At 44.0% G+C, this 121,569-nt stretch overlaps 2 protein-coding genes across 3 annotated transcripts; both read left to right on the plus strand.

Annotated features, from left to right (window-relative positions):
* Positions 1-9,131: 9,131 nt before the first annotated feature.
* On the plus strand, positions 9,132-55,919 carry msrab (methionine sulfoxide reductase Ab). Of its 2 annotated transcripts, none has more exons than XM_035752695.2 (6): positions 9,132-9,374; positions 18,215-18,283; positions 19,075-19,194; positions 27,830-27,934; positions 35,558-35,664; positions 55,656-55,919. In XM_035752695.2, the coding sequence occupies exons 1-6, from the start codon at positions 9,194-9,196 to the stop codon at positions 55,839-55,841; spliced, it is 768 nt and encodes a 255-aa protein (XP_035608588.1). In that variant the 5' UTR covers positions 9,132-9,193; the 3' UTR covers positions 55,842-55,919. The 2 variants fall into 2 exon arrangements, with proteins under 2 accessions (XP_035608588.1, XP_035608589.1); XM_035752696.2 differs by lacking the exon at positions 9,132-9,374 and adding an exon at positions 12,030-12,886.
* Positions 55,920-119,247: 63,328 nt separating this feature from the next.
* id3 (inhibitor of DNA binding 3) lies at positions 119,248-120,632 on the plus strand. The gene is made up of 3 exons (XM_035752697.2): positions 119,248-119,664; positions 120,008-120,088; positions 120,546-120,632. The coding sequence occupies exons 1-2, from the start codon at positions 119,362-119,364 to the stop codon at positions 120,059-120,061; spliced, it is 357 nt and encodes a 118-aa protein (XP_035608590.1). The 5' UTR covers positions 119,248-119,361; the 3' UTR covers positions 120,062-120,088; positions 120,546-120,632.
* Positions 120,633-121,569: the final 937 nt, after the last annotated feature.

Genomic DNA, 121,569 nt, shown 5'->3' on the forward strand with positions numbered 1-121,569 from the left:
GAGATGAATGAATGTCACAATGTCACAGAAACAAACAGTATCTACCAGTCTCATAGTGATGGTACACTTTCACCCTGCGATTGTGTATTTTGGCATCGTGCAATGAAGGGGATGTACTGTACAGTCATACGGTAGTAGGCCTGAAATCCCTGAATCCACTACTGGATATTGTGCAGAAGATGTGGTCATGTGAGCATGTACCATTACTATGTGTGTCATGCATGTGTGAATAATCACACACTGAGGGAATGAGGCGTATGCTGCAGTCTATAGCACAGTGCTGCATGTGTCTTTTACTGTTAGGGCGAGTGTTGTTTATTTTTCTGTCTGTCTGTCTGTCTGTCTGTCTGTCTGTCTGTCTGTCTGTCTGTCTGTCTGTCTGTCTGTCTGTCTGTCTGTCTATCTGTCTGTCTGTCTGTGTGTCTGTGTGTGTGTGTGTGTGTGTGTGTGTGTGTGTGTGTGTGTGTGTGTGTGTGTGTGTGTGTGTGTGTGTGTGTGTGATTGTACAGTGTGTGAGTTTGAGCACGTGTGTGTACGTTTGTACATGCTCGCGTGTGTGCATGTTTGTGTGTGAGCGAATGTGTGTGTGTGATAGATTGAGGCTCCTTCCACTATACAGTTTACCAGTCCTGAGGAGACGAGAAAAGCGGAGAGGAGAAAAGCAGAGAGAGAGAGGAGAAAAGAGGAGAGGGCACTGGGGACACGGTCGACCCTGATTGATTGGAATCAGACTCCACATGACGGCAAATCATTTTCATCCATTAACTATCTATCTCTCTCTGTCCATCCATACTCATCCCTCTCCTCCCACGTCCTATCGCTCGCTCTGCTTTTTCCTCAAAGTATTCCGTATGTTTGTAATTTCCTCCTTCGCAATAACGGTAGTTGCACAAACGATCTAGCTATACTGTATGAACCTCTGAGCTGGTGGATTTGGAATGTCTTTGGTGTCAACTGCATTTGATTGGTACTGTTTTGCTGCATTGGTATGATGAGCCCAATCCATTAGTATTTTATGATACACTTTCATCTCTCTGTAGGGATTCCACTACAGAGATTCCCTCATTTTTTACTATGAGTGTTCAAGCTCAAGGGTATTTCTTCTTCTGCCCCTAAAGAATTGAACACAAAAACACTGGCCTACATCCTCTCTCTCTCTCTCTCTTGCTTTCTCTCTCTCTCTTGCTTTCTCTCTCTCTCTCGCTTTCTCTTTCTCTCTGTTACTCTCTCGCTCTCTCTCTCTCACCCTGGCTTTCAACTCAATGCGGAGCTCTGCTTCAGGGTGAATTTGCAATTTATTTCCGAAGACAAAAATACCAAAAGGGACGATATAGTCTTTTGTAGCTCCCTCTCTCTCTTCTCCTCTTTTCTCCTCTCCACATCACTGTGCACTTCCTTCTTCTTACTCAGGCCTAGCAGGTTCCTCTGTCCCAGGGGTGATCGCACGGAGAGAGTATGGAAGGATGGATGGGTAATGGGCGCTGGGGGTTGGGCAGTTTGGGTGCAGGAGGAATTTCTAGACCATTGAAATTCCTTGGTATGTGTGGTCCATCGGAATTGTGTACACAAGTAGACATGCATGCACACGTATACACACACACACACACACTTGCTCATTCTGTGGTATTAAACCCACATGGTATTTAAGTTGGTACAACATTTTACCACACAATCATCATAGTTTGTGCACAAAATCCCAAGGTCTGTGTGTATTTCATACAGATAAGAAATCCATCTAGTATTTGTTTCATGTCCTGTATGATTTCTACTAGAGCGGGTCAGCTGGACAGTGATTGGCTTGGCCTGGGAGGAAAAGTTGACCCTAACAGCAGGCTCAGAGTCTGTGTGAGGAGAGGGGAGTGAGTCACTAAAAAGGATTTCACCCAAAGCCTCTTTCCAAAGAGGAGGGAGGGATGGGGTTGAGGAGGGAGGGATGGGATATTGGATGACACAAGGTCCAGATTAACCCTAATCCCAGTACTGGTGCTCCATGCAGGATTTAGGTGAGGGAACCAGCCTGTAGGTTAAAACCAGGGCGGGGTATCTGGGGAGGGAGTTGCTAGGGAAGAAAGAGACTGGGGGGGGGTCGGTGTGTGTGTATGGTGGGTGCGTGTGTGCTTTCATGTGTGTGTATATATGTGTGTGTCTATGTCCATGTATGTGTGTGTGTGTAGGCAGCAGGGTGAGGAGTGGTGACAGTGGCACATGCCTCTGGTGTCTGTGGGATTATGCACAGGGTTTAATCTGCCCTGTGTATGTAGGGCAAGAGTGGCTTAGCCGGGCCATTCTTAGCACGGGTCGATTGGGTTCGAGTTTGGGGAGGGCCAATGGGCTCTCCCCCTCTCTATAGATCCGGGCAGGCCCATAGTAACTTGCTATGCCCCATTGCCATTGTCCACAAGTGCAGAGTACTCTTGCATGCTTGCAATCCCTTACCATATACTCAGTTGATGTGAGCGGTTGGATAAACTTGCTGGATTGTAGGCTACTTGGTAGGGAATAGTGATCTTCCCTCCCTCCCTTTCCCTCTCTCTCTAACTATCTCTCTCTCTCTCTCTCTCTAGGTCAAATTCTCATGTGTCGTGGTAACTGATTATTTATTGATTGGCTCAACTTTGCGTATTTTGCCAATCCTGTCTATGTCACCACGGGCAGCACCTGGGAAACGCTCTATCAGAGAGTCACATGGCATTATTAAGCACAGACATAATCAGTCCTTTTGTTCGTTGGTGCCAACCGTGCCTCAGTCCCACCTGCCCAGGAAGAGGAGAGCCCTTTAGAAACAGCGAGCGAGGTGGGGTGATTGGCGAGTTATAATTTTAATGAAGGCCCTCAAGCAGTGTGAGACTAGCAAAAGCAACAATTACGCCAAAGTGCCAAACAGTCTGCTGCTTTTTTCAAATGCTAATTCAAATCAGTTGTGGAGTCAAGAGGCAGAAGATTGAAGCATGGCAGTAGTGGCCTATCTGTTTCTGACACACCTGGAGCCCATTCCCTATTCCCTTTATAGTGGCCAAAAAAAAATGGTGCACTATATAGGAAATAGGGTGTCACTTGGGATGCACTCCTAGACTGACACGGACTGTAGGTAGTCTCACTAATAATCAAATGGGGAAGCATGCTCACAAAGTATCTGACACCAAAACACACTAATTCACATGTCCCACACCATGCACCGGTGTACACACACACATAAACCCCAAACCTGGTTTTGACTCAATGAGACGCTAGGTTTTTTTTTTTGTTCTCACACAACTTATATAACCACCACTGCAGTCAAACAGAATGGATGAGCCATGGAGTTCAGTGGGTTTGTTTATTCCAGGTCATTTGGTAATCTCTTTGATTCTCCGCCCAGATCTGCATAACCACTTCTTCTGACTGACAACAGCTGGCGTGTTTTTTTTTCTTTCTTCTTTGCTCCCATGGGACCTCATTTATCAAAGGTGCATGAGCACAAAAAAAAAGAAGACTTTAAAACTTGCGTGCGCCAGTATTACCCCAAAGGTTGGTATTTATCGATGTTGATCTTGCAGAGGAAATGTGCGTGTGTCCACCCAAATCTCAGACCATGCGTGGTTGAATGTTGCAAGCAAATGTGGTTCTTTTGAGGGGAAATGGAAATGTTTGGTGCTCGAGGAATTATAATAATGGAAGGCTAATAAAACATTGAAAACATAGGCCTAGTGATAAAAACAGATGCATTTTCCATTGGTAAGGAGATCACATAGTAGCATGCGTTTCTTTGAGTTTTATGATATGGGCCTGAATCATAATCATATTTTCTGACATGACTGGTTATTGGTTAACTTATTCCTGTTACACAACACATATTAGGATACCACTTATCCATCACCCATTCAATAGTCACGCATGCTCAAAAGTAAATAGGCCAGTAGCCTAGACAGCATGGGTAGGCTCCAGTATTGCTGTGAGATAGGAGTGTGGCATCATAGCCTATTTCATCTACAGTAAGAGCCAAGACAGGAGATAGAAATATACAAACAGCTATTGACAAACAAAATATTGAACAACAATGATGACTTTGCATAGTGTGGGTTGTAAGCATTTACTTTTAAATGGTTTGAACAGACAGTCAATCATGCAGAATGTGCGGACGGTATTTGGCACTCGCTATAGGCGGCATGCGTTTCATTTTATTTTTATTTTTACGTCACTTAAAAAAGATTAAAACATTCTGCCCACACTTCTACAGAAATGTGATCAACTTTGATTATTTTAGAAACAGACATGGCCCAGTTCCAAAATGTCTAAATCATACAGCAAATTAAGGTGGTTTTGTTAGGTGAATGGAGGGCGTTTTCCAGGCAGGGGTTTAAATGCTCGTTTATGAGCACACACATATAATGTGGTTTGGATTTGCCGTGGCATTGTTGAATACTTGTTTCTGATTGGCTTGAAGGGCATTCTAGGGTGTGTATTATTTCCCTATAACGCGTGGTATATTTGCACGGTGGAATCGAATCTATAGTTCATTCTTACACGTTCTATGTTTGAGCTGCTTTTGAAAGCAAAAAAAAAAAAAAAACATTGTTGAATTAGATTTTCATAATGGCAAGCTAGGAATGACGGTTTGGTTAGCTAAACTAGCAAGTCTGTTTGTTTGGTTACCACGGTAACGACTCTAGTAAACTCGCTGGCTACTTCAGTGGATGTTGAACACATTTCTACCTGTAAAAAACGAACACATTTGTAGCGGCAAATGTGTTCAATTATAGCCATGGTATAAAAAGGCTAATCAACTTGGGGCTCTACTGTATGCGTTCTCTGGAAAATAATGTAACTCCGTGGAAGGTCAGTTCCACTCGTTGTCATTCATTATTTTCCATAGAATGCATAGCCCCTCGTTGATTATCCCGTACATGTCGCATACAACAGTTTGAGAAATCCTAATCATTTGTGGCACACACAAACCCTAGAATCTATACATACGCCAACATTTTGTATGAAATGCACGCACCGTTGATAAATGAGCGCCGGCGGACTCGAAAGGAAGTTACCGCTGACAAACACACACACACACACACACACACACACACACACACACACACACACACACACACACACACACACACACACACACACACACACACACACACACACACACACACACACACAGTTACCCATACTGCATCATTAAACAGATCAATAGTTTGCATCCACAGTAAACATCACCTTACTTTACTCTCCATCCCATGCAGATTTTGTGAGCATGATCAGATCAGGGGAACAATCAAATGTATTGCAAGCTAGCATTTCCTCTTGTGATTAGAATACAAACCACACATGGCCACATAGTCAACGGCTTTTATTCTCCATATACAGCCTATTACACTTGAACATGGCAACCATGACATACGTTAAGCTAATCACACAACGGCGACTAACCAAATCTCTCTGGAGTTAGGAAAAACATGGAACACATTCATCTTCTTTTTTTTGCAGAAGAAAAAGAGGGCACGCACAGACACATGAATGGGCTTAAAACACAAGGGCACAGCAGTCTTCTGTGAATCCCTTTCCTACACAACACCCCTCCATTTTTGCCCTTCATTCCGAGGGCTCCAATCAGTCAGCATCAACAGGCTTGTGAATCTTTCGCATCTCTCACAGTCGCTTTCCCTTCTTGCTCTATTTTAGCCTGGGCTGCCTTCCACTCGCTCTCCTGGCTTTTAGGTAATTACCTCACATTTACATCGCAAAGTCCCCGGAGCAGCCCTCGGATCCCCTCAGCTCCTCCGCAGGTGATTGAGCTTCAATATCTACCATCGCAGACAGAGAGAGAGAGAGTTATGGAGGCGGTGATGTGATGTTATTTGTGGATTACATAGCCTACCTATATGTTTCATATCCTCCTTGACAGGCAAAAAGAGAGAGGGGGGAGAGAGAGATTGAGGCAGTTTGATATATGTAAATCATATGTTATATGATTTGCTTACATATGTAGGCTACGTACGGTACCAGTCAAAAGTTTGGACACACCGACTCATTCAAAAGTTTGGACACGCCTACTCATTCAAAAGTTTGGACACACCTACTCATTCAAAAGTTTGGACACGCCTACTCATTCAAAAGTTTGGACACGCCCACTCATTCAAAAGTTTGGACATGCCTACTCATTCAAATGTTTGGACACGCCTACTCATTCAAAAGTTTGGACACGCCTACTCATTCAAAAGTTTGGACACGCCGACTCATTCAAAAGTTTGGACACGCCTACTCAAAAGTGTTAAAATAGTCACAATGTATTTTATATTTGAGATTCTTCAAAGTAGCCACCCTTTGCCTTGATGACAGCTTTACCACACGCTTGGCTTTCTCTCAACCAGCGTCATGAGGTAGTCACCTGGAATGCATTTCTTTTAACAGGTGTGCCTTGTTAAAAGTTCATTTGTGGAATTTCTTTCCGCCAATCAGTTGTGCTATGACAAGGTAGGGTTGGTATGCAGAAGATAGCCCTATTTGGTAAAAGACCAAGTCCATATTATGACAAGAACCGCTCAAATAAGCAAAGAGAAATGACAGTCCATCATTACTTCAAGACATGAAGGTCAGTCAATGTTGAAAATGTCAAGAACTTTGAAAGCTTCTTCAAGTGCAGTTGCAAAAACCATCAAGCACTATGATGAAACTGGTTGTTATGTCCTTGAGGCCAAATTTGAGATTTTTGGTTCCAACAGCTGTGTCTTTGTGAGACACAGAGTAGGTGAATGGATGATCTCCACATGTGTGGTTCCCACTGTGAAGCATGGAGGAGGAGCTGTGATGGTGTGGGGGTACTTTGCTGGTGACACTATCAGTGATTTATTTAGAATTCAAGGCACAGCATGGCTACCACAGCATTCTGCAGAGATACGGCATCCCATCTGGTTTTCACTTAGTGGGACTATCATTTATTTTTCAACAGGACAATGACCTAACACACCTCCAGACTGTGTAAGGGCTATTTGACCAAGGAGAGTGATGGAATGCTGCATCAGATGACCTGGCCTCCACAATCACCCGACCTCAACCCAATTGAGTTGGTTTGGGATGGACCCCAAAGTGAAGGAAACAAGTGCTCAGCATATGTGGGAACTCCTTCAACTCCTCCTTCAATGTTGGAAAATCATTCCGGGTGAAGCTGGTTGAGAGAATGCCAAGAGTGTGCAAAGATGTTAGTAAGGCGAAGGATGGCTACTTTGAAGAATCTAAAATCTAAAATCTATTTTGATTTGTTTTTGGTTACTACATGATTCCATATGTGTTATTTCATAGTTTTGATGTATTCACTATTATTCTACAATGTAGGAAATAGTAAAAATAAAGGAAAACCCTTGAATGAGTAGGTGTGTCCAAACTTTTGACTGGTAATGTATGTACACTGAGTGTACAAAACATTAGGAACACTGGCTTTTTCCATGGCATACAGACCAGGTGAATCCCGGTGAAAGCTATGATCCCTTATTGATGTCACATGTTAAATCCATTTCAATCAGTGTCGATGAAGGGGAGGAGACAGTTTAAAGTAGGATGTTTAAGCCTTGAGACAATTGAGACATTGATTGTATATGTGTGCCATTCAGAGGTTTAATGGGTAAGACAAACTATTTAAGTGCCTTTGGACAGGGTATGGTAGTAGGTGCCAGGGTCACCGGTTAAAGTGTGTCACGAACTGCAACACTGCTGGGTTTTTCACGCTCAACAGCTCCCCATGTGTATAGAGAATGGTCCACCACCCAAAGGACATCCAGATAACTTGACACAACTTTAGGAAGCATTGAAGTCAACATGGGCCTGTATCCCTGTGGAAGAGTCCATGCTCCAACGAATTGAGGCTGTTCTGAGGGCAAAAGGGAGTTATATATAACTCAATATTAGGAAGGTGTTCCTAATGTTTTGTACAATCAGGGTATATGCATATTAATACACTCTCAAAAGCATAGTGCCTAGTAAAGCTCTCTCACTGCCTGAGACAGGAATTATGAGTCGATGTACAGGTATGTTCTCTTGGTTTATGATTGTGAACAACAAGGTGAACAACTTAAATAAAGTCCCGTGATTGAAATATTTCATCTTCTACCTTGTATAATGGTAGTTTTAGTTTATATTCAGAGGCCACACATTATAATTCTAAGGTTATTCCAGCAAAATGTATGGCAAGCTTGTTATTGACAAAGTGTCCAATCTCAAAAAACATACTACAGTTTCTGAGCTCTTGGCTTCTTAACAAAAGAAGGGTGGCTAAGACTGCTTATACCACCATCAAAATGGGTCTGATGGTGGTCTTTTCAGCCTCCATTTTGGTCAGCAGGGATGGACCACACACCCTTCCCTTACCCATTATCCCCTTGATTTTGAGGGAAACGCCCTGGGCACAAACTTCAATTCAACTTCCGGTGCCTAGTAGAAACATCAAAGTGGCCATATCCTCATCCACAAAATGGAGACCATGTTATAACAAGTCTGTTACAAAGGGATTTATTTTTGACAGCGATCCAATTCACTTTACACTAAGCACAGGTACCAGCACTGGAGCAATAATAAACCTAAACTGTGACAGTGGAAGAAAATGCATGGTTATTATACTCAAAAATGGCAGATTATTTCACCAATCTCCAAAACAAAATGGCACAAACATTTCAGTGACGATTCTTCGGTAAATATAGGAGGATTCACAGACAAGTGAATGAAATATTTCAAACGAAATGAAAATGGTTGAGCAATTCAAATCTGGAAAATGTTGGGTCTGCGTATCAATAAGAGACCTAAACTTTATTTTCATTGAATTACCTTGCATTTTCTTCCACGTTTTCTACCACTGCTCAAAACACATGAATTACTTGATTGGAAATTACCAAAGGGAAAACAATATTAAAGTCTGTTTTTGCCCTCTGCTGCGTTTAAACAGATGCACCGCCCTGAACTAACCCCCAGAATGAGCGATGGCGGGTGGTGAAAAAAGCTCATTTGCATGCTGAACGGCGTTCTTAATGTGGATATTTATTTAAATTTAATTTATTTCACGCATACACTGCACTGTAGGCTTTTGTGCCAAAGTCATATTAACCCCTGCCTAGTTATTATTCAGTGCACGACGTCCCGCACGCACTTTGAATATTCATGTTGATGGACATTCGCTGTCGTTATACTCCTCCCATATCCCAACGCAACAGCGGCGCGACGCAGCGCCATGGAGACTGTCAAAGTACAGAAGGAACTATGTTTACTGTTATCCGCTAAAGCGCAACTGCTTCTCGCTTGGCGCCTTCTTTTGATTGTGTCACTCGCTGTCGCAGACATGGCAGACACAACAGCCATGCCCACCAAAGACCGCGCTCTGAAAGGAAGGGAGGAAAAAATGGTCGTGGCAGGTAAATGAAATCACGTCTCTCGTAAAACTACATCGTACCACAGAAGATGTTTGTTTACAAGTCCTCCGGGCACAGCAAAGTCAGATGACGATGCACACGTTTTTTTTTTGACAATTGTCATATGACGTTTCTATGTTAATATATGGTTATTCACCTCTGGTTCAACTATAGGCATATGGGTTTAACGACCAATGAGGGGTGGTCCTGAGCCTAGAGTGTTGTGACGTGATAGGCTACGCCTTATGGTCACAGTCATATTCAAAGTTATCCCAAACTATTTACCGTATCACTTTATCAGGCACATAGTTTGCCCTCAGATCATTGAAAGTGTTGTTTGACTTGGTCTCTGTGTCATAATGGGCTAAATATTTTTTGGGGGACAAAGTAGCCTTTGCAAACATTCCCCTCCACTGTGGTGTAATTCTTTAGGGGCTATTTATTTGAGATAATTTGAGTGAGTTTCATGCTTATGAGAGTATGTGCTTGGATGGTGTCTATAAATGTCTATGTAACTTGTTTTTGTAATAAGCATAATCACCAATTTCAAGATTCCAACCACATAAGTCTGCACACATGACATATCAGATTGTTGGCATTGATTATGCAATGCATCATCCATCCTGAGATTGCAAAGAGGATGATTTTGAGGTCCGGTCAACCCCCCTACGCCCCTCCCCCTGGCCATCTAGCTGCTTAGTGCATGGCCTTGAGCACCACACCCAAAGCATTTTGGGGAGCTCTGCAGCCCACTGCAGCGTCCAGGGGCCCATCTGTGCATTATGCGCATGAGAAGCTCCGCCCTGTCGTAAATTCCCGGGCCGTCTGTCGGAGCAGCTCGGAGACACCGCATGGCGGAAATCTGTCCTCCCCTATTCACCGTGGGGGGTTGGTTTGGGAGGGGGACTGAGAGAAGGACACCCTGTTCCTGGCCAACTTGGTCCTAAACGTTTCAGGGCCCGTTTTCACAAAGCATCTCAGATTAGGAACGCTGATCTATGATCAGGTCCCCATGTCCATGTAATCACATTCATTAGGATTTAAAAGGGGAAAATGATCCTAGATCAGCACTTCTACTCTGAGAACCTTTGTGAATATAAGCCCAGGCTTGTAGCTCAGCAGTAGAGCAGATGCTTCGCATGTACTGCACAAGACTTATCCATGGTTGATGGTTCAATCCTCAGCATATATCCTAATCATGGTCTTGTTGTCTGTAGGCACGAACCAGAAACACCTAGCTTTAGGATAGACGGATAAGGTGGCAATACTATCCTAAGTCAGACTTTAACCTCAGGCCTTCATGGAAGGAAGTGCACACGGGCTGTAGGGTGTGGATGTCTACACACTGTGCGTTGCCACAACTTTTTTATTTAACTAGGAAAGTCAGTTCAGAACAAATTCTTATTTACAATGACAGCCTACCCCAGGCCAAACCCTAACCCGGACGACACTGGGCCAATTGTGTGCCGCCCTTTGTGACTCCCACGGCCGGTTGTGATACAGCCTGGAATTGAACCAGAGTCTGTAGTGACACCTCTAGCACTGGGATGCAGTGCCTTAGACCCGCTGCGCCATTCGGGAGCCCACACTTACCTAACTGTTGTTCTCTGAAAGGAACTTGTAATGTCAATTCTCTGATGTGGGCTATCGACCAACATTTGTCCTGTCAATGCAGGTCATGTTTCCTACATGGTGTCAGTATCCCTGATATGACCCCGTCTCTTGTCAGTAGCCCAGATGGTCTCCCATCCAGGTTTTGACCAGGCCCAAGCCTGCTTAGCTTCAGATGACAGACAGCAGAGGGAATGACTGGTTGGCTTGTATTTGGTTTGATATGGCATCATAGTAGTAGCCGCTGACAGTCAGGATATTGCCTACTGTAGAGAAGGAGTCATAACTGATAAAGAATCTGCATGCTTTTGTTTTGGAATAGAGGCTATCTTAACACGGTTTGCTCTTTGGTTTTCCCTGTAGCCTAGTGTATTTTGCATTTTCTTCAGTATTCTGTTGCATGCTGCCGTCTTTCCCTGTACCTCCTGAAGTTATCAATTCCTCAGATTCCATACTGTAGCAGCTCCATCTTGCTGACTGTAGCAGTCAAGATCAATCGGGTGATGGGGCGGGAGTCCTCTCCATAGCAACCGGAAATGGTTGCTAGGATACACGTTATATGGGAAGCACAGGGGATGAATTTTCTGACGGTCTGTGGTCTCCCCTTCTCCCTCACTGTTTAAACGTTAGCACAAACTTGTCCACAACCCCAGTTTTCCCACTTAATGCTGTCTCGCTTTGGCTGAACTAGCGAAAGTCGTCGCTTTTAATGCTTCACTACTAGTGGCCCGTTGCAAATAGCTTTTTGGAACTTTTTAAAATATGCTGACCGGGTAGATATACCAATGACTATTTTTACTCACAGAAAAAGATAGTATAGTAAGTTTAGTTTTGAACTTTCAGCCACAACACTCCAAATGAAAAAACATTTTGTTTGTCATGTATTTTTTTCTCACTCAGAAGAGCTCAAGGCTCACTCACGTCCTCTTTCCAATATCTATACAACTACAGACCACCACCACCATATTGCTCCATCCCACCTACCTCTCCCCACAATGCCTCGCTTCGCCTCATCCCGACTTATCATCCCATGATGCTTTGCGGTGCAGCAGAGCGTAGTTGGCACCAGTAGAAAGCGCCAACCTTCGCCTCGTGCCGGACTGTCTGCCAGCCTGTGTGAGGGGACAGAGAGGGAGAGAGAGAGAGAGAGAGAGAGAGAGAGAGAGAGAGAGAGAGGGACAATGCCACTTGGGAGAAGTTAAAAGTCTGGAATGCAACCTCTACATCACAGCATTGGCATGGAATCCCCGATTCCCGGAAACCTGGATTCTCTCATATTTACGTGTGCGGCAGGAATCTGTTTCCGCGGACGAAAAACGCAGGAATGCTACAGTGGCACGAGAGGCTAACAAAGGAAAACTCCAGTTCGGTGACGGAACTGGACATATTATTTGGATTTGGTAGCAAAAGAGCAAAGTTAGCCCTACCATGACCGGTGGAGAGGCTGGCTAAAGCAAGTTTTGACCGAACGTGGTAGCCGATGGTTTGCGTTGTTGTTTTATTTCTACCGCCACAATTAAAAACCAAATAAGACAACAAAAGCTGTCTGATTACTGATTACTACTGCTTTACGGTTTGACTGTAGGCGCTTTTCAATTTCCTCCAAAAACAAAGGACAAAGGAAACGCCCATATTTCATCCAAGTCACACCAAAAGTATTTTTCACACATTGTATCCTTTTGTAAGCTCACCACCAACCTCCCTTATTCCCTTTCTCTCCCTCCTCTCCATTGCTGGCATATTCAACCAGTTATTTTGCCTCCTCGGTGCTATTTGTAAGGTGGGGTGTTGTTGGCAAAGGCGCCCGCTGGCAATGGCGGGGGGACTGGGCTCAGTGAAAAGAGTCATCCTGAAATCATCTGGACCTCTGCCAGGGCTCCATGGGAGAAATACCCACAGCAGAGGTTGGTGTGTGTGCTCCAAGGAGATGTGGCTTTCGTGTGTGTGTGTGTGTGTGTGTGTGTGTGTGTGTGTGTGTGTGTGTGTGTGTGTGTGTGTGTGTGTGTGTGTGTGTGTGTGTGTGTGTGTGTGTGTGTGTGTGTGTGTGTGTGTGTGCGTGTGTGCGTGCGTGCGTGCGTGCGTGTGTGTGTGTGCGTGCGTGCGTGCGTGCGTGCGTGTGTGTGTGTGTGTGTGTGTGTGCGTGCGTGCGTGCGTGCGTGCGTGCGTGTGTGTGTGTGTGTGTGTGTGTGTAAGGGAGAGAGAGGCTGATGATAGGAACATGGTGGGAGGAGAGGAGGGGTGTGAAGAGAGAGAAGGCAGGAGAATGGCAGGAACACAGAAAGAGAGGGAGTACGAGAGAATATAGAGAGAGAGCGATTTTGGCGCTGAGCGAGATTCTGTTGACGACCGCTACATATCAGCGTGTTCTTGGCCTTCTCTGGTTTTACATATTTGAAATTTTAAAAAATCCTTGTTTGTTTGTTTTTTCGACCCCCGTTCACTTTTTGGACCTGGCGCCCGTGCCATTGCGTTCATTTGCTGCCCAAAGGCATGGCGGTCTCGGAAGCCAAAATAATCTCGCCGTCCATCCCTCTGCCACGGTCATCTGTTGCTTCTCCCTGGCGATTTTCTCTTTTCTTTTTTTAGCATTTGGCATCCTACACTCCTCCTTCTTCTTCTCCTACTCCTCCCACTCTATTACTTTTCTGTCCTCTCTCCACTTATTTCTCCACTCATTGCCTTCTTGCGATACTGCGATACTGCCGTTTGTCTGATCCTGTCTTCTTGTGAGAGGGTGGTGGGTGGTAGGGGTATGAGTGTGCCCATGAATAGGAAGGCAAGGCCAGTCTACCTACTGGCTCAAGATGTAACCTGACACGGGGGAGCGCAGTAAGACGAGTGTCTGCTTGAAGCGATCTATCCCAACATTAGGATCAGGAGTTTTTCCTGATCAAGGTTGTTTTTCGTCAGAAGAAACTGTCTGCAGACGCATGATCTTAGAGACTTTCCACTGGCGCCCCGTCATTCAAGATGTCTGTTCAGGGGTGGGTAGAGTGAGGCTACTCTGGGGTTCAGGGCTACATTGATTTGTCGCAATGTTGGCTTTTCTATTTTCTAAAGAACTCCGTGTTGGCCAAGTTATCGTATTTATCTACTTTCTTCTCCACACAAGTCAATACATTTCATATTGTGGGTATTTACTGGATCTCAAGCTGAAATGCTATTTATAACATCTATTTGTATGGACCCTATTACACACAGTGCATTTGGAAAGTATTCACACCCCTTGGTTTTCCCCCACATTTTGTTACGTTACAGCCTTATTCTAAAATGTATTAAATAAAACATCATACTCGGCAATCTACACACAATACCCCATAATGAACAAGGGAAAAACAGTTTAAAAAATACATGTTTTCACATTTATAAAAAATGTAAAAGATAAATATTTAATTTACATAAGTATTCAGACCCTTTGCTATGAGACTGGAAATTGAGCTCAGGTGCATCCTGTTTCCATGATCATCCTCGAGATGTTTCTACAACTTGATTGGAGTCCACCTGTGGTAAATTCAATTGATTGGATATGATTTGGAAAGGAACACACCTGTCTATATAAGATCCCACAGTTGGCAGTTGCATGTCAGAGCAAAACCCAAGCCATGAGGCCCGAGACAGGATTGTGTCGAGGAACATATCTGGCGAAGGGTACCAAAAAATGCCTGCAGTTCTGAAGGTACTCAAGAACACAGTGGCCTCAATTCTTAAAAGGAAAACGTTTGGCGCCATCAAGACTCTTCCTAGAGCTGGCTGCCCGGCCTAACTGAGCAATCGGGGGAGAAGGGCCTTGGTCAGGGAGGTGACCAAGAACCCGATGGTCACTCTGGCAGAGCTCCAGTGTTCCTCTGTGGAGATGGGAAAACTTTCCAGAAGGACAACCATCTCAACAGCACTCCACCAATCATGGTAGAGTGGCCAGACAGAAGCCACTCCTCATTAAAATGCACATGACAGCCTGCTTGGAGTTTAACAAGAGGCACCTAAAGGACTCTCATACCATGAGAAACAAGATTCTCTGGTCTGATGAAACCAAGATTGAACTCTTTGGCCAGAATGCCAAGCGTCACATCTGGAGGAAACCTGGCACCATGCTGTGGGGATGTTTTTCAGCTGCAGGGTCTGGGAGACTAGTCAGGATCGAGGCAAAGATGAACAGAACAAAGTACAGAGAGATCCTTGATGAAAACCTGCTCCAGAGCGCTCAGGACCTCAGACTGGGGCAAAGTTTCACTTTCCAACAGGACAACAACCCTAAGCACACAGTCAAGACAACGCAGGAGTGGCTTCAGGACAAGCCTCTGAATGTCCTTGAGCGGCCCAGCCAGAGCCAGGACTTGAACCCGATCGAACATCTCTGGAGAGACCTGTTAATAGCTGTGTAGCGACGCTCCCCATCCAACCCGACAGAGCTTGAGAGGATCTGCTGAGAAGAATGGAAGAAACAGGTGTGCCAAGCTTGTAGCGTCATACCCAAGAAGACGTGATGCTGTAATCGCTGCCAAAAGTGCTTCAACAAAGTACTGAGTAAAGGGTCTGAATACTTATGTAAATGTGATCTTTAAAAAAATATATATTTTTATAAATTAGCAAAAAATTCTAAAGACCTGTTTTTGCTTTGTCATTATGGGGTATTGTGTGTAGCTTGATGAGGGAATAAGGCTGTAACTTAACAAAATGTCAGTGGGTCTGAATACTTTCCGAAGGCACTGTATGCCTTTAGGTCGCTAGTCATTTCATCACAAGTCTAAAATTACAACCCAAGCTATCCATTGTGTGTGGCTTTAGGATCACAATTATGTCCATCCTTTCTATTATATGATATTTCCCTAATTGACAGTGAAAGCAGTCCACTGTAGAGATAACATTGAGCATATTAAAACAACCACACACACACAACCGGGTGGCACCTGGCGATTGGAGATCTTCACTATTCAGGTTAATGTCAAACATGATCTGAAATTCACCCAGATATAACACTGACCAAAAGTAAATGCCCCTTTTACACTCTGGTGTGTGTGTGTGTGTGTGTGTGCGAGCGAGCATTTGTGCGCACACATTCACAGCCGTTTATCCACAAACTATAATGAGTCTGTGAAGCAGTGTAAACCAGCCTGGCTCGGTTAGAGATTTACAGACTAAGTCACCTCAGTTGTGTTAGCATTAATCTGTGTGCTGGTTAGTCTTTCAGTTTTATACTTTGCGCTTTATTTCCATTCCATTTATTCCATCCATATCGGCACAGTTGGCATCGATGCACCGCTCCCGCAACCACTTCGTATATGTAGCATATAATTTGTTTTTCAGGTTCTATTCAAAAACAAGGGGCACAGTTTGGCACGACAGCCATGCCACCAGGGTCATACAAAGCGAATGCATCTTTCCACGTTTTGACCCCTTGACAGAAATGGCTGCTGGTTGGTTTGAGGTAGGGGAGGGTGGGGTAGGGCTGGGCGATATGGACAAAACATTATCTCACGCTATTTAAAAAAAAAAAAAAAACAATTGACGTTATAATGGTATTTGATGTTTTTTTTTATTAATAATAGTTCTACATTTGTGTTATAAGTAGTGCGTGACCCTAAGGTGGCAACACATACATTCTAAGTGAATTCAATGGGTGTTTCTCCATTCTGATTGTTTTATACTGTTCAACTTCAAACCCCCAAAACGTCAGCATTTTCAATTGCTTTTTTGAGATCAACTCCACACTGCCACGTAAAGGCTGCATGATATTGGCACGTAATCTGGGCCTTATTTTTAACCAAATGTTGCAATTTCACTTGCGATTTAGAGCAAAACACTTGTGTTAATAACTGTTGGGTTCATGGGAATATAATGTATATTCTAATTATATAGTTAGAATATACCAGTAGGCACGTTTGACATGAAAGTAAATCATCTTTGGCTACATTGAATGTTTTCTCTTAGCTACTTCATGTAGCTAACATATTCATACTTTGCGTTTACCTCTTTAATTTAGAAGACACTGTTGCCCAAACAACATGCTGATTTAGGTCTACAACATCACTGGTATTATCAGGCTGTATAGCTAATTCCGCTTGCTCTTACTCCGTACATTTATTAGCCAGCTAGCGATTAGCATTAGCGTCCACCAAGATTTTGGAACAACTTGCTAAGAAAAGGAAAACTAGCTGTTTTTGCAGATGTAAGAAGCACAAGCTAATAGTGATATTATAGAATGCTGCTCGTAGATTTATATTAAGAAGCAAAGTGAAAACGGCGTCATTGTCGTCAACATTGTTGCATGTGCTGCATTGACCATGCAGACTGAACGCGTGGTTGAGGAATATCCAATGCGCTCCTTGAGTGACAGGAGGTGGGACGAGGTCTGTGTGGAAAGCGGCATGGGAGAGAGAGAGAGAGAGAGAGAGAGAGAGAGAGCGGAGAAGGAATGACTCAAGTAGCGGAGTAAACTATAAAAATGGACGTTACACACCGCGTATCACATTTAACAATCCAAACATTCAAATACCGTTATAGAAGGTAAAGTAAAAACCAAAACCGGTCCGTGCATCAATACCAGTATATCCCAAAAAACGGTATACCGCCCAGCCCTAGGGTGGGGTTAGAAATGGGGGTCAGAACCATTTAATCTTCTTAGTGTCTTCCAACTCTAGAGCCACCCGGCTCTGATCCCGCTTAGCAGGAACAGGCCAGCTTGCCAAAGCGGTCATTAATCCGACCCATGCAGCATGCCACCGTTTTAGTTTACCTGGGGAGAGGAGAGGAGAAGGGGAGGAGGATGAGGAGAGGGGAGGGAGGGGGAGATTTTACTGGGACATCGCCTGACGAGTGCCAATTTACCCTGCTCCTCTGTGGTGACCTTTGTCCTCCTGACCTCCATCCACTACTGTTAAGCAGCATGGCACAGATAGGACACATACATACTCTCACAATGGCATGTTGATGTCGCCACTCATTGGTCAGGGTTCTGATGCTGTGATGTTTATGGTCTCATATTAATCTGTCATCGTCGGTCGTCATCATCTTCATTTGAATTGCACAAAGCATTTTATACACAAAGATACTGACTGTCATTTCTCTCTCTCTCTCTCTCTCTCTCTCTCTCTCTCTCTCTCTCTCTCTCTCTCTCTCTCTCTCTCTCTCTCTCTCTCTCTCTCTCTCTTCTCTCCTCTCTCTCTCTCTCTCTCTCTCTCTCTCTCTCTCTCTCTCTCTCTCTCTCTCTCTCTCCCCCTCCCCTCCCCCCATAGAGAAGCATGCTGTCAATGGCAACCCCACAGTGGAGCCGTTTCCAGAGGGCATGGAGACCATCATGTTTGGTAAGCCTCAATCTCTTTCAAATGACCGCTACCACTGATGACCGCTTTCACTTTTCATTGGTTCTCGTTAGCTGTGGTCACATTGCAGTCTTATGAACAATAGTAGCAGTGTTATTAGTATACTATAGTGGTAGTGTTATATGGAGGAACACAGTAGTATGAATAGAGTATGTGTTTTTGGTCATCTAGGATCAGCTTACCCTCCCCAAATTCTAAACTTGACAAAATCAAATCAAATTATATTTGTCACATGCGCCGAATACAACGGGTGGAGTAGACCTGACAGTGACATGCTTACTTACAAGCCCTTAACCAACAATGCAGTTAAGGAAAATACCCCCAAAAATAAGAAATAAAAGTAACAAATAATTAAAGAGCAGCAGTAAAATATCAATAGCGTGGCTATATACAGGGGGTACCAGTAAAGAGTCAATGTGCGGGGGCACCGGTTAGTCGAGGTAATTGAGGTAATATGTACACGTAGGTAGAGTTATTAAAGTGACTATGCATAGATAATAACAGAGAGTAGCAGCGGCATAAAAGAGGGGCGGGGGGGACGGACGACAATGCAAGTAGTCTGGGTTGCCATTTGACTAGGTGTTCAGGAGTCTTATGGCTTGGGGGTAGAAGCTGTTTTAGAAGCCTCTTGGACCTCGACTTGGCGCTCCGGTACCGCTTGAGGTGCGGTAACGGAGAGAACAGTCTATGACTAGGGTGGCTGGAGTCTATGAGGTAAAACCATGTCAAACTGACCTTAGATCATGTCTTAAGTATGTCTCTCTCTGGGCCAGGTATGGGCTGTTTCTGGGGGCCTGAAAAGCGCTTCTGGCAGAAATCGGGGGTGTTCTCTACCCATGTGGGCTATTCAGGGGGACACACACCCAACCCCAACTACCAGGAAGTGTGCTCAGGTAACTACACACACACACACATACATACACAAACCCCACCCTCCTCACACAAAAACACATCTATGTACACTAGTGATGCACGAGTCAGCTTGTTTGTTCACCCGTCCGCAACCACCTGACTACAGGGGATAAAGTGAGAATCTGAGGCCCACACCCGACCCCCGAACCCACAAAATATAGAAAATGTGCTCCACAGTCAGAGATGCCGGAATGATTATTTGTTATTCAACTTGTCTATAATAATTAGATACATGCAGTTTCTCTTCTGTCATTACTTGGGACTCTATTCAATCAGATCCGCTTTAGACGACATCCGCATAGCGGCTGCTTTGGCGGTGATTGTAGGTGGAACTGCGTTAGAGCTGTCATGTCCACAAGCGGCTCCTGGCATTATACCTAAAGCGGAGTCGCATTACGAGAAATCGCGTGCAGCCTTGTTTACAAGTTCGAACACTGGAATGAGAGATGTAAACTACACCTGGGTTAGGCTGATAAAAAAAATCTCATTATTTTGTTGAATGATTTTCAAATTGAGCGTCATTATTTCAATACAGCTTACACTTTGTCGTTCTGAACTTCTAACGTGAGTAGGACGGGTCTGGCTTTGTGACAATGATCAAGAGCAGCTACTCACCGATTTGACAGCTCCAATGCAGTTACACCTCCTCGGTCCTATGTCATACATCGATAGAATGAACGCTTCATCTGAGGGGGTTTTCTCTTTCATCTCTGCTTCTCTCGTGCAGCGAAGACAAGGGACGGGGAGAAAATGCAATACAAAAATAGGAAAGATTTCAAATGACATCAGTTTGACCGGTTTTAAGGGAATTTGAAGATGTGATATCGACCCAACACATTTCTGAAACGATTTGAGTTTTGTCTTGGATGCATATTTCATGTGGTTGAAATACTGTCAGCTTTTGATGATGCTGATAAAGATAGCATCTTTATAGACGCTCCCTAACTGTCCATTCATTCTCTTCAATCCTGTTCCAGGGTGAAAATGTACATTTGTTGAATTATTTTACTGCAAGAAATGCTTCATTCTGCAGGAGTTAATATGAAGGCTGTGTGAGCGGTTATGGACCTATAGCCAGTGTCCAGATTTCAGTTACTATTTAACCCATCTGAGCAGTGCAGTTCCCTTGACGTTCCGTATTATTTTGTGACTGTTTCGAATTTGCATAGCGCCTCACAATCATCACGCACAGCATATTTCCCAAACATTAGGCCACTGTTCTGGCCCTCCCTTCTCTTTATTTTCAAATCTCCATTATGCAGCTTTTTCCTCTTGTTGAATTCAACAATATGATCCTTTTTGCCTGAGTGGATCAGCATGAACTTTTTCTGCCCGAGTTCGCAAAAGCATTTGGCAATTGGCATGTGTTTGGCGCGCGTACAGTTAAGCCTTAAAGCTTAGGCTTACGCACTAACGCGGAATAAAGTCAAACCTGCGCATCACTTATGCACGTCATGTCTCTGTTAGTGTGTATGCGTATATGTCTGCAGTGTTTGCTTATGTACGTACGTCTGTGCAACACCTGAGTATCTGGGCAGAACGTACACTGTATATACAATAGTATGTGTGGACAAAAGTGTGTCCACCTTCAAATTGGTGGATTCGGCTATTTCAGCACACCCGTTGCTGACAGGTGTATCAAATCGAGCACGCAGCCATGCAATCTCCATAGACAAACAATGACAGTAGAATTGCCTAACTTGAAGAGCTCAGTGACTTTCAATGTGGGACCGTTATAGGATGTCACCTTTCCAACGAGTCAGTTCGTCAAATTTCTGCCCTGCTAGAGCTGCTAGAGCTGCTAGAGCTGCTAGAGCTGCTAGAGCTGCTAGAGCTGCTAGAGCTGCTAGAGCTGCTAGAGCTGCCCGGGTCAACTGTAAGAGCAGCAACATGTCAGCCGTGAAGTGGTAGGACACACAAGCTCAAAGAATGGGGCCGCTGAAGCGCGTAGCGTGTAAAAAATGGTCTCACCTCGGTTGCAACATACGAGTTCCAAACTGCCTCTGGAAGCAACGTCAACACAACAACTGTTTGCCTGGAACTTCATGAAATGGGTTTCCATGGCCGAGCAGCCGCATACAAACCTAAGATTACCAAGCGTCAGCTGGAGTGGTGTAAAGCTTGCCAACATTGGACTCTGGAGCAGTGGAAATGCGTTCTCTAGAGTGATAAATTGCGCTTCACCATGAGGAGTCTGAAAGGACAAATCTGGGTTTTGGCGGATGCCAGGAGAACGCTACCTGCCCCAATGCATAGTGCCAACTGTAAAGTTTGGTGGAGGAGGAATAATGGTCTGGGGCTGTTTTGTCATGGTTCGTGCTAGGCCCCTTAGTTCCAGTGAAGAGAAATCTTAACGCTTTGGGATGAATTGGAACACCGACTGCGAGCCAGGTCTAATCGCCCAACATCAGTACCCGACCTCACTAATGCTCTTGTAGCTGAATGGAAGCAGGTCACCGCAGCAATGTTCCAACATCTAGTGGAATGCCTTCCCAGAAGAGTGGGGGCTGTTATAGCAGCAAAGGGAGGGGACCAACTCAATATTAATGCCCATGATTTTGGAATGAGATATTCGACGAACAGGTGTCCACATTTTGGTCATGAACACACACACACGCATTTCACAATTCTATGTTTTTCCCGTGGCTTGCATGGGCAATGACATGCCCAAAAATATACCTAAACCACTTTTTGTGGGCCATGCAGAGTGGCATGGCATCCCTTCCTTTGACAGTCCTCCGCCCTGATAATACCAGCGTTATCACCAATTTCAAGATAATGCCCGTCCAGTATCCCTGCATAGGATAGTTAGAGTGGGTCGTACCACCCTACTCCTCAGAAGGATCACTCCGAGTCAGAGAGAGGGAGATGGAGAGAGAGAGAGAGGGGACGAGAGATAGGCGTTCTACAGTAAAGCTCTCTGATCCTCCCTCTCTTTCGCTATGCTTCTCTTTCATCTCTGCTCCCCCCCCCACCCCCCTCCACTTGTGACCTACTTGGAGGGATTGGATTCTGTACTGCGGCGTTTTGCTTCACACTGGTTCCTGTGCCACCTTCGCCTCTGCTGCCATACACTGCTAATGCACTCCACCACTACTCCTCTCTCTACTCATACTGTAACTCAACCCTGCAGCTCAGCCCAAGGCAATTGCCCTCTTCCAGTACCAATCCTTCTACCCTTCATTGAAGACGTCCTTGATCTGATATAGCTGGATTGTTGAATGCTATGTGATGGATACGTTGCTTACACCTATACAAATGTGTTTAGGTCAGTGGTTAGTTCAAGGGTGGAAGGGTGGTTTTGAAGTATTTAGACAGGGGACAATGTTCACTCCTCAGTAGACAATCGGCGTTTTATTTGAGGGGATCGGTTTGAGCAAGGCGAGGCACAGAATCGCCGATCTCGATCACATAATGAGAAGTTGTTTGGGGATGCACAGTGATTTGTAGATCCAGGATTCCATGCAGTCCCACTCACACCCGTGTAGCTCAGTTGGTAGAGCATAGCGCTTGCAACACCTACGGTTGGGAGTGCGATTCCTGCGGGACACCAGTACGGGGAAAAAGTTGTGAAAAAGTACGCACTCAGTACTGTATGTTGCTCCGGATTAAGAGTGTCTGCTAAATTACTCAAATGTCAACCGGCAAAATGGGGGACAGGCAGACGTCTTAAACCTGCAATGGAAGAAAGAGAAGTAGGGTTGGGATGAAAAGCGTAACACAATGGATTTCTGACTCCGTCCTTGGGCTGCTTGGCACTGTGAAGGGACAGCCTCTGGGAAGATGAATTCATTCAAATAGATTCATCATTATTGATTGGTACTGATTCATATTTGGCCATGATAGCCATTGTGGCCATGTTCGAAAAGTCGCTCAAACTAAAAACCTTACATATGATACTGCATGACACCTTTTTAGGAGAGTACTTATTGTTTTGGTTAGCATAACACTTCGTAGAGCAGTTCATCGGTGCATTCGAAGATTCAATGTGAACGATACCAAAGGGCGCAATGTCCCTGTTTTATAAATGAAAGAGGTGAAACGATCCCAAACACAGTGAGAGTGTTTTCGACTGCGGAGCTTCCACAGTAACTTTGGGCGCCCCCCGCAGCTCAAGGCATTGGAATGCAAGCATGAGCACGGGTGAGCAGGGAGGCGAGCGGGCAGGGGGGTGAGCGGGCGGGCGGCGAGAGGGGCGCTTCTGGCTTGGCTGGCGGACCTTCTGAGTGGAATCCCTTTGGGGGGTGCGAGCTCCCTCTTGCTGGCAGCCCCGAAAAAAAGCTAGGGGGAAAAAAGGGAGAGAAAAAAGAGAGAGAGAGAGCGAGAGAGGAGAGTTGGGCACAGCGGAGGAGCGAGCATCGCTTCACTGGGTGTGACGGATCCAAACGCTGCTCTGGAGACAGAAATGAGGAGAGGAGCTGTCCACTGAGTCATGGGAGGGGGAAGAGAGACAGAGACAGGGGTCCAGTCCACTACAGTCCAGTGTGTGTGGGTGTGTTAGAATCAGGCCGTGTGAGTGTCTAAGAGGGAGGGAGAGAGGGGCTGACAGCTGGGACTGCTTGATTGATGTGTATGTCAGTTTTACCGGGTCCCTCCTGTGTGTGAGTCACACCTTTATCTCCTGTGTGTGTGTATGCATGCAGACGTGTGTGTGTGTGTGTGTCTGTGCATTCTTTCTGTTTTCCTTCTGCGCACTTGATTCAGTGTGTGTGTGTGTGTGTGTGTGTGTGTGTGTGTGTGTGTGTGTGTGTGTGTGTGTGTGTGTGTGTGTGTGTGTGTGTGTGTGTGTGTGTGTGTGTGTGTGTGTGTGTGTGTGTGTGTGTTAAAGTGTGTGTGATTCATAGACCATACCTGATTTATTTATTTATTTTCCATGTATATGACTAGGGTTGCACATTTTGGGGAATATTCAGAGGTGGAAATTTTCCGTGGGAATTAACGGAAATATATGCAAATTAATATTGATACCATTTAAATGTAGATTTTTTTTTGCATTGGATATATTTACCATATTATATGGAGACAGAAACCTTTTACCTTATCATAAGTAGACATCATTAAAATGATTAAATCCTTCCAATAGAAAAAAACAATTTAGTTACGAATTTAGCTTTAATTAAATGAGTTCACTCTTCACATGGGATGATTTCACTGAACAACAAAAGAAAGGGACTATTGAATGATCCCCAATGATCCATTGCATTTCCCAAAAACATTTTCAACATACATCTGTAAAATTCTAGTCTAGAAACCAAAGCTTTGATTGTCTTCCTCTCAGGCTTCCATATCTTCTCCCTGGACCTCCTCAATGTCCACCTCTTGAACATCAGACTCTGAGGCCTCATCTTCACGGTCACTTTCCAACCGTGTTGAGGATGGCTCGTTGTCACCAATTTTTCAACCCTTGTAATGGTCAGCCTATTGCGTGCTTTGGTGTGTGTGTTCCCAAACAAGGACCAATGAGGTGGCTGATGTTGGTGGGACTTGGAGGATGGTGGAGGCAACAAGGGAAAGAGCCTCAGATCCACAAAGTCCCTTCCACCAGGTGGCTGATGAGATATGTTGGCAATACTGCCATATTGCATCTCCATCCCAAAGCCCTTGTTTGGAAGTGTACTTCGCCAGACTGCCAAGAACCTTGCCCTCATCCCGGCCAAGGTGGCGAGACACGGTAGTGATGACACCATAGACCTTGTTGATCTCTGCACCAGACAGGATGCTCTTGTCAGCATACTTGGGGTCCAACATGTACGCTGTGGCGTGTATGGACTTCAGGCAGAAGTCTTCACGCTTTTTGATGTATTTATTTCAGAACTGCAGTTTCCTCTGCTTGGAGCAACAGTGATGTGGGCAGGGCAGTACGGATTCCTTCTCTTTCATCTGCAAGCAGAGTCTGAACATCAGACAGGACCGCATTGATCGTCTCCCTCAATCCGTGCAATGGCTACTGCTGTAGGTTTCAGGAGTTTCAGGCTGCTTACCACTCTCTCCCAAAATACATCATCCAGGAGGATCCTCTTTATGGGGTTGTCCATATCGGCAGACTGTGATATGGCCATTTCTTGGAGAGACTCCTTCCCCTCCAGGATCAAATCAAATGCAATTTTATTTGTCACATGCGCCAAATACAACAGTGAACTGCTTACTTTGAAGCCCTTAGCCAACAATGCAGTTTTAAGGAAATAAAAAATGAAGAACAAGGTCAAAGATAAGAAAAACAACTGATTAAAGAACAGCAGCGAATAGCAATAGCGGGGTCAGTGTTTCTGGGAAGCTTCAATGTGGTGCTCTGATTCTTCTCACTTTGCTTGGTGAGGTGGATTGTTGCTATAACTTGATGACCCTTCACATACCTAACCATTTCCTTGGCTCTCTTGTAGAGTGTATCCATTGTTTTCAGTGTCATGATGCCCCCGATGGAGCAGATTCAATGCATGAGCAGCACAGCCAATGGGTGTGATGTGAGGGTAGGACTCTTCCACTTGAGACCAAGCAGCCTTCATGTTCGCAGCATTGTCTGTCACCAGTACAAATACCTTCTGTGGTCCAAGGTCATTGATGATTGCAATACAGTCTGTTTGCTCTATGATTTGCTTGACCTTCACTTGAACTCTGTTGAACTCTGCATCCAGCAAATGAGTATATAACGCATGTCTGGTTGGAGGGGTGCATGCTGGGCGAAGAACATTCAGAAATCTCTCCCAATACACATTGCCTGTGAGCATCAGAGGTGAACCAGGTACATATGCAGCTCGAACAAGACATCCATCAGCATTTCTCTGACTACGTTCCTCCATTGAGTCAAAAAACATATGATTCCAGGAGGACTATGAGCTGTCGCCATCGATAAGGTGTCTGATTCATCATTTTCACCTTGAATAGAGAGTAGAGGGACTTTTGTCAGAGGTTGCTTGTTGTGAGCGCTGAGGGAACACTTTATGGACTTGGCCAGATGGTTCTGCATCTTTGTTGCATTCTTCACATATGATTTGGCACAATATTTGCAAATGTACACAGCTTTTCCTTCTACATTAGCTGCAGTGAAATGTCTCGACACATCAGATAGTGCCCGTGGCATTTTCCTTTAAAGAGTAGAAAAAAATGAGTAAAAAAACCCAAATACAATTCCGTGTACAGATAAATAGTTAAGCAGTTAGATTAAGCAACTCCTTTGTAAGATAAATATTTTTATGTATGTGTATGGAAACAGGTGAATTAAAACTCCTCAGTTAGCAGGCTCAAGCAAGCTAAAACCCACATGGTAGCAAAAACTAACTAGCAGAAATTGTTAACAAGTTAGAAATGATTTAAACACACTTTTCTGTAGGCTACTATTTACTAGTTAACAACAAATCATGTATGTCATATCAAATATACCACCCAGTATTGTAATCTTACCAGAAAGTATGTAGTCCTAGTCTCAGACAGTGTAGTAGTGTGGTAGTGCTCAATAGCATCTCATGTCCAAGATCTTGAGAATAAGCTGCATGTGATGAAAGAGTGCACTGTGCATGCAGAGGGTTGCAATTCCATTGGATTGGGGATAGTTTAACCAAAATAGACCTTGAATTCCCTTATGTGTATCCCACAAAAAAGGTTCACTGTTATAAGCTAACTTTAAAAAAAATGAATTTAAGCAAAATTCCCAAAATTCCAAGGCTTAAATTCCCATTAAAAAAATCTGGAAATTTACCGAAAAGTTTCCGACCCTTTGCAACCCTATATATGACCCTCAGCTTGCTTATTGCTTTGTGTCTGCATATGTGGATGTGAGTCTTACTGCACCAGCTGAGTGTGTGTGTGTATATATGTGTTTGTATATGTGCGTGTATGTGTGTAACAGCTAACCCTGAGCAGGACCCACTCTCCGGATGCCTCCAGGCGGCTTGTTGAAGCTTTGGGGTCCTGGCAGCTGCAGGCAGCCAGAGAGGTGCCCCCCACGGTGCCTGTGTGCTTTTGGCAACTTCCGACTCGAAACAGAAACAGTTGCTGTGCACCCACGCTGCCTCTAGCAATAACATGTATCTCAAGTGGATTCACGCGCGTGTGTGTGCATGTGACTGTGCGCCCCTCTTCACACAGAGGCTACATTCTAATCAGGCAACGTTAATGGGCAGGCTTCCAAACAACTAGTGGTGCTGAGCAAATTTAATATATTACATGTGATGCTGGGTGAATATTTTAAAGCGCACTCCGTAGGATTTCTACATTCAGCTAGACCATTATATCTATGTAATAGCTGTTTGTGTCAATAAATTGATTTCAAAGGAGAAAAGGAACACATTTTAGAAAATAATTGCTATAGTTTGGTGTAAGTGGGGCATGCAAAATACTTTACAAGATGACGATGATAATGATCAAAGAAATAAATGATCAATCAGACTTCTCACAGTAGGACAGATGAAAAGATGTGTTCACCGATAATATTCTATTCAATTGAATGGAAATGTCTATGGAATGGAGTTGCATGAGTCCATATGTGACTATGATGTGTTCGACACTGTTATGGCCTGGGTTGCATTCCTTTTGTCACACTGTAGAGAAACATTTTGCAAACGGGAAAATAAATTGCACCTTTCGTGCCTTAAAGAACACAACCATCTGGTTTGTCCCCAGGTTTGACAGGACACGCCGAGGTGGTGAGGGTGGTCTTCTCCCCTGAGGACATCAGTCTGGAGGAGCTACTCAAGGTGTTCTGGGAGAGCCACGACCCCACTCAAGGTAGCACCTTACACACACACACACACACACACGATGCACACATGCAAAAGAAAAGTTGCCCTCCTCAGACAGGACCCAATCCCGGGGGGGCCAGGGTGTATTAGAGCAGAAGGAAGCATGGGTGTGTGTGTGTGTGTGTGTGTGTTTCTGTGTGTGTGTGTTAGTGCTTGCGTGTGTGCGCGCACACGTGTGATGGCAGTGGGGGTTGGGTGGGTCTCAGGAGGGTAAGTCAACGACAGACTGTGTTAATGTGTCTGGGAGCCAATCATCCATGAGACTGACGGCAGGGGTAGTTTGTGTTTGTTCCTCAAACCTTCCATGACTAGGCTTCTGCCAAATAATATCATAATACAAAATATAGAATAATACAAATATAGAATAATATATATTTAGCATGTTTTGGAACATTCTGTACAGGCTTCCTTCTTTTCACTCTGTTAATTAGGTTAGTATTGTGGAGTAACTACAATGTTGTTGATCTTTCCTCAGTTTTCTCCTATCACAGCCATTGAACTCTGTAACTGTTTTGAAGTCACCATTGGCCTCATGGTGGAATCCCTGAGCAGTTTCCTTCCTCTCCATCAACTGAGTTAGGAAGGACGCCTGTATCTTTGTAGTGACTGGGTGTATTGATACACCATCCAAAGTGTAATGAATAACTTCACCATGCTCAAAGGGATATTCAATGTCGGCACTTATTTTTACCCAATAAGTGCCCTTCTTTGCGAGGCATTGGAAAACCTCCCTGGTCTTTGTGGTTGAATCTGTGTTTGAAATTCACTACTCAACTGAGAGACCTTACAGATAATTGTATGTGTGGGGTACAGAGATGAGGTAGTCATTCAATAATCATGTTAAACACTATTATTACACAAAGAGCAACTCATACTGTGAATTGTTAAGCACATTTTTTTTCTCCTGAACTTATTTAGGCATGCCATAACAAAGGGGTTGAATCGTTTTTGACTCAAGGCATTTCAGCATTTCATTTTTAATCATTCGTAAAAATGTAGAAAAATATTCCACTTTGACATTATGGGGTAGTGTTTGTAGGCCAGTGACAGAAATTCTCAATTTAATCCATTTTAAATTCAGGATGTAACACAACAAAATGTGGAAAAAGTCCAGGGGTGTGAATACTTTCTGAAGGCACTGTACGCGCGCGCACGCACGCACACACACGCACACACGCACACACACGCACACACACACACACACACACACACACACACACACACACACACACACACAGTTTTTCCCATTGTGTGTTTGTGAGTGTGCATGCGTGTGTGAGATCTCTGCCTTTTTGCCTTGCCTCAGTTCAGAAGGGCTTAGTCCCAACAATGCGATGTCGAACTGCATAGCCTCCACCAATCACGGCTAGGATAGCAACATTCCCAGCCAACCAGATACTCCCAGCAGCCTCCTCTTTGTGCCCTGTTTCCATATTCAGTAACACACTTAATCTGGTGAGTTCTCTTGGATGTTGCATAAAGACGTACGTGCATACCCTCAACACAAATTAGAAGTTTGTTCTTTCTGTCTCCTCACCAACACCCTCCATTTCTCTTTCTTTATTTCTTTCTCTCTCTCTCTCTCACACACACACACACACACTCTACTCTTATACACACACTGCTGTGTCGTAAAATGACCAAGCCCTGTATGTGACATCTGCATATGGAAATACTCAAATGTAACGTTTGTTCCTGTGTGGATTCGAAAACTACTGTACTCAGAGCTTTGTAGATTCTCTTGGGCGCATATACATCATCACACACATTACGTGTACGCACTCTCAAAACGCATTCACACACATACAGAGCACCCACCCACACACCTACACATACATGAAGAGACGCAGACAGACAGACAGACAGACAGACAGACAGACAGACAGACAGACAGACAGACAGACAGACACACACACACACACACACATAGAGCACACACACGCTTGGTTGCTTCAGCAGTTCGTTACTTCCTTGTTAAAAGAGGGACCCAACCCCCTGTTCTCTCAGCGGACCCCGGGGCTCTCAATCTGTCTGGAGGATAAGAGCATCTTATCTCCCCTTTCCTTACCCATTCACCCCTCGCCTCCTCCCATCCCTCCATCCCCCTCCCCCCCATCCCCAAACACCCCAGAGCTGATGCTTTCCTCTCCTCTCCTCTTCCCTCCTTTCCTCTCCTCTCATTTCCACTCCTTTTCTCTGCTCTCATTTCCTCTCCCCTTCTCTCCTCTCCTCCTCATTCCCCTCTCCTCTTGTCCCGTCAGCACATCCGCAGAGCAGAGCGGCGCTATGAGTCGACCGCTCCCCCCGAGGCCGTCCCGCTCATCTTCACGCTCCCCTTTTATGTCTTAGTCACTCTCTCCTCTCCTCATCCTCTCTCTCTTCTCCCATCATCAACCCCCACTCTTCATCTTACACCCCCCTTTGTCTCCTCTCGGCTGTTTTTTTTTACCTCCTTCCCCCTCTTTCTCGTTCTTTCGTACATTTTTTGAAGACATGCCCGCCATGTGTCTGGCTGCCAATGCTGCTGCGTCAGTGAGCAAGGCAACAAAATGGCCGACGCAACCGTTTTCTTCAGAGGACAGCGATGCGCTCGCTGTGTGACTGTTGAAGTGATAGACCTGGGCCACGTTCAGTAGGCTCCATGTGTCAATCGTTGCAGAATGAAATGGCACGAATAGAGCTGACCCGATTCCTTATTCTACATGTCAGAGAGGCATGTTTGTTCGACATAATGTATCAGAATGTGCCACACTGCTGTGTCCTGCTCAATTGCGGGCCTGTTTACGCTAGCACAGGACCACGGAACCTGTATTTGCATTTTCCATGTTTCTCTTCACTAGGTTCCATTATTTTTTCCCGTTCTGCGAGTTAGCTTATGCATGGACACACACAGAGGTAAGAGATACGTTTTGCAGTATATGGTACAGGGCATATAAGTACGTGAATATATAAGTACGTGAATACCTCCCTCTACCTCCCTCTACCTCCCACACACGTGCTGAAGACGGCAAACAACATCGCGGATGTGAATGTCGAGAGGATTCCACATAAATCAAGCCAAACGCATCAACGAACTGCGGGACCCTTTTTATTTGATTTCTTTCTACCTCCCCCTATAAGCCAGTGACGCCATCACACATTTGTCTGCTACCATCCATCCATCCCATCTTACCTCCCCTCCTCCCCAGCTGGAAAAGACACGCATCCCTAATGACACACATCTCCCCCCGCCATATTTTAGGGGAACCCCCTATCTAAAGCGGGACGCCCTCTTGGGGGGGTGACCTTAACCCCCTCCCGCACCCCTCCGTCATGCTGAAAGTGGCCCACTCCCCCTCTCATTACCACGTGTCACTTCATTACAGACGACGGGTGGGGTGACAGGTCGAATTTATGGAGATTGTCTGCGTTGTGTGTGTGTGGTAGTAGGTGAGGCATGGCGTTAATATCTCATTGAGGAGATGAATTAGCTTGTGATGAGCCACAACAAACAATCACCAGACATGTACCCGGTGAACCCCCCCCCCCCAAATACACCAATATGTGGTGATAGGAGGCAAGGTTTTTGTACACACACACAGACAGACAGACAGACAGACAGACACACACACACACACACACAGGGTCGTGTTACCATAGCGGGAAGACTTGGACGACACAGTGATGAAATCAAATCAAATTGTATTTGTCAGATGTGACGATTACAAAAGTGTAGACGTTACCGTGAAATGCTTGCTTACGCGCCCTTTCCCAACAACGCAGTTCAGAAGTTAGAACACGAACAAGTAGAGAAACAGAAAATAGTAGCACAATATAATAGCACAATGAAATAGCAATAACATGGCTATGTACAAGGAGTAGCAGCAGACAACCAGAGCGTCTTCCCCTGTCTCTCTCCATGATCCTCAGTGTATGTGCATCCGTGCGTCACACTCAGCCAACCCTCTGATGAGCAGCCCTGTTCTACTTTAGCAGGGTTAGCTGAAGGGCTAGCTGTGCCCTCTTCCTCAATGATCCCCTACACCTAACCCCTACCCTCTCACCCTGCCAGAGAGAGAGAGAGAGAGAGAGTGCAGTGGAGGGACGGGACGGGTGACTGTTTGTTTGTGTGACTGCCATCCTGCTCGTGCACATCTACACGCACGTTTCATTGCGTACGGGCCCTGAGGGGTCTTTCTTACGTTTCTCTCTCCTGCGCGTCAGCAACGGGTTACGTAAGACTGGGGCAAAAATAGCAGCAGTGAGTGGAGCGGTCGGTCTCTGGGTTGGCACGCACACAGCTCAAGCAGTCCCGCCGGGCCACAGCGCTACCTGGGTACTGGCTGTTGCTCCAACACTGGGGGCTTTAGTGGCACTGCGGCTCTCCTCTAGTACTGTTCTGTAGTACTATTGCCTTTCTTTAGAATAGAAGTTTAGAATAGAATACAATTTGAATACTAGCTGTGAACGAAGGAGTTTGGCTTGTGTTTAGTGCGTTTGTCTCTGAAAATAGAACAAGTGTTATTGTGTGTGTAGATACTACTGTGGGCTAAGTTAAGCTATTCTAATCACATCGAATAGCCTTACGCCTAATAGGCTTATTTTTTTATGCGAGTCGATTTGAATAAAATTGCCAGTGTTGTCTTGGTTCTGTTCTTTGGTGTGAATTATTGCGAGATGTGCAAGGTTATGGTGCAGGATTACATTGGCTTCCTTGCCAATCCACGCGCTCTGTTCTGCTCTGTCCTAGCTGCCGACTGTGACACTGAGTGACTCTGAGTTGTCCTCGTCTCTGCCGGGCACGGAGGCATGAGCGTGTGTGTGCGTATATTTGCGTGCAAAGGCGCGTGGCACTGCCGACAGCAGGGTGAAAAGGGAACTAAAAGAGAGGCCAGAGAGGAGGAGAGGAACGCGGCGAGAAGGAGCGGCTAATCGGAGCACTTTAAGTTGTTAACGGGATAAGGGAGGGGGGGGTGACACACACATTTACACCATAACACCGTCTCCATCAAACATAGTTTGTTATCTTTTGGCTTGAGTGTTTAAAACAAAGTGTTAAGCACTGAGGGGCTGAGATGGTGGTGGGGGTGTCTGCCATTTTGTTTTCTGAATTATGGTTCATCATCATTTCGAGTAGATCTTTCTCCCTCAGTTCTCTTCCCTCTTTCCACCCCTACTCCTCGTCCTCCTCCCTCCCGTTTGCCTTTTTTTTATAGCAGCCGGCGTGCCCCTTAATCTGATTAACTTCTTACCATTTCATCCACTTTTTTGCCTGCAACTGAAAAACACACAAATCTGTGCATAGTATAAGGCCTACACAAACGTGCACACACACACACACAATGCACAGACATGTTTCAAATACACACACACACACACACTCAGACCTATGCACACACATACCCACACACGTTTCACAGACACACACACACACACTCCTCATCCGGCCACGCGATTTCATCAGAGTGGCAGAGAGAGATGAAAGAAAGAGAGAGGGGCAGAGAGAGAAATACAGGAAAGAGACAGAAAGGAACGAAAGAAAGAAAGAGGCTTTTAGGATGTATCCACATCCAACAACTGCCAGAAGTAGGAAGCTAGCTGCAGGGACTGTAGTGTGTACGTATGTGCCGGAGTTCGTGCTGAAAGAGATTTTCTTTCTGGAGAATGGATAAGTAGGAAATCTCTTGAGGGTTTAAAGCACAACCAAGAGGGCTGTGTACCAAATGGCACCCGATTCCATCTACTTTGGGCCCGGGGCCCATAGGGCTGTGGTCAACGGTAGTGCACCACACAGGGAACAGGGTGCCATTTGGGACGCAGACGAGATGTGTTGTTGGGGAGAGTTGTCACGACTAACTAGTAATCTCCCTAGAACTCAGAAAACAAACTTTTTATCACCCAACTTTTGTTGCCACATTTTGAGATTTTTTTTGGGGGGAGGGTTCATTTTTTGGGAAGGGGATAAAAAATATTTTAAGAACACAATTTTAATTAGGGCTTGGTGGTGCGTAGGTTAGGTGGGTGACCTTTTGTGAAATGTGCGGAGGGTGGGGTAACCCCTAGCCCCCTCTACACCCCCCATTATCCCCTCTGTTTTCAGAAGCAAGGCACTCATGAATTATTCAAGAGGAGCAGGGAGGCTCTCATTAATAATTTCTGATGCTCTTTGATGGATGGTGGAGAAAAATAAGGGCCCTTAAAAATAAAGGAAGGGGAAGAGAAGGAAAGAGGGCAGAGATGGGGAGTTTTTAAGTATTCGATTATTTTTGGGGCTCTGAGGAGTTCTTAAAGGAAGAGTAAGAGGGATCAAATGTGACATGATTTACAATATTTAATCGTGATATAGGATGAAGTGTGATGATGCCGTGGATCATGTCATGGATTCCTTGGTTTCATCATTGTCTCCCTCTACTCCATCACAACCTCTGAAGTGAAAACTATAACATTTTATTTTATTATATTTGATTCCATTCTATTCTGTTCCATTATATTATATTATATTATATTAATTCCATTTAATTATATTCTATGTTATTCTATTCCATTCTATCTTTCTGCTCTCCTCCTACATTCATCTCTCCCCCTTCCCCCTTTAAAAAAAAAACCCTTCCCCCTTTTGCTTCCAAAATATTTGTTTTCAACTGTTTGTCATCCTACGTCATGGTGAAAACCATGTGGGGCATGAAGTGGCAACGGCGATGGTCACTGTGGCGGTGGCTGGTTAGGGACCCTAGGAGGTCACACGGGAACGTCACGCGGAACGGTCGGCGGCGCTGGGGCAGCCAATCAGGGAGCGTTGTTGTGCCCTTTGATGAAGGTGTTTTGGCGGCAGCCATAAGCCTTATCGCACTGACGGGAGCTGGGGGTAAAATGGCCTTCATCCCATCCAGCCCTGCCGAGAGAGAAGGAGAGGGACAGAGGGAGGGGGGGGGGGGGGGTGGAAATATGACGGAGGGATAGAAGGAGAAAGGGATCAGAAGCAGGACAGAGAGTGAAATTGAGAGGGAGGGAGGGATGTGAAGAAGGACCAGAGAGGGGAAGATGGTGAAAGAGGGAGAGAGAGCGAGAGAGAGAGGGAAAGAGAGCGATGAATAGAGGGACAGACGGCCTGAAAGAGACTCTGATGCCATTCGATGCCAAACGTCCCCCAGGATAGTGGCATTTCAAAAGTAGAAAATAGAAGCAAGCTTTTTGGCCACTTAGCAGTACATATACGGGAGCCAAGTCTTCTCCAACGCGTCTGATGTAAAGCTGATGAAAATATTGACAAGCTGCAGAGCACAGCTTGACAAGCCGCGCTAGCAGACTGAGAATGGGAAACAGATACACTGCCTGTCCTCCACTACTGTGTCGACAACACAAGAGAAAGAGCTGCACTTTTATAGAAATAGACGCACGGAGATGTTTAAATGGGTAACTCAATGACCAATGTAATTTCAATTCACTTACAATTTGAATAATTTTTTCATACAGTATGGAAATGTAGCTAGGCGATGTAGAAAATGTATGCTACAATCTTGACCAGTCAAGTCTGCTCCTTCATGGCAAAAATATGATGTGTATATCACAATGTTTGTTGGCACTTCTACTACAATTACCTGCGTTGTCTGTCTCGTCGGTGTGCTTTCAGGGATGAAGCAGCAGGCAGACTATGGAACCCAGTACCGTTCAGCCATTTACGCCTCCAGTCCCTCTCAACAGGAGCTGGCTCTCAACACCAGACAAGCCTACCAAGAGGTACTGAAAAACCTTCTAACCCTACGCTAACTACACGAACAAACACACACACACCCACACCCGTGTGCACTCACACACACATAGACGCACGCACGCGCACACACGCACCAGTGGCGGTCGGTGCCGTTTAAGATGAGGGAGGACAATTATTATTATTTATTTTTTTTATGAGCGTGGCCTTATTTCTATGACAGCATATTGGGATGACTGTCATTCATATTCAATTCACCCAGCTCAATGTGACCTCGATAGGTTTAGGCTACTACATGATACTCGAACGTTCCCTATACCCACCACGAGGTTGCTACAACCTAGCTTATGAATGAACGTTTCCAACGTAGGTGCACACAGGTCGAGATAATTGTTTTAGTTGACAGACTAACACATTTAATAGCGCCTTGCACACTCTTGCCTGCATCTAGCTGGTCTAGGGTGTGATCATTAGTCCAACAATTTACAAACGAGAGTTTCTATTGGACAAATGAAGGTATGTTTATCCCCGTTTCATTCCATTTTCTGGAGTTTAAGAAACATTTTTTCAACAGAATCAGTGGAATGGATACACCCTGATCACATGTAAACACAATTCACTTTCATAGCAGCCACGTTGTATTCCTTGGAGCGTCTAGGCGCTCCCCTTCTCTCACCTTTTCCCTTCGCTTGTGGACTTCAATGCATAACAGCTGTCTGTCACCAGGTGAAAGCCATATCATAAGCCCTGACCTCTACACACAGCCTACATGTTTGTCACCATATTAGCTAAAGTAACGTCATAGTCAGCATACCGTAGCTAATAGAACTAACGCATCAGTAAAGCCGCTACAATCATGCAGTACAGTCAGTAAGCAGTTTAGCAGTTACATCTACGAGCCCCGGTGGCAATAAAGGTGTAAAACCAAAATCTTATCTTGACTTGGAAGAGTTCCAGTATTGGATAGGCATAGCCAGCTGGCTAACATAGCATCCCTCTGTTTGATCCGGGTGTTTGAGTAGGCTAAACTAGCTAGTTGCATTTGCTAGCTAAGTAAGTGAAAGTGAAAAATAATGTCTCTCTCTCTCTCTCTCTTGCTTCTTCTTCATTTTTGAAGAAATCAGTTTGTTCAAAACTGTTCAACTACCGTCTTTCTCTCTCTTTGAGTCAGCTAGTCTCCTGGCACCTACTACCAAAACCCGTTCAAAGGCACTTACATCTTTTGTCTTGCCCATTCACCCTCTGAATGGCACACACACACACACACACACACACACACACACAATCCATGTATTAATGTCACAAGGCTTAAAAATCCTTCTTTAACCTGTCTCCTTCCCTTCATCTACACTGATTGGAGTGGATTTAACAGGTGGCATCAATAAGGGATCATAGCTTTCACCTGGTCAGTCTATGTCGTGGATAGAGTAGGTGTTCCTATTGTTTTGTCAGTGTACTCACATACACTATGATCTAACACTACACTTCTAACACGTTGCCTCTTACACTAGGATAACAGTTTTGTTTTTTGCCCTAGCACTACATAATAATAATAATAATAATAATGATGATGAACTCATCGTCAAGCTGCGATTATTTGAACCAGCTGTGTAGTGTTAGCGCAAAAACCAGGGTCTCCTGGTACGAGTTTGGGAAATACTGGTTTAAACAAACCTGAATCTCTGCTTTACATTGACATTACGTCATTATTAGGGAATTTTGATATCACAAGTGCCGCTGTGTAAAAACACGGACTAATTTTTGCTCCTCGGGTTCACTTGTCTCCAGCAAGTCATGATTCATTGCTAGCAAATGATAACCCTTCAATATCATAGAACCAGGTACTTACTGTAGCACCGTAGGAGGCCGTTCCTTCTCTTGCTAGAATAAAAGACGCCCCTGCTGTGTTCCGACCTGGTACCGACGAACCTGCAGTTTGCAGTTCGCAATGCTCGTCAGTGGTCGAGAACTTGACTTTGAGCCAATCAGAGAACACAAACCTCCACATGGGAAAGCCAACAAAAGTGACAAGAAAAAGGAAAAAAGAGGGCACTTTTCCCCGGTGTTGTCCAACCTCTATTTCACGAGAATTGTTTTAACTAAAAAAATAAAGCCTTATAATACATCTTTACATCTAGCTAAGGAATCTTGTGCTTGAAGGATTTTTTGTTTGTTAGGTTGAGTTTGATAATGTGCACCAGGCAGTCACACACACTTCATATGAAACAAATGGGGTGGTAAGCACAATGCACACAACACTAAATGTTTTACCAAGCTAGTGATATATCAAGATTTTGATGAAATAATTTAATTCACTCTCCATTCCATGGTTAGTGCATTCGGGATCCTTGGGACATCCCTACCCTGAACCCTAAACTGAAAAATAACCCTTACCTAACCTTAACCCTTACCTTAACCATTTTCATTTTCAAGGATCCTCACTTAGCATTATCCCTTCCTGCTTGCTAGCTAACATTAGCTAAATGGTTAGCATCACCATTTAGCACAATGTAGCTAGGTACTCCACGACTCTCTACAGTTAACAGGCAGCTTAATTCAAAAACAAATCCATTGTGATGTAATTATATCTAGTTGAGGCCATCTGGTTAGTATCAACAAGGGCTTACTACATATTCTAGCTAGCTAGCAACAATGTTAGAACATTAATTAGCTTAATAGCTACAGGCACAAGTCAACAAGCCACTGCCACCTTGTGGCCTGGAGTATTTAAACAAAGCAAATTGGAGGTAGAACTGTTCTATGTGAACAACAGAAAGTTAACTTCCATCACTCTAGGCAGAGGTGGTAAGTACCTATCGGCAGTCAGGTTTCTAAGTGTGTCTGACCCTTTAGTCTACAGAGGTGCCATTTTGGGCCTCTTCGCATCAGTTGCACCGAGGAGACAGTGAAATGCTTGACACAGCAGAGGCATCAGCGGGGTTTGTGACTGAGCGGGACTCTGTTGTCCCTCTTGTTTTCTGTTGAGTCAGATCACTGGGCTCTTGGCAGACACTGAGGTTACAGAGGTGGCAGGGCATGTCCTACTGTCCTTCTGTGACAGTCTGGACGGATAGACGGACCTAGCCCTTCACCCCTCTGGGGGGTTCATAATACAGTGCCTTGCGAAAGTATTCGGCCCCCTTGAACTTTGCGACCTTTTGCCACATTTCAGGCTTCAAACATAAAGATATAAAACTGTATTTTTTTGTGAAGAATCAACAACAAGTGGGACACAATCATGAAGTGGAAAGACATTTATTGGATATTTCAAACTTTTTTAACATTTCAAAAACTGAAGAATTGGGCGTGCAAAATTATTCAGCCCCCTTAAGTTAATACTTTGTAGCGCCACCTTTTGCTGCGATTACAGCTGTAAGTCGCTTGGGGTATGTCTCTATCAGTTTTGCACATCGAGAGACTGACATTTTTTCCCATTCCTCCTTGCAAAACAGCTCGAGCTCAGTGGGTTTGGATGGAGAGCATTTGAGAACAGTAATGTGTCTCATTACGATTTAGGAAAGGAAAGGGGATACCTAGTCAGTTGCACAACTGAATGCATTCAATTTGTCTTCCGCATTTAACCTGACCCCTCTGAATCAGTTTGTGTGTGTGTGTGGGGGGGCTCAGCGGCCTTTTGACAGCCTTTCAGTCTCGGCTCTGTGATCTGATTGCATCCCCTCCCTGTCCCCTTCCTAGCTCCCCTTGTCCCCTCTCTTTGGTCCCAGCTGCCACCCCTGCCTGACATTTGACCCCTGCCCAAGGCCAAGGCTAGGGAGGTGGGGGGGGGTCGCTGTCACAGCAGCCTGACAGCCCACCAGTCCATGACCGCTGACCCTGGGACCGATCAGTTACCATGGCGATCCCATTCCCCTCATTTCCTATGAATCCCATTTAGGACGGGATGGAGGAATGGATTAGGCAATACATGTGCGTCTCAGAGTCGGTTTGGATTAACCTGTTAGAACTCTAGGGGCAGTATTTCATTTTTGGATAAAAAGACGTGCCCGTTTTTAGCGCGATATTTTGTCACGAAAAGATGCTCGACTATGCTTGGAATTGATAGTTTTGGAAAGAAGACACTCTGACGTTTCCAGAACTGCAAAGATTTTCACTGTGAGTGCCATAGAACAATATCTACAGGCAAAACCAAGATGTTTGAGTCACCAGGAAATCAACAGGATTTCTGAAGGCACGTTTTCCAAGATCTCCTTATATGGCTGTGAATGGCACAGGAATCAACGGACACTTCCTATCGTTTCCCCCAGGTGTCTGCAGCATTGTGACGTATTTGTAGGCATATCATTGGAAGATTGGCCATAAGAGCCTACAATTACCATGTGTCCCGCATGGTGTCTGCGTGGAAGTTGGTGCGCAAAAGTCAGGTCCCAGTATTTTTCCATCCGAATCAGAGAAGAATGCACGCTTCTAGGACTGGCATTTCAATGAAGAGATATATGACAAAACACCTTGAGGATTGATTCAAACAACGTTTTCCATGTTTCAGTCGATATTATGGAGTTAATTCGGAAAAAGTTCGACGTTTAGGTGACTGAATTTTCGGTTAGTTTCGGTAGCCAAATGCATAGTAACAAAACGGAACGTTGTGTCCTACACAAGCATCTTTCAGGAAAAACTGGACATCTGCTATGTAACTGAGAGTCTCCTCATTGAAACATCTGAAGTTCTTCAAAGGTAAATTATTTTATTTGATCCCTTTGCTGGTTTTGTGAATGTTGCGTGCTAAATGCTAACGCTAAATGCTAAGCTAGCTATCACCACTCTTACACAAATTATTGATTTTCTCTGGTTCTAAAGCATATTTTGAAAATCTGAGACGACAGGATTGTTAAGAAAAGGATAAGCTTGAGGACAGGCATATTTATTTCATTTATTTTGCAATTTTCAGAAATCGCTAATGTTGCGTTATGGTAATGAGCTTGAGGCTGTAGTCACGATCCCGTATGCGGGATGGGGCGGCCTGAGAGAGAGAGAGAGAGAGGAGAGAGAGAGAGAGAGAGAGAGAGAGAGAGAGAGAGGAGAGAGAGAGAGAGAGAGAGAGAGAGAGAGAGAGAGAGAGAGAGAGAGAGAGAGAGAGAGAGAGAGAGAGAGAGAGAGAGAGAGAGAGAGAGAGAGAGAGAGAGAGAGAGAGAGAGAGAGAGAGAGAGAGAGAGAGAGAGAGAGAGAGAGGCACATTGTGTCAATCTAAGATGGGGTGAATAGGCGAGATGGCTTGTTTCACAAACTGGCCTCCAGTAGAAAAGATCAGGGCTTTAGAGGCTAACTGTTAACCCCAGTCATTGTCATTGAGAGGTTAACCACTAACCCCAGTCATTGCCATTGAGAGGCTAACTGCTAAGCCCAGTCATTGTCATTGAGAGGCTAACCGCTAACCCCATTCATTGGCTGTATGTGCAGATAGGGGGCCGTTCAAGATCACAACGGTCAAAGCAGTTGACAATAAACTGTTGAAACAAACGTTTGCTTCTCAGGGAGCTTGTGGCCTTGTTGGTTAGTTTTGAACAATTGCATATTGTAGAGAAAGATTTGTTTTGTAAGCCTGGGTCATGTTCATTAGGCACTGAAATGGACAAAAACGGAATAAAACAGAGAAGGACCACTTGTCCAATAAGAAACACTTATTTCCGATTTGTGCTGCAAAATGTTTTTCGTTGCATACCTTAATGAATTGAACCCTGCCATAGAAGGACTTCCGTCTCTCTGTGATAACTTAAATGGTTAGTCTTTTCTATATACCTCAAGTCCTCATTCGTACAGTGCCAAAGCACATCTGATGGATTTCAAAGAATCTGTCCGTTGCAAAATAGCTGATGTAATGTGAAATTACTATTGCTCTGCCGTCTCATTACGATTTGGTGGTGTGTGTGTGTGTGTGTGTGTGTGTGTGTGTGTGTGTGTGTGTGTGTGTGTGTGTGTGTGTGTGTGTGTGTGTGTGTGTGTGTGTACTGCACGCACGTCCACTGCAAGCATGACTGTGTGTGCTTATGTGTGTGCGTGCGTGTCTGTGTGTGTATGTACAGTGCCCGTATGTGTGTGTGCCCCCCTAAAAGCACATCCTCATCCTTGGAGAGATGTGGTTGGCTTGGCAATAGGTACTAGAGGCTGCCCAAGATTCTGCCACACACACAGACGCACGTACACACAGCCCAATGAATAATTAACCCTTACAAGGCTCCTTCCTTTTGCAGGGCTTTCAGTTTCTTAACTTCGGTACAGCGGCACAAAAAAAGATAGTGTGCGTATTTAAAGCAACAACAAAAAGAGAGAGGCAGAAAAGCTTGTTTAAGCGTGAGAAGAGGGGAGGGCATGGAGGAGAGGAGAGGGGGATGAGGAGAGGAGGAGGTGGAGAATTCGCTATAATGAAATTTGAAATGTGCGGAACATCAAAGACTTCTGGAGCAGCGCTGCTGTGCTAAGGAGCACCATAACGTCCCCCCCACACACACACACACTCTCTGTCTCTCTCTCCCCCCCCCTCTCTCTCTCTCTGTCTCCATATCTCTCTACCTCTCTCTCTCCTGTCTTTCCCTCTCCCTCAATCCCTCTACATTTCTCTCTCTTTCTCCATCTCTCTCTCCTCCCTCTACTTCTCTCTCCCTCTCCTCTCTCTCTCTTCCTTTTCATATGTTCTCCTTCTCTGTCTCTCTCCTGCAGTGTCTCTCCTGAGCTATGGGGAAGAAAGGAGGGATGGGAGGGTTTGATTAAGGGGAGAAGCGTGGCGGGGGGAATGGGGTGAGGTGGGCTAGGGGTTTGTAGGAAGTTGGGGGAGGGTGTGACCGCGTTCCGTTCTGTGTGTAGAACAATGGTTTTTAACAAGCCAGCCAGAGTGCATTGAGTGTGTGTGCGTGCCTGCGCCCGTGCGTGTGTGCACCTTTGTGTGTGTGCGTGTGCGTGCGTGCGTGCGTGCGCCTGCGTATGTGATCGGAGCCTTGGCGAAGCAAGTGTGCCCTCTGATAAGAGAGCCTGGCTTAAAGAGCTGTGTGTGTGAAAAAAAAAAGTCTAGAGGAGAAACCCAGGCGTTCTTCAATGGGGGCAGAACTGCTCTTTTCGGGGCTCTAAAGGGTGTAGAGTACCTGTGCTCTTTTACAGTCACTAAGGAATGCCTTATCCAATTCATCACCTTGGCTTGGTCCATGACACTCCTGTCCTTCCCTATGTGTGGTCTTTGACTGTGTGCCTGTCTGTGTGTGTCCATCTATGTGTCAACGTACAGTTGAAGTCGGGAGTTTTACATACACTTAGGTTGGAGTCATTAAATCTTGTTTTTCAACCACTCCACAAATTTCTTGTTAACAAACTATAGTTTTGGCAAATCGGTTAGGACATCTACTTTGTGCATGACACAAGTCATTTATTTTTTGATGTTTACAGACAGATTACTTCACTTATGACTAACTCACTGTATCACAATTCCAGTGGGTCAGAAGTTTACATACACTAAGTTGACTGTGCCTATAAACAGCTTGGAAAATGCCAGACAATTGTGTCATGGCTTTAGAAGCGTCTGATAGGGTAATTGACATCATTTGAGTCAATTGGAGGGGTCAATTGGAGGTATTTCAAGGCCTACCTTCAAACTCAGTGCCTCTTTGCTTGTCATCATGGGGAAATCAAAAGAAATCAGCCAAGACCTCCAGAAAAAAATTGTAGACCTCCACAAGTCTGGCTCATCCTTGGGAGCAATTTCCAAATGCCTGAAGGTACCACGTTCATATGTACAAACAATAGTACGCAAGTATAAACACCATGGGACCATGCAGTCGTCAAACCACTCAGGAAGGAGACTCTTTTTGCCTCCTAAAGATGAACGTACTTTGGTGCAACAAATGCAAATCATTCCCAGAACAACAGCAAAGGACCTTGTGAAGAAGCTGGAGGAAACAGGTACAAAAATATCTATTTCCACAGTACAACAAGTCCTATATCGACATAACCTGAAAGGCCGCTCAACAAGGAAGAAGCCACTGCTCCAAAACCGCCATTAAAAAGCCAGACTACGGTTTGCAACTGCACATGGGGACAAAGATCATACTTTTTTGAGAAATGTCCTCTGGTCTGATGAAACAAAAATAGAACTGTTTGGCCGTAATGACCATTGTTATGTTTGGAGGGAAAGGGGGATGTTTGCAAGCCGAAGAACACCATCCCAACCTTGAAGCACGGGGGTTGGCAGCATCATGTTGTGTGGGTGCTTTGCTGCAGGAGGGACTGGTGCACTCACAAAATAGATAGCGTCATGAGGAAGGAAAATGATGTGGATATATTGAAGCAACATCCCAAGACATCAGTCAGGAAGTTAAGGCTTGGTCGCAAATGGGTTTTCCAAATAGACAATGACCCCAAGCATACTTCCAAAGTTGTGGCAAAATTACTTAAGGACAACAAAGTCAAGGTATTGGAGTGGCCATCACAAAGCCCTGACCTCAATCCTATAGAAAATGTGTGGGCAGAACTGAAAAGGCGTGTGCGAGCAAGGAGGCCTACAAACCTGACTCAGTTACACCAGTTCTGTCAGGAGGAATGGGACAAAATTCACACAATTTGTTGTGGGAAGGTTGTGGAAGGCTACCCGAAACGTTTGACCCAAGTTAAACAATTTAAAGGCAATGCTACCAAATACTAATTGAGTGTATGTAAACTTCCGACCCACTGGGAATGTGATGAAAGAAATAAAAGCTGAAATAAATCCTTCTCTCTACTATTATTCTGACATTTCACATTCTTGAAATAAAGTGGTGATCCTAACTGACCTAAAACAGGGAATTTTTACCAGGATTAAATGTCAGGAATTGTGAAAAACTGAGTTTAAATGTATTTGGCTCAAGTGTATGTAATCTTCCGACTTCAACTGTATGTCCTTGCACCACGTTGTGTCTCAGCATACTCTTGAGTTGAACTATCAGTGATATATATCTCTATTATCCCCATAGTCTGTATTTTATCTCACACACACACACACACATGCACACAGACACACACGCACATACACGCACGCGCGCGCGCACACACACACAGACACACACACACACACACACAGACACACACACACACACATGCACACACACACGTGCACACACACACACACCCAGACACACACACCCAGACACACACACAGACACACACACACACAGACACACACACACACACACACACACGCACATGCCCCACACACGCGCACACACACACACACACAGACACACACACACACACACACACACACACACACACACACACACACACACACACACACACACACACACACACACACACACACACACACACACACACACACACACACACACACACACACACACACACACACACACACCCCTTAGTCCTACTTATCCACCCTTTAGTTTATAACCACCACATTGAAAAATGCTCTGAATGCTACTAAAATCCCCTACCGTTCAATATTGAACATGCAAAACCCATGCAGGTAACACATGCATATACTTGCGTGCATTCATATGTACATATACAGAATAAGTATTTTGAAAGTCATGGATAAGTCGCTATTAAAGGAGTGTTCATAGGTGATCTGTGTGATATCGCAGCGTGCAGCCGGAGTGCTGTGGCTGTGAAAAAGCACAGCCACGCTGGCTGGTGTCTCGCTGCCTCCCAAACAAAATGTAGGACCGCACTCTGGCTGCAGATTTGAGAAGCAACCTAAAATGGATGCCTGACCCGGTCTGTGAGTGGGATGAGCGGAGAAGCGCTCACACGCTCTTCATCCTACGTGCACAGATGCGCACTCACACATACTCACACACACAGAAATGAGCATGCACACTCACACTCTCACAGAGGATACACAGAACGTAGCACCCACTCACACGGCAAATGTACTTTACATATAGTACCAGTCAAAAGTTTAGACACACCTACTCATTTTTCTTTTTTTTGTACATTGTAGAATAATAGTGAAGAAATCAAAACTATGACATAACACATATGGAATCATGTAGTAACCACAAAAGTGTAAAAACCAATCAAAATATGTTTTACATTTGAGATTCTTCAAAGTAGCCACCCTTTGCCTTGATGACAGCTTGGCACACTCTTGGCATTCTCTCAACCGGCTTCATCGGGTAGTCACCTGGAATGCATTCCAATTAACAGGTGTGCCTCGTTAAAAGTTCATTTGTGTCATTTCTTTCCTTCTTAATGAGCCAATCAGTTGTGTTGTGACAAGGTAGGGGTGGTATACAGAAGATAGCCCTATTTGGTAAAAGACCAAGTCCATATTATGGCAAGAACAGCTCAAATAAGGAAAGAGAAATGACGGTCCATCATTACTTTAAGACATGGAGGTCAGTTCATCTGGAACATTTCAAGAACTTTGAAAGTTTCTTCAAGTGCAGTCGCAAAAACCATCAAGCTCTATGATGAAACTGGTTCTCATGAGGACCGCCACAAGAAAGGAAGACCCAGAGTTACCTCTGCTGAAGAGGATAAGTTCATTAGAGTTAACTGGGACTCACATTGCAGACCAAATAAATGCTTCACAGAGTTCAAGTAACAGACACGTCTCAACATCAACTGTTCAGAGGCGACTGTGTGAATTAGGCCTTCCTTCATTGTCAAATTTCTGCAAAGAAACCGCTATTAAAGGACACCAATAAGAAGTGACTTGCTTGGGACAAGAAACACAAGCAACGGACATTAGACTGGTGGAAATCTGTCCTTGGTCTGTTGATTCTAAATGTGAGATTTTTTGTGAGATGCAGAGTAGGTGAACGGATGATCTCCGCATGTGTAGTTCCCATCGTGAAGCATGGAGGAGGGGGTGTGATGGTGTGGGGGTGCTTTGCTGGTGACACTGTCTGTGATTTATTTAGAATTCATGGCACGCTTAACCAGCATGGCTGACACAGCATTCTGCAGCGATACGCCATCCCATCTTGTTTGCACTTAGTGGGACTATCATTTGTTTTTCAGCAGGACAATGACCCAACACACCTCCCGGAGGGCTGTGTAAGGTCTATTTAACCAAGAAGGAGAGTGATAGAGTGCTCCCTCCACAATCATCTGACCTCAACCCTATTGAGATGGTTTGGGATGAGTTGGACCGCAGAGTGAAGGCCAACAAGTGGTCAGCAACTCCTTCAAGACTGTTGGAAAAGCATTCCAGGTGAAGCTGGAGAGTGTGCAAAGCTGTGCAAAACAAGAGTGTGCAAAGCTGTCATCAAGTCAAAGGGTGCCTACTTTGAAGAATCTTTGTTTGCCACTTTTTGTTTACTACATGATTCCATATGTGTTATTTCATTGCGTTGATGTCTTCACTATTATTCTACAATGTAGAAAATAGTTCAAATAAAGAAAAACCCTTGAATGAGTAGGTGTGTCCAAACTTTTGACTGGTGCTGTATATGATGTGCGCTGTCAGTTCACTGTTCCCATAAAGAACAAAGGCCATAATTGGAGAGTAGGGATACACAAACACACACACACACACACACACTCAAAAAGTGTTTATGGCTCTGTCGCTGTCCCGAACCTGTCAGGAGAAGACATTAATAGTCAGGCCTCTAGTTTCTTCTCTACTCCGTTTCTCTGTCCTCACAGTATTCACACGCATAATAGAGAGAGATATGTGACCGTGAACAAATGCAAGCCATGTTTTAGTCAAAAGTTATGCAGTGCTTTCGGAAAGTATTCCGACCCCTTGACTTTTTCCACATTTTGTCATGTCATTTTTTTCAGCAATCTTCGCACAACACCCGATAATGACAATGCAAAAAAACTCTCTATAAGGTCCCACAGTTGACAGTGCATGTCAGAGCAAAAACCAAGCCATCAAATCAAATTTATTTATATAGCCCTTCGTACATCAGCTGATATCTCAAAGTGCTGTACAGAAACCCAGCCTAAAACCCCAAACAGCAAGCAATGCAGGTGTAGAAGCACGGTGGCTAGGAAAAACTCCCTCGAAAGGCCAAAACCTAGGAAGTAACCTAGAGAGGAACCAGGCTATGTGGGGTGGCCAGTCCTCTTCTGGCTGTGCCGGGTAGAGATTATAACAGAACATGGCCAAGATGTTCAAATGTTCATAAATGACCAGCATGGTCCAATAATAATAAGGCAGGACAGTTGAAACTGGAGCAGCAGCACGGTCAGGTGGACTGGGGACAGCAAGGAGTCATCATGTCAGGTAGTCCTGAGGCATGGTCCTAGGGCTCAGGTCCTCCGAGAGAGAGAAAGAAAGAGAGAAAGAGAGAATTAGAGAGAGCACACTTAAATTCACACAGGACACCGAATCGGACAGGAGAAGTACTCCAGATTTAACAAACTGACCCTAGCCCCCCGACGCATAAACTACTGCAGCATAAATACTGGAGGCTGAGACAGGAGGGGTCAGAAGACACTGTGGCCCCATCCGAGGACATCCCCGGACAGGACCTAACAGGAAGGATATAACCCCACCCACTTTGCCAAAGCACAGCCCCCACACCACTAGAGGGATATTTTCAACCACCAACTTACCATCCTGAGACAAGCCTGAGTATAGCTCACAAAGATCTCCGCCACGGCACAACCCAAGGGGGGGGCACCAACCCAGACAGGATGACCACATCAGTGACTCAACCCACTCAGGTGACGCACCCCTCCCAGGGACGGTATGAGAGAGCCCCAGTAAGCCAGTGACTCAGCCCCTGTAACAGGGTTAGAGGCAGAGAATCCCAGTGGAAAGAGGGGAACCGGCCAGGCAGAGACAGCAAGGGCGGTTCGTTGCTCCAGAGCCTTTCCGTTCACCTTCCCACTCCTGGGCCAGACTACACTCAATCATATGACCCACTGAAGAGATGAGTCTTCAGTAAAGACTTAAAGGTTGAGACCGAGTTTGCGTCTCTGACATGGGTAGGCAGACCGTTCCATAAAAATGGAGCACTATAGGAGTAAGCCCTGCCTCCAGCTGTTTGCTTAGAAATTCTAGGGACAATTACAACATCCGCAGAGTACGACCCTGCCTCACACAGGAAGCGGCGCAGGTCCTAATCCAGGCACTTGTCATCTCCCATCTTGATTACTGCAACTCGCTGTTGGCTGGGCTCCCTGCCTGTGCCATTAAACCCCTACAACTCATCCAGAACGCCGCAGCCCGTCTGGTGTTCAACCTTCCCAAGTTCTCTCACGTCACCCCGCTCCTCCGCTCTCTCCACTGGCTTCCAGTTGAAGCTCGCATCCGCTACAAGACCATGGTGCTTGCCTACGGAGCTGTGAGGGAACGGCACCTCAGTACCTCCAGGCTCTGATCAGGCCCTACACCCAAACAAGGGCACTGCGTTCATCCACCTCTGGCCTGCTCGCCTCCCTACCACTGAGGAAGTACAGTTCCCGCTCAGCCCAGTCAAAACTGTTCGCTGCTCTGGCCCCCAATGGTGGAACAAACTCCCTCACGACGCCAGGACAGCGGAGTCAATCACCACCTTCCGGAGACACCTGAAACCCCACCTCTTCAAGGAATACCTAGGATAGGGTAAGTAATCCTTCTCACCCCCCCCCCCCTAAAAAGATTTAGATGCACTATTGTAAAGTGGCTGTTCCACTGGATGTCATAAGGTGTATGCACCAATTTGTAAGTCGCTCTGGATAAGAGCGTCTGCTAAATGACTTAAATGTAATGTAAATGTAACTAGGAGGCCTGCATCTTGTGACCGTAGCGTACGTGTAGGTATGTACGGCAGGACCAAATCAGAGAGATAGGTAGGAGCAAGCCCATGTAATGCTTTGTAGGTTAGCAGTAAAACCTTGAAATCAGCCCTTGCTTTGACAGGAAGTCAGTGTAGGGAGGCTAGCACTGGAGTAATATGATCAATTTTTTTGGTTCTAGTCAGGATTCTAGCAGCCGTATTTAGTACTAACTGAAGTTTATTTAGTGCTTTATCCGGGTAGCCGGAAAGTAGAGCATTGCAGTAGTCCAACCGAGAAGTGACAAAAGCATGGATTAATTTTTCTGCATCATTTTTGGACAGAAAGTTTCTGATTTTTGCAATGTTACGTAGATGGAAAAAAGCTGTCCTTGAAATGGTCTTGATATGTTCTTCAAAAGAGAGATCAGGGTCCAGAGTAACGCCGAGGTCCTTCACAGTTTTATTTGAGACGACTCTACAACCATTAAGATTAATTGTCAGATTCAACAGAAGATCTCTTTGTTTCTTGGGACCTAGAACAAGCATCTCTGTTTTGTCCGAGTTTAAAAGTAAAACGTTTGCAGCCATCCACTTCCTTATGTCTGAAACACATGCTTCTAGCGAGGGCAATTTTGGGGCTTCGCCATGTTTCATTGAAATGTACAGCTGTGTGTCATCCGCATAGCAGTGAAAGTTAACATTATGTTTTCGAATGACATCCCCAAGAGGTAAAATATATAGTGAAAACAATAGTGGTCCTAAAACGGAACCTTGAGGAACACCGAAATTTACAGTGGATTTGTCAGAGGACAAACCATTCACAGAGACAAACTGATATCTTTCCGACAGATAAGATCTAAACCAGGCCAGAACTTGTCCGTGTAGACCAATTTGGGTTTTCAATCTCTCTGATGCCATTAATGCCATTAAAAGGTCATTTACCACCTTCACAAGTGCAGTCTCAGTGCCATGATGGGGTCTAAAACCAGACTGAAGCATTTTGTATACAGTGTTTGTCTTCAGGAAGGCAGTGAGTTGCTGCACAACAGCCTTTTCTAAAAAAATTGAGAGGAATGGAAGATTCGATATAGGCCGATAGTTTTTTAAATATTTTCAGGGTCAAGGTTTGGCTTTTTCAAGAGAGGCTTTATGACTGCCACTTTTAGTGAGTTTGGTACACATCATGTGGATAGAGAGCCGTGTATTATGTTCAACATAGGAGGGCCAAGCACAGAAAGCAGCTCTTTCAGTAGTTTAGTTGGAATAGGGTCCAGTATGCAGCTTGAAGGTTTAGAGGCCATTATTATATTCATCATTGTATCAAGAGATATAGTACTAAAACACTTGAGCGTCTCTCTTGATCCTAGGTCCTGGCAGAGTTGTGCAGACTCATGACAACTGAGCTTTGAAGGAATACGCAGATTTAAAGAGGAGTCCGTAATTTGCTTTCTAATAATCATGATATTTTCCTCAAAGAAGTTCATGAATTTATCACTGCTAAAGTGAAAGCCATCCTCTCTTGGGGAATGCTGCTTTTTTAGTTAGCTTTGCGACAGTATCAAAAAGGATTTTCGGATTGTTCTTATTTTCCTCATTTAAGTTAGAAAAATAGGATGATCGAGCAGCAGTAAGGGCTCTTCGGTACTGTCTTTCCAAGCTAGTCGGAAGACTTCCAGTTTGGTGTGGCGCCATTTCCGTTCCAATTTTCTGGAAGCTTGCTTCAGAGCTCGGGTATTTTCTGTGTACCAGGGAGCTAGTTTCTTATGAGAAATGTTTTTAGTTTTTAGGGGTGCAACTGCATCTAGGGTATTGCGCAAGGTTAAATTGAGCTCCTCAGTTAGGTGGTTAACTGATTTTTGACCTCTGGCGTCCATGGGTAGACAGAGGGAATCTGGAAGGACATCAAGGAATCTTTGTGTTGTCTGTGAATTTATAGCATGACTTTTGATGTTCCTTGGTTGGGGTCTGAGCAGATTATTTGTTGCAATTGCAAACGTAATAAAATGGCGGTCCGATAGTCCAGGATTATGAGGAAAAACATTAAGATCCACAACATTTATTCCATGGGACAAAACTAGGTCCAGAGTATGACTGTGACAGTGAGTGGGTCCAGAGACATGTTGGACAAAACCCACTGAGTCAATGATGGCTCCGAAAGCCTTTTGGAGTGGGTCTGTGGACTTTTCCGTGTGAATATTAAAGTCACCAAAGATTAGAATATTATCTGCTATGACTACAAGGTCTGATAGGAATTCAGGGAACTCAATGAGGAACGCTGTATATGGCCCAGGAGGCCTGTAAACAGTAGCTATAAAAAGTGATTGAGTAGGCTGCATAGATTTCATGACGAGAAGCTCAAAAGACAAAAACGTCTTTTTTTTTGTTGTAAATTGAAATTTGCTATCGTAAATGTTAGCAACACCTCCGCCTTTGCGGGATGCACAGGGGATATGGTCACTAGTGTAGCCAGGAGGTGAGGCCTCATTTAACACAGTAAATTCATCAGGCTTAAGCCATGTTTCAGTCAGGCCAATCACATCAAGATTATGATCAGTGATTAGTTCATTGACTATAATGGCCTTTGAAGTAAGGGATCTAACATTAAGTAGCCCTATCCGACTCGCTGCTTAATGGAGAAAACCGGTTGAAAGTTTCTGTCGGCTGAATGAGCGACACCGGTTGAGCATTCCTACAGCATTTTCTTCCAGAAACCGTGAGAAAGTTGTCCGGCTGCGGGGACTGTGTCAGGGGATTTATACTACTATCTGTACTTACTGGTGGCACAGACGCTGTTTCATCCTTTCCTACACTAAAACTACACTTGCCTAACGATTGCGTCTGAAGCTGGGCTTGTAGCACGGCTATCCTAGCCGTAAGGCGATCGTTCTCCTGTATATTATGAGTACAGCGACTGCAATTAGAAGGCATCATGTTAATGTTACTACTTAGCTTCGGCTGTTGGAGGTCCTGACGAACCATGTCCAGATAAAGCGTCCGGAGTGAAAAAGTTGAGGGAAAAATATATATATATATATATAAACGGTAATTAAAAAGTAAAACCCGTAAAGTTGTCAGGTAGCAAAGTAGGTTGGCAACAAAATGCACAGCAACACGTAAACAAGTCTGCAAGTTGTGACCGGAAATGACGTAGGTAGCCAATACAATGGCAAGGCAGGGACAGCCTTGCCATTGAAGGAATTCGAAGGAATTGCCCGTAGAGCTCCGAGACAGGAATGTGTTCAAGGCACAGATCTGGGGATTTTAGCATCATTGAAGGTCCAAAAGAACACAGTGGCCTCCATCATCCTTAAATGGAAAAGTTTGTAGCCACCAAGACTCTTCCTAGAGCTGGCCGCCCGTTCCAACTGATCAATCGTGGGAGAAGGGCCTTGGCGATGGTCACTCTGACAGAGCTCTAGAGTTCCTCTGTGGAGATGAGAGAACCTTGCAAAAAGATCTCTGCAGCACTCCACCAATCAGGCCTTTATCAGACGGAAGCCACTCCTCAGTAAAAAGCACATGACAGCCTGCTTGGAGTTTGCCAAAAAGCACCAAAACACTCTCAGACCATGAGAAACAAGATTCTCTGGTCTGATGAAACCAAGATTGAACTTGGGCAAAGTGTCTGAATAACTTATGTAATTCTGATATTTCAGTAGTTTTTATAAATGAGAAAAAATGTGTCACTATGGGGTATTGTGTGTAGATCTTTGTTTTTAGAATATGGCTGTAACGTAACAAAATGTGTAAAAAGTCAATGGGGTCTGAATACTTTCCGAAGGCACTATATCCTGTTTTGGGCTTTTTGCTGTCACTTTGCAGTCTACAAATGATGTTCCGACCCCCTGACCATCTGCGCCAGAAGAAATTGTCCTGCGGCTGAATGTAGATGATGATCCCTGACATAGGGCATCTCTAACATGTCAGGAGCATCATATTATATCACTATTAGGTATTGCTTTCCAAGACATTTAAACAAAAACTTTTTACAAGATATTGTAGAGTGCACTGTGTGAAGATGAGAATATACGTGTATTTTTTCGAGCAACCTTTCTTTGATTGAGTAACGTATTTGTATTGTAGTAACATTATTATGGGATGCTGTGTGCTCTGTTGAGATATTATGGTATGTCATTTATCTGTGAAGCATTACCCAGAAGAGGACTGGGGGGGGGGACAGTCCTTTAGCTTGCTTTTGACAGAACTGTCAACCATCTTTTTTTAAAGATTGCATAAATGACCATGTCCATGGTGAGGGCAAAACTCCTCTAATAATGTCCTACTGATGACTCAATGTGTTTGTGTGTGTCACTCTCTCTTTCTGTCTCTCTCTCTCTCTGTCTGTCTTTCTGTCGCTCTCTTGGTCTTTCTGTCTCTCGCTTTTCTGTCTCTCTCACTCTCTTTCTCTCTCTACAGCGTGGGCCTTCCGAAGTAGAAATAGAGAGAATACGGTAGATAAATAGAGAGTGAACCTTTCTTTTTCTTTACTCGGTGTGTCACATTTTATTTGTGTCGGGCGTCCGTCTCTCTCTCTCTAACGGTGGGTGGGGTGTCTCTTGCTTTCTCGCTTGACTGCAGCTACGGTGAAGCTCGCTCTCCACGGTCCTTCCGTCGTCACACGGGAGAGAGACGCGCTCGCTCGGCCGTAGTGCCTTTGACAGCCAAGCCTTTCCGACAGGCGTGAAGATGGGCTCGCAATGCAGGGCTCACTGGGGCTAGTGTAGCGCTAAGGTGCCCTGCACTCAAAGGCTATTCAGTCAGACCCATTGCTAACACTAGCGCTAGCCAATTCTCCAGCCGCAGTGAGCCTTGCGGATCCACTACGGCATTTTGACACGACGTGACTGCATGCATTCTGATTTATGGGCTCAAAATGGCTGCCGTATTGTGACTTGCATTAGAGTCAGGCTTGAGAGTGTAGCCTATTCCTTCTCTGTTATCAGGCCATTTCTTGGGCATTGTATTCCTCTCATATAAAAGCAAACCTCTAATGCATCTGATGCCCTGGGGCTTTCTGTCTATAATGAGTGGGTAGTGGGCCTATTTATAGTCCGGAAAAGCTGCCCTCCATTGTAAAATATGCAAAGGGTGGGCAATCCCTTTGCAGTTTTCATTGGGGAATGTGTATATTATAACAGTGCATTTGCCATAGGAATATCCTACATTTGATATAAGTGCAATGCTTTTTATCCCTCAACTTCTCCAAATGTGGCGTTTGATTTTGATGCAATGTCAGTCCGAAATATCTCATCACAAACCGATAAGAGCGTCTGCTAAATGACTTAAATGTAAATGTATTGGCCAGTGAGGACTGATGGTCATGAATCCTGATTTGAATGTGCTCGGGTTCTAAATGATCCTTTGGCTACAGATCTAGGATCAACTTACCTCCTCAAATACTAACCTTAACCACTCCATCAAAATTAGCCTGTTTTCTGGGGGCAGTCAGTGCTTTGATATAGAGAGAGAACCACCACCTCGGACATCACCTCCAGCACAATCCCACTCTAAATTCTTCACTGCTGCCTTGTGGCTGAAGGCTGGTACTGCATGTCGCGGCTTTATTCTTTCTCCCTGACAAATAAGGGACTAATACTGCTCTGTAGCAGCACAATGTCTCTCCGCGATTTTTGGCATCCTCTCTCCGCCTCTCGGTCCTTCCAATGTGTTTTGAGAACGAGGCCAAGACAACGAGGATGCAAAGAATCGAGGAAGGATGAAGGGATCCCCTTGTGGCGGTGAACAATCCAGCACACCTTAGAATGATTGTTTTTGTTGGGGTCTCCAGAGTGCTAGTCTTTAAATGTATTTTGCGGGTGGAAGGAAGCCGTGTGTTTCGCTGCAAAGGAGTACTCCCTCAGCAGGTAGAGTGTTTGAATCCTGCTCTCGAGGTGCTTACACCATGTTGCAACACTTATGGAGAGCTCAAAGCTACCAGGGACTCTTTCAAGCGTTGTCCCAGAGCGCGAGGAACAGAGCCAACACTATAGAGAAACAGAGTCTGTTTCATGTGTCAATCAATCAACCACGCTGCTTTCTAAGTCAGAGAGCAGATCCATTATCTTTGGAAAAAGTGCACCCGGTTCATGTTCTGGGCATATCGTAGCGAAACATTTCAAAATGTTGTGCAATGGATAACAAAAATGAGCAGTTTAGCACCATTTCCGGTTATTTTTCTTACATTTTCTGACTAGTGAACAAAACCTTGAAGTCAGTTTGTAGCTGTTGTTATGATTAGGGCATTTCCTGACCATGTAACCTGACTAATGCCTCAAAAACGGAATCTAGAAGTTTTCCTGGTCAGGAGGGAGATCTCCTGGTTCCGTTCATGATACCTTTCTTGTATTTTGACCTTGTGTCCATTTCAGGTGTTATCTGAGAAGGGCTATGGATCCATCACCACAGAGGTCCTAGAGGGCCAGGAGTTCTTCTACGCGGAAGACTACCACCAGCAGTACCTGAAGAAGGTCCCCAAGGGCTACTGCTGTCTGAAGGGGACCGGGGTGAACTGTCCCATCGGAGCTGAAGCAGACGATGACAAAGACGAGCTGTGAAAAGAGAGAGAGAGAAAGAGAGAGAAAGAGGGTAGAGAGAGAGAGAGAGGGTAGAGAGAGAGAGAAAGAAAAAGAGAGAGAGAGTAGGAGAGAGAGAGAGAGAGAGAGAGAGAGAGAGAGAGAGAGAGAGGGAAGAGAGAGAGAGAGAGGAGAGAGAGAGAGAGAGAGAGAGAGAGAGAGAGAGAGAGAGAGAGAGAGAGAGAGAGAGAGAGAGAGAGAGAGAGAGAGAGAGAGAGAGAGAGAGAGAGAGAGAGAGAGAGAGAGAGAGAGAGAGAGAGAGAGAGAGAGAGAGAGAGAGAGAGAGAGAGAGAGAGAGAGAGAGAGAGAGAGAGAGAGAGAGAGAGAGAGAGAGAGAGAGAGAGAGAGAGAGAGAGAGAGAGAGAGTGGATTGAATACAAGGTGGGTTTTTCGCAGATCTGAGTTTGTCGCTATCCAGGTGGAAATCATGCTTTTTAATTTTCCTGCTTCATATAATCTCTTTATGGCCAAGTTAGGAGAGTTGTTTGGACAATCTTGACTTTCTATAAACAATCAGCAGTAGGTTGAAAAATGTTTCCACTCCCTAAAGTGTTTCTGAACTCGCTTAGCATTGTGTTCATTTGACTAATTGGCTAAATAATTTCAAAAGTATTTAGCCATCTGTATGAACTCTATTGTATACAATGATAATTGTATTTTCTCATTTAAATTGAAGTGTTTACAGTTCAATATAGCCCATATCAAGGTTAATTTATTATTATATTGGTGCATGATGCCATGAGACCTCTTTGTATGCGAGGCTGAAGTACTGATAGAAATCCACAAGATGGCAATAGATACCAACAAACTTAACCTCTCAACAAAATAGCTTCAGGATTTCATTCCATCCACTCAATGTGACATCCTCACCCTTTAGGGCTATCTTCCATTAAGAGAGAGATTAGTACCCTTTCCGTAGAAGGGATTTGCACGTTGTGGTAGAATAATGTTTTACATGTGTGTTGGAATCACATTAGTTTTCTCTCCTTCCATTGTCGCATTGCTCAGAAACATACACTGAGTATATACCAAACATTAGGAACACATTTCTGATATTTAGTTGCCTTCAGAACAGCCTCACTTAGTCAGGGCATGGACTCTACAATGTGTCGAAAGCATTCCACAGGGATGCTGGCCCATGTTGACTCTATTGCTTTCCAAAGTTGTGTCAAGTTGGCTGGATGTCCTTTTGGTGGTGGACCATTCGGGAAACTGTTGAGCATGAAAAACCCAGCAGCATTGCAGTTCTTGACAGTTCTCCCATACCCTGTTCAAAGGCACTTATATTTTTTGCCTTGCCCATTGACCCTCTGAATGGCACACATACACAATCCATGTCTCAATTGTCTCGAAGGCTTAACAATCCTTCTTTAAACTGTCTCCTCCCATTCATCTACACGGATTGAAGTGGATTTAACAAGTGACATCAATAAGGGATTATAGCTTTCACCTGGTCAGTCTATGTCGCGGAAAGAGCAGGTATTCATTATGTGTTGCACACTCAGGCTTATGTGTGAGAGCATCCCTGGTTTTCAGCTAAACAAAATCAAATCAACGTTTATTGGTCGAGTACACAGTTTAGCAGATGTTGTAGTGGTTGCAGCGAAATGCATATGTTACCAGCTCCTAACAATACCGTAAAATGTTTTCTAAAAAGCATACAGGGCCTCCCGAGTGGTGCAGTGGTCTAAGACACTGCATTGCAGTGTTAGCTGTGCCACTAGAGAACCCGGTACGTGTTCAGGCTCTGTCGCACCCGGCCGCGACCGGGAGACCCATGGGGCGGCGCACAATTGGCCCAGCATCGTCCAGGTTAGGGAAAGGTTTGAGCGGCAGCGCACTAGCGATTCCTGTGGCAGGGCGGGCGCAATCCACGCTGACACGGTCGCTAGGTGCACGTGTTTCCTCCGACACATTGGTGCGGCTGGCTTCCGGGTTAAGTGGGCATTGTGTCAAGAAGCAGTGCAGCTTGGCTGGGTTGTGTTTCGGAGGATGCACGGCTCTCGACCTTCGCCTCTCCCGAGTCCGTACGGAAGTTGCAGTGATGGGACAAGACTGTAACTACCAATTGGATACCACGGAATTGGGGAGAAAAAAGCACTATAAATCAAGAACATTGGGACAAAGCCAATTAATAACCTAAATAGCATCGTAACAGTAATCAAAATGCAAACGATACGCATGTACACTGGAAGATTTTAGACAAGATATGCTATTTTGAATAAAAATATTCATGCAACAATTTCAAATATTTTACTGAGTAACAGCTCATATAAGGAAATCCGTGAATTTAAATAAATGAATTAGGCCCTAATCTATGGATTTCACATGACTGGGAATACAGATGCATATCAGATGCATCATTTTTTCACGCAGGAAAAAAAGATAAAACACGTAAAAAAAAACATCTTGCTGCGTTTTGTAAAAACAGATCTAAAATGCTTCCAATTGTAATTTATGCTCGTTATCAGACTGATTGTTTGCTTCAGTTGCACTTCTAAACTCTGATGTGTAGCTTCTTTTAAAATGCTAGATTAACTTTAAGCAAAACATTAAGGCAACGTAGCTGGCTTTCTATTATAGCCCTAAACATTAGAAATATGATGGCCATACATAGTTATGCAAAAAAATACCTTGCCTTTTTCATTGTAAGCTCGTTTACTTGTGTGGCTGCCAGCCAGTTTGGAAATGAAGCTATTTTATGTTGAATGTGTTGCACTAATGTATTTTCTGTGAAGGAAAACTGTAGTTGCACGTCCCTTTTCACTCTATCGAAGCAAATGAAAACACAGTTGACTTTCAATATAAAACGTGACCGCTGTCACCTGCTCCTGCTTTCGACTGTTGTGCTATTTACAAACAAACACGTGACTGGATCAACTGTGCTGGGGAACTAAATAAGCTTCATAATGCAACATAATGTGACGGATAAAATGAAGTAGGTGATCTTTATCTCCTAACGTATTGCACAGGTTGACTGCAGGTATTTACTTTTTTTAAAAATAGCTACAAATATGAAATGTATCAAATGTATTGAAAAACTTCAAATAAATATTTTCAACAGTATTGAAAAACCATCCCGTGGCTATTTCCAAATACCCCAGTATACAGTATATGCAGAATACCGCCCAAGCCTAGTATGTTCAGAGGTAGATATATTAGAGTAAGCTATGCCAAGAATCCAGTATATAAATAAATATGTATAAATGTATATGTATAAACAGTATAACTAAATATAAAGTACGGTAGTACAAAATATTTGAATGAGCTACAGTATGTCAGGAACGCAGTATTTAAATACTCAGTGTGAAACAGGAAGTGTCCAATGGTTCAATGTCTCTATGAAATGGGACAGCAGAGTTGGCTGTGTGGGAGTGTGTGTGAATTTGTGTATGTGCGTGTGTTTATGAGTATGAGGTGTGTGTGTGTGTGTTTTGCATCACCTGGTAGACGGCTAGTGATGGCTGTTCAACAGTCTGATGCCTGGTAAATAGAAGCAGTGTTATAGTCTCTCTGTCTTGACACTGATGCGCCTGCACTATCTCTGTCTGCGCCGAGTGAACAGTCCATGAGGTCCTTAATAATAATTTAATGGCCACTACAGAGTGGCCATTAAAAGCTGACATCCGCGATAGGCGAAACAAATGTGCCCCTCAGCGCATTTGTTATTGTTTTTGTTTTGAGGAAATGAGAATCCAGCATGGTGGTAAAATAAAAACGTAGTACTCTGTTGTTCTATCGCGTGTACAATGATGTCAGAGGGGGGTTGTGTCACTCCCTGGCCATAGAGAGGCTTTTTATTCTCTATTTTGGTTAGGCCAGGGTGTGACTAGGGTGGGCGTTCTATGTTATTTTTTCCATGTTTGTATTTCTTTGTTAATGGCCAGGTATGGTTCTCAATCAGGGACAGCTAGCTGTCTGTCGTTGTCTCTGATTGAGAACCATACTTAGGTAGCCTTTTCCCACCTGTGTTTTGTGGGTAATTATTTTTCCGCGTGTGTTTGTGTGCACCTCGGTTGCGTCACGGTCTTTGCTGTTTACCTGTTTGTTTTTTGGTTTGTTTCGGTTTCACTTTCATTAAAAGATGTGGAACTACATGCACACTGCACCTTGGTTGATTTATGACAGGGAGTTTGAGGATAGCGAGCGTGACAGAATTACCCACCACAAGAAGACCAAGCAGCGTGCACCAACCTGGAGGAGTTGGACCGGGGAGGAGAGAATGGTAGAGGACAAGACCCGGTCACTGAAGTCCGAGAGGCAGCCCCAAAAAATTTTTTGGGGTGGGCACACGGGGAGTGTGGCGGAGTCAGGTTGGAGACCGTAGCCCACTCCCCGTGCTTACTGGGGCGAGCAGGTGACAGGTCAGGCCCCGTGCTATGGGGTGATGCGCACTGTGTCTCGGCCGTGTATTCACAGGCCGGTGTGCTCGGTGCCAGCGTCCCGCATTTGCCGGGTGGAAGCCTGTGTGTCCAGTGCCTCGGCCAAGGAAGAGGCCGCCTGTATGTCTCCCCAGCCTGGTGAGTCCTGTGCCTGCCCCCAGAACCAAGCCACCCTCCTGTCCGGAGCTGCCAGAGTGAACCATCCATTTGTAAACTAAATAAGGTTCTTCTAAATATGTTGGTAATCCCTGAGTCTCTGTTTGAGAGGGTGTGTGTGTGTGTGTGTGTCACCTTTTCTGCTCTGCAGATGAGCAACACTGGGACTCCTGGTATATGATTCACAGACTGTTTTAGAACTCAGACAAACCTTATACACACAAATGATTGAACAAATACACACACATACACACGGATACACACAACAGTGCCTAAAGAGAGAGACACAGACCTCTCTACCAGTGGCGGTCAGTGCCATTTAGATAAGGGAGAATTAAAGCCCGACCAATCAGCCTAAAACACAAAACAGGTGAAACCAATAAACAGAAAGGGGAAAAGGGATCAGTGGCAGCTAGTAGGCCGGTGACGACGACCGCCGAGCGCCACCCAAACAGGAAGGGGAACCACCTTCGGTAGGAGTCGTGACACTGTCATTCATATTCCCTTCACCGAGATCAATGTAACATCGATATGTTTAGGCTACTACATGATACTCACATGTTTCCTATATCCATTGCTACAACCTAGCCTATGAATGAAAGTTTACAACAGAAGTGCACAGGTCGAGAGAAGAATGTGAGTAATCAAGGTGACAGGCAATGACACATTCAATAATGCCTTGCACACTCTTGCCAGCTTCTAGCTGATCTAGAATGTAATCATTTGTCCAATAATGGCAAACAAGTTTTTATTGGACAAATTCAGGTATGTTTATCACCGTTTGTTTCCGTTTAAGAAACGTTTTTCAACAGAATCAGTGAAATGAATACACCCCTGATCACACGCAGACACAGTTCATTTTCATAGCAGCCACATACAAATAGCACAAGCACTTTGCGCGTTGTATAATTCCTTCCCACATCTACACGCTCTCCTCCTATCACCTTTCCCTTCGCTTGTGGACTTCAGTGCACAACACATCAGCTCTCTGTGACCAGGTGAAAAAACGTTTCCAAGCCAAACCTTCATATCATAACCGATACACACAGCCTACATTGTTGTCACCATATTAGCTAACGTCATTGTCAACATTCAGTGCATTCGGAAAGTTATTCAGACACTTTGACTTTTTCTACATTTTGCTACAGCCATTTTGTTTTATTCTAAAATGTATTAAATTAATTGTTTTCCTCATGAATCTACACACAATACCCCATAATGACAAAGCGAAAACAGGTTTTTAGAAATGTTTGCAAATATATAGATTATATAGTATTCAGACCCTTTCCTTTCCTATGAGACTTGAAATTGAGCTCAGGTGGATCCTGTTTCTATTGATCATCCTTGATATGTTTCTACAACTTTCTTGGGGTCCACCTGTGGTAAATTCAATTGATTGGACATGATTTCGAAAGGCACACACCTGTCTATATAAGGAGATGATTGTGGACTACAGGAAAAGGAGGGCCGAGCACGCCCCCATTCCCATCAACAGGGCTGTAGTGGAGCAGGTTGAGAGCTTCAAGTTCCTTGGTGTCCACATCACCAACAAACTAACATGGTCCAAGCACACCAAGACAGTCGTGAAGAGGACACGACAAAACCTATTCCCCCTCAAGAGACTGAAAAGATTTGGCATGTGTTCTCAGATCCTCAAAAGGTTCTACAGCTGCGCCATCGAGAGCATCACTGCCTGGTATGGCAACCGCTCAGCCTCCAACCGCAAGGCACTACAGAGGGTAGTGCTTTTTGGCCCAGTACATCACTGGGGCCAAGATTCCTGCCATCCAGCACCTCTATACCAGGCGGAGGAAGGAAGGCCCTAAAAATTGTCAAAGACTCCAGCCACCCTAGTCATAGACTGTTCCCTCTGCTACCGCACGGCAAGCGGTACCGGAGAGCCAAGTCTTGGTCCAAGAGGCTCATTAACAGCTTCTACCCCCAAGCCATAAGACTACTGAACATGTAATCAAATGGCTATTTGCATTGCCTGACTCTGTACCCCCTGTATATAGCCTCGCTATTGTTATTTTTATGCTGCTCTTAATTTGTTACTTTTATTTATATATACACAGTAGCCTCCAGCATTCTTAAATGGAAAAGTTTGGAACCACCAAGAATCTTCCTAGAGCTGGCTGCCTAGACAACCTGAGCAATCGGGGGAGAAGGTTCTTGTTCAGGGAGGTCGATGGTCGCTTTGACAGAGCTCCAGAGTGTGGGGGTGGGGTGTTTTTCAGCAGTAGGGACTTGGAGACTTGTCAGGATCGAGGGAAAGATAAACGGAGCAAAGTACAGAGAGATCCTTGATGAAAACCTGCTCCGGAGTGCTGAGGACCTCAGACTGGGGTGAAGGTTCACCTTCCCACAGGACAATGACCCAAAGCACACAGCCAAGACAATGGAGGAGTGGCTTTGGGACAAGTCTCTGAATGTTCTTGAGAAGTCCAGCCAGAGCCCGGACTTGAACCCGATCAAACATCTCTGGAGAGACCTGAAAATAGACAGAGCTTGAGAGGATCTGCTGAGACGAATGGGAGAAACTTCCCAAATACAGGTGTGCCAAGCTTGTAGCGTCATACCTAAGAAGACTCAAGACTGTAATCGCTGCCAAAGATGGTTCTACAAAGCACTGAGTAAAGGGTCTGAATACTTATGTAAATGTGATATTTCTGTTTGTTTTTTTATTAATTTGCAAAAATGTATTAAAACCTGTTTTTGCTCTATCATTATGGGGTATTGTGTGTAGATTGATGACGGGAAAAAACTATGCAATCCATTTTAGAATAAGGCTGTTAACATAGAAAAATGTGGAAAAATCATGGGGTCTGAATATTTTCCGAATGTAGCTTTGTATTTATTCATTTATTTAACCTTTATTTAAATAGGCTAGTCAGTTAAGAAAAAATTATTATTTACAATGACGGCCTACCAAAAGGCAAACATAAGAAAATAGAGGACAAAACACTCACGACAAGAGAGACACCACAATACTACATAAAGAGAGACCTAAGACAACAACATTGCATGACAGCAACACATGACTACTAGCTACTGGAACTAACGCATTAGTAAACCCGCTAGCTAAAATCATGCAGTACAGTGTACAGTCAGCAAGCAGTTTAGCAGTTACACCGGCCAACCCCAGTGGTAATAAGTTAATAAAACCAAAAGCTTACCTTTACTTGGAAAAGTTCCAGTGCTGGATAGCCATAGCCAGCAAGCGAACATAGCATCCCTCTCTGCTTTATCCGGTTGTTTGAGTAGAATAAACTAGCTAGCTACATTCGTTAGCTAAGTAAGTGAAAGCAATTTTTTTTAATGAAATACATCTCTCTCTTTCTTCTCCTTCATTTTTGAATAAATACATTTTTTCGAAACTGTTGAACTATTATCTTTCTCTCTTTTTGAGTCAACTAATCCACATTTTATGCAGTGCAGTGTTAGCTAGCTGTAGCTTATGCTTTCAGTACTAGATTCATTCTCTGATCCTTTGATTGGGTGGACAACATGTCAGTTCATGCTGCAAGAGCTCTGATTGGTTGGAGGACATCTTCCAGAAGTTGTCATAATTACTGTGTACGTCTGGAGGTGGGTGAGAACCATGAGCCTCCTAGGTTTTGTATTGAAGTCAATGTACCCAGAGGAGGACGGAAACTAGCTGTCCTCTGGCTTCGCCATGGTGCTCCCCTACAGAGTGCTGTTAAGGCTGCTGTAGACCATTGCAAAACATTGTGTAAATACAATATTGTTGATCCATCCTCAGTTTTCTCCAATCACTGTCATTGGTCTCATGGTGACATCCCTGACTGGTTTCCTTCCTCTTTGGCAACTGAGTTAGGAAGGACGCCTGTATCTTTGTAGTGACTGGGTGTATTGATACACCCAATAACTTCACCATGCTCAAAGAGATATTTAATGTCATTTTTTTTTTACTCATCTACCAATAGGTGCCCTTCTTTGCGAGGCATATGAAACCTCCCTGGTCTTTGTGGTTGAATCTGTGTTTGACATTAACTGCTCTACTGAGGGACCTTACAGATAATTGTATATGTGGGGTAGTGAGATGAGTTAGTCATTCAAAAATCACGTTTAACTCTATTTTTACACAAAGAGCAACTCATAATGTGACTTGTTAAACACATTTTTACTCCTGAATTGATTTATGCTTGCCATAACGTAGGACTTGAGTACTAATAATTTTTTTAATTAATTTGTAAACATATATTTTTAAACATTTCAGTTTGACATTATGGGGTATTGTCTGACAATAAAATGTAATCCATTTTAAATTCAGGCTGTAACACAACAAAACGTGGGGGAAAAGTCAAATGGTGTGAATACTTTCTGAAGGCACTGTAAATCAAATGTTTTCAGGTTTTCATTGAAAAGCCTTATCTACATCAAAACGCGATGTAATCACCATCTCATTGCTGTCTCTCTATGTCACTGTGAATAGGTGTTTTGAGCAATTATTCCTATTTCAACCTCGGCCAACAGCTCCGCCCCCCCTGCAGCTACTCGCCCAAGCCTCTCCAGGTTCTCCTTTACCCAAATCCAGACAGCAGATGTTCTGAAAGAGCTGCAAAACCTGGACCCGTACAAATCAGCCGGGCTTGACAATCTGGACCCTCTATTTCTGAAACTATCTGCCGCCATTGTCGCAACACCTATTACCAGCCTGTTCAACCTCTCTTTCATATCGTCTGAGATCCCCAAGGATTGGAAAGCTGCCGCAGTCATCCCCCTCTTCAAAGGGGGCGACACCCTGGACCCAAACTGTTACAGACCTATATCCATCCTGCCCTGCCTATTTAAGGTCTTCGAAAGCCAATTCAACAAACAGGTCACTGACCATCTCGAATCCACCGTACCTTCTCCGCTGTGCAATCTGGTTTCCAAGCCGGTCACGGGTGCACCTCAGCCACGCTCAAGGTACTAAACGATATCATAACCGCCATCGATAAAAAAACAGTACTGTGCAGCCGTCTTCATCGACCTTGCCAAGGCTTTCGACTCTGTCAATCACCATATTGTTATCGGCAGACTCAGTAGCCTCGGTTTTTCTGATGACTGCCTTGCCTGGTTCACCAACTACTTTGCAGACAGAGTTCAGTGTGTCAAATCGGAGGGCATGCTGTCCGGTCTTCTGGCAGACTCTATGGGGGTGCCACAGGGTTCAATTCTCAGGCCGACTCTTTTCTCTGTGCAATGATGTTGCTCTTGCTGCGGGCGATTCCCTGATCCACCTCTACGCAGACGACACCATTCTGTATACTTCCGGCCCGTCCTTGGACACTGCTATCTAACCTCCAAACGAGCTTCAATGCCATACAACACTCCTAATTTGGCCGCCTTTCGTTCCAGTTCTCTGCTGCCTGTGACTGGAACGAATCACTGAGACTTTTATCTCCCTCACCAACTTCAAACATCTGCTATCTGAGCAGCTAACCGATCGCTGCAGCTGTACATAGTCTATCGGTAAATAGCCCACCCAATTTTACCTACCTCATCCCCATACTGTTTTTATTTATTTACTTTTCTGCTCTTTTGCACACCAATATCTCTACCTGTACATGACCATCTGATCATTTATCACTCCAGTGTTAATCTTCAAAATTGTAATTATTCGCCTACCTCCTCATGCCTTTTGCACACTGTATATAGACTCTCTTTTTTTTCTACTGTGTTATTGACTTGTTAATTGTTTACTCCATGTGTAACTCTGTGTTGTCTGTTCACACTGCTATGCTTTATCTTGGCCAGGTCGCAGTTGCAAATGAGAACTTGTTCTCAACTAGCCTAACTGGTTAAATAAAGGTGAAATTAAAAATAAATTACAAAAATTCCAATCATTCCGTTGGCCTCATGGTGACATCCCTGAGCAGTTTCCTTCCTCTCTGGCAACTGAGTTAGGCCTGTATCTTTGTAGTGACTGGGTGTATTGAGAGGTAATCCCTGAGTCTCTGTTTGAGGGGTACATGGGTTATGGGGTAGTATTTGTGTGCGTGCATGCTCCGTGGTCATATGTTACTCTACGTTAGAGGTGGTGACTATTATTCTAGAGTATCTGTCACCTTTTCTGCTCTTCAGATGAGCAACACTGGGACCTCTTGAATATGATTCACAGACTGTTTTAGAACTCAGACAAACCTTATTAAAGACAGAAGATTGAACATGCAAATACACACACATACACTGTAACGGATCTCCTCCTCTTCATCTGAGGAGGAGTAAGGATCAGACCAAAGGGCAGCGTGGTAAGTGTTCATGGTGATTTTAATAAAAGAAAGCACTGAACACTGAATCAAAACAATAAACGATGACGTGAATATACCAAAACCGAAACAGTACCGTGTGACCCAAACACTCACACGGGAACGAACACCCACAAACCAAAAGTGAAACTCAGGCTACCTAAGTATGATTCTCAATCAGAGACAACTAACGACACCTCCCTCTGATTGAGAACCATACTAGGCCGAACACAAAAACCAACATAGAAAAACAAACATAGACTCCCCACCCCAACTCACGCCCTGACCATACTAAAAAAAAAGAATAGAATAACACAACTATGGTCAGAACGTGACATACACACACACAACAGTTCATATAGAGAGAGACACAGACCTATCAGTGGCGGTCGGTGCTGTTCAAGGTAAGGGATATAAAAATATATATATTATGAGCATTGCCTTATTTCTATTACAGCGTATTGGATGACTGTCATTAATTTTCCCTTCACCGACATCAATATATAATCGCTATGTTTAGGCTACTACATGACACTCACATTTTTCCTATAACCATCTTGAAGTTGCTACAACCTAGCCTATGACTGAAAGTTTACAACGTAAGTGCACAGGTCAAGAGAAGAATGTGAGTAATCAAGGTGACAGGCAGTGACACATTCAATAACGCCTTGCACACTCTTGCCTGCATCTTTTTTCAGGTTTTAAGTTTTAATGTCACATGCACAAGTACAGTGAAATGCCATTCTTGCAAACTCAAAAAAAGATAAATAAAAGTCGATAAAAATACAAGGTAAACTCTGTCCATGTACAGTTGAAGTCGGAAGTTTACATACACCTTAGCCAAATACATTTAAACTCCGTTTTTCCACAATTCTTGACATTTACTCCAAGTACAAATTCCCGGTCTTAGGTCAGGTAGGATCACCACTTTATTTTAAGAATGTGAAATGTCAAAATAATAGTAGAGAATTATTTATTTCAGATTTGATTTCTTTCATCACATTCGCTGTGGGTCGGAAGTTTACATACACTCAATTAGTATTTGGTAGCATTGTCTTTAAATTGTTTAGCTTGGGTCAAACATTTCGGGTAGCCTTCCACAAGCTTCTCACAATAAGTTGGGTGAATTTTGGCCCATTCCTCATGACAGAGCTGGTGTAACTGAGTCAGGTTTGTAGGCCTCCTTGCTCGCACACGCTTTTTCAGTTCTGCCCACACATTTTCTATAGGATTGAGGTCAGGGCTTTGTGATGGCCACTCCAATACCTTGACTTTGTTGTCCTTAAGCCATTTTGCCATATCTTTGAAAGTATGCTTGGGGTCATTAGTCATTTGGAAGACCCATTTGCAACCAAGCTTTAACTTCCTGACCGTTGTCTTGAGATGTTGCTTCAATATATGCACATCATTTTCCTTCCTCATGAGGCCATCTATTTTGTGAAGTGCACTAGTCCCTCCTGCAGCAAAGCACCCTCACAACATGTTGCCACCCCCGTGCTTCACGGTTGGGATGGTGTTCTTCGGCTTACAAGCCTCCCCATTTTCCCTCCAAACATATCAATGGTCATTTCGGCCAAACAGTACTATTTTTGTGTCATCAGACCAGAGGACAAAAAAAGTATGATCTTTGTCCCCATGTGTAGTTGCAAACCGTAGCCTGGCTTTTTTTATGGCGGTTTTGGAGCAGTGGCTTCTTCCTTGTTGAGCGGCCTTTCAGGTTATGTCGGTATAGGACTCGTTGTACTGTGGATATAGATACTTTTGTACCTGTTTCCTCCAGCATCTTCATAAGGTCCTTTGCTGTTGTTCTGGGATTGATTTGCACTTGTTGCACCAAAGTACGTTCATCTTTAGGAGGCAGAATGCGTCTCCTTCCTGAGCGGTATGACGGCTGCGTGGTCCCATGGTGTTTATACTTGCGTTCTATTGTTTGTACAGATGAACGTGGTACTTTCAGGCGTTTGGAAATTGCTCCCAAGGATGAACTAGACTTGTGGAGGTCTGCAATTTATTTTCGGAGGTCTTGGCTGATTTCTTTTGATTTTGACATAATGTCAAGCAAAGAGGCCCTGAGTTTGAAAGTAGGCCTTGAAATACATCCACAGGTACACCTCCAATTGACTCAAAGAAGCTCAGATGCTTCTAAAGCCATGACGTCATGTTATGGAATTTTCCAAGCTGTTTACAGGCGCAGTCAACTTATTGTATGTAAACTTCTGACCCACTGGGATTGTGATACAGTGAATTAATAAGTGAAATAATTTGTCTGTGAACAATTGTTGGAAAAATGACTTGTGTCATGCACAAAGTAGATGTCCTAACCGACTTGCCAAAACTATAGTTTGTTAACAGGGGTGGTTGAAAAACAAGTTTTAATGACTCCATCCTAAGTGTATGTAAACTTCCAACTTCAACTGTAGCTATTTTGTGAGCTATTTATCAGTCGTATTTCTTGGGGATAGAAGCTGTTTAAGAGCCTGTTAGTGTCAGATTTGATGTACCGGTACCTCTTGCTTGGCAGCACCAGAGAAAATAGTCTTTGGCTTGGGTGGTTGGGGTCTTTGACTACCTGATAACGAGGTCCTGAATGGCAGGGAGCTCGGTCCCAGTGATGTTGGGCTGTCCACACAACCCTTTGTAGCGTCATGTGAACGAGGGCGGCGCTATTGCCATACCAAGCGGTGATGCAGCCAGTCAGTATGCTCTCAGTGGTACAGTTGTAAAACCTCTTCAGGATTTGAAGACCCATGCCAAACTTTTTCAACCTCCTGAGAGGGAAGAGGCACTACTGCAACTTCTTCACGACTATGGGTGTGTTAGGACCATTTTAAGTCTTTAAACACCAAGGAACTTGAAGCTGTCTACCTGCTCCACTGCCGCCCTGTCGATGTGGTTGGGGGCGTGCTCGCCCCCTCCCCTGTTTCCTGTAGTCCATGATCAGGTTCCTGGTCTTGCTGACGTTGAGGGTGAGGTTGTTGCTCCGTCACCACACTACCAGGTCACTAACCTTCTCCCTATAGGCTGACTCATCGTAGCCGGTGATCAGGCCTACAATCCTTGTATAATCAGCACACTTGATAATTGTGTTGGAGTCATGGGTGAACAGGTAGTACAGGAGGGGACTAAGCACACCCCCCTGTGGGGCCCCTGTGTTAAGGGTCAGCATGGTGGAAGTGATGTTGCCTACCCTCACTACCTGGGGTCGTTCCGTCAGAAAGTCCAGGATCCAGTTGCAGAGGGAGGTGTTCAGACCCAGAGTTCTTAGCTTGGTGACGAGCTTGGAGGGGATAATGGTGTTGAACGCTGAGCTGTAGTCAATGAAGAATATTCTCACATAGGTACTCCTCTTATCTATAGGTGGGTGAGGGCAGTGTGGAGAGCAATTGAGATTGCGTCATCTATGGATCTGTTGCGGTGGTATGCAAATTGGAGTGGGTCTAGGGGGGCTGGGATCGTGGAGTTAATGTGTGCCAGCCTCTCAAAGCACTTCATGATTACAGAATTGAGTGCTACAGGGCGGTAATCATTGTAGCATGAAGCCTTAGAGTTCTTAGGGACAGGGATGATTGCGGTCATCTTAAAACGTGGGGATTACAGATTGGTACAAGGAGAGGTTAAAAATATGCCTGCCAGCTGTTCTGCGCATGCTCTGAGAAAGCACCCTGGAATACCGTTGGGCCCGCGGAGAGTGAAATCAACCAGTCCTCTGTGTCGGTGACGGGCCTCACACCCGGTTCGATGTTGTTGTTGTCAAAGCGTGCATAAAATGCATCGAGTTCGTCTGGTAGAGAGGCATCTTTGGGAAGATCATGTTTTGGTCTTCCTTTGTAATCCGTAATTGATTGTAGCCCGTCAGATCCGACGGGTGTCGTCACCGGTGTAATATGATTCCACCTTATTCCTATATTGTCCTTTTGCTCATTTAATAATTCTGCGGAGGTCATAGCGGGCCTTCTTGTACTTATTATTGTCTTCGGCCGTAGCATCAGGGTTGTCTACGATAGGTCTGTGTGCGGCAGCCCTGCTCTTTAGTTTAGCGCCAACCTCGGTGTTAATCCAGGGCTTTTGATTGGGGAAGCAGCGAACCCTCAGCGTGGGTACAACATCGCCAACATTTTCTAATGAAGCTGGGGACGGAGGAGGTTAGATCGTCTCAAAACATAATCCAAACATATTCCAATCCTGTACTTCCTGTTTTAGTTTCTTGTTGTAAACAGAAAGCAAGAGTGCATAGTCATGATCTGATTTACCAAATAGTGGACGAGGGAGTGCCTTGTATGCTTGCTTGTGGGTAGAATAGCAGTGGTCTAGGACTTTGTCGCGCCTAGTGGCGTTAGAGACGTGCTGATGGAAGTTGGGCATCATGTGTCATAGAGGATTCAAAATCTCCGGCAACCAGAAATTCCAGAAATTCCTGGATGGTTTGTCCTTGGGGTTTCGCGTGCCAAATAAGTTCTGTTATACTCACAGACATCATTTTAACAGTTTTAGAGACTTTAGAGTGTTTTCTATCCAAATCGACCAATTAGTGCCCCCTAGCCTTAAGAAGTTTTAAGCGCCAGCGTGTTATCTTTATTGTCTTGAGGTGGAATGTATACAGCAGTTACGATAACAGCTGAAAACTCCCTCAGAAGGTAGAAGGGTCAATATTTGACCGTCAGGTATTCCAAGACGTGTGATCAGTGGATCGACACTTACACCACGAAAAATGTATTTGTTAAAAACTGTTAAACTATTGTCTTTCTCTCTCTTTGAGTCAATAGCTCTCCACATTTTATGCACTGCAGTGCTAGCTAGCTATAGCTTATGATTTTAGTACTAGAATAGTACTAATTCTAGTACTAATTCTCTGGTCCTTTGATTAGGTGGACAACATGTCAGTTCATGTTGCAAGAGCTCTGATAGGTTGGAGAACATCTTCCGGAAGTTGTCGTAATTACTGTTTAAGTCTATGGAGGGGGGTGAGAACCATGAGCCTCCTAGGTTTTGTATTGAAGTCAATGTACCCAGAGGAGGACTGAAACTAGCTGTCCTCTGGCTACACCATGGTGCTACCCTACAGAGTGTTGTTGAGGCTACTGTGTTTAAGTCAATTGTTTGGTGACATGAATATATTTAGTATAGTTTTATCTAAAAATGATAACTTTTTTAATGTTTCATATTTGTATGAAATTCACAGAGGGGGATGGTCCTCCCCTTCCTCCTCTGAGGAGCATCCACTGCTGTCTACCCAAATTCTAGTTACACCCTCCAGTTCACCCAGACACACACACACACACACACAGTCATACACATACTGAAGTACTCACACTTTCATACAGACTCACATCTCTACTCAAACACTCATGCGTACCCTCCAAAGAGTAGAGAAGAGAAATCTAGAGAAAGCTCTTTGGGTGACCGCAGCAGACAGATTTCACCCTGCTCTAGTTTTTTCCCCCCTCCCTCTTTCTCTCTTTGTGTGTGTCACTTCCTGACACCTGTGTGTAGGTGGACCCGACTGGGGTGCAGGTGCACGCTCTCGGGGCTTATTTTAGTATTGGGCCACAGATTTTTGCATGGGTCTGCATGTAGCTCTCTGTCTCTCTGTGTCTCTATGCGAAGCATTTGAATGATGAGGATATGAACTATGCCCGCTAGCTCAGAGACATATGTGGTCGGGCTGGCTACCTGTTTGTTAGCGTCTGTACTTGTCTGATAACCTATGATAAAGCAGCCACACACACACAACGCAGACACACACACACTTACACACAGTATCTGAGTGGAATGATTTTAATCACACACTGTTGTAGTTTCAATGTCGGTGCCTCAATGAGGCCAACAGCATGCTACGGCAGCACTGTTGATTGTTTCCACACTGAGTTACAGTTTCTCTGAGCCTCTGGAGGGTTCAGAGGTCGTGATTGGCTTTGTGGCCTCCTCATTGAAAATGATGAACGCTTAAATGTATAGGGTACTAAGTCTTTATTATAGTCACAATTGAAGGATGTGTAGTTTGAGTAGATGACCCTGTTCACTTTGGGTTGAGGGGAATTGCTGTAGGATGGGCAGGCCAAGAGTTTGACTGGTGATATTAAGGCAACGATTGTAACAGCCAAACTGTCCAGGTGCAAATGTCTCTCTCTCTCTCTCTCTCTCTCTCTCCCTCCCCATCACTCTACCTCCCTCCAGCGATTTGCCCCCACCCACTCTCTTTCTGTATCTCTCTCTCTCTCTGTCACACACACTCACGAGATGAAGACACTCAGCAGTTATTTCGGGGTTTCCTGTCTCTTGGTGGCTCAGGCTCACAGGTGCAGGGTGCCAGCGAGTTGGGCGTTCAGCCAGGCCTAGTGGAGCACGTGCCACTGGGGCCAGAGAGAGTGACACGCCACACACTGCCCCCCCGAGACCATCCGTGTGTGTGTGGATGGGTGAGTACGAGGGTGTGTGTGTGAGTTTGTGCATGCCCTTGCTCGAGCTTGCGGTTGTGCACGGGTGCGTGTACCCATGTGCATGACATGCTCATGCGTGTGTCCGCCTGCATGCATGTGTGTGTACATCTCCTTTTGTGTGTGTACGCCTTCATGCATGTGTGTATTTGTGTGGAGGTTGTAGTGCTATCTCCAAGAGTTCAGAGGTCAACCATCCCAAAAAAGAGGCAGCTTGTAAAAGACACCAGGGAAGGCCACCGGCTCCTCCCTCGCCCCCGGGCTGCAGATGCCCAGGCCCACACAACGGTGCGTTTCTTGGGGCGACACAGAGGGCCCGCTGTGCTCCGGAGCTCCAGAGCTGTGACGCTCCGATTAAGACCCGGCGTGCCGGACGGACGGAGAGGGGACGCAACACACATCTGGCATCCACGCACACACACATGCACACACGTACATACACACTCAGCCACACACACGTACAAGCATAGTCACACACACTGACACACGCGCTCATATACGCATTCACGCACACACACAAAACAGGACATAGTCAGAGAGGAGCTGACAACACAAACGGAAGAGAGGAGCTGAGCAGCGAGGCTGCGTGTGTGTGTGTGTGTGTGTGTGTGTGTGTGTGTGTGTGTGTGTGTGTGTGTGTGTGTGTGTGTGTGTGTGTGTGTGTGTGTGTGTGTGTGTGTGTGTGTGTGTGTGTGTGTGTGTGTGTGTGTGCGCGTATAGTAATGGCTCCATGACTGCCATGGCATTTCTAATCAAATGGAAAAACTGGTATTTATCAATGGTGCATCTGAGGTCATGATGATATAGCCAAGCTTTGTCAGGTGCACATATAACCAATTGTTTGTCCCTTTCCAAGTCTGTACATCGTGTCGCTGTCGGTCGAAAACCTTCGCAACTGATTTTTTTGCCCAATTAAATGTTTTCAAATGTTTTGAAAGCAGTAACTCCCCTGAATGCACTCTGAACATTTCATTACTCTAGGACCAAGAAAGAAAATTGAATATAGCTTCTGAAGTTTCGTAATTGTATGTTCGAAGACGTTGTGCTTTTGTGAATTTATGTCTTTAAATAGGTTCTAACTTAGAATGTTCTAATAAAGTGACGAGTGTTTGGAGGATATATTGGCACAGGTGTTGTTAGGTCCGAGACAAAGTCAACTGTCGACAAAATGTGCCAATATATCCTCCAAACACCGGCTTCGAGGGCTTTATCACTTTTATGCAACGCGTTACCAACATATTCAAATAATGATTGACACACTTTCAATTTATTTATACTATTTCATCCTTCCACAAGATATAGTCCCGACACAAATCTAGGGTTGCTACCCAAGCCGACTGGTCGTTCGTTCTATCGGTTCGGTTGCGAGAGACGCGACCCAGTCGTTCAGTCTTTTTGTTCTGTATCTATCGTTCATTCTAAATGTTCCATTGCCATACTGGCTGGCAACGTTCTTATCCCGTGCTTGCTAGCTAGCCAACTACGGCTAACTTACAGTCACGTCAAAAAAGTGCAGCCAGAATCACAGCAAAGTGGTTGCATTTGCATTTGTTTAAGCTGTTTTCTCGTGACATTTATTTGGATATATCCATAACAATGAGCTAAATCATCAGGACACTGTTGTTCAGAGGAGCTAGCCAACAGCACAGTTAAAACAGTCACTTCAAACTGAAGCTGGAAAGACTGCAAACTAGCCGCACTTCGTTTCCGTTGACCTTTTTTCAACAGACATTGTTTTGTATATACAGTATCCATACAAATAATGCCGGCTGATTCGTGATTTCGACTGGCTGAGAAACGCTGCCTGCTTGTCTGTCTCGTTCCGACTCAGGACACGTTCATTACTATGGGACAGCTGGAGATCGAATTTGAATATTGAAACAATGTTGCAAATGTCGGAGAGACAGACAGCGAGGTTTATACACTTCTCCGCTGTTGAAAAACTAAATGTCTAGATGCTTTTTATATTGGAGATCAAGTTTATAAATTGCCTGGCTGGGCTGATGAGACAGTGGATTGCGCAGTCAGATGGAACCGAGTAAAGCGGCATTTTAACGTCATCGATCTTGCCGGCGGTAACTTGTGGAATAGACACCGACTGGAATGCGGTTTTAACCAATCAGCATTCAGGATGAGACCCACCCATTGTATAATTAGTATGACCATCGTTCCCTCTGAACGACAGTCAGAATATCATTTCCAATTGTTCCCATTCCAACTGCCTAGGGGTACCATCCCTTAATTATAGTAATAATGTTGTCCCTTTCATTCAATTCAATTCAAATAACTTTATTTTCCCGTGTGGGGTTGTGTGGAGCTTTGCATACAAATAATAAATAACAGACATTCTAGGACAGAGCATACAGTACCAAATTGCTGTTAGCTATAATAATATCTGTGGTGTATTGAAGGGCTGAGCTCGAGGCTTATACCGTTGTGTTTTGATTCACAGGAGTGTGCAGCAGGGGTGCGTGGGTGCACCTCTCTGCATTAGGGCTGCAGTCACAGTGCAGGACGCCACTAGCGGTGGCGGTTGCGACGGGGGCGGGAAGTGGGGGCAGCGGGGGTGCAGAGATGGAGCTGGAGCTCTGGTAAACAAGATTGCATCACTTCCCTTCTGGTTGTCAACCAACTAACTAGCCACTCCCATGTCGATGACTCATTTACACCTCCAGGTTGCCAGTTTCACCTCAAACCAATAGTTGTTTTCCAGTGGGGAACCCACCTAAAGGTTAGCCTCAAAGGACTGCACCTGGCAACCTGATTGGCTGATTGACCTTTCTTTGATTTGTGAAAACTAGTGGACTCATTTAATGAGACACCAAATGTCATGTTCTCAGTCCCATTGCCTATACAGTGATATGTTTTTTCCCAGGATGATGTTATTTATTTTGTCCACTAACCACTAAGTCACAGTATTGTGTGTGTGTGTGTGTGTGTGTGTGTGTGTGTGTGTGTGTGTGTGTGTGTGTGTGTGTGTGTGTGTGTGTGAGAGAGAATGACACATTGCAGAGGCATACCGGCAGGCTCTTTGTGCCCAGCTGTGGACTCAATAAAGGCCCATCTGGACACAATAGGGCCTGTCTGAGGCCTCCTGTCCTGTGCCTGTGACTGTCCTGTCTCGGACTGTGTCCAAACGGCATGAGCTTTGAGCCTGTATACCCCTCCATCCCAGTGAGCAGAAGACATTGAAAAGACGTCTTTTCATAGTTGTGTGCTCATCGGGATCCTTCTCTCCACTAGCTAAAGACAAAGACACAATCTTAGTACCTAAAGGAAGCCATGGGGGAGTTGCCCCAACTCTCCCAAGAGTCTGACTGTGAATGTTCAACTTATCCGTTGAGCTTGGTATGTTTGTGTCATTTCAAATTACACTGTGTATTTTCTCCTTGGTTACTCTTTCCTTGTTTATGATTCTAACCATAACATCTTTCTATTATCATCAGCCACTCTCTTAACCAAAGTATAAATAGACCTTAAACGAAGTTGGACTTGTTTCAGCATTTATCATGACACGATCAGAAGGTGTAAAGTGACAACATATATATATATTTATTTTAATTTGATTGAATATTAAAACATACAATCTACCTGCAGTGAAGCCGCTCAACATCCACATCACATTAAGTGACAATACTTACAGTTCATGAAAATAGGACACATACTTACAGTACCAGTTCAAAGTAGGGTTATTCTTAATTGTCATTATTTTCTACATTGTAGAATAATAGTGAAGACATCAAAACTATGAAATAACACATATGGCATCATGTTGTAACCAATAACGTGTTAAAGTAAATCAAAATATATCTGATATGGGAGATTCTACAAAGTAGCTACCCTTTGCCTTGATGACAGCTTTTGGAATTCTCTCAGGGGAATCCTTTTCCAACCCCCCTCTACATTGTAGAGTAATTGTGAATACATCACAACTATGAAATAACACATGTAGTAACCAAAATAGTGTTAAACAAATCAAAATATATTTAATATTTTAGATTCTTCAGAGTAGCCACCCTTTGCCTTGATGACCGCTTTGCACACTCTTGGCATTCTCTCAACCAGCTTCACCTGGAATGCTTTTCCAACAGTCTTGAAGGAGTTCGCACATAAGCTGAGCACTTTTTGGCTGCTTTTCCTTCACTCTGCTGTCCAACTCATCCCAAACCATCTCAATTGGGTTGAGGTCGGGTGATTGTGGAGGCCAGGTCATCTGATGCAGCACTCCATCACTCTCCTTCTTAGTCAAATAGCCCTTACACAGCCTGGAGGTGTGTTGGGTCATTGTCCTGTTGAAAAACAAATGATAGTGGGACTAAGCGCAAACCAGATGGGATGGCGTATCGCTGCAGAATGCTGTGGTAGCCATGCTGGTTAATTGTGCCTTGAATTCTAAATAAATCACAGACAGTGTCACCAGCAAAGCACCACCACACCATCACACCTCCTCCCCCATGCTTCACAGTGGGAACTACACATGCAGAGATCATCCGTTCACCTACTCTGCGTCTCACAAAGACACGGTGTCAAATTATTCCAAATGTCAAATTTTGTCCAAATGATGTCCATTGCTTGTGTTTCTTGGCCCAGGTAAGTCTCTTCTTCTTATTGGTGTCCGTTTTCTTTGCAGCAATTCGACCATGAAGGCCTTTTTCACGCAGTCTCCTCTGAACAGTTGATGTTGAGATGTTTCTGTTACTTGAACTCTGTGAAGCATTTATTTGGGCTGCAATTTCTGAGCCTGGTAACTCTAACTTATCCTCTGCAGCAGAGGTAACTCTTGGTCTTCCTTTCCTGTGGCAGTCCTCATGAGAGCCAGTTTCATCATAGCGCTTGATGGTTTTTGCGACTGCACTTGAAGAAACATTCAAAGTTCTTGACATTTTTCAGATTGACTAACCTACATGTCTAAAAGTCATGATGGACCGTCATTTATCTTTGCTTAGTTGAGCTGTTCTTGGCATAATATGGACTTGGTCTTTTACCAAATAGGGCTATTTTCTGTATACCACCCCTACCTTGTCACAACACAACTGATTGGCTCAAACACATTAAGAAGGAAAGAAATTCAACAAATTAACTTTTAATAAGGCACACCTGTTTAATTGACATGCATTCCAGGTGGCTACCTGATGAAGCCGGTTGAGAAAATGCCAAGAGTGTGCCAAGCTGTCATCAAGGCAAAGGGTGGCTACTTTGAAGAATTTCAAATATACAACATATTTTGATTTGTTTAAAACTTTTTGGGTTACTACATGATCCCATATGTGTTATTTCATAGTTGTGATGTCTTTATTGATGTCACTATTGTTCTGCAATAGTAGAAAGTAGAAAATGTAGAAACATAAAGATAATCTCTTGATTGTGTAAGTGTGTCCAAACGTTTGGCTGACACTGTATAAGTAACAGTCTTTGCGTCAGTCCTTCGGTTTTCTCTACGCCAGTCACACAAACACACACACACTAGCTGTGCTAACTCTGCAGATTTTAATCTCCTGTTTCTTTGAATTGCATGATATGGTTCTGCTTCCTGATAAGAGCTATGGAGTGGTAAAGATAGTTGGTGGAGATGGTGTGTGTGTGTGTGTGTGTGTGTGTGTGTGTGTGTGTGTGTGTGTGTGTGTGTGTGTGTGTGTGTGTGTGTGTGTGTGTGTGTGTGTGTGTGTGTGTGTGCGTGCGTGTGTGTGTGTGAGCGCGTGTGTGTGTGTGAGCGCATGTGTGTGTGTGAGCGCATGTGTGTGTGTGAGCGCATGTGTGTGTGTGTGAGCGCGTGCACACAAGAGGGAGAGAGAATGAAAGAAGAGAGATTCAGGAGGAAACCATGTTTGACACTTCTCCCATGCAGCTGCTCCCAAACACCCACACTCTTCCTGTTGGAGTGTGTGTGTGTGTGTGTGTGTGTGTGTGTGTGTGTGTGTGTGTGTGTGTGTGTGTGTGTGTGTGTGTGTGTGTGTGTGTGTGTGTGTGTGTGTGTGTGTGTGTGTGTGTGTGTGTGTGTGTGTGTGTGTGTGTGTGTGTGTGTGTGTGTGTGTGTGTGTGTGTGTGTGTGTGTGAGTGTGTAGGGCTGCTATTGGATTTGTACATGGCTCTACATAGATACAAACTTACATACTTTTATGTATCGTATTATTTTTCTCATATGTAAATACTTCGTCAAACTGTTTTGCATTCACTACAGAAAGTGAGCATATGACCATGTACAAGATACCGCATAGCTACCCTATGAGCAAAATATGTTGAAAATGCGCATTTTTGGTTGAAAAGATGGCAAAGCACTAGTGCAGTCAACATGATTTCCCTGTGTTTTATATATATATATATATATCCACACTATGGGGTTGGAATAATACTTTGAAATTGTGAAAATTTGATAATGCGCGTTTAGTGTCAGAGCTGTTTGAAAAGAAATGACATTTACATTTACATTTAACACGACCGGCTCCATCTACATTTACATTTAAGTCATTTAGCAGACGCTCTTATCCAGAGCGACTTACAAATTGGTGCATTCACCTTATGACATCCAGTAGAATAGTCACTTTACAATAGTGCATCTAAATCTTAAAGGGGGGTGAGAAGAATTACTTATCCTATCCTAGGTATTCCTTAAAGAGGTGGGGTTTCAGGTGTCTCCGGAAGGTGGTGATTGACTCCGCTGTCCTGGCGTCGTGAGGGAGTTTGTTCCACCATTGGGGGGCCAGAGCAGCGAACAGTTTTGACTGGGCTGAGCGGGAACTGTACTTCCTCAGTGGTAGGGAGGCGAGCAGGCCAGAGGTGGATGAACGCAGTGCCCTTGTTTGGGTGTAGGGCCTGATCAGAGCCTGGAGGTACTGAGGTGCTGTTCCCCTCACAGCTCCGTAGGCAAGCACCATGGTCTTGTAGCAGATGCGAGCTTCAACTGGAAGCCAGTGGAGAGAGCGGAGGAGCGGGGTGACGTGAGAGAACTTGGGAAGGTTGAACACCAGACGGGCTGCGGCGTTCTGGATGAGTTGTAGGGGTTTAATGGCACAGGCAGGGAGCCCAGCCAACAGCGAGTTGCAGTAGTCCAGACGGGAGATGACAAGTGCCTGGATTAGGACCTGCGCCGCTTCCTGTGTGAGGCAGGGTCGTACTCTGCGGATGTTGTAGAGCATGAACCTACAGGAACGGGCCACCGCCTTGATGTTAGTTGAGAACGACAGGGTGTTGTCCAGGATCACGCCAAGGTTCTTAGCGCTCTGGGAGGAGGACACAATGGAGTTGTCAACCGTGATGGCGAGATCATGGAACGGGCAGTCCTTCCCGGGAGGAAGAGCAGCTCCGTCTTGCCGAGGTTCAGCTTGAGGTGGTGATCCGTCATCCACACTGATATGTCTGCCAGACATGCAGAGATGCGATTCGCCACCTGGTCATCAGAAGGGGGAAAGGAGAAGATTAATTGTGTGTCGTCTGCATAGCAATGATAGGAGAGACCATGTGAGGTTATGACAGAGCCAAGTGACTTGGTGTATAGCGAGAATAGGAGAGGGCCTAGAACAGAGCCCTGGGGGACACCAGTGGTGAGAGCGCGTGGTGAGGAGACAGATTCACGCCACGCCACCTGGTAGGAGCGACCTGTCAGGTAGGACGCAATCCAAGCGTGGGCCGCGCCTGTTTTGGTGGGATGGAGTTTTGGCTTTCCATGGTGACATCACCAGGCAGTAAATTAGTTAATAGACCAATAAGAGAGATAGATCCATACCTGTCTGCCAATAACAACTAGTTTTCCCCTCCCCACTCAGACCACTCCCAGACAGTCCTAGCAAACGTCTTGCTCGCGACACTGCTCTTTGCTTAGAAGCCATCTTTGTTTATTTTCTATTTAGATAAAAATAGCTGCATTGGACCTTTTTAAAAACATGTTGAAAAGACATTGTGCTACCTGATACCATTCAGTAACCTATTTATGACTGAGAACAGCCACAGAGATATGAATAAGTCAACTAAACCTTAAACCCCCTGTAGCTCCGTGAGGCTCACGCTACGCAGCAGGATTGTCAAACAAAACTGGCCTCAAAAAACATCCGGTGGTGGCAGCTTGGCCTGGCAGCTTGTGGATGGAAAACGTTAAGGTGAGTGTGTGACCACACGCCCACACACACGTACACACACACACACACACCTATATGTGTGAACCCATCCTCCCACTGCGTAGGTAAGCGCCCCAGCTCATTTGAGGGTGGAAGTGACTAGTGGTAGGTGGACTAGGTATAGATGGTTCAGGACAAACAGTGATGTTTGTTGTGGTGAGTTGTTTCCATTGTACATATACTGCTCATCAGCAGCGACAGCTCTAGATATGACTGGTCACATCCGAATGAACTGACTGGCTTGTTCATAGCAGCCAGACTTCTCCATTTAGGTGAAGCTTGGTTTGGGACCTTACTTGTGCTGAGAGGGTCTTACTTGACCTGTTTTTCAACACACACTACACACACACACACACACACATGCAAATACACATGTGCGTGCACACACATACGCATACTCACCAACATACATACACAGTGGGCAAAATAAGTTACTAATATATGAATTACACATAAATGATAATAATAATATATGACATTTAGCAGACGCTTTTATCAAAAGCGACTTACAGTCATGTGTGCATACATTCTACGTATGGGTGGTCCTGGGAATCGAACCCACTACCCTGGCGTTACAAGCGCCATGCTCTACCAACTGAGCTACAGAAGGACCACATGATGACTGACTAATATTACTGGCTAAAACATCATTCAGACATAACCATTAAGCATGCCCGTGTCTTATGGTGTTCATGTTGCTTTTACCATCCAGTGTGAGTTCAATGGGTTCTATGGTGTTTATTCGGAAAGCGAAGAGCCTTATGATAAGCAGGGCTAGCAGGGCTAGCAGGGCTAGCAGGGCTAGCATGTTGTCCGTGGGGCCGTTCTTCTTTTCAGTCTTTCTCTTGCTCTTCAAGGCTGTGTGACAACAGAACATGACAGGGAGAATGTGAGCTGTGGTGAGCCACAGACCAAAATAACTCTAGTACTTGTTTTATAAAAACCCATGTGCACCCACCCACACACAGATGCACACACAGATACACAGACACACACGTAGCTAAGTTACACGCGCGCAAGCGCACACACACACACACGCGCGTGTACACATACAGATTCAAACACACAGTTTACACGCATGCAAGAGCACACACACAAGTGCACACACCGTTACACGCATGCACACACACACACATGTACACATACAGATTCAAACACACAGTTTACACGCATACAAGTGCACACACATAAGTGCCCCCAGAGAAGAAGGCCTCTTCTTGGGCTGATCAGTGAAGGTGGTGGGAGAAGCTCCATATACACTGACTATACAAACATGAAAAACACCTGCTCTTTCCATGACATAGACTGACCAGGTGAAAGATACGATCCCTTATTGAAGTCACTTGTTAAGTCCACTTCAATCAGTCTAGATGACGTGGAGACGGGTTAAAGAAGGATGTTTAAGCCTTGGAGACAATTGAGACATGGATTGTGTATGTGTGCCATTCAGAGGGTGAATAGGCAAGACAAAATATTTAATTGCCTTTGAACAGGGCATGGGAGTAGGTGCCAGACGCACGGTTTGTGTCAAGAACTGCAATGCTGCTGGGTTTTTCACGCTCAACAGTTTCCCGTGTGTATCAAGACTGGTCCACTACTCAAAGGACATCCAGCCAACTTAACACAACTGTGGGAAGCATTGGAGTCAACATGGGCCATCATCCCAGTGGAACACTTTCCACGCCTTTTAGAGTCCCTGCCCCGGCGAATTGAGGCTCATCTGAGGGCAAAAGGGTGTGCAACTCAACATTAGGAAGGTGTTGATAATGTTTGGTATAGTCAGTGTATACACCACCATGATGACAACACACAGGATAAGCATTCAGGCCAACGGCATAGCATACGATACCAATGTCTGTTCTTTTCCACCTACAAATGATTTGCAACCATCACAACAGGATATTGTACCACACCTGCATTGTCATTGGTTGTCGGGGAAAAATGGACTGTGTTTTATGGTTGAGTGACAGTGCCTGGTAGCCCTTCCTCTCTGTGGTTAGCATGCTATCGTGATGCACAGTATGTGTGTGTGTGTCAGTCGAGGGCCACCCTGTTGCCACAGCAACGGCACCTGGCTGAGTTAGTGTGGGCGGAGGGAGGGCGTGCGGAGGGGGTGGACGGGTGGACGGGTAGAGGGATCGACCCAGCCCACCTGTCAGCAGGCCCTGGCCACAAACGACTCTTTTTCATCCTCCCCGTGCTCTACCCTTTCCTCTGTCTCTGGCATCTCTCTGTGTGTCTACAGCCTGTCACGCATGTGGCTGACACACACTGACATAATGTCCAGTATGTACACACTGACATAATGTCCAGTATGTACACACTGACATAATGTCCAGTATGTACACACAAATTCCACACGCCTACACAGGCATACACAGATTTACACAGATACTCGCGCTCGTATGCTCACAGCATGTGCACACACGCACATGCACATGTTCACAAGAGTGAAAAATAACCTTCAGATTGTTAAACGTCCCTAACAAGGGGAGGCTACTGCCTACGTACAGACTTGAAATCATTGGCCACTTTAATAAGTGGATCACTAGTCACTTTAATGATGCCACTTTAATCAGGTTTACATATCTTGCATTACTCATCTTATATGTACAGTATGTACTGTATTTTATACCATCTATTGCATCTCGCCTATGCCGCTCTGTCATTGCTCATCTATATATTTATACGTATATATTCTTATTCCATTCCTTTACTTAGATTTGTGCGCATTAGGTAGTTGTTGTAGAATTGTTAGATTACATGTTTGGATATTGCTGCATTGTCGGAACTGGAAGCGCAAGCATTTCGCTACACTCGCAATAACATCTGCTAACCATGTGTATGTGACCAATAAGATTTGATTTGATTTGAATCCCCAACCCACACACACACACATTCACACACATGAAAACATTACCCAAGCTCCACACCCGTCTTAGTGACTGTGAGATTCCCACCATGGTGGCTCCCTCTCCCGCTATCTCCTCTCTCTCCCTCCTCTCTGTACCGTTATCCTAGTATCATGCTCCATGTTCCTCTAGGAAGCACTGAATAAACCAGACCAGGGAAGCTAAAGCTGATCTTGGGAGGACCCAATCTTTCTCAGTACACAGTACAATAGGCCTGATGTTGACATGGGCTGTAACACACACACACACACACACACACACACACACACACACACACACACACACACACACACACACACACACACACACACACACACACACACACACACACACACACACACACACACACACACACACACACACACACACACACACACACACTGTGTCTTATCACTGTGAGTGGAGCTGCTTCCCGCTCAGTCAGTAACACCAGGTCTCCACCACCACTCCTAGTTCCTCTGACTGAGGAGAAAGAGGAAAGCCTCTCATCCTGTTGCCTATAAACCAAGGCCTCTTGTTTGGACAAGGCTAGAATCTCTTTGCCACACTTCCAGCTCTCCTATTCAACTCGAGGAAGCCAGAGGGATATTGAGGTTTAGACAAGGCCAGAAATTCCAATATGACTAACTGTTTGTAAGGAAGAGGAGTAGTATGAAGGATCGGAGGACCAAAACGCAGCGTGGTAAGCGTTCATGTTTTTTAATGAATAACGAACACTGAACAAAACAATAAACGTGACGTAAATCAAACCGAAACAGTCCCGTGTGGCACAGACACTAACACGGAAAATATACACCCACAACTCAAAAGTGAAACCAGGCTACCTAAGTATGATTCTCAATCAGGGACAACGATTGACAACTGCCTCTGATTGAGAACCATACTAGGCCGAACACAAAAATCCCAAATTATAGAAAAACGAACATAGACAACCCACCCAACTCACGCCCTGACCATACTAAAACAAAGACATAACAAAGGTCAGAACTTGACACTGTTGAACTGCGACGTGTGTTCCGTTAGCTTGTTTATTTATTTTTATTGCAGAACCAGAGGCCTGACCTTCCCAAAAGCTTTTTTTTCTGATATACAATCTAGCTGAAGGGAGATACTCTACTGCTCCTCTCAATCTATTTTCTGAAGTAAATGCTAAATAGCACTTCATTTCTATGATTAACTCTCTCATCCTCTTTCGCTCTCTCCATCTCTGTCTCTTTCTCTCTCCATCTCTGCCTCTTTATCTCTCTCTCGCTCTCTCCTCAGGGAGGAAGAGTGGCAGCTCCTGCAGGCACCCTGTCACGCTGGCATAGTGGCATCATTCTAAAACTGGTATTAGGCATTTCCTGCTGTGTCCGTTGGCGGGTAGAAATCTGTGTGTGTGTGTGTGTGTGTGTGTGTGTGTGTGTGTGTGTGTGTGTGTGTGTGTGTGTGTGTGTGTGTGTGTGTGTGTGTGTGTGTGTGTGTGTGTGTGTGTGTGTGTGTGTGTGTGTGTGTATGGGCGGAACGCACCTGGTCCGCGCAGCTGTGGGGATCCTAGCAGGGGGAGATAGAGGGATGGGAGGAGACGAATGAGGCCCTGTGTGTTACTATGGGGCCCGGAGAACTCTGTCTGAGAGGGAGAGGTCTGTGCGCACATATCTGTGTGCTGTCAACTCTTACAAAAAAATATTAGTACTATTGTCTGGATTGCTTGTTTGAATTAATTCAATTCATAAAAACTAGTAAAGCCAAGATTGACTTTTTCTCAGCTTGGTGACAACATTTAAAAGCAATTGGTTGACCTGATGGGGGAGATCAGAAAGGGACTTGAATGCCAAGGGTCAGATGATGACATGATACAACAATATTGTTCTTTTCTTATTAAAGTAGGGAGGGAACACAACATACTGTATGTATGCTTTTGTTCCCCTTGGCATTTTCACAATACTCTCGCTCCATATTGTTGAAAAGGATTCCTCCCTGTTTTTCCTTTGAAATGATATTGGTCAGAGGTTGGACAACACAGTTTGGGAGCTTATGACAGCAGTCAAACCATTATCATAAGTTCAAACCATTACCTTACGAAACCATTTTTTCAGTATAAGTTTCAAGTATCTATGATCAGTCATAGTAGTGAGGTGTTAGCAGGGCCAGCCCCAGACATAAGCGACATAAGAGGTCGTAAATATTTTTTGTATATATTTTGGGGGGGACTGAGTCAGAGTTAGAATAATAGAATACATAAGGTACAAGTTAAAGGCTAGGGGAGTTAGGTCTAGATTCAATCCGGACTGCAGGAGATCCGCATTATAGCGCGATTGACATTTAAATTCAAAGTTGACATGCTCGCGGAGACTGCATTCACGGTAAACGCTGCATATGTCCCGCACAATCGGAAATGACCTTTAAATGTCAATGGCACTATAACGTTGATCTTCCACTGTCCGGAGTGAATTTAGCCCTTAGTTTGAGGATTGACTTGTGGTTAGTTGGGATGCAGTTGCAATTCTTAGGATCTTCTGCAGAGGGAGCAAGTCATCTGGAAAACAGGGAATACAACAATCACTTATCTCTACTAGTAGGTGTAATACACTTGACCTGGGATAGTGGTGCTTATTAAAGTGTGCTCAAGTGTTTAAAGAATCATGTGGGACACACACACACACATACACAAACATAGATTAGACACACACACATACACAAACATAGATTAGACACACACACACACACACATACATAGATTAGACACACACACACACACAAACATAGATTAGACACACACAAACAGAGATTAGACACACACACACACACATACACACACACACACATACACAAACATAGATTAGACACACACACACACATACACAAACATAGATTAGACACACACACACACACACACATACACACACACACACATACACAAACATAGATTAGACACACACACACGGCAGCCCACCTGGATGTCTATCAGTGGATCTGAGTGCTGGTTATTTGATAATAGTACGGTACGGTCAACATCAAACAGGCAGAGACGACAGGACTTTCATTCACAGAGTCCGTTCATAATTATTCCAGTTGAACACAACGACCTCTATAGAAGATCTGCCTTCAAACACCAATCAATGCCCTGACCCCCTAATGTTTATATGCTAACTGTTTAGTCTTCTACTGATCCCAAGATGTCTTTTCAATGTGTTTTCAACCCAAAATGTATATTTTCAACAAAACAAGGTGTATTTTCAACATCGTTGCTCATAGGGGCTAGCATAATGCTTTGTACAGAATTTAGGACAGCGCCTCTACTGTAAGGCTAATACTTTGTACTTTGTCCTTATACCGTTTATGATCAATAGTAAATGGAAATGTGATTCTTATCATGTATGAGCTAGTGTCCTTCAGTATTGAAAACCTGTTCCAGGAATTAGGCCAGGATTGTAACCCCCCTGACCTCTACCTGACCTCTACCAAGGGTCTCATGCTATGGACCAGTGATGGTCAACTGGCTGCATGGAGCCAGAGGCCCCACTTGTAGGCCCATGTCCCATTTTTTATTTTTTTTACTCAGTCGGGATATCAACTTACTGTTGAGAGTTAGAATAATAGAATACACAATGTGCAATTTCTAAATTTTGCTGTGTCAGCTAAACATTTTTAGATTGGTGAATGAGTATAGCGGCCAACTATATAAACTTGTAGTAAGCATGGTTGAATTACTAACCTGGGTGGGGCCCGATTATCATCAATTATCACGTTAAAAACGTCAAACATTTGCCTCCACCCTATGGCAGAATGTGAATAATTTCAGAAAAATATCTGTAAAATTGCTAATTTTTCTCTCTTCCCCATAGAATTGCAGGAACTGCACTTTAAAAATGTAAAATGTTTCATCTTCGCTGTCACGAGAAGGGCCGCTAAAATGTTTTGCTTGTGTGCGTATGTGTGTGTGTAGTTTGTCATGTTGGGCAGTCTCCATTGAAACCACTGACTTGTCCTCTCTTTCCTGCCATACAAAGCTATGACACACACACACACACACACACACACTTCTCGGTCTAAAAGCCATTACCCTTCCACCTCTCCCTCCCTTATCAACCAACATCCCCACTTTTGTTTGTCTTACTTCGTTTGCTAAGTCCTCCAAATTGTTCCTAGTTGTTGTTTTTGTTATCGTTTGTTTGTTCCTCCAACGACCCTATAGCCTGAGTGGCCATATACCTCTGGTCAAACTGACAAACACACACACACACAACCATCTTCTTCCTTATCTGTCTCTCGCTCTCTGTTAGGGCCAATCAGACACCTCGCTGGCTGCCATAGCCGGAGACACGCGCTAGTGACCCTCACTTCAATTAGCTCCTCCGCACGGCGCCCAATTTCACGGCTATAACCCCCCGCCAAGCCCCCACTAGGCTCCCAGCAAGGACCAACGCACCCCATCCATCACCTGCACCCTTTGAAGGGGACTTGGGGACGGGGGTGAGGAAGGGGGCGTGCGCTGGCTGGAGTGACGGATTGCTCCTCAGATGCAGAGAGTGAGACTGGGTAACTTTGACCTGGCCTACAGGCTCTTATGAAGAGAGAGAGGTGGTTGGTTTTCACTACTGACTTCCTGTCCTGTGTGTGTGTGTGTGTGTGGATGCATAATGTGAGTGGTTTCATGTGTGTTCAGTGTTCACTGGGTTGGAAGTGTGGGGGTATGACTTTTGGTTGTGGATGGCGCGTGCGAGCGAGCGCGCGCGTGTGTGCGTGTGTGTGCTTGTATGCCCATGCTTGTACATTTGTGTGTTTGTACAAAGGTCCTGTGGTGAGAAGACAGGTCAGTGTTTGTTGAGTGGAGCAGTCAAAACAACAACACTATTTGACCAACTGTGAAGTCGACTGTTGTCGCCAGGCAGTTATTTTTGTTATTCTGTCTCTCTCTTATTCTGTCTCGCTGCTATTTCTATCTCCCTTGCTCATAGGAGTCCTTAACTTACTCACATATTTATCCATGCACAGACACAGACACACACACACTCATTTAAATCCCTTACTACTATTTATCCCTGGCATGCAGTGGCGACCCATCATGCAGTGGCCACCCATCATGCAGTGGCGACCCGTCATGCAGTGGCGACCCATCATGCAGTGGCGACCCATCATGCAGTGGCGACCCATTTACATTACATTACATTTAAGTCATTTAGCAGACGCTCTTATCCAGAGCGACTTACAAATTGGTGCATTCACCTTATGACATCCAGTGGAACAGCCACTTTACAATAGTGCATCTAAATCTTTTAAGGGGGGTGAGAAGGATTACTTTATCCTATCCTAGGTATTCCTTAAAGAGGTGGGGTTTCAGGTGTCTCCGGAAGGTGGTGATTGACTCCGCTGTCCTGGCGTCGTGAGGGAGTTTGTTCCACCATTGGGGAGCCAGAGCAGCGAACAGTTTTGACTGGGCTGAGCGGGAACTGTACTTCCTCAGTGGTAGGGAGGCGAGCAGGCCAGAGGTGGATGAACGCAGTGCCCTTGTTTGGGTGTAGGGCCTGATCAGAGCCTGGAGGTACTGAGGTGCCGTTCCCCTCACAGCTCCGTAGGCAAGCACCATGGTCTTGTAGCGGATGCGAGCTTCAACTGGAAGCCAGTGGAGAGAGCGGAGGAGCGGGGTGACGTGAGAGAACTTGGGAAGGTTGAACACCAGACGGGCTGCGGCGTTCTGGATGAGTTGTAGGGGTTTAATGGCACAGGCAGGGAGCCCAGCCAACAGCGAGTTGCAGTAATCCAGACGGGAGATGACAAGTGCCTGGATTAGGACCTGCGCCGCTTCCTGTGTGAGGCAGGGTCGTACTCTGCGGATGTATGACCCGTCATGCAGTGGCGACCCGTCATGCAGTGGCGACCAATCATGCAGTGGCGACCCATCATGCAGTGGCGACCCATCATGCAGTGGCGACCCATCATGCAGTGGCGACCCATCATGCAGTGGCGACCCATCATGCAGTGGCGACCCATCATGCAGTGGCGACCAATCATGCAGTGGCGACCCATCATGCAGTGGCGACCCATCATGCAGTGGCGACCCATCATGCAGTGGCGACCAATCATGCAGTGGCGACCCATCATGCAGTGGCGACCCATCATGCAGTGGCGACCCATCATGCAGTGGCGACCCATCATGCAGTGGCGACCAATCATGCAGTGGCGACCCATCATGCAGTGGCGACCCATCATGCAGTGGCGACCCATCATGCAGTGGCGACCCATCATGCAGTGGCGACCAGTCATGCAGTGGCGACCCGTCATGCAGTGGCGACCCGTCATGCAGTGGCGACCCGTCATGCAGTGGCGACCCGTCATGCAGTGGCGACCCATCATGCAGGGCAGGTGGGGCTGTTTTGAGCCGTACCTTTTGTGCATGTTATTTTGACATATCAGTTTGCAAACAATGTAAAGAAAAATATTTTTTTCAATCATTAAGTTTATAAAGCCGCATACGAACTTGGTAAGTGTTGGTAATGTTCTCTAGTAGCGCCGTGATTGGCTCATTGTTCTGTCACTCATGGGAACACTACGTCACCGCCAAATCTCAGGGTGGAATTCAAAAATTCAAGCCCCTTGGATGCTGCCATTGAGTTACATTAGAAGTGCCCATCTAAGAATGCTCAAGGTCATTGGCCAGAGATAAATGATGTCAAATCACGTTATATCTACAGTAGCTTTGATTGGACTGTTCTTAGCTAGCAAGCTAGCAGTTATCATCATGAATCAAGTTGGCAATCTACTGTTAAATGCTTTTTAATCCTTGTCATATGAAGATAAATAATGAAGAGAAATTATAGATAAAATGTATCAGTGCTCATTGGCCATAAACATTACACAGCAATCTGGAAATCGCTAATTCAACAATGAGTGGTTTGGGATGAATCAGTGGCAAATGGCAAGCATTGCAAAGCAATCAATAGATTCAGTGGAGTGTTTGTGTGGTCCCAAGTCTGGGTTTAAGGGTCTCTTTTCCAAGCTTAAAAGGATAAACATTCAACATTGGCCATGTTGTCAATCCAGCATGACTTCTGCCGTGCTCAAAACAACTGGAAACCCGCAACTGGGAAATATGACTTCAATGATGATGATGATTTCAAGACAACTGGGAACTCTGAGAAAAAGGAGTTCCGACTGGGAAAATACGTTTTGAACGGTCATCCAACTCAGAACTGCAAGTCGGGAACTCTTTCTAGAGCTCTGACCTGAAAATCACTGACGTCATCATGATTCGTCCTTGTTTTTTTCCGAGGTCCCAGTTATCTTGAAAGCACCATAAGTCCAGAAAATGCCAGACCTTGATGACAGTTTGATGACAAAATTTGTCCATGAAGGACGGTCCTTCCACCTTTCTTTTCAAGGGAGCACAGCACAACAAGGTGAGTACAAAAATGTATTGTATGCTGCTGCATTATGTAATATGCCGGGAAGATATAGTGGGGAGAACAAGTATTTGATACACTGCCGATTTGGCAGGTTTTCCTACTTACAAAGCATGTCATTTGTATCATAGGTACACTTCAACTGTGAGAGACGGAATCTAAAACACATACAATCACATTTTATGATTTTTAAGTAATTAATTAGCATTTTATTGCATGACATAAGTATTTGATCACTAACCAACCAGTAAGAATTCTGGCTCTCACAGACCTGTTTCTTTAAGAATCCCTCCCGTTCTCCACTCATTACCTGTATTAACTGCACCTGTTTGAACTTGTTACCTGTATAAATGCCACCTGTCCACACACTCAATCAAACAGACTCCAACCTCTCCACAATGGCCAAGACCAGAGAGCTGTGTAAGGACATCAGGGATAGAATTGTAGACCTGCACAAGGCTGGGATGGGCTACAGGACAATAGGCAAGCAGCTTGGTGAGAAGGCAACAACTATTGGCGCAATTATTAGAAAATGGAAGGAGTTCAAGATGACGGTCAATCACCCTCGGTCTGGGGCTCCATACAAGATCTCACCATGTGGGGCATCAATGATCATGAGGAAGGTGAGGCATCAGCCCAGAACTACACGGCATGACGGGGTCAATGACCTGAAGAGAGCTGGGACCACAGTCTCAAAGAAAACCATCAGTAACACACTACGTCATCATGGATTAAAATCCTGCAGCACACGCAAGGTCCCCCTGTTCAATCCAGCGCATGTCCAGGCCCGTCTGAAGTTTGCCAATGACCATCTGGATGATCTAGAGGAGGAATGGGAGAAGGTCATGTGGTCTGATGAGACAAAGGTAGGTAGGTGATCAAATACTTACATCATGCAATAAAATGCAAAAATTAATAACTTAAAAATCATACAATGTGATTTTCTGGATTTTTGTTTTAGATTCCGTCTCTCACAGTTGAAGTGTACCTATGATTAAAAAAAATACAGACCTCTACATGCTTTGTAAGTAGGAAAACCTGAAAAATCGTCAGTGTATCAAATACTTGTTCTCCCCACTGTATGTATACTGTAGATAAGTGTATGTTGTGTCGCTCTTGATTTTGCCTGCTGTTCTGACTTGGTGGTGCACATGTAGCCTATAGCCTGTTTTAGATAAATGTAATCATATAATATTGTAAGAGCTTTCATTGTCTACTTTTATGCCCCCTTTATTTATCCTATGGTTCTGACATGGTGTGCAAGGAGAATACTGTAAGATCGGCCCATTTTCTGAATTCTGTCGCTGAACAAATAGTTATATTGACTACGTCCGTCCTAGCTCGCTCATTCATGTCTTAATAAAAATTACGGATTGCCTCTCATGCGCTCGTTGTCCCCTTATGCCAAAATTTGTTCATCTCAATTGTCAATAGAAACCACATTTGTATAAGCAAGTCAGCCATATCAGCTATTTATTTTTAAAAGGCAGTAAATGGGGTTGTTTGGCTGCCAGACAAGGCTCCGCTGATAACCAGGTGTCGCAGTAGTAAGGTATTGGGACTGCTGCTGGGACTCTGTTGTTGGGACAGCTTTTATGTAGGCCTTAACAGTTTGTGGGCACCATTTGTCACCGTTATAGTGCAATTCATGTATTGTTTAGTGACTTTGTAGGCATGCATAATAATGTGTATTTTTTTTTTGTTTGCCCCACCAAGATTTACATGCTAAAATCACCACTGCTGGCATGCAACCTTTCAATTATTTTCTGTATGTAAGTGGTCACCTAGACAGTGGGTGATGAAATTACATTGCCCCCGGCTACCTTGAGAGCATATGATGGTGGTATGACATGGTTGACTGTGTCAAAATCATGGGCGGATTTCCAAATAAAACTATGTTTCTCTGTCACTATTATTATTGCACTGTATCTCCTCTCTTTGCTCTCTCTCTCTCCACCCGTCTAACTTTTGTTGTCCCTCAAGGCAGGTAGCCTACTGGTCAGAGTGCTGGGCCAGTAACCGAAAGGTTGCTGGATCGAATCCCTGAGCTGATAAGGTAAAAATCTGTCGTTCTGCCCCTGAACAAGGCTGTTAACCCACTGTTCTTAGGCCATTGTTATAAATAATAATTTGTTCTTAACTGACTTGCCTAGTAAAATAAAGGTTAAATTGAAAAAAACTATTTCATTCTGTCAAGTCATTCTCTGTTGCTGCTGGTTCCCTGGTCAGACCTGACCTTTGTCCAAAATGGCACCCTAATTCCTTATTTTTTGTGCACTACTTTTAACCATGTCCATGATGGCTCTAGTCAAAAGTAGTGCACTATGAGGGAGTAGTAGGATGTCATTTGGACAAAGATCTGGTGTAAGGGGCTGGTAATGCTGTGCCATAGGGGAGCCTTCTCTGTCTCCAGCCAGTCTGCCTCCCTGCCTTCATAACATCCGAAGCTCACATCAGGCCTCCTGAGAGAAGAGGGGAGGAGCATGGAGGCCAAAGGGAGAGGAGGAGGAGGAGAAGGGGGAAGAGGTAACTTCCACAAAGCTGTGAACGAGCTGAGAGACAAGGCAACGAGGGGCCTTCTTATGCCATCAAAAGGAACATCAAATTCGATATACCAATTAGGATCTGGCTAAAAAATACTTGAATCAGTTATAGAACCCATTGCCCTCTATGGTTGTGAGGTCTGGGGTCCTTTCACCAACCAATAATTCACAAAATGGGACAAACCCCAAATTGAGACTGCATGCAGAATTCTGCAAAAATATCCTCAGTGTACAACGTAAAACACCAAATAATGCATACAGAGCACAATTATGCTGATACCCGCAACCACCTAAAAGGAAGCGATTTCCAAACCTTCCATTTATATAACAAAGCCACCACCTACAGAGAAATGAACCTGGAGAAGAGTCCCCGAAGCAAGCTGGTCCTGGGGCTCTGTTCACAAACAAAAACAGACCCCACAGAGCCCCAGGAGAGCAACACAATTAGACACAAGCAAATCATGAGAAAACAAAAAGACAATTACTTGACACACTGGAAAGAATTAACAAAACACTGTGCGAACTAGAATGCTACTTGGCCGCCCTAAACATAGAGTACACAGTGGCAGAATACCTGACCACTGTGACTGACCCTAAACAGAGAGTACACAGTGGCACAATACCTGACCACTGTGACTGACCCAAATTTAAGGAACGCTTTGACTATGTACAGACTCAGTGAGCATAGCCTTGCTATTGAGAAAGGCTGCCGTAGGCAGGCCTGGCTTTCAAGAGAAGACAGGCTATGTGCACACTGCCCACAAAATGAGGTGGAAACTGAGGTGCACTTCCAAACCTCGTGCCAAATGTATGACAATATTAGAGACACATATTTCCCACAGATTACACAGATCCACAAAGAATTCGAAAAACAAACCCAATTTTGATCAATTCCCATATCTACTGGATGAAATACTACAGTGTGCCATCACAGCAGCAAGATCGGTGACCTGTTGCCACAAGAAAAGGGCAACCAGTGAAGAACAAACACCATTGTAAATACAGCTCATATTTATGCTTATTTGTTTCCCCTTTTGTACTTTCACTATCTGCACATTGTTACAACGCTATACATCATTATACATTTGACATGTCTTTATTGTAATGTTTACTGTTCATTTTTAGTGTTGATTTCACTTTTGTTTATTATCTACTTTACTTGCTTTGGCAATGTTATCATATATTAACCATGCCAATTATCACATTTCAGGTAAGACCCAAGTGCAGACTGTGTTGCAGTAACAATGTTTATTACAACAACGGGCAGGCAAACGACAGGTCAAGGCAGGCAGAGGTCGGTAATCCAGAGTAGGGGCAAAGGCACCAGATGGCAGGGGCAGGGGCAGGCAGAGTGGTCAGGCAGGCGGGCTCAGAGTCAGGACAGGCAAAGGTCAAAACCAGGAGGGCGAGAAAAGAGAGACTGGGGAAAAGCAGGAGCTGAGAAACAAAATGCTGGTTGACTTGACAAACAAGACGAACTGGCAACAGACAAACAGAGAACACAGGTATAAGTACCTATGGGATAATGGGGAAGAAGGGCGACACCTGGAGGGGGGTGGAGACAATCACAAAGGCAGGTGAAACAGATCAGGGTGTGACAGCCAATAAAGCCCTTGAATTGAATTGAATTGAAAGGAGAAGGGCATGTAGGAGGAAAGAGGAAAGGTTAGAGGAGGGGAGGGGGAGAGAGAGGGGACAAGGGAGGAGAGCAGCATGGAGAGAAGGGAAGAGGGAGATGGAGAGAGGGAGAGGAATTGAGAGGAGGAGGAGAGGAGAGGAGAGGTGGAACAGAACCCATCAGTGCCAGACAGGCTGGGTCAAGCAAACACTCAGGGTCCATGTATCATCTTACTCAATCTCCCTTAAACATACACAGATTGCAGTGCATACACACATAGGCATACAGTACATTGCAACGTACACACACATGCCTAGACTCACACATACTAGGTACGCACACACACACTGTCACGTTCTGACCTTCGTTTTTTTTATTATGTCTTTGTTTTAGTATGGTCAGGGCGTGAGTTGGGTGGGTTGTCTATGTTCGTTTTTCTATGATTTGCTATTTCTGTGTTTGGCCTGGTATGGTTCTCAATCAGAGACAGCTGTCAATCGTTGTCCCTGATTGAGAACCATATTTAGGTAGCCTGTTTTCTATTGTGTTTCGTGGGTGATTGTTTTCTGTTTTCTGTTTTGTGTCTGCACCAGCCAGAACTGTTTTCGGTCGTTTGTCTTTGTTATTTTGTGACACATACCACGCTGCACCTTGGTCCTCACATTCTTCCACCGACGACGGCCGTTACAGAATCATCCACCACTAAAGGACCAAGCAGTGTGGTAACAGGCAGCAGCAGCAGGAGCAGCGCTATAAGGAGGAAAGGACATGGGAGGACATTCTGGACGGCAAGGGTTGCTACACATGGGAGGAGATCCTGGCTGGAAGGGATTGCCTCCCATGGGAACAGGTGGAGGCAGCCAGGAGAGCAGAGACAGTAGGTAAAGGGAGCCAGCGCTATGAGGGAATACGGCTGGCAAGGAAGCCAGAGAGGCAGCCCCAAAAATGTCTTGGGGGGTGGCACACGGGAAGTGTGGCTAAGTCAGGTAGGAGACCTGAGCCAACTCCCCATGCTTACCGTGGATAGAGAAGGACCGGGCAGGCACCGTGTTATGCTGTGAGGCGCACGGTGTCCCCGGTTTACAGGCATAGCACGGTGCGATACATAGCAGCGCCTCGTATCGGCCGGGCTTGAGTGAGCATCGTGCCAGGTGCCATGAAGCCGGCTCAGCGCATCTGGTCTCCAGTGTGTCTCCTCGGGCCGGGGTACATGGCACCAGCCTTACGCATGGTGTCCCCGGTTCGCCAGCACAGCCCAGTGCGGGCTATTCCACCTCGCTGCACTGGCCTGGCTACGGGGAGCATTCAACCAGGTAAGGTTGGGCAGGCTCGGTGCTCGAGAGCTCCAGTGCGCCTTCACGGTCCGGTCCATCCGGTGCCACCTCCACGCACCAGCCCTCCGGTGGCAGCCCCCCGCACCAGGCTGTCTCTACATCTCCTCCCTACAGGTGCTCCCGCCTGTCCAGCACTGCCAGAGTCTCCCGTCTGTCCTGAGCTGGCCGAGCCATCAGTCAGCCAGGAGCTGCCAGAGCCGTCAGTCAGCCAGGAGATGCCAGAATCGGCTATCACGCCGGCGCTGCCGGAATCGCTCATCACTCCGGAGCTGCCGGAGTCGCCCGCCCGTCCGGTGCTGCCGGAATCTCCCATCCGCCCGGTGCTGCTGGAATCTCCCGTCCATTCGGGACCCGTGGCTTGGGTCCCCAGTCCGAGGTCAGTGGCGAGGGTCGCCGCGTTAAAGAGGCCACAGAGGCGGGTAAAGAGGCGGAGAAGGACTATGGTGGAGTGGGGTCCCAGACCTTCTCCTATAGGTTTAGGTTTTGCGGCCGGAGTCCGCACCTTTGGGGGGGGGGGGTTACTGTCACATTCTGACCTTAGTTCTTTTATTATGTCTTTGTTTTAGTATGGTCAGGGTGTGAGTTGGGTGGGTTGTCTGTTAGTTTTTCTATAATTTGCTATTTCTGTGTTTGGCCTAGTATGGTTCTCAATCAGAGGCAGCTGTCAAACGTTGTCCCTGATTGAGAACCATATTTAGGGAGCCTGTTTTTTATTATGTTTCGTGGGTGATTGTTTTCTGTTTTCTGTTGTGTGTCTGCACCAGCCAGAACTGTTTCTCTTTGTTATTTTGTTATTTCCGTGTTAATTTAATAAATATGGACACATACCACGCTGCACCTTGGTCCTCACCTTCTTCCACCGACGACGGTTGTTACACACACATACACATACACCAACACGCAGCACATTCCTCTGCACAGGGGGTTAGAATCAAACTATTACCAAATATTCATAAATAACTGACAAATGACAATTATATTTTTGTAACTATTGAAAATGTAAAATACTTACTACAGAGCACTTACTTTAGTTTTTGTGTGTGTGTGTCAGTCAGGGTGTGAGTGTGTGCCTGCCTGTATCCCTATGTGTGCGTGTGTGTGTCAATAAAATTTTACTCAATCACATACAAGCCTTTTTTTAGGGGGGGGTCTCTGTGGTCTTTTGCTAAACAGTAAATGTATTTTCAAAATATAGTTGCCGTCTCAAAACTTAAATACATTCATCAAAACTAAATTATACTTTCAAAATTGCAAATACATTAATCAAAAGAACACGACTGCATTGATGTCATTGTTTATCCCACCAAGGGCAAATCTGGTGTTTCTTTTTTAGATAGAACTCAAGATATATTAGGTCAAATCCAGACAGGAACTATTATTTTAGCAGGTGACCTAAATCGTACATAAGATAAGATTGAAAGTTGTAGTAATAAAAAAGGAACATTTAGGGAGCCTCCAAAGAGGCTAAAAAATGTCATCTCTACAAATAATTTACAGGACACTTGGAGATTACTATTCCCAACTACAAAAGACTATTCCTTTTTTTTAATCAAAGTAAGAACATCTCAAGACCTAAACTTTAATTTCATAAAATCCACTCAACAATTTCTGGATTAAAAAAATGTATGATATACACGGGTGTCACTTAGAAATGTCCTTGTTTTTGAAAGAAAAGCACATGTTTGGTTCATTAATATAACATCAAATTGATCAGATTTATTATGGAATATCTACATAGGCGTACAGAGGCCCATTATCAGCAACCATCACTCCTGTGTTCCAATGGCACACAACGTGTGCCACAATTTGGAGAATGAACAGAGCGCATCTTCTGGAACCAAAATATATTAAACACGTAAACTAAAAATAAAATCCTTTACCATTACAAATGTAGACATAGAGGATGGAGTAAAGCCTACCCTCTATATAATCTGGGATGCCTTTACATTAAGGGAATGATAATCTCATACTCGGAAATAGCGGATTTAGAAACTAAAATTCAAGACAAATCTCTGGAGAAAAAAACCCATTAAAACATATATACAAGTTAAAGAATCAAATAAAATGTCAATTTAAGCAGGAATCCAATCTTTTACTTTTGAAGAGACACAACAAATACAGGTTAAACAAAAAAAAGCAAGGAAGTTGGAAGTTTACATACACCTTAGCCAAATACATTTAAACTCAGTTTCACAATTCCTGATATTTAATCCTAGTCCTATTTAATCCTAGTAACTGACATACAGTTAAGATCACCACTTTATTTTAAGAATGTGAAATGTCAGAATAATAGTAGAGAGAATGATTTATTTCAGCTTTTATTTCTTTCATCACTATCCCAGTGGTCAGAAGTTTCTATTGAGTTTCGTGGGTGATTATTTTCTGCTTTCTGTTGTGTGTCTGCACCAGCCAGAACTGTTTTCGGTCGTTCTCTTTGTTAGTTTTGTTATTTCCGTGTTCATTTAATAAATATGGACACATGCCACGCTGCATCTTGGTCCTCCTCTTCTCCTTCATACGACGACCGTTACAGTATCACCCCTATTTACAGAAATGACAACACACGTCACTCAATTCAGTACTTCCTAGTTCCATGTATCAAACAGTTATTTCAGTTATATTTAAAACCTGGAAAATCTGGAGAGTCCCCTACTGATTCGAGACCCATAAGTTTAATTATTTGTGACAATAAAATAATAACAAAGCTTATAAACAATAGAGAGGCAAAAGTCTTACCAGACTTGATACATATCAATCAAATTGGATTTATTAAAAATAGACACTTACAAACAAATAAAATAACATGTTTCAGTTTAATACAATACGAAAAAAAAAGGTATAAATGTATCAATAATGACTGTTGATGACGAAAAGGCCCTTGGCCATCTTTTCCATTGAAAACTTTGGAAGCTTTCAACTTTCCAGCTGAAATAATACATGTAATAAAAATATCATATAAATGTCCTAAAGCAAGTATATACACATATAATACATTATCTGATGAAATGGTTTTAGAAAGGGGCACAAGACAGGGATGTCCCCTCTCGCCCTACTGTTTGCACTGGCAATTGAACCTTACAGAAAGAATTAGACAGGACCCATGTAACAGGTGTCAGTATTGGTAAATATGAATGTTAACTAAATGTATTTGCGGATGATCTCATGATATAACTGACCAATATTGAAAACTAAATGTCTCCTCTGCTAAAAATAATTTCAGAATACTCTATGTACTCTAGAATGCTATATTGTATTTACTTTGCCACCATGGCCTTTTTTGCCTTTACCTCCCTTCTCACCTCATTTGCCTACATTGTATATAGACTTGTTTATACTGTATTGTTGACTGTATGTTTGTTTTACTCCATGTGTAACTCTGTGTCGTTGTATCTGTCGAACTGCTTTGCTTTATCTTGGCCAGGTCGCAATTGTAAATGAGAACTTGTTCTCAACTTGCCTACCTGGTTAAATAAAGGTGAAATAAAAATTTCAAACATTTAAATCTAAAATCCCAGTATATAACATTTACATGGGGGGGGGGGATTAAATAATGGCAATAGGAAAAATACAAACAATAACTCACAATATACAGCAATCCTTTAAGAGGACCACAACCAAAATATTAGTATTTAATAGCTGACAACAATCAACAAATGTATAAAGATAACTTTATTCCATTACTCAACAATACAAAAGCAGATCTAATTGAATGGCACAATCTTCCCATAAATCTTACAGGTAGAAGAAACCTCTTCAGAATGGACATTCACCAAAGACATTCTTTAAAAAAGAATGCAACTTAAAAGTTTTATATAAAATAAAATTGGTTTTATATCTTTTGAATATCAGAGCAATCTGGAGGGAATCCTATTTGAGTCAGAAAATGATATTCATATGATAGATAAGCTATACAAAACTTTAAAGAGAGCATATCCAACTGACAATTTCTTAGAAAGAAAATATCAACTATTTGAACCAAAACTTAAAAAGAACTGATATTGGCACAAGATGGAGGGAATGTTGGAACATAACTAACAAGATTACAGTTAACTAAAATGTATGCTTAATCAAGTATAAATTAATATATAGAATTGAGTATACAAGAGACAAAATTCACAAATTATGTCTGAAGTGTAAAACTAATAATTACACAATAATCAATGCCTTCTGGGAATCTTATGAAGTCCAAAGGCTATGGGTGGAGTCAGAAAGTTGGCTGTCAGAAGTATTACAATGTAAATGTACTTGACAGGTGTATAAATTTGAGCATGCAGCCATGCAATCTCCATAGACAAACATTGGCAGTAGAATGGCCATACTGAAGAGCTCAGTGACTTCTAACGTGGCACCGTCATAGGATGTCACCTTTCCAACAAGCCAGTTCATCAAAATTCTGCCCTGCTAGAGCTGCCCTGGTAAACTGTAAGTGCTGTTATTGTGAAGTGGAAACATCTAGAAGCAACAACGGCTCAGCCATGAATTGGTAGGCCACACAAGCTCACAGAATGGGACCTTGTGTGGTGTGAAGTTCGCCGCCATTGGACTCTGGAGCAGTGGAAATGCGTTTTCTGGAGTGATGAATCACGCTTCACCATCTGGCAGTCTTGATGGACAAATCTGGGTTTGGCATATGCCAGGAGAACGCTGCCTTCCCCAATGCATAGTGCCAACTGTAAGTTTGGTGGAGGAGGAATAATGGTCTTGGGCTGTTTTTCAAGGTTCAGGATAGGCCTCTTAGTTCCAGTGAAGGGAAATCGTAACGCTACAGCATACAATGACATTCTAGACGATTCTGTGCTTCCAACTTTATGGCAACAGTTTGGGAAAGGCCCTTTCCTGTTTCAGCATGACAATTCCCCCGTGCACAAAGCGAGGTACATACAGAAATAGTTTGTTGAGATTGGTGTGGAAGAATTTGACTAGCCTACACAAAGCCCTGACCTCAACCCCATCGAACACCTTTGGGATGAATTGGGACAGTCGCCAAATGGAAGCAAGTCCCCTCAGCAATGTTCCAACATCTAGTGGAAAGCCTTCCCAGAAGAGGGGAGGCTGTTATAGCAGCAAAGGGGGGACAATCTCCATTTTAATGCCAATGATTAATGCAATGGCATAACACTGTTACATCTGTTACGCCACAGCCTGACACTTTATTTGGAGATTGGGTTGCAATATATTTTCTTTGCAGTCACAAAATCATGATGATCAAAATTGGACTACCCAAAGGTGCAGAATTATGGGCATTTACTCCTTTTATGCATATTTCACCAAACAATTTCATACGCATCCAATCAAATGTTATTCCTGATTTTAAAAAATAAGTGTGTGCATGAATTGTGTGCATGAATAATTTATACATTCAATACATATACTGGTTTGTCATAGTTTGGTAGACTTTCATTGGCACACAGATACACAGTCCACAATTGAAATAATGAAAGGTGAATACAATGGAGGTGGATATGAACGTATTGGCCTACCAAGAAGTAACCCAACTTTATTCTCTGTAGCTCTGCATGTCCGCAATATTGTAAAAAAATCGTAAACATTAGACAGTCCCTATTGCTTAAATATTTCCCTATATTGTACATGGTATGCCACTGATGGGGTGATTTTGACTTTTGTGCACTAGTGTTTACTGATGGCTGGACACAGTGAATTTGCATACATTTCCCTTCTGATGAAACAATGTTAACATTCTGTGAACAAAACACTTAGCAGTGAATTGTGTATTCACTGATGACATTTGTATTTAAAGTTTTGCAAAAGGTGGTCTAAGATATGCAAGTCAGGTACAAAGGCAAGAAAATTGATCTGAACTTCTGTAAATGTATTTGAGCATTTGATCATTGCTGTTCTGTTATAGACACATTTCAACACAGATCCCAAAAATTGTTTGTACGTGATCGAGAATTTTTTTTATAATACTCAAGCTAGCAGAGAGAGCACATACTGGTTAGCTGCTGTGGTGACAAACACTGTGGCAGGAAGCACCACAACCTGTGATCTCTGCAAACGCTAATGGAAAAATTCACTAAGATAGAACAACCAGTGTGTGTGTGTTTGTGTGTATGTGTGTATGTGTGTATGTGTGTGTGTGTGTGTGTGTGTGTGAGAGAGAGAGAGAGAGAGAGAGAGAGAGAGAGAGAGAGAGAGAGAGAGAGAGAGAGAGAGAGAGAGAGAGAGAGAGAGAGAGAGATAGAGAGGTCCTCTTGAACCATTTTTAGAGACCCCACTTTGACACATTTGCTCTCCTGCTCCCGCAGATAAAAAATCAAGTGTTTTTATAAAAAGACCAAGACAGCACAGAGAGTTAAAAACACACAGAAAAAGATAACAGCTATAATCTTTAGACATTTCTGAGTTGTTTTAACGTCTTCTATGTGTATCTCCTTTTGGATGTCTTGAGCCATATCTGATCTAACAGTGTGTGTGTGTGTGTGTGTGTGTGTGTGTGTGTGTGTGTGTGTGTGTGTGTGTGTGTGTGTGTGTGTGTGTGTGTGTGTGTGTGTGTGTGTGTGTGTGTGTGTGTGTGTGTGTGTGTGTGTGTGTGTGTGTGTGTGTGTGCGCACACGTGTGGCCTACAAGACCAGAGTTGACCGGCAAATAAATTGATTGATCATGTAAAAGTTTCAAGTTGCTTGAAATCTGATCTGAAAACCTCAAAAATACCTCTTCAAAGATCATCAATCAGCTGTAAAATATTGATGACTCAAACATCTCACCCTGACCAGTTGATTAATTTGACCAATCAGTCATTGACAGAATCATCATGTTGAAATGTCACTTCTCCCGCCAGTCATTTAGGTTAAAGGGCGAAGTAATCCTGATCCAAGGGTAGTTTCTTAGGGTGGTTGTGGTTTTTTTTCTCCCCTATTGGGGGAGGGTAAACTGATCCTAGATCTGTATGAAAGGAGAGGAGCGGAAAGGAAAGGAGATGTTCCTGACTGTGGTATCTCTACCAGCTGTTTCCCTGTACCCCTATCCCCCCACTTCCCTCCCCTCATCCCCCCCCATCTCGCCCATCTCTTCACAATGAAACCAATACAAAAGAACAGGAAGTGCCTCTCATTTACTAGCGGTCCAATCAAAGCCGTCATTATTCCCGTGTCACAATTTTTACAGGAAATAGCAGCTCAAAATATGCCAGCTGTGTGCAAGCGACAGGCGTAGGGGTATTCTTCTTTTTATTTTTTTCCTTCTGTTTTCTAAAAGTAGCGCGTGACAAAAAGGAGACTAGGAGGCATAGACCCAGCATCACCCACCGCCACCGTGCGCACAATGTCGTTGTGTGGAGGGAGAAAAAAAGACCCACATTCTCTCTAGGGTTATTATTGTGCGCGATGTGAAAAGGATGGTTCCCATCATGAACTGGGTGCATTGTGTTAACCCCTTCGAGCAGGCATTCACTGCCTAGCCCCTTCCGTTCTGCATCTGTAACTCCTCTGCTCGGATTACAGCATAAACAGGGATCCAGGTGAAGCCTAATGTTTTCCAGATGTTGCCGTAATGTCACCGGGAGGTTAGCGCAACATTGAGTGTTGTTGTTCGTTGAGGAGGGCGAATAATCTCCTATTTGGACAAGGGCTTACATCTGGCAACTAGTGCACAGGGAGTGTTGCACACACACGCACGCACGCACCCACGCCAACACACACACAGAACCCTTATTTACCACTTACTTACTTACTTGCCAAGCCACAACATAACACAATGTCAACTGATGCATATTTGTAACTTTAGGCCTCACATAAAAAGTTGGTGGGAGGTGGAGGTCGTTAACATGTGGGTTGCCATACATAAGGTACCTAGTTAGATTCCCACCCCTAAACTTAACCAATAACATTTATTCCCTTAGAACAAGATGGAATAAGGGAAACTAAAAATCTACTTTTTTATCTACTTTTTAAAAAGATAATTCAAAAGACGGCAGCAAAGGCGTTTGACCTTCGGCCTTTCCTTTACTAGCACACTAGCATTGAGTCACGACGATGGATGAACTCTCAGTGTAAATAATACTGGGCCAGATCCAGGCATAAGTTACATAAGTGGTCACATAGGGCCCTAGCTTTTTTGGGGGGTTCTTAACAGTCGTGTTCTCAATGTACTGTTGAGAGTTAGAATAGTAGAATATACAAGGTGCAATTTAGAAATTTGGTTGTGCATGTCAGTCACTGACAGTCACTCAATTAGCCATGTCAGCTAACAATCTTAAATTGCTAAGTTAGTCTAGCTAGCTATCTAAACTTGTAGTAATAAAGTCTGAAAACCGACCAGGTACGCAGGGCATGTGCCCAGGGGCCCTGACCTCCAAGGGGCCCCCATTGATTTTGTTAGTCACTCTCACTTGGCAAAATCTTTGTAATTGCAGGAAATTAGCTTTAAAACTGCAGACATTTATCGCCATCCAATGGCAAAATGTATAGAATTTAGAGAAATTTGCTGTAAAACTGCAAAAAATGATCTCTGCCCCATGGCAAAATTTGTAGAATTGCATGAAATCTGTTATAAAATTGCTAAACTTTTCTGTCCCATGGCAAAATGTGAAGAATTATAGAAGGCTTGCTTTAAAACTGCAACATTTTCTATACTCCCCATGGCAAAATGTGTAGAATTGCAGGAAATTAACTTTAAAATAAATCTCGCTTTGGGCCCTCAAATGGCTAGGGCCGGCCCTGTTGTAGGAGGTTTGTATGAGATGTAGTTAGGTGGTTGTGAGGATGCCTATCTTGTCATGTGTGTCTCTTCTTTCTCTTATTCTCTTTCTCTACCTATGTTTCTTTTAGTTTCTCTCTCTCTCTGGTCTCTCTCTCCGGTCTCTCTCTCTCTCTGGTCTCTCTCTCTCTCTGGTCTCTCTCTCTCCGGTCTCTCTCTCTCTCTGGTCTCTCTCTCTGGTCTCTCTCTCGTTCTCTCTCTCCCTGATTTCTGTCATTATCTCGAAGCCTGTAGCCATGCTGCAGAAGTCTGCCACACAGACAATAATTAACGGGAATTTATGTATTTATTTTATTTTTTTGTGTCAAATTGCCAGTTGGCAACCCATCTCTTATGGGATCAATTGACACATAAACAAACATTACCATAATTCACAGTGATAATTCTTCCGGTGGTCTGTGCCGTGCGTACTGCGTAAAGAATGAAAACTAAATCAATAAATAATAAGGTTATCCAAGCAATAATAATAACTCTAGAGCAGTAGAAATCATTTAAAAAATCTATAAATACTGATAAATAAAAGACAGAAAAATGAAACGGAAGGCGTTTGAACACGGTCTGGCACAAAGAGAAAATTCAAGTGTGAGACAGGCCTACACACAATCTACAGTATATACGTGCCCTTTGCTATATATGAGCTAAAGATTTTCTTTATTTAATTATAGGTATTTTATTCCAGGCTTTATCTAAAAATTCAGGGCAAAACGGGAAATACACAATGGACAAAAAAACATTTCAGTTTTTGCTGATCACTCAGCCACATATCTGGTGGGCTTTCTGGAATAAGGACAAGCGTATATTGTGGTAGAAAGGGCAATGGAAGATAACATGAATTTCATCTCTTTGAGGTCACAATAGTTACATAGTCTTTCCTCTACCGTTTCACCATTATACAGACCTGTGTCAATACGCACAGGCAATATCCCTGATCTTATCTGTGCACATAGCAATCTCTTGCTTTTAGGTAGGTTGTACATAATATCTCTGACTATTTCTTCCCTAATTTGGTTTCCGTACAAACGTTCACAGTCAGACTGTTGGGAAAGGTCAGACATTTCGGTTTCCCTGCCTCTCCCTGTGGAGAGATCCCATTGAAAAACTTTGCTGGCTATTCTGGAAATTGGCATATCTAACAGTCTATTCCAAAGTCTCACCATGCACACCTTCCACTCACAGGGTTCCCAGCCCATGTCCCCAGTTATTGCCAGGATAGGCGCAAACTTGTGGACACCTAAACAAGAACGCACTGCTCCGTGATGGGCATGTTTGTTTTTGCGCTTCCCATCCCAACTGAATGCATGAATGCAACCTCTAATAGTCTAAGCCATTCTACCAAGCTAACATATGGAATTGTTTTAAGATGGCCATTGATCATTTAGCTATTTGTTTAAGAATTTTAGGAATAAAAAAAAAATATTAATAATATTTGAATTTGACCTTTAATACTCTCGCCCATAGCAAAGGGTTGAGTAACACATTTAGAAATGGCACAAAAAAAAAGACATTCAAAAAAGAAATCATGAGGAATAAGGTTTTGAAGTGTCTGTCATATATCTAGGAGATATAAGAAAGCTCGGGGAATATATTTTTTTACACATATTTTTGTTGACACAAACCTACCTCCATACTTCAATTCATTTGTATGGATTACCTTCGTACAAGTCCCGTGATACTTGTGGGGGTCGTAGGTTAAAACAGAGAACGCCATTGTATTCGTGAGAGTCATATTCGTTTGTAGCCCAAACCATTAGGACACTACAGACAAAAGTTGGCACATCAGTATTACCAACTTTAGACGAACCATTCAGACGCTACAGACGTTTTTGCGAGAAGACCGGTTTTCGTGATGTCTCATGGTCTGACGAACACAGCTGGAGCTTGGCCACCTTCCACCACAGATCCGTAAGGCCGACGTAGACGGAGGTGGTGGATTGAGATGCAGCCAATGCAAAAAATCTGATATCTCTAGCTTAAACTAACATATTTTGATGGGGATTTTTTTTTACTATGTTACTTAGATTGACACACGGCTCTTAATTAACAGCCATTAGAGGGTGGTCACAAAGAGGATAAACACATGCACACACACACTAGCAGATAACCAGACACAAACATACACAAATGTGTGCATATACACACACACACTCAATTGTTAACAACTGTCTCCTATACTGTAAATAACCATTGGCACGTGGCTAGGTGTCCGTGCAAATTAAAATGTGTGTACTCTGATTAGATATACAGTACCAGTCAAAAGTTTGGACAGACCTACTCATTCAAGGGGTTTTCTTTATTTTATACTATTTTCTACATTGTAGAATAATAATGGAATCATGTAGTAACCAAAAAAGTGTTAAACAAATCAACATGTATTTTATATTTGAGATTCATCAAAGTAGCCCCCGTTTGCCTTTCTTCAAAGTAGCCAGCCTTGGCTCCCGAGTGGCGCAGTGATCTAAGACACTGCATCTCAGTGCAAGTACCTGGTTCAAATCCAGGCTGTGTCACATCTGGCCATGATTGGGAGTCCCACAGGGCGGTGCACAATTGGCCCAGCGTCGTCTGGGTTTGGCCAGGGTAGACTGTCATTGTACTGTAAATAAGAATTTGTTTTTAACTGACTTGCCTAGTTAAATAAAGGTTCAATAAAATACTGCTTCATCAGGTAGTCACCTGGAATGAATTTCAATTAACAGGTGTGCCTTGTTAAAAGTTAATTTGTGGAATTTATTTCCTTCTTAATGTGTTTGAGCCAATCAGTTGGGTTGTGACAAGGTAGGGGTGGTATACAGAAGATAGCCCTATTTGGCAAAAGACCAAATCCATATTATGGCAAGAACAGCTCAACTAAGCAAAGAGAAACGACATTCCCTCATTACTTTAAGTCATGAAGGTCAGTCAATATGGAAAAATTATTCAAGTGCAGTCGCAAAAACCATCAAGCTCTATGATGAAACTTGCTCTCATGAGGACTGCCATAGGAGTGAAAGACCCAGTGTTACCTCTGTTGCAGAGGATAAGTTCATTGGAGTTCCCAGGCTCAGAAATTGCAGCCCAAATAAATGCTTCACAGGGTTCAAGTAACAGACACATCTCAACATCAACTGTTCAGGGGAGACTGCATGAATCAGGCCTTCATGGTTGAATTGCTGCAAAGAAACCACTACTAAAGGACAGCAATAAGAAGAAGAGACATGCTTGGGCAAAGAAACACAAGTAATGGACATTAGACTGGTGGAAATCTGTCCTTAGGTCTGATGAGTCCAAATATGGTTTCAACCCCGTTCCAACCCCTGTGTCTTTGTGAGATGCAGAGTAGGTGAACGGATGATCTCTGCATGTGTGGTTCCCACTGTGAAGCATGGAGGAAGAGGTGCGATGATGTGGGGGTGCTTTGCTGGTGACAATCTCAGTGATTTATTTAGAATTCAAGGGACACCTAAGCAGCATGGCTACCACAGCATTCTGCCGTGTTACGCCATCCCATCTGGTTTTTGCTTAGTGGGACTATCATTTGTTTTTCAACAGGTCAATGACCCAAAACACACCTCCAGGCTGTGTGGGGCTATTTGAGCAAGAAGAAGAGTGATGGAGTGCTGCATCAGATGACCTGGCCTCCACAATCACATGACCTCAACCCAATTGAGTTGGTTTGGGAAGAGTTGGACAGCAGAGTGAAGGAAAAGCAGACAACAAGTGCTCAGCATATGTGGGAACTCCTTCAAGACTGTTGGAAAAGCATTCCAGGTGAAGCTGGTTGAGAGAATGCCAAGAGTGTGCAAAGCAGTCATCGTGGCAAAGGGTGGCTACTCTGAAGAATCTAAAATATTAAATATATTTTGATTTGTTTAACACTATTTTGGTTACTACATGTGTTATTTCATAGTCGTGATGTATTCACAATTACTCTACAATGTAGAGGGGGGGGGGGAAATATATATATATAATTTTTTTTTTTTTACTTGAATGAGTAGGTGTCCAAACTTTTGACTGGAACTGTAGATACAGTACATAACAACACACCCAATACACACTCATACACACTAATGAATATACACAGCCTACAACAACATGTACTTTGAATACTATGCAGAGACATTAACACCTCATGATTTGGGCCATCCGCTATCTTTAATAGCTGTCTTTGTGAGTCTGTGAGGGTTTAGTTCTTTAGGGCCTATCACAGTTTTTCACGTTTTGTCTTTATCTGAGCTCTGTATGTTCAGTTCATCAACCTATTATCTGTCTGTTCTTTTTCTCTCTCTCCCTCTCTCCCTCTTACTTTATTTCCGTCTTTCTTTTATATTTTTCTTTCTCTCACCTTTCTTTGTTTATTTCTTCCTTTCTCACACTTTCTTTCTCTCTCTCACTCGCTCTTGCTCCCTCTCTTAGCTCTGTGTGTTTGTAGTTTGGCCTCTCAGAAAAGGAAGTGATGTCACTGATGTTACTTTATGGGTTTTACTGTTCAATTAAATTTAGCCCTATCTCAGCGCATTCTTCAGACTCCAAGATTGCCTAGCTTACATTAGCAACACTCTCACAATGTCAATGCTAAAGGCCTTGGTGACGTAATACCAATTACTTCGTTTTTATTTTAGAAATGCAAACATTATAGTTGCTTCTGTTACAGTACATATCATGCACTCAGTAGATGAGCCCCCAATATATTTTGGATTGCCACTGTGGGATTAATAAAGTTGTACTGAATTGAATACAGTAGTCTTGCAATAGCTAGTCTATAGTGTACGTGAGTTCATAGCCATGAGACTTCTCTAAAATGCAAGTTGCTCACATTCTTCTACCAGCTGTACCAATTGAACATCACTCTCACGAATATATTTTTGTATCATTATTAATGACAATGTTATTTTAAGTATAAGAGCTATACTGGTTTGTGAGAACTTTGTTTTCAGGGTCGTGCCTCTTTTGGCCATGTGAAGAGAAGAGATGAGAACATACCATTTGAGGAATCTTGAGAGCCAATGATCCTCGGCCACATTGGAAGGTCTAACCTAGTGGTGGGGAGATATTTTGAGCCAATTACGAAGTGAAGAAAGTATGCTAGGCTAGCAGGAAATGAGCACACACAGGACAATACACAGATCGGAGACGAGGAATGCATCCCAAATGACACCCTATTCCCTATATAGTGCACTACTTTTGGTCAAACGTAATGTACTATATGGAATAGGGTGCTATTTGGGACACAAAACCTATGCATTTCCAATTAACGTCTATAGCTCTTACACTGAGTCCTGTCTGGCCTTAGCCCAGCACTCAACACAAGAAACAATAGGCCTATCCCGTAATGGTTGACATATTTCATACACAAGACTTTCAGTGATATCTTACATCACCATCCACGCTGCATCTGTTACACTGACCCTGAGTTAAGTATACGAAACCCCCGCATACCTTCAGCTATACGTAATAAAATGAATACCATTTGTGCATGAATAATAAGATGAATTTCCATGTTTAGACACATGTCCCAGACTATCCCACCATTCAGGCTGACTCGCTAGAGCGTGCGGAAGAGAGAGGGGCAGGGGCTGGAGGGACAATACGAATGGATGACGGACAGACACACAGGCAGGCAGAGAGACACATAAACAGAGATAAAGACAAGATGGACCAATCGACCGACCAACCGTCCCACTGTACGAAAGACTAGACAGACAGACAGACAGACAGACAGACAGACAGACAGACAGACAGACAGACAGACAGACAGACAGACAGACAGACAGACTGACTGACTGACTGACCGACCCACATACAGACATGGTTTCTGTTCTGATTAGCTTACTTTCTCACTAGTTCGTGCAAGACTCTCACCTAATCAGGTCACTCTGTGTCCCAGACCCCTCCTTGTGTGCAACCATCTGGAAGGGGTAAGGGTTGGTCGGAGGGGGGTAAGGGGGTGGCGGGGAGGGGGTAAGGGGGTAAGGGAGAGATCAGTGACCCAGATTGGCAGAGGGTGAGTGGAGGAGGAGAGCAAGGGGGAGGAGGGAGGCGAGGGGGATCAGCTGTGTGTCACCTCTCAATCCCATTGTTTCACTTCATTAGAGGTGTGTGGAGGAGAGGGAGTGATGAGGAGAAGGGGGGATGGGGGAGAAGATGGAAGGAGTGGAGCTGAAGATGGCTGAAGAACGAGAGTGAGCAAAGGGAGAGGGGGATGGAGAAAGTAACTGCTGTGACCCGTCTTATTTCTCAGGGACCCTCTTGACCCAGAAACACACACTAGCGCACACAGGTGCAGAGATACCCACCAGGGACCTCTTGTCCTCCCACATTGTGTCTCTTGGAGACCTGACCAGCTGAACCCACAGCAGTAGCAGGGCCCTTTCCTTCTCCCGCACTATCTACCTTTCCCTCTTTCACCTCTTCCTCGATCTACCTCTCTTTCTGGCTCCCTCTTTAACTCCCTCTATCTGTCTATCTATACCCCTCGTCCCAACTGTCTGACTCCCTCTTCCTCCCCCTCTCTCTCAGACACACACACACACACACACAAGAACTGGGTCCTCAAATGGCTTTTGCCTAAAGAGGGAATCAGATTCAGAATCCCTTTATTCGCTGAGTACATTTACACATACCTGGAATTTTACTTAGTTAGAAGGTGCTGCCAGCAATATAAAATGTAGAATACAGACAGACACAAGTCAACATGGTCATCATACAATTTAAATACAGTGAACATAAAACATAAAACTCTGGAGAGAAGCAACACTATCACTATGACTGCTAGAGCCTGTTAGGTTTCTGTTCATGTTAATCCAATATTCAAATTGCAATTGCAATATTCAAATTGTTCCAGATGGGGCTGGTTTAGCTTAACCTTAGTTTACGTTGGTCCAAGTTACATCACAATTGGCAGCACCCAATTGGCCCAGTGTCATCCGGGTTTGGCCGGGGTAGGCCTTCATTGTAAATAAGAATTTGTCCTTAACTGACTTGCCTAGTTAAATAAAGGTTAAATTACAAATTTAAAAATCACATGGGTCTGATGGATGCTAGAAGATTCGTAGGGGATCGGCATTTATTAGATTTATCAGCTGAACCAAAGTTACGTTTTCCATATGAGATGGCAGAGACATTTAACTATCTCCAACTATGCAGACTAATATAAGGAATTAACTGATTACCTGTAAAAACAAATATATCTCAGATGGGTCTAAATTTGTAACATCTCTAGTCTACTACAGGATCATAATGATCATACCTTATGTATGTCTGTCTGTCCGTCCGTCCGTCCGTCCGTCCGTCCGTCCGTCCGTCCGTCCGTCCGTCCGCCCGCCCGTCCGTCCGTCCGTCCGTCCGTCTGTCTTCCTTGTCTGTCTGTCTATGTGTCTACAGGCCCAAAACAGGATTTCTCACGTGACTATGGCATCATACTGTCATTGTGTTCACCTACAAGGTCCCTCCCGCCTCCAAATGTACCTCAGGTGCGGCAGACACTAGCCTAAGCAACGGTATGTGACATTGGACCCAGGCCCCTTTTGTCTGTGTTTTACGCCAAAGAAAAGGCGCATGTCTGAAACAAATGGCTACTCCGGCAGGTCTCTTCTTGAAAGGCACAAACTGTTTGTTCTCCGATAAAGAGATAAAAAACAGGGGGCGGCTGGGCACACTATGAGCAGGCCATGTTTGGCCTTCTGTTATCTTGTTTCAGCTCGCCTTCCTCCCTTGTCATTCCCTGTGCCCATCCCAATATTGTATTTATGCAACAACAACCAAAAAGAGAAAAACATTGTGCGCGGCACTGCGTCTAGGTCACGGTGCTGGTTTTGGTATTGGTATTGTGCAGTTGACAGGGACATTTCTAGCTGTGAATATGATAGCGGTGACTATTCATGTTTCCATGGTGTGGAAGTCATTACATGGGCTACTGTAAACCTACATGGCTGGTAGGTAGAATTCGGGTAAACTTTCACAAAAATTCCTAGGTTTTTCAGAAATCCTGGGTGGAAGATTCAGGATTTCCTGCTTATTCTCTTCTGATTCTGGGAATCTTCCAACCGGGATTTTAGGCCAGGGATCATCAACTAGATTCAGCTGTGGGATTATTTTTTCTTGAGTGGATGGTCAGGGGGCCAGAACATAATTACAAATAATTTGTAGACTGCAAACTGACCGCAAGAAGCCCAAACAGATATAATTGACTGAAACATCATAATTTCAAACCTTGTATACGATCATTTCTCTTTATGTGTGGGAATACTTTAGAACAGATTCCAAAATTAAAATCACTCGGAGCTGATTTGCTGGTGTTTTTATAATATTTTATGTCCAACAATAAAAAAAATATGAAAAACCTTTTCTTTTTTATCAGAAACCTTGAGGGGACAAATAAAATTGTTGCCAATTGGGGAACCCTGCCTTAGACTCTATATAATTGTCCTGAAGAACATTGTCTCAATGAAGATATACTATAAATACTCTTATAGCAAAACTAAAACTAAAACTAAATTAAGGTATTAAGCGTTATTATTTAGTTACTATTCAGTTACTATAGGCCTTAGTAACTGTCCCGAAGAACATCATCTCAATCATTAAATATTGTACATATCATAGCTTATGTTCAAAAATAAAAACAGATTTCAGCAATGCCAGTTATACTGTATATGGACATTTGTTCATGCTGTTCTGATAATGTGACATTCTCAAATGCTGTGAATGAATATGATATTAGTTACTATTATCAGATAGACTTTATCGGAGCAAAATATTAGCAGACTTGGCATTCCCATTGTTCTGGAGTTAGACACAGTGGCATGAGAGAGCGCATTGGAATTTCTAAGCCCCTCAAAGCCTAAAAGAAAACTCAAGGGTCTTCTTTGATGGCAGACAGAGAGAGGGAGAGAGGAGTTGGATGACACTACAGATAACACAAATGAAGTTTCATTCTGTAAATTACCCCGTGATACTTGTGGGAAAAGGTGCCCTTCCCACTGGGCACACACTGGTTGAATCAACGTTGTTTCCACGTCATTTCTTTGAAATTACATTAAACCAATGCGGAATAGATGTTGAATCAACTTCTATGCACAGTGGGTTTTGTCTTCAATTGCTTGCCTTTCCAACCCAACCGCATGTGTGAGTGTGGGGCTAGCTCTCAGCGAGATGACACTGGACTTCTAGCTACTCTCTCCTCTTTTGTTACCAGGAGAAGAAATAGAGAGTCTTTGTTGACAGCGAATTAAAAAACGAACGCCTTGAAAGGTTTTCTTTGGGTAGAGGCGAGGGGGAGGCGACAGGGGTTACGAGGGGGGAGGTGGGGTAGGGAGGGCGATGCTAATTATGCATGGCGATTGTTGATAGCTTGATTGTCTGCGTCCAGCTGCACGGAGGACCGGGGGAGAGAGAGAGGGCGGGGATGCGGAGCGAGGCAGACTCACTGACGCCAGTCTCGAAATTCTCCCATCCATTGAAAGAGAGCCTCGTTTGTGTCGGGGCCTTTCCAACAGCGCAGCGCGAGGGCACCTGATCCCTGCCCAGACGCACCAGTGTCACACGGATTCAGAGCTCTGGAATCTGCAAATAGGAAATAAAAAAATCCTGGGTGCGTAGGGAATGAATTTGCAGGCCACTGCGTAGGCTGTGCCATTTTTGACCATCCAGAATTATAACATTGTAGCCTACCAAAGCGAAAAAAGTGTTCAGAATTTTGCAGTATGCTGTTATTCCTATAATAACAACATAACTGTATTATATAACTTTTTCTTATTATTATAATTTCATATAGCCCAACTTTGTTCATCACAATATTCTTCCAATTTGTATTGATTTATTGTTTATGCATATGCAATAATATGCAGTTGCTTGTACAGATAACACATACAGTACCAGTCAAAAGTTTGGACACACCTACTCATTGAAGGGTTTTTCTTTATTTTTACTATTTTCTACATTGTAGAATAATAGTGAAGACATCAAAACTATGAAATAACACATATGGAATCATGTAGTAACCAAAAAAAATACTAAACAAGATTCTTCAGATTCTTCAGAGTAGCCACCCTCTGCCTTGAGGCTTTGCACACTCTTGACATTCTCTCAACCAGCTTCACCTGGAATGCTTTTCCAACAGTCTTGAAGGAGTTCCCATATATGCTGAACACTTGCTGGCTGCTTTTCCTTCACTCTGCGGTCCAACTCATCCCAAACCATCTCAATTGGCTTGAGGTCGGGTGTAGGCTGTTATTGTAAACAAGAATGTGTTCTTAACTGATTTGCCTAGTTAAATAAAGGTTAAATAAAAACAATATATATATATAAAAACATTGTGGAGGCCAGGTAATCTGATGCAGCACTCCATCACTTCTTGGTCAAATGACCCTTACACAGCCTGTTGAAAAACTAATTTTAGTCCCACTAAGTGCAAACCGGATGGGATGGCGTATCGCTGCAGAATGCTGTGGTAGCCATGCTGGTTAAGTGTGCCTGGAATTCTTAAGAAATCACAGACAGTGTCACCAGCAAAGCACCCCCACACCATCGCACCTCCTCCTCCAAGCTTCACTGTGGGAAACACACATGCTGAGATCATCCATTCACCTACTCTGCGTCTCACAAAGACACGGTGGTTGGAACCAAAATTCTCAAATGTGGACTCATCAGACCAAAGGACAGATTTCCACTGGTCTAATGTCCATTTCTCAAGCAAGTCACTTCTTCTTATTGGTGTCCTTTAGTAGTGGTTTCTTTGCAGCAATTTGACCATGAAGGTATAATTCATGCAGTCTCCTCTGAACAGTTGATGTTAAGATGTGTCTGTTACTCTGTGAAGCTTTTATTTGGGCTGCAATTTTTGAGGCTGGTAACACTAATGAACTTATCCTCTGCAGCAGAGGTAACTCTGGGTCTTCCTTTCCTGTGGCGGTCCTCATGAGAGCCTGTTTCATCATAGCGCTTGATGTTTTTTGCGACTGCTCATGAAGAAACTTTAAAAGTTCTTGAAATGTTCTGGATTGACTGACCATGTTTTTAAGTAATGATAGACTGTCATTTCTCTTTGCTTAGTTGAGCTGTTCTTGCCATAATATGGACTTGATATTTTACCAAATAGTGCTATGTTCTGTATACCACCCCTACCTTGTCACAACTGATTTGCATTAAGAAGGAAAGAAATTGCACAAATTCACTTTGAACAAGACACACCGGTTAATTCAAATGCATTCCAAGTGGCTACCTTATGAAGCTGGTTGAGAGAATGCCAAGAGTTTGCAAAGCTGTCATCAAGGCAAAGGGTGGCTACTTTGAAGAATCTCAAATACATTTTGATTTGTTATTTAACAAGGCAATTCAGTTAAGAACAAATAGTTATATACAATGACAGCCTAGGAACAGTGGGTTAACTGCCTTGTTCAAGGGCAGAACAGCAGATTTTTACCTTGTCAGCTCAGGGATTTGATCTAACAACCTTTCAGTTACTCGTCCAACACTAACTACAAGGCTACCTGCCGCTCAGCACTTTTTTAATTACTACATGATTCCATATGTGTTATTTCATAATTTTAATGTCTTCACTATTATTCTACAATGTAGAAAATAGTTTTAAAAGTAAAGAAAACCCCTTGATTGAATAGGTGTGTCCAAACTTTTGACTGGTACTGTATAAATAGTAATTTTCCTACCAGGCCAGAGATTTTAGGACAATATTTGTCCACCCTCCTACCCTTGACATATTTAAGAGGTCGAAGTCTTGTTGGGACAACAAATAACGTTCACAAAATGTATTTTTAATATAGCAATGGACCGAAGACTGGTCACACCACACGTTATAACATGAGTGGTTCGCTCTTGAATGAGGTCATTGAATGACTTGTAGTCATTAGGGGTCAATGAGTGTGGGGGGGTTATTGCCAAGCTGCAGAAGGCAGCCTACCCGCTGACATTAACATCTGTGCAACCACTGCAAAGGGGCGGGCTATTGGGCCAACTTCACTGATAGTGCTTATCCATCAGAAAACAATTAAGCTACCTCTTTATTTGTTCATAATATAAAAATACTGAGCGTGAAAACTCCTTACTAAATCTATATTTTTCTATGTTTGTGTGTTTTAATTTAATATTTAACACATCCTGGGTTTCACCAACTGATGACAAATATGTACTCCCTCTTTCTTCAGATTATGCACACACCAACATAAATGTTATCTGCTACGATTATTATTGACTCTAACAAGGATTGGTTGCGCTGTCAGAGGAGAGGAACCAAATGGGTTATTTTTAGGGAGTCAGCGTATTGTCAATCTCATGCATTATAGGTCGTGAGTCGAGACAAATCTCAGTGGGCTGCGGCAACAGAAAGAGAGAAAAAGGGGCAGGTCCACGACTTTGAGTGAAGGGCCCAGTAAGCGAGCTCCACGAAGAGGTTCTGGTGAGGGCGGGCGTTTGCCATGAGGGGCGCGTTGGAGCGTCTGAATGGATGACGTCGGGAGACTGGCGCCAGGCTGTCTGGGACTGGCGCGTTAGATCAACACAGCTGGGGTGGAATAGGACACACAGCTGGCGCAAGGGTGCATTCCTCCACAAAACAGGATTGTGAGAAAAGGGAAAATAAGACCAAAAAGGAACAGAGGGACACACTTTGGTTTAAACAAAAAAAATGCATGGGTTAAAAAGAAAGAGAACAATTTATAACTTATTTTCAGTAAGTGTTCATCCCGAATTGTATTCACAACATCACCCAAAGGATTTTTTCGTCTGCCGTGACTAACTAGATTTCATTTGGTTTGGATTTTGTTCCTATCTTGTATCTTTATTTTAATTGAGAGGAAAATGAACAAGGAAAATCCTTGAGAGTGGTGGGGAGATATAGACACTGTTCACAATTTAGCCATAAAACAGAGAGGGTTGCTGGGGCTATAACAAAACAAAGATAATATAATATGATAGCTAATAATAGCAAATTCAAAACTGTAATTCACAATGAAGGGAGTTTGAACTTTCAAGCACTCGTGTATGATAAGTTTTATAACTGTTTGGATAAATTATCTAATTTCTTGTGAATGGAAAGGATTGTTATTCCTTATAAAGCCCACATCTTTTAGATAAAGAAATGTGGAGTGAATGGTGTGAAAACCATCACCGTGAAAAAAAAAAGATTCCAGACGCCGAGATGTCTGCAAAGTCATGAAGCTGTAAAGGTAACGTGTGGCTTCAATTTGATAAAGAAAGAAGATCCAGAGTGGGCCCTAAGTCTATATTTGCCTTGGCACAAACTATGTCAGTGAGCAGAATAGTAGCCTAGACACATTTAGGCCTGTTTATCAAGTAGAAAAGCCTATCATGTGTTGTCATCAGCATTCAGTGCTCACCAAAATATGCTTTGTTGATTGTGGTCTACCTGAAATCAAGTGTCTAATTGTTGGTCAATCCCTCATAGCACCCCCCGTAAGTGACGTTTGAACATCCAATCAGAAACCCTATGCTCCTCAGAACCACCAGGAAGTCTCTACACTCGCTAATCAGAGTTCGAGGGTTTATTTATTTGTGAGAAGGGGGCGGCGACTGGTTGACAATGGTGTATAAAGCCGTCCTCACACTAACAGAACTACTGTAGCTGGTTGTTGCCTGAGTGAGAATATTGTACCCTTCTTATTCGAATCGGAACGTCATTTCGAATTGAAATAATTCATTGTAGCCTACTCACAAACATGAAAGCCATCAGTCCAATGAGGTCTGTCAGAAGCTGCTACGAAGCTGTTTGCTGCATTTCGGATCAGAGTCTCTCCATCACCCGGAATAAGCCATCTATGGAGGAACCCGTGGGCGCGCTGTGCGATATGAATGACTGCTACTCGAAACTCAAGGAGCTGGTGCCGAGTATCCCACAGAACAAGTCAGTCAGCCAAGTGGAAATTCTGCAGCACGTTATCGACTACATCTTCGACCTGCAAATCGCGCTAGAAGACGAGTCTTCCGCGGCAACCACGCCTGACTTGGTGCTGTCACTAAAGGTGAAGATGGTTACCCCGCTTCCGTCCCCGTTATGCTGAATTTGATTGCATGTCTCTTTAATTCCTAGTGTATCAAATGGAGGAATAGACGTGCATGTAAAGGAAGTCATGTTTTTCGCTATGTTTTACCTGTGAACAATGTGATGTTGTCGGAAAGAGATGCTGTAACGCTGTAACGTGATGAACGGTCCAAATGTATTTATCAAGTATCGGTGCGTGATGCCATTATATGTAACCACAGCGTATCCACTCCATGCGTCACTGTTTATATCTTGTTGTCAAGTCTGGCTAAGAATTTCGATTTCAGTGGCTATAATATTTCTAATTTTCCTTTTCCATGAAGACTGCAGACCTTGCACGCAATTTCTCCCAAGAAGATGGACGATTGTGCCATTAAACAGGAGAAGTGTGACTTCCAGAAATGGTAGGTATCTATACATCTATTTACATCTATTCATGTGTTATTACTGTTGCATTACATGTTTGCTGTGAATAGGCTGGCACATGGCATTGGACTGTTCAGGGAAAAAAGTGTGTGAACAAACTCCATACTTCTTCAAATTATTAACAACAACAAATAGCAATATCAGACACTGTTTTTTTTAGATGAAGGGGGCATTGCTATGCAGGGAAAGAGTCTAGTCCCCTTTACCCTCTTTTTCTTACCCCCCTCTCACCATGGTTGCCAATTAGCCAAGCCAGTGAATGTGTAGGGGATTCATTGCTATCAGCCTGGGGTTAGTGAAAGTTCCACACTAGGCGCCAGTCTGTCTGCTCCCTTTCTCCAGTGGAGGGAGGGCGAGAGGGAGGGGAGCGTGAGAGAGGCAGAGAGAGAGAGAGGACTGACTTAACTTTTTCCTTCCCTTTCTCTCTGTGTGCAGGTGCAGAGAAACACATGTCTCCACTTCACTCTGGGTTCGAGGATAAGAGGGGCAGAAAGAAGGGGTAGTATTTGGAGTGTGGGGGGGACAGCTTCTCTACACTCCTCCAGTCTCTTCTCACCGGACGTGGCGTAAACAAACACCAAAGCAGAAAAAGATTTGAATGGATATACTCGCTACTTGTTCCTCTCAGTTGTTTTTTTGTATATGTGTGTGTACCCCCCTCCCCTTGTTATCTTATAATTTGAAGGTTTTCCCAACTAGGTCAAATTGTGTACATATCTAATTTGTGAAAGCAATGAGGGAGATAGTTCAGAAGAATGTGTTCTGGGGGGGTCCTGTTGTTAGTTGTTAGAATCACAACTCTATACTAGAGTTGATTGTAAATGTTTGTAGGGATTGTGTATTTCTACGGACAATGTCAAATAATTGCTGAGTTTTATCAACTTTTTATAAAAGTGTGTTTTGTATGTACGTTCTTATGTAATAAAATTACTAAATGTTCTGAACATTCTGTGAAGTACTGTAGCTTTTTTTTTCTTGGACAGTAATAACCTTAGTGTGCGTCCCAAATGGCACCTTGTTCCCTTGGCAGTGCACACTTTTAGTCAAGGCCCATATCAGATCAAATATTCTGTATATAATAATATTCAATAATATTCAATATTCAATAATAATATTCAAATATTCTGTATATATATATATATATATATGGTGGTTGATTAGCTTGAAAAACTCTTATGATTTCATAAAATACTTTGAGATGACAGGATGTATTCAACAGGCGATTGAGGTCTTGTGGTTGGAAATCACATGACGAGTGTTTCCTGTATCTATCTCAGTTTTTCCATGAGCGTAGGCCCTAACTTAAGCAGCACGCTCTCTAGGTGCTAATCATGATGGTATTCAGAGGAGTTGACACCTAGTTACAAATAACATTACTCTTATTATATCCAATCAACACAGCATAATAGATCAAAACTGGTTCGATCGCCTATACTTGTGTTTGTAGCCTAATGATTTT

Source organism: Oncorhynchus keta, chromosome 35 (genome assembly GCF_023373465.1).
Source record: "Oncorhynchus keta strain PuntledgeMale-10-30-2019 chromosome 35, Oket_V2, whole genome shotgun sequence".
In the NCBI taxonomy this organism is placed as follows: domain Eukaryota; kingdom Metazoa; phylum Chordata; class Actinopteri; order Salmoniformes; family Salmonidae; genus Oncorhynchus; species Oncorhynchus keta.

Excerpts from the sequence above, each read along its gene's own strand:
- id3 (XM_035752697.2), top strand. The coding sequence starts at position 119,362 with ATGAAAGCCATCAGTCCAATGAGGTCTGTCAGAAGCTGCTACGAAGCT. Across the intron at positions 119,665-120,007 it reads ACTTGGTGCTGTCACTAAAG|ACTGCAGACCTTGCACGCAA; the intron begins GTGAAGATGGTT and ends TTTTCCATGAAG.
- msrab (XM_035752695.2), top strand. The coding sequence starts at position 9,194 with ATGGAGACTGTCAAAGTACAGAAGGAACTATGTTTACTGTTATCCGCT. Across the intron at positions 9,375-18,214 it reads GGAAAAAATGGTCGTGGCAG|AGAAGCATGCTGTCAATGGC; the intron begins GTAAATGAAATC and ends CTCCCCCCATAG. Across the intron at positions 19,195-27,829 it reads CTACCAGGAAGTGTGCTCAG|GTTTGACAGGACACGCCGAG; the intron begins GTAACTACACAC and ends GTTTGTCCCCAG.